This window comes from Corvus hawaiiensis, chromosome 8, assembly GCF_020740725.1.
Source record: "Corvus hawaiiensis isolate bCorHaw1 chromosome 8, bCorHaw1.pri.cur, whole genome shotgun sequence".
Lineage (NCBI taxonomy): Eukaryota > Metazoa > Chordata > Aves > Passeriformes > Corvidae > Corvus > Corvus hawaiiensis.
In genome coordinates, this window is record NC_063220.1 from 26,574,145 (window position 1) to 26,718,323 (window position 144,179).

General features: G+C 38.4%; 1 protein-coding gene across 1 annotated transcript; it reads left to right on the top strand.

Annotated features, from left to right (window-relative positions):
* The first annotated feature begins 498 nt into the window (after nt 1-498).
* SH2D4B (SH2 domain containing 4B) lies at nt 499-68,407 on the top strand. Its single transcript, XM_048312065.1, has 8 exons — nt 499-4,193; nt 16,919-17,078; nt 18,161-18,308; nt 26,050-26,194; nt 33,984-34,194; nt 35,207-35,334; nt 59,033-59,253; nt 62,541-68,407. Exons 1-8 carry the CDS (start codon nt 4,010-4,012, stop codon nt 62,631-62,633), a joined length of 1,290 nt encoding a protein of 429 aa, XP_048168022.1. The 5' UTR covers nt 499-4,009; the 3' UTR covers nt 62,634-68,407.
* The last annotated feature ends 75,772 nt before the right edge of the window (nt 68,408-144,179 follow it).

The window sequence follows — 144,179 nt, forward strand, 5'->3', positions numbered from 1 at the left end:
CTAGGTTAAAAATAGAGTTTTGAATTGGCATAGGATAGTGCTGGGAATATTTCATATACAAGACAACAGGTTCACTGGGATAACAAAGAGAGAAGCAGCTCTTTTATCTCTTGAATAGGACTACGTCTTCAAAGAAGAGAATAATCGTTTTCTTCCTTTCCCTCTGATAGGAGAGGTTCAGAGTTAGATGATGTGTTCTTAGTTATGCAAGGAAATCTGTGACCTCTCACTTTTTGACTTTAAGTATGTTGTTTTCTTTGAATTTTTGATTGGTAGACATCTCATATAAAAATCTGTTAATTTTTACCTGACATCATTCTAGAGATGGTTCTCCACAGAGGAATTGAGTGTCTGGCTTGCTCTTAGTGAAGAGGGTGAGCAGGAAGCAAAGCTGTGCTGATGCCTGTGGCACCCCTGTGTGTTACAGGAGTGGGCTTGAAAATAATTTTCTGTTAAAAACACTAAAGGAAGGGTGTGAAGTAACACCTAAACAGATGCCTCCACAGGAAGGAACACAAGCAGTGTAGAAATAGAATGTTTATACACAAGTATTATTTCATTCCAGATAAAAGATCACAGCTAGTCAGGAAGGTTCTTACATTTGAACTGCTAGTGAGGAAACTGGCTCCTTAAGAAGTTTTGTCACAGTGGGCAGGAGAGCAAGTGGAGAGGCTTGAAAATAATCTGGACTGGAAAAAGAATGAGGGGGGGAATTACTCCATAGTCTATCTACTCCATGATGGTTATTACAAGGGGGTAGATGAGTACCTTTTGTACAGTCAGGTTTCTTTTATTCCTTGCAGTGCATGTTTGGGGTCATTCTGACTGTATTAAAGGGGCCCAATAATAATTTTTCTAATAGTTCTTCAAGAGTATTCCTTCAGAGAGGAGAAATGTGACTCTGAAAGGATTTGTGTCAGATGCAGAAGAAATTTGAGGTACTGGAGTAGTGCTTAGTGACTACACTTAATTGTCTGAGTTATTTATTGCTTCTTAGTGCTTCTGCTCTGGTGAGGGTATATGGAAGGTGGACCTGCTGTCAAATTTTCTCATGCCCTGCAAGGTGCTCAGCATAGATGGGTTGGGTGTTGTCAGCTCTTAGTGACAGAGCTTCAGCTCCTGATGAAGACAATAGGCTTGGCCTAGTTTGGGCCAAATACCTCACTGACCCAAAATATCCACACCATGTATTTCTGGGGATACAATCCACCATCAGTCTTTTCTGATCAGTGGATCATCAGATTTTCAAGCATGCCTAGTGTTTACCCGCACGACTGAGGTTCTCTCTGCCTTTGGGATCTGCAGGTGGGTAACCAGCTATCTCCTCCCATTCTCTCCATTTCCAGATTGTTATCAAATCAAATGTTAACTGGAAAGGGAAAAGAAGGGACTGGTGGAAAAACTTGATTCTTTTCACTGATCCCCTGGGCTTTCCATCCCATAAAAGAATGTAACTCTTAAAACAAACCTGGCTAGCAGTGAAAGCAAAGAGAGAGACATGATGAAAAACTACCACCCATGTGAGAGTTTGATGACCAAGAGTTATGAGGCAGAGTCTTTTTACCTTGGACAAGAAATTAATGGCAAAATTTATGATGTTTGTTTCTACTTCTGTTGGATATTGGCTTACGTCAGATGGGATGTTTCTTTATGTTCCTTACTTCTCCTTTGTATTTCCAGTTTTTTATTTTGGGATTGATGCTACCCAAAGAAAATCTACCACAAGACAGTTGATCAGATTTGCTGCTCTGATTAGATGATAACACTTCCAAATGTGACTTTTTATTTAAAAAAAAAAAAAAAAATTCCCACACAGATTAATTCCACTTGATCATTTGGTTACCATCCTCAAATATTTTTGGTGAATAATCTTCAGGCAATGGGTTGTTCATGAAGTGTCATTTCATCTCTTTGCTCTTGCTGTTTTTCTTGTGTGATTGCCCATTGTACATTACAAATAGTTGCCCGAATATTTGTTTGTACTCTGTCTTGTATCTCCATCCTGAGCTACTTCTGCAGCTGAATGCTGTTCAGAAATGGTGCTACTTATCATGCTTAAATGCACATAGTCCATGATGAAGAGTTTGTTCTTTGCACTGTGATAGCTTCTGATCAGGATTTAATTTCTGGTCTGTGAAGTCAAGCAAAATAAAATAAGAATGATGACAGATGAGTAAAACAGTGAAACTGCTTACCCCGAAGCCTTTGCAAAGGCGAGTCTTTTTCAATTAGTGCCAAAATGTGGAGGCACAGCTCTAATATAATTGAATAGAAGCAGAGAAACGAAAGCCAACCCCCTCAGGGTCTCCCCTTTCTGTACCTAAGTAAAATAAAGAAGCATAACAAAATCTTTCTTACTCTAGGTTTTTTTCTTGCCAAGCTGTATTTCTTAAAAATAATAGTAAATAATAAAGGCATTTGTTTTAGGAGACAAAATCTGTACATAAGACAGATCCTGAATTGCAGAGTAGCATGTGGACTACACTCGTTACAGCCCATACATGATGGGTTCTGAAATCCTGTTTCAGCTGAAGGCATCATTGAAGCATCTTTGGCTTTGTGCTTCCAGGTGATAGAGTGTCTTTCCTGGAATTTTGGTTTATATCAGTTTTATTTTCTACCTAAATTAGGACAATAGTATTTTACATACCTCAAAAGAAGGGCATATGAATAGATGCATTAGCAGGATGGTTTTGAATATGAGGTCATGGAAGTCAGATATGTCTTTGACAGATCCTTATCTATAAAGCAGGTTTCTTGTGAGGAAATATAGTCCTGCTCTTTCTCTTCCTTGTATAAAAATCAAGCACTGGGATGTGGCTTAGCCTGCAAATGTGATCTGTGTTCTGTTATGCCCCTGAGTGACCACACTTTGGTTTGTCTCACAAAGTGGCCTCCTTCCCACAGAGTGCCATCCTCCCCAGAGGAGCTGAGCCACTGCCCTGTGAAAACAGGCTCCCACATCCACAGGGTTTTCTTTTTAGTGTGTTGGGCTTTGGTTTGGTTTGGTTTTTTTACATAATTAAGTGGCTGTTGGCCCTGGTGGTGAAATGTTATTTTTACCGATTTTTATAAGACTGTTGCATAGTAAAAAGCCATGATCTCCTGGAAGAGCAGCATTGTAACTTTCTCCAGTCACCAAGTGGAAAATGAATTAACATCGGGACTTGCATAATCTGTGTGAATTGCTGAGAACTTAGTCTTGTTTAATTGATATTAATTTATTTATAAAGTGATAACAAGATTCTTGTGGCTTCTGTTACAGCTGCTTTTAATTCTAGAGCATTTTAGTCAATTTGCTGCGTGACAGTATTTGTCAACACCAGGTAACTATGACCTCTAACATGCCTTACTCTGTTGAGACTGGTTAACAGGCTAGACTGAGAAAAAATATGCACACTCCTCTCTTATCAGGGGAGATCAGTTCCCAAAGTGACATAGATATTGTTGGTGTAGGTGATACCTTTAACCATGACATCACTTTAAACCCCTGGGCAACACTCACACCCTTGGGAGTGTATTGCTGCTGAAGGGAACTGCTTGACCTGAAAGTCTGAGACTCTCTATGTTGAATTTCCTTCTGCTCAAGAGAGCAAAGCTGCTGGGTTCAATCAAGAATCCCTTATTTTTACTGGCTTGCAGTCAGGAGCACTGAAGTGACTTTTTCTTTTTCCTCCCAGCCTTTTCATTTTATGTTTTTTCCCTATGTTTTTCTGTTCCTTTTTCTTACATTCACTTGACACTTGTCCCAACCTTCAGAGAATGAGATAAGCAAAGAGCTCTGTCCCTGTAACGACAAGGAGCAGAATATGCCTGCACATAAAGGGCCAGAGCAAGAATCAAACCTCTCCTGGGCAGGCAGGTGTGGGAGAGCTCCTTTGCTGCAGTTTGCTTTCTGGAGTGCCATCAGTGGGGTTTTGTCACTGTAGTGAGCATAACTGGAAGGAGGTTTCTCTCTCTCTCTTGTTTTGCTTGTCTTTTTACAAATTCTTTTTTTTTTGGAGTCACCATGCTGCAGCAAATTTTGCGTGATATGTATATTGACCCTGAGCTCCTGGCAGAGCTGAACGAAGAGCAAAAGCAGATCTTGTTCTACAAGATGAGAGAAGAGCAGCTGAGGCGCTGGAGGGAAAGGGAAGAAAAAGCCCGAATGGAGGAAGCGGTGCTGAGAAAGACAGCGAGGCGCAACCAAAGTAAGATTTGTGATCTCCTTCTATACTTCAGAGCTGGGGATGGTGGGCTTGCAACTGGCTGTGGTGCAGCAGGCATCTAGAAGAGATTGCAAGGATGAGTGCCAGCTGTCCCCATGTTAAAAATGACAGTCTGGGACAGTAAAAGCACCATGTCCTTGCTCCTTGTATCTCCAGGCCGGTCCTTTCTTGTGGGAGCATCTTAGTGATGGAGTGAGGGGAGTTGTTTTGAAGTGCCTGTCAGGAGTCACTGCTGCTGTTCTGTCAGTGATAACTGATGCACCATGACTGAGTTTCCCCTCTACTCCTAAGGCTTTTTTTTTCACCTGCCATCCTCACCCCTCACTCTAGGTCATGCAAAAGCCTGTGCTGTTGTAGTTCCTTGACTTGGCATTAAATATTTCCAGCTGGCTGGAGTAGGAGATAATTTTATGAATTTGAGCTTGTTGTGAAGGGGTCTATGTGAATAAGAAGTAGTATCAAAACTGCCATACCATAGGAGACTAAATTTCCAGCTATATAAGTAAATAGTCTCCAAGAGATTGTGTCTAGGGAATAGGATAATAGTGTGGTAAGCCAACAACCAAAACCAAAAATGAGAAACCAGGAATGTGTTTGCATGCAATATGTAGTTAAAACATGGAGCTCCTTCCAGAGGCTGCTATGAATGCTGAATGTGTGTGTTGACTTAAAAAGCAAATAGGAGACTGATGGAAGAAATATCCAAAAAGAACTTCAAATATCTTTTCCAACTGACTGGTCTTGGGTCCAAGTGGTTTCAAAGATACAGAAATACTTAATTACTTGCTCTTTTCTCTGGGTAAGTGGCTTTTCAGCTCTTTCCCCATTCATAGGATGAAGCTGTTAGGCTGGTGTAAGATAGAAAACATTTTCATCTTGGAAATGTAACTACAGTGATTCCTCACTCCACTGGGAAATGTCACAGAGATACATCAAACACTCATTTCCCTGCCAAAGATCTTATCCTATTTTTAAATCTATTAAAGCTTGAATATTCAACATTTCTAATAAGTTTTGGTAGCTTATTTTGAGAAAGCTCTTTAATGGTTATGGGACTGCAATCAGCATTTCAACTGTTGCTTACTTGAATGCACCCACGGTAGAAAACACCCCAACACAGAGACATTGTTGGACTCAATTGTCAGACTTGAAATATCTAGAGCTTCTGAACCTTACAAAGTGCCCCTTAGATAGTTATCAATTCAAAGACTATTTTTAGAAATATGCTTCAAAGCAAAACTGTTTTCCAAGACTCGCTTGAAGCACAGACCTGCATGAAATGACTGGACTAAGTTACAGTGGTAGCCTTAAGATGAGGGGGGAATGTTCAGAACACCCGAGTCAGCCATAACAGGAGTTTAAAATGTCTCCTCACAGATGGCAAGGTGGATGTTGGCAAACCTCATTCTGTTTAATTTCTATTTTCTTCATGTTAGTGCTCTCACTGTGAGTGGCCCTCTGAGAGGGATGGCATCAGAACAGCTTCTCTCATACAGCACAAAAGCCTTGTTCATTTTGATTGATTTGTAGCTGAGAAAAAATTAAAAATGCAGTTCAGCTCCACATACCAAAACATCATCATATCATTGAGATAATCTGTAACATGCTCATTCTTTGAGGGAGACAGATACAGAAAAATCTAACTGCAAAAATATTTATTTGATGAACTATCACAGTGTTGACACCTACATTTCCATATATAAATTATACATTAAACCTGTTTGGCTTCCTACTACTGGAGACCATTTTCTGGGTAATTAATTTTCTGATTTATAAGGAATAGGAGAAGAGAACAGCAGAGTAACCTATAGATTATATTTCCTCTGACAAAGGTAGTCACACATACATACTGAGTTAAATTTCACAATAGCCCATTTCCATGTTACCTTCTTAAATTGCCAATTAGAGGTATTGCTTACGTTTAACTTTCGCCCACTGTTAGGAAATTTCTACTTTCTTCAGAACAGTACTGAAGAACTATTGGAATCAGATTTGCAAGTCAGGCATCTGCTTCTACTGGAAATACTTTTTTACTTTCATGAACTGATGTGCACCAGAATTAGAAAATAGAACTTCTTTCAGGTGTGCTATTCATTAACTGTACAGACACTTGCAACTGATTTCTACTGCACATTCTGTTCCACAATGTGATGTTAAATGGTCTCTCAGTGAAGATGGTTCCTTGTTTAAAACAGGAAAGATGAAAAAAGCCAACAACAAATTATGGATATAAAATAGTGATTACTGTGGAATAGTCTTGCCTATATGACTCAAGGGGTCAAAGTAGATACCAATAATATTTTCTTATCTTAAAATATTTTTTTCCTAGAAGACAATTGACATAATCATTTTTTGGATCTTGAAGCTGCTTAATTTTCAGTTGCCCTTGATGTGTAAGTGAATTTCCAAACATTCTTCCCCTGCTACACAGAGCTTAAGAGTGGTTTTACTCCTGTTTTAAATTAATGGCTACCAAGAAATGCAGAGGTACCACAATTACATGTTCTTTATTGCCTTGAAACTGAGGGGTTTGAGCTCTTTCATCTGTGGGTTTTGTTTTTGACTCTACTGCATGACACATGTTTTATGTTCGTGCTATTTTTTTAAGGCCGAGAGTTACTCTGGCTTTATAGATATCTTTGTAGCCTGACAGAGTAGAATAGATGTGAGACTTCAGTATCTCTAATGTTGTGCTGAGTTTCTGAACACTTATAGTTGACAGGAAAACGTGGATGTTGTTTGTGAATGCACCATAGCATTTGTATGAAATAATTTTATACTAATTTAACTGGAATTATCTTTATAGCACTGACTTTCAAATCCTTTTGTTTTCCTCAAAGTTTGAATAGCCACATATGAAAACTTTTCTCCCCACCTCTTTGGGATGGGATATGGTGAGATTGAACAAAAGCAGTTAGCGACAAGGGACACTTCTCTAAATAAAAGTGCTCTGAAAGGTGCCTTCTGCTTGATCTGGAGTTCTATACCCCAGCTGCTACAATTCTCCATCGATTCAAGAGCTTAGCCACAGTGTGATGTGTGCACCCAGCAGCACAGAAAAAGGCTCGGATTTTTCAAAACAAAGCAGTGACTGTGAGTTCAATTTTGATTTCCTACGGTGACTTGAGGATGAAGTGTTCTTGTGTTTTAAGTGCATTGTCCTATGGAAACCACAAGTGCAGAGTTGGGGGCAAAAAGATTGACATATGAAGATCAGAAAGGCCTTGTGCTAGAGTTAAAATCACCAACAGGCTCATTAACATCATCATTTTTTAATTGTTTGGAAATTAACTACCAAAGGCCCCAAATCTGCATTGATTTTTACAGCAGTGCCACTGAGTGCAGTTGTTCTATTCAGTACTATAAATTTTGCTGGTTAGAAAACAAACAAGTCCAAACTATCAAATAAGATGTCAGTTGTTGAGAGTGTTTAGCAAGCCAAATACTGTACCCATCTGTGTAGTTTTATTCTTAATTTCTAAAGAAAATAATATCAATCACCTGCAGTTAGTGCTAAATTGTGCCTGCTTCTGTATTTGGATTGTTTGGTTCCATGTGTCTTGAGAAAAGGTTAAAATTGAAATTAGTATCAGAATGAGTCAATGTTGAAGGAATTATTTCACTTTGGGGGTGAATGAAATGTGTTCAGATTATTCGACAGTTTTAATTTCTTTGCCATTTAAAAAACACAGATTGATGTCTAAAGGGAAGCAATGTATAAACATCACTTCATAATGAAATATTTCCTTTAGAAGACATTGAATAAATTGGTCCCATTTTTTTTGCTATTTTCACCTTGCCTAAAATTATTAGTAGAATTTGGGCATCATATGGGTCCTCCCAAAATGACAGCATTTAGTGAGCTTATTCAAGGTAAAGAAATCTTTTGTAATTTTAATTAAATAATGACTGCTGGCTGGTGCTGGAATAGCATCACAGGTGTGTTGAATTCTTGGAGGTCCATCTTCACTTACAAATTGCTCCTGGGCAGATCTTTCAGGAACATATCTTCATTGTAATAGAACAGTTTGCTTGTTCCTACTGTGCTGAAATCACTGAGAGAAGTCTCCTCAAAATTTCAAGATCCCTTTGGGATTTTCTGAGAGTTGACTGACAGAGAGCTTTGCAATTTGCAAAGGAACGTATTTGTGTGATTAAGCAGGAGCTCTTTAGCCACTATAGCTGAGCTAGGGGTAAGCAAAGGACCCTGCCAATTTGGATTTTGACACTGATGCAGCATCCAGAACTGTCAGCATTCCCAAAATGAGATCTCAAAAACTATTGAGCTGAAGGACAGTCATGTGGGAGGGGAGACAATGCTGGTCTCCTGCTGTTAATTCTGACATTTATTCATTGTGAACTGCAGCTCATGGTGCTCAGATGGGAGCTATTTGTAAATGCTCTTATTTACCTGTCCTTAACAAGAGTAGCTGGGAGAAAATAGGGTTGTCTTATCACAGCATGGCTAGAAAATAATTTATTTTTCTAAATGATATTTGTGTTAGAAAGTCATTAGAGAACAGATGATGCTATTTGAAAGCAAGTATTTCAAGTATCCCAAGTGGATGGTTGGAGAATACGTCAGTGTCAGAGGAAGGCCAGTGAGTGGGCATGTGTTTCAGTGGGTGTGCATGCAGTGACATTTTTTTCTGACTTTGAACTTGGAAATGTATTCCTCATTTATGCTCAGACCTCTACAGACCCTGGTAATGCTTAGCTAAGATTTTATCTCCTATGGAGACGAGCTCCTGTCAGTGTTCAGTGTCTCTTTCCCTGTATCACTGGATATGGGTCTAACCAGAGACATCAGACTTCAGTATTTCTGAAATTTCTGGCCTTATGTGGTCTTGAATTCTGTAGAGTCCTGTCCTTTGTTTTCAATTCAGATATGGACAGAAAAGTAACAAGAGAACATGAGCAAGAACATTAAAACAATTTTTTTTAGGGGACTGAGCCACTTAATTTGAAGTCATTGGATAACTTTTAATGTAACACTCAGCTTGAGATATTCTGCAGCTTTGTTAGTACTGTGTACCTTGGGCCAGAGCTGAGCTGCTCAGGGCCCGTGCCTGGTGTGGCTGAGTGCTGAGGTAGGGTTAGACAGCAGCTTCTAAACTCTATTCTCTGAACCCAGTGCTAACAAGAGACCTCCAATTGCTGTATGACCGAGATATGTACCAGGTGGAACAAATCCAGAAGGACTTCTCTCCCTTCCTATGAGCAGCCATAAGTCTGCTTTTTGGATTCGTATCTTGGCCTGAAGCTGATTTCTGTGTTTTGCAGAAAAGTGACAGCAGAATATTGCTCCCTACCTGGGGCCTTCTCTTGCACACGTGCAGCCCTCAGTGCTGCTGTTGCCTGGGACATCTCTGAGAGAGGCTGTGTTAGTGGAGCCCCTGGCATGGAGGGCATTCCTGCGTTTCTCTGCAGCGTTGTGCTCCTCTGCCAGCCTGGACACGGCAGGCTCAGGCTTCCCCCCCGCCCCCGCTCCTCGGTAATGATACGAGGTTGTGACTGCCTGCACACTCATGAATACTTGATGTGGAAAGAGGGCAGAACTGCAGCCAAGGGGAGAATGGGACTTGCCCAAGCTAATTCAATATTTTCTTGCTGATTTTGCCATTTTTTAACATAAATAACTAAAACATTCAAGGGCAAAGGAACCAGGTTTTGAGAGCAGGATTTGGAAGGTACAGGAAAACTCAATGTGTTCAAGTCAGCAGTGGGTTTAGCCAGACACTGATGTCAGTTCAATAACCCTTGAGTCCACTTGTTTGCTGTGGTGCTAAAAAACCTCACTGTAGGGTATAGTTCTTCCTGCTTCTGTGGTCCTGTGTGCCTGACAAAAGGAGCCAGTGCAAACCTGCCACACTGCATTAAGTAGGAGCCTGTTGCAGAAAATGACCCATCGTTCTCTGTTCATTCTGTGACACAGAACACTTGTCCTCCTGCTCTGACTTTCCAGCAGACCCTGAAGCAGCCATGAGGACTTGGTTTTATTTTATTCTCGGAGGGAAAACCTGGAAGCTTTGTGATAGGTCTGTGTGAGAAACCAAGCCCCGTATATAGCTTTTACACTTTGCAAGACTCAGTTTGGATGAAGAATCAGAAAATATGGTGCTATGTTCCTAAGTTTTTTTAATGAAGAAAAAGAATCTCAAATGAGCGATACTGATGGGAATGATTTTAAGACCTTCAGTTTTCCTCTGATGTTTACCTATATTTTTATGCTGTTTACAGGGAAAGAGTCAGCCATTAAAATGGACAGACAAGAGGCTGACTCTAGATTGTACAAGGCATTAGAACTGTGTCTTTAAGAAAGAGTTTTCAATGTTATCTCCTGGTTGAAATTGGGCCAATTACAAAATTGTTCCATGTAACATTCTGCCTTGGCCAGGGAGCCACAAAATTATTTTGAACAGACGGGATAGACACCACATAAATGATATTTTATTTCTGTGTTCCTTTTTCCTTCTTCTTTTTGGTTTACAACATGCAAACCTATATGTGTACATTGCATATTTACTTACCATGTCCTGCCACGAACCCACTTACCTCTGAGTGTTGTGTACTGTTATCCCTGCTACATTTGTTAATTACCAGGGTCTTATTTGAGTAACCGTTTCCTCCCTTAATATTTGCTCTCTTCAGTCACTCTTCCTTTATTTGATCCTGCAGGGTTTTATTGCAGCATAATTATTTCCATGGTAACAGGCTGTAATTCCATAAACAGAAGATTGAGTTTGTTATATGATCAGGAAGCAGCTGGAGAGCCATAAAGGGCTGATTTTTCAGCAAAGCTGAAATCCTGCAACCCTTATTGATATATTAATGTAATCAGCTGAATTTCTTTCTCCCTTTGCAAATCCTCCCCTAAATAAAAAGGCACATAACACAGTGTTGAAATTCAAAGGTGTGTAAATTGAAATATTAGGGGCAGAATTTTCCCCCATTCTTCTTAAGAATTGAAATGAAGGGGGTTTTTGAATGTATTTTGGGGAGAGAGGGATTCTATGCTCCCATGACTATTAGTGGGGGTAGAGCACAAATTAATTGTAGGTCTTCAGTTTATTGTGGGATGATGTTATTTTCATTACTTTCCTCATTACCATCTAGTTATTCTGTGTGTATTTTAATGGATTTACAGCAGTTAATGTTTTGAGAAGTGCATTCTGTCCTTTGAATAGTCTCTCAAAAACATTCACGGTAATTTCCTAGGTTTTCTCCTTAGAAAGAAGTGAAATTATGTGTGCCTATTTGTGTGTTTGTATAAAAAAAGGATAATTCAATACTTATATTGGCTAAGCTCAAGGAATTGAGAACAGCCTAAAGCTCACATCCTCATTTTCATCCTAATCAATGTGCTTCCAACACATGTCCTCTAGCTAATGAAACTCTGAATGGAACCTCATCTACCCTGCAGACTAACAAAATTCAAGCCTCTACTTTAAAGAAGCTGTAAAAATAATTTGCTTGGAAAGCCAAGAAATCTCAAGTAAAGGACATTGTTCTTAGACCAGAGTATACCAGATATCTGAATTGCAGAAGAAAAAAAACCCCACAACCCTACAAACCCAGCAAACTCAACAAGCAATGGTTTAGCTCTCCATGGTAAATCAGACTGATCAGCTTTTAATGCACATGCAGCCTATTTCAGATGCATAATAAATTTCAGGAGTTTTTTTCTAGCCCAGACAGAGAAGAATAGACATGTTTTCTATAGAGAGTCAAAAGATCCTTGTATGACTACAAAGCTTTTCAGTGGGTGAGGAAGGATGCTCAATTGCTACTGCAGAGATCTGTAGCTTCCAAGCAGAAGAATTATGGTGGGAAGCCCAACCTCAGAGAAACAAGGCTGTTCATGGAAATAGCAGATTCTTTAGTAAAACTTTCAGCAGACTGTGAATGCTGTCCCCTGTTTCTGAGATTATAAACCAGTGATCCCATAATTTTCTGAATTTACAGCCTGTGGTATCCCTTACCACAGTAAGGCAGTAGGGGTGCTTGGTGCTCTCTGTCATTTTGCTGGACTAAGCAGGCAGACTGTGGCTGGCTGATGGCACAGCTGGGAATCCTGACACCAAATCAGGTTTCTAGTGCCCCTTGGAGTAGTTCTCTTGTAAACACTGGGCATGGATCACAAATGGGGATTGCTGGGGATTCTGTAACTGTTAAAGCAATGGTGAACAAGTTTGGAGAAAGGAAGCTGACTCCAGAAGTATTCTGTTTGTTTAATTACCATTATTTCTAAAGCACTTTTATTTGGAGATGTAAAAATGGAGCCCAAGAACCCATAAAACTCCTGCACCCAGTGGGTGGCTCAGCTGCTCTGTTCTGGTTAGCAGAGGCAGCGTGAGGCCCAGGTCTCCTTGGTGTATCTCTGTTTGTTCCAAGCCTTAGGCACAACGTGGAGCTCTGAGCTGATAGGGTTGGAACCCACTGTGGCCTGAGCTCTGCACACAGCTGGGATTCCCCCTCCCATCCCCACTGGCCGTGGTGCTTCTCTCTGTCCCCAGGTATGCAGGCAGTGTCAGTGTTCCCTGGCAGTGTCCAGCCATGGCAGTGACGATGTGACAATGCCCTGCTGACCCTGGGGCAGCACAAAGGCAGCCTGTGGTGCCCCATGGCTCAGCTCGTGGTAGCCCTCCAGCACTCTGTGTATGAGATCAGGAGCGCTGCTGGCAGAGCCTCGTAATTCTTGTAGGTGAGAGCTTGAGTTTCCTACTGCTCTCTAGGGCGTTGCTTCACACTTTCATTGCTGTTATAGAATTGACTGTGCAAATAACAGACAAATAGAAAACATGATTTGGTCTTATATTTGATTGTGTGTTCGTATGTACAAGCTTGAGTTGCTGTTGGTTCTGGCTTTAGGTCTCCAAGAAAGGTTTTGCTGTGATCCCTTTGTGCTGCAAATTTGAGAGACCTGATTTTGCATTTTCCGACCTGGCATTTGTCTGGAGTAAGGAGCAATATCCAGAAGCCAGTTTACTGGTCTCAGAGCAGTATAGGTGTAGGTTTAGAGGAACTCCATGTGAGATACTAATTCATGGATGGGCTTCAGGTAAAAAGAACTTCAAGAGTTTATGTTGTCTTCTTCCAGTGCTACAGAGTTGTTTTAAGTTAAAAATGGTGAAATATTAAAGCTGATAAATCATTGATCTGAAAAGTAGGGATGGAGAAGACCTGGTAAATTATTCAGTAAGTTTTCCTGATAAAGCAGTGCCTGTTTCTAAAATACTTCCATTTCTACTCTCCAATCCAGCCTAATTTTGATGTCGACTGCTTCCTAAGGGTTATTATTTGCAGCCTGCCACAGTCTCTCCAGGAAGAGAAAAGTACTTTTGTGGTCAAGGCACAAGACTGGGGCTTAAGAGATTTAATTTTTGTTTCCTGACTCTGCATTAGACTTTGTGCTCAGAAGCCTGCTGCTGAACAGGAAACATGGGGTTCTCTTGCCTCCTTTTCACCTACATTTCAAATTTGTTTAGTCAGGACTTGTAGCTTCTTTTTTTTTTTTTTTTTTTTTAATTTCTGTTTCATTTGGAAATAAAGTGTATTAACAAAACATCTTAATTTGCAGAAAGAAATTAATACTCTAGAGGTACTTTAAAGCAGGAATTATTTTGTTATAATCAGCCCTCAATAGTGGTAATTCTCTGCTTGCAAAGCAGACAACACTAGTTTCCTACAAGTGTTAGGGAAAATAATTTTCAGTACTTTCATCTTTGATCTTGCCATAGGTTCTGCAGTTTAAAAGTGCAAGACCAATATCATTAGCCTAGAAGAGCTAACCCTCTCACTGTGAATGTGATTCTTCAGGCTGCAAAGGCTTTTTGTGTGGCAGAAATTCTGTTTTCACAGTGCCAGATTTTCTCCCTGAGGTGCTTGTTTTTTTTCTGCACACTCATTTTTGATGTTATTTTGTGCTAAGAAGCTACTGAGTTTTATGATCAGATTGTACAGTAAAGCCCAGCTTTATGGGAGCATAGGTTTAAGGGAAGGTTTGCATGGGAGTCATTTCTTGAAGTAAAATCGGTGGTTGGATGTGCAAAGGTTGTCTTTTTCTAGAGAAAAACCTGAATTAACGCATATATGCTCAAGTTGAATTGTTTTAAAATAATATATGTGGAGGTCTATCTGTTTAATGCTGAAGGTTAAAATTGCCAGATTATTTAATACTGCTGTGATTTTTTAACTTGAGCTATAGTTGAACTGTACTTTACGCATATACAGTAGAGTTCTGTACTGTGTGTAGTGCTGAACCAAAAATATGTTATACTGGTGGTTTCAAAGGAGTTTATACATCTACTGGCTAGAACTTTATTAAAAAGATCCATTGTTTTAAAAGAAGAAAGAGAACAATTTCTCAAGAAATGTGTACAAACCAGCTACTTGTTTTATGGGGCTGGGTTGCAATGGGTAAGTTGTGCCTCTGAGAAACACATTAATAAACCTTTGGCACAGAAAACCTTGAGAGAGGCAAAGATAAAATTTGTCTGCTTACCTGAAAAGTTTTTGGTGTTTTTTTTTTTTTTTTCCCCTGGCTCCATCTGATAAGCTCATAAATTAACAGAAGTAGTGAAGTTGTCTCAGACCAGGAGTAGTATTTTTTATCTACCAGTTATGGTACAGATCAATTAATACAAGCTGTGTTGTTTGCAATGTTTTCTTTACAGTACTAAATAAAGGAGAGCAACTAGGATATTCAGATTCCAGAGGACGTGGAATGCTTTTAAAACAGAAGCTGCCATTGGTTATATGGGATCAGTACTCCTGGGAAGTTATTCCATACTTTTCAAGATACTTTACCATAAAAAGCAGTAGGTGAAAACCTTGCAGGCAAATAGTGATATGGCCAGTCAGGTCTCAGCAGATGGTATTCTAATTCTGTATCCAAAAAATACAACATAAATGCTGTGTTGACAGGAACACAGAAACGTACAGAATAAGAACCACAATGAAATACATTCACATTTATAACCTGAGACATAATCTGATAGACTGTGAAAGAGCAAATGCTTTTGAGAGTTATTGAAGGAAAACACTATTAGCTTAAATTTCCACCCCTCTTTGAAGTTAGTACCGTTAGGCCAACACTGGGGATTAGTATAAATTACATTTTCAAATTTGATATAGAATATTAGCTTTCATGGCGAGATTCGATCCGTTCATTGCCTTCAGTCTGGATTGTCAACACTGGTGAGTGTGGGCTGGCGCTGACACTGCCTGCTGTCAACAACCCCACTCCACTGCCTCCTGCAGCTTTCTCCCTTCAGCCTGGGATGTCAGAAACACTTTATTGATTGTGCATTGGGAAACTTAATCTGGTTAAATGGATATGTCCTCGTGCAGAACAAGTGGTAGCTGAAGGTGAGAGTAGCTAAGCTGATGTAAGAGTAGAGAGAGATGGAGGAAAAGTGGGAGCAAAGCCTGCCTGTTCAAATAGGACATGGGGATTTTTTTAACTCTCATGGGAACACTGGAGAAAAACTACTTAAGAAAATGGTGCCCTGTCTTTGTGTTTATGTTTTCAAAGGAGACAAGGTTCCCTTTAGAAGCTATGCTGTGATGCACAATTTTCTCATATCAATATTTGGGTGAGGGGGTGAAATCTAGGGGATGTAATGTACAGGGAATGATACAAACTGCTACCCTTTATGGCCTTGCAGTCTGGATTCTTTAAAATAAATGCATTGTCCATCTTGGCAATGGTCTTTGTGGCAGAGTCTCATTTTGTGAAGAACAGTTTCAACAAATTTGCAAGAAATAAAACATAGAAATGGACACATAAGAGGTGTTTCTACAAATTCCTTATTACAAATCTCTAAAATGCTTATAATATTTGAGTGTTCTATGTATAAAAGCAGAAGGAAAAGACCAAACCACACTAAGCCAGGTAGTGTAAATAACTACTAAAATGTATTCAGGTAGGATCTAATCTAGTGCCCTTTGTAGTCCTGTAGTTGGTTCTTGTACTTGGTGGTTCACCAAATGAAGTCTGTTTTGTAAAGAGCTCTCAGGCTTTTTTTGATATCCTTAAAATCACTCTGTCAACACAGTAACTGTAGATTTTTGTGTAGTTTGTGTCATGAAAACCGAAGCAGAAATTTAATCGCTTTCAATTGCCTACATGAGCAGAACAGGCTCGGCAGCACTGAGTGGTGTGCTCCGAGTATGCAGGCTCCCTGAATCTCCTGCTTCACGCAGTAGGAGCAGAAAATTCTTGGATTCTTTGAAGGTGTTCCCATGAAGTCTCTCTATGCTCAACACTCAACATTCTCTGTGCACAAAGCATTGCTAGTCGCGTAATGCCACTGGTTATTGGTTTTGCCCCATCTCTTTCTCCATGCTCTTCTTTCATCTCTTGCTGTGGGAAGCAAGAATATAAAGCAATTAAAAAGGGATTATAATACTGGAATTCTGGGAAATGCATGCCTGAAGTAATAATTTTTTTTTTTGTGGGACAGTGAGTCTTTAAAGATTGTGTGATCCACAGCATACAAACCCCTTTATTTTTTTGCCCCAGCATTTGACCAGATTTGGTCAAATCTGAAGATTCCATTGAACCTCGGAGCAATGTTTTCTTCCGAATTGTAAACTGCAAGCTTAATGTTTTCTAAATAGCAGATTTCCCATCTTTTAATCTCTGTTTACATAGGATTTGAGGCAGTGTTTATATCTTGGCTTGTTCTTGGTGGCTGTTGCAGGTAATGGCAAACACGTGCAGTGGCTGCGGGGGAAGGACGGTGAGGTCTGGGTCTGGGTGATGGGAGAAGCCCCAGGTGACAAACCCTACGAGCAGATCTCAGAGGAGCTCATAGCAGAGCGGGCCAGGCAGCAGGCACAGAAGGAGGCAGAAGAACTATGGTGAGGATTTAAGAATCTGAATTCAGGGTCCACTTGGCATAATGGGAGAAATGACCTTGTAGACAGGTGGCAGGTAATGGTGGGTAAAACTGGTAAGTATGTTTTGTGAACATTTGATTTCACTCGTTTTGTTAGTTTTTCAGCATGCTGAAAATGGAATTTTGTGGTTTTTGAGTATTGAAAACCAAAACCCTTTGTTCACAAAAAAAGTGGAGCCAACTTTTTTCTCTTTTGGGAATCTAGCTAAACTGTTGACTAGCCTGTAAATAAAGAAAAATGAAGCAGTCTGGTTTTGAGATTATTAAATTAAATATGTTTGCTATATCACAGTTCTGAGCCCACAATGGGGATTTGGTACAAAAAATCCTTTTTGAAATTGGTTTTATTTGCATTTTGCTTATATTAATTCTTATTCCAGCAGTTCAAAAACTGATTATACAAAGCGCCATGCTGTTGTTTCTAGCAGGGCCTTTTCCAGGTTTGGGGGAGATTCAAAAGTGTTTTAATGCTTGATATTGTTAGGAATTAGGCCACCTGCCTCACACACTTGCCTTTGTAGTGCAGCACTGAAGAGTGACTATTTAAGTATCAGGTTATTCTATATTATCCTTTTTCATATGAGATTCTTCTTGATCGAGTGATTGCATATTTAAGCAGGGATTAAAACATTCAACTTGTGCTCTGAATTCTTTTTAAATTGTCAGTACTAATAAACAATCTAGCATAAGAATTTGGGAGAAATTTATACTGATACTTGATAGACAATAAATTCCCAATCATGCTTTGCTAGACTGATAGAAAAATATAAGGTATGACTTAAAGACATCCAAGAAGTACTTGTCTAACTTAGAAGGTGCTATTTTAATTAGTAATTTATCAAAAATTGTAAGTTGTCTGCTTTCTGGATAGTTTCTTCAAAACTGATTTCTGGTAGGTCTCTCATTAAGTGCATTTTAATTCTTTGCTTGCATCCTTCCATGAAGTCTTATGCTAGTTATTTGTTGTAACCAGCGAGTAAGTATTGATCGTCAATTTAAGAAAATTAGTGCATTAAATTTTTATTTTCACATCCTTTTCTGAAGGAGACAAAAGGAAGCTGAAATAACAAAGAAATTCCGTGATGCTATGGCTCAAGAAAAAGCCAGAATAGTGGCAGAAAAATGGAAAATAGAAATGGAGGATCGGAAAGCAGCCAAACTGGAGGAAGAAAAAATTCAGGAGGAACTGAAGGTTTGCATAGAGCAATTTAGGTTTTCTTAACAGTGTTTTCATGTAGATTCACAGTTCTTGTCACCTTCAGTGCATGTTTATTAATAAGCTTTAAAATCCAGAGTTGTAATTTTTCATTCTGGAATATACAGCTACATGGTGTTCACCAGAACAGCTGGGTGAGTGATGAGAAAAAATTACAGGTCTCATTCAGAAGTGCCAGAACAATCAAACTGGTTATTCAGCTCACACATTAACAGAATTGTTCAGTCAGCTGTGCTGGGTGAATCATACTGGGGGAGAAAATGCACAATTGGGAAAGATCTCATTTTAAGTTAGTTTGCTTGAATGTATTCTGTGTATTTTGGATGATTTTGTTCACATAATGAACTTCAAAATTGTGTCACTACTTCCTTCAAAATAATAAGGGGTGGATCCTTCCCCTGCTCAACATATGGGAAAAGTCCAGTTGGCTTTGCTGGGAGGAGTTCATTTGCCTGATTTTTATTGACTTCATAATGAACTTTCTATGAGCTCAGTTACAGTATTTTCATGTTTGTTTGAAATAATATTTTTTTTTCACTTTCTAGTTGAAAATAGCAATTTAAAAACTAAATAGGAAAAGCCTCTGTCCACCCTTTTCATATTACTTGATAAAGATAAAAACATGTTTAAAATTGAGAAAGTAAAGTATAATGGCTTCAGTGTGCAGAGAAGTCATGACAGTCCTCTGAGCCTGGGATTAGTGAGGCTGAGTTTCCACGGAGGAGGCTTGTAGAAAATGACTCTGAGGATCCAGTAACTTCCATCTACATGCCTCTCCCCTGCTGACAGCTTGCTGTGTCTCTTTTTCCTGTCCTGGTGCAGTGACTTAAGGTGTGGAAAGTGGGGACAGACTTTTCCCCTTGTCCCTTTGTGACGGGAGGAATGCTGAAAACTGGGTGTTAAGTTCATGTGGTTTGATTGCAAAGAGCAAATTGCCACTCTGCAGACTGTGGGCCTGGGGTTTGAGGTGCTTGTGGAGCACAAAGCCAGGGCAGCTCCTGCAGAGGAGGCTGCACAGAGTTGCTGATTTACCTTTGCACAATTCATTTGGATTCACAGGAGAGAATGGGGCCTTTGAAATTCGATGTCAATGAGTAATGAAAGTATACCTTTCAAGTGCTTTATTAATGTATGAATAATGAGCAGAGCAACTTATTAAACACTCTTTCCTCTGCTCTCTGGCAAGCAAAGCCCTCTTGAACAAAGGCTGATACAGTGTTCACTTTTATCTCTGTGGCTGATTTACAGGGCACTTGGTGGGGTAAATGTCCACAAGCTCACTGTTACTGTTTTGTTTCAAAGAGACTTTTTCAAAGAGCAGGGTGAGCAACTTCTGAGACTTTCAGTGGCCAGTATTCATAGTTTTCTACTAAGGAAAACTAGTTGTTCAGTTGTTGATACAATTAAAAGGAATGGCACCAAATTCTGCTTATTTTCATATTGATGGAAAGGTAATGTCACAGTGATCTGTGTTTCCACTGTTTCCCAGGACATGAGCAGGCGTCTGCTCTCCAGCTGTGTGCCTGGTAGGAGCAAGGGACACTGCTGTAAGTGGGATGAGACTATGGTTCAGTTTCTACTTTGAATATCAATTACTTGACTTTGGCCAGGATTTATCTCTGTTCAAAAAGTTGCCAACATATTTATTCTGTCAAGGAAACAGAAACCCTTTCTTTCCCAATGGTTTATCATAAGTCAAGCATTTGAAGACAGAATTTGCAAAAATTTAAATAAACCGACCAAAATTTTTAAAACAAAACCCAGCAGAAAGGAGCTCTTTGGCTTAAATAATTGGTTTGGAAACAAGATATGATGCAGTGATTTTTTTTTTTTAAATGCCCTTTATTGAGTGTTCTCCCAGTATTTCCTGTATTAATCCAACAACAGAGTCTAATTCCACTTTCAGCATTGGCTCTTCAGTTAGGTCTATAATTTGAGATCTGTCAGGAGAGACTTGAACTGACATAGGGTTCCACCAGCAGACATCCAAATGCAGGATTGATTCCTGGTGCTTTGACACCACTCCTTTGCTACTCAGAAAAGCAGCTTGTCTGTTACTTGCTCTGGAAAGATCAGATTTTGTACATTGTGCTGTAGGACTCCTTCAAAACAGTGAAGGCATTTCAAAGGCAGGTGAATCTCACAGGCTAATATGGGGGAATTGGTAGCTTTGCTGCCCACTGACTTATTTAAGCTCACTCAGCTTTCCTTCTCCTTCCCATTTTGCTCTTTTATAATGACTCTGTACAGTGGAAGAAGTACATGAAATATTTACAAGCTGAATGAGTGGATAGGTACCTAGACAGGAAAAGAAAGTTGTGTTTCTGGCATCCACATCCAACCACAAAGAATGAATAGAACTATGGTATTGGGAAAAGATGAATTAATGAATCTACTGATGTATGACTGAAGTAATTGAAAGAATGAAGAAAAGTGTGTGGAATTTGATGCAGATCAATAGGCAAGCCCACTTTAACAGGTTGAAAATATTTAATGCACTGGTAATCATCCTTCTGTGATGATGACCAGACAATGTTTAAAAAGGTCTCCAGACTGAGGTATGGAAAGTTCAGTCTCTGCTAATGCTTCATCCTCTTGAAGCAGTTTGACTTGGGAAATTGAAACTCTCTTCTTTCTGCTGACACGTTTAATTTCTAACCATGTTGTGTCACAAACACTCCTTTTTAAGATGCTTTTATTCTTCTTGACCTAACACGGGATGTTAGGGCTGTCTGCAGTAGATAAATGATGTCTCACATATCAAAGTGAATGATGATCCCTATTTCCTTTTCCAACACTATTAGAAAAGTATTGCTTTCCTTGGTGTTTCTTAAGCAGAAATGCCTTTAATTTATGATGCTAGAATATAAACGTTGACTATTCTATTTTTGCAGTTTAAGGACAGCTATTCTTTTATGCACCTATTGCAAAGGACAAATAAGAGAGCCAATTACTGTCATTAACCTTTTTGCTAATTCACAAAAGCTCTGAGATCATAGGCATAATTTTCTGCGATTATCAGTAACTGTCATTAAGAGTCTGAACAATGTGCAGAGCTAAGGCAAATTAAAGATGTGAGTGTCATCCAGCCAGGGGTGGGTATCCTTCAGCTATGTTTAGAAATAAAAGAGATCTTCTCTCAGTTCACTCTTCATGTGGTCTACACAAAGCAAGAGAGTATTAATAGTAAAGTGCTGTCCTTATGACAACATCAGATATCTGCCAAATTTAATAATAAAAGCACAGTTGACAGCAGAGCTAAATTGCTTCTTAAAAATTCCCTGGGAGATGAAATGTGTCTCATCAAAGAAGACAGGTTGAGAATCAACCTTCAGAGAACAGAACAATTAGTGCTTCAGTTCAGGAAATATCTAATTGACCTTATGCTCAGTAGAAAGAATACACTTTCTATTGAGCTTGGATGAGCTTTCAACACGTCTGAATGCTTTACTGTGCCCCCAAGTGCTGTGGACCTGATTCCTCAGAAAATTGCTGCCAGATGTAGAGTTTAGGAATACAGTGAAATGTCACCATTGCCATTTGGAGTACTGTGGGCTTCTTATGATATAGCAGTGAGCATTCTGTCTTGATCTGAAAAAAACTCTTGTCTCCAAGTAAACGTCAAGCACTTGAGTGGGACTTATCTCTAAGTGCAAATAAGCTGTAACTTCAGCTCTGTGCTTTGCTGTGCCAAGAAAACATTGAACTCTTTCCCAAAGACAGCATATTTAGAATCTAGGAATATGACAACAGCTTCTTGCTGGGGTTTGGCACCCAATTCATTCTGAAAATGCCTTAGTTGGGTTATTTCAGTGGCAATTACAATAATTAAGTAATACCTCATTTTGTTTTGTGTGGCCACAGTTCAGCAATTTTTTTTCCTATGCAGTTGTCTCTTGAACAATGTTGGAAATGAGGCAGCTGTTAGTTTTGGTTGGAAACTGGGTCTTCAGATTTTCTCTATCCTACTTTTCAGTAACTGTGATATTAATTTTAAAGAAACATCTCTTCCTCAGTGACATCAGTAATGATTGTGGTGGAGCCACTGTCTTTATTCTGGATTGCTGGTAAAACCTAGCAAAGCTCAGATGTTTTCTATGGGTAAATGGGAAAATCTGAGCCACTGATGAGGGTAGCTTACATTTTTGGAATTCAAGCTATGAAGTCTCTACGATCCAGAGACAAACTTTAAGTAGATGGTCACTGAATCTATGACAAATTACTCGAGCAGAGTCTGTTCCAGCATGTGCAGTAAATGTCAGATCTCTCCCAGTCCTTAGCTTTGTTTTCCAGCTCATGGAAAACAGGATCTTTGTGAATTGGAGTGTGCTACTACCTCCTTGTATGTGTGAATAGCATGTCCTGGGACACATCCATGGCTGAAACAGCAGCTTCTGCATAAAGCATGGCTGAAATCTTGTAGCTCCTGCATAAGGCATGAGTGCATTTAGTACATTTGTCTCTGTGCAAATACATGCACAGTGAATTGATGCAAACCTTGTGTTCCTTTTGAGACACTGGTAGTAGAGAAGAAAATAATGCCTCTGCAAATGCTTTCTTTTCTGATGCAAGTGAGAGAATTTTCTCAGAAAAAGGCTGGGAAGGAGATGGACATATTTCTGCCATTACTCAGAGCTCTGTTGGCACCTGTCAGGTGGGTTTGCAGAGAAGTCTGATCTCTGAACTCGGCTGACTGTGTCAGCCTTGCTGAGAGCAGCCTGTCCTGCAGCCGGAGTCCCTGGGGTTTCCAGATTTCCTTCTTCAGAGCAGGGAGTCCCTAAGGGCTCTCAGCTGTGTGTTAGGTGGCCTGAATGGCTTCCCTGGAGTGGGTGGTTGTTGAGTGGGCTCAGGAGGTTCACTGCAGCTGTAGTGCAGCTGGCTGGCTGCAGCTTTCAGGGCCGCCAAAGACACTTCCTGCCAGCCTGAAGCACTGAGAGAATCTCAGGCATTATTTGCTTCAGAGAGGGCTATTGTAGCAAGTACATCTTGTGGGTTTTGCCCTGAGCAGGATGGTGGTCATTCAGCTGCCCTGCATCCTGTAAGACTCCCCAGAAAGGCCCCAAGAGCTGTGGCAGCCAGAAGCCCAGTTTTCCTCTGTAAGAAAATCCACTGCTCTATATTTTGCCTTTTCCTCAGTGTATTTTTAAAATCTTTGTGCAGCAAAACCGAAATGCTAACCTAATCTCCTTTTGTCTGCTTTGGACTGAAACATTAGAACTTAACCATGGCTAATATTAAATATTATTTAGAGCTGCCCTTAGTAAAGATGTCAAACATGGTGAGACACCCATAGACAGAAACAAGTTTGTGGTAAATTCTCAACTGCCAGAGGACAGATAAGATCATTTAGCATGTTCAGATTCTCCAGTGGAGTTAAGGCTGGAGAGGATTACTGCTGCCTGTTGAATTGCCAGTGCAATGTTTTTTGGCAGCTTGGTATTTCTCAACAGTTTGCAACTCTGTACTGAATTGTCACCTTCCTAATTATTCTGGAAGAGCTGAAAGGGACAGGCACAGAGTACAATCTCTCTCAACTGTCAGGCAGAAGGTGGTGTTTATAGGTATTACAGCTCTTCACTCCCAGCTCTGATGTGCAGTTTTGGGTTCATGGGGAGAAGCAGACAAACTGCTTGCTGTATTCTCCCAGTGGAGTAAATTTGAAAGTTCAATTGTTGTTCATTTTAAATACAAACACGTACTGTTTAGTCATACTTGACAAAAGGATGAGTGTTCTTTCCTGTGTCATCCTAGCAAGGATTGTTTCTTCTCACATGCACCTTTAAGGAGTTGAGCAATATACCTGTACACAGATCCATGCACTAATTTAATACATGGAAGTTAAAACTTTTCTTTCTGTAAAAAGGAAAATTGTGTGAAAAAGTTTTGGTGAGTTCAGAATCAAGTGCCAGTGTTAAGTTTTTGTTGTTGTCTCTTCTTTGACTTACATCTCCTTCTCAGTTAAAAAGGTAGGATTTTCTTAGTTGGCACTGTTGCCTTCCATTAAGAACTCAAACTCTGCTTTAATTCTGGTTTTTGGTGCGTGTGTGTGTGGGCTTTTTGTTTGTTTTTCACTAGAAATGCTTCAAAAACAGCTACATTAAAAACCAAGCCCAAATGTACCAACTCTTACGGGATTCAGGGAAACTGCTGTGAGATTGATTTTTCCCTCTTTTCTATTTTATGTTTACCTTGTGGTTTAAGATCTTGGATAGAAAACATTCTGATAACCCAGGATTACTTCTGTGTCTGTCCATCTTCCTGAAAGATAGCCTAGAGCTATTGAATTCTTTTAGGTAGTGAAGCTAAGTGAATAAATATTCTCCTCATAAGAATAAAGAACAGCTGCTCTCATATTTTTTTTGAAGAATAGAGCCATTTACTAGCAGCTAAAATGTGCAATCCCTAATTCTATAGAGATATTAAAAAAGATAATTTTTTTTCCTGAGGAAGCTGCTGCTCTTTGAAATTAGTATTGTCTAAAAGCATTGACTTTTCAAAAATAATGAACTGTCCACTCAGCCCATGTTTTTGGGAGCCAGGAAATAACAATGGGAGGATGATTTTAGAAATAATCCAAGATACTAGCATTAGAATTGACTGAAGAACAATACTAGGCTTTTCTTTCTCAGAAGTAATAAGATCAGCCTAATGTATTGTTCAGAGAGTTGTAGAATATTAAGGGTTGGACTCTTAACCTTCACCCTGGAACTTTCACAGGATTAACATCTTGCAACAATCTACTTTGGGTTTCCCTTACTTATAGTTTAGGTCAGGTAACTAGTACAGTAATTCAGGGTGATTTTATTCAGTGATTTATAAAAAAATTCTTATCTATAATTTTGTTACCCGTAAGGGTATAGCGTTGGTTCCATTATAAAATTAAATACAAACTGTTCTTATTTGTAATTCAAGTTATTTCAGTAATATAATAGCACTTAATAAAGTTCAATTTGGGGATTTTTGTGGGCTTCAATTAAACTATATGATTCAAATCTGCTTTTTTCAAAGGGATTTGGGAAAATTCATTGGAAAACAGATACAGATTCCTACTTCTGCATTAATTGAGCTCCTGTGTTATTGATAATATGAGTGAGGCCAGCTGCAGAAGCAATCTTTATCAGATTTTCATCTCTTTTAAGGCTTTCTTGGAAGAGAACTTTTTTGGTGTGTTACTCTTAGCTACATTTTGCAAAGTGACTGTTGGGTGCTGAAGGATCTGCCTTTTCCTCCAGAATGTAGTGATCTTGATTTTTGGAAAATATTATTCCCTGTGTTGGTTATGATGGCACATTGGGACAGCTGCTAAACCAAGAACAGCAGTAAATCAGTTCTAAGGCTCTGTGGAAGATGTGTGTAGTGCTTGCAGGCAGCAGTATCTTCAGTGGGGGTACACGTGGACTTAAACCTGGAGGATAGCACAGGCTTTGGTGCCACGTGATAAAATGTTTCCTGTATAGTTTTCAGATCTTAGATGCTTTTTATGTTTCTCATTCCTGTGCTACCTGTGGTCTCAAAATGTACCCTCTTCAGAAATTCCTAAGAGGTGGGAAAATTCAATGATGCCTGTGGTGATAGGTGAGAAGCCCAAAGTTAGAAGAGACAGTGATTTGTCCAAAGTAATGTAGCTACTCTGTGACAGGAAGCCACTGAAGCAGTGTCTCAACTTTTGGCACATTCTTCCTTCTTAGTCACTTCTGGCTTACTTCATTTTGTCTAGAAAAGAGAAGAAGAGGAAAGACAGAAGGGTGAGGAGCTAATCAGGCAGCAGGAAGAAATCCGGGCAAAGGAGCTGTATTTGAGCCTCAAGCAAGCTCAGCAGCACAGTCAGCACAGCGACGATGACCAGGAGTGGGAAGAACAGTGTGAGTAAAATTCCCTTCCCAGCATTAATGTATTTCTGAAAGCAGGCAAAAGGACACCTGCAGAATGGAGAAGATGTGGCCAAAAAATCTCTTCTACCTAGAGAAATACAAAGTGCTGGATTATTTTGGTGGAAACTGGCATCTTAAAATTACAAGCAGAAGTTTCTTATTTCTTTCTGAATCTGTGTCAATGCCTTATAGAAAATTTTTCATGTACGATGACTGGGATCATTAAATTTTGTCTAATGTACTTAATTAACAGTTTTGGCTTAGTAATAATAATTCAGGACACAGTTATTTTGACAGCTTGTCCTCAGCTATCTCTGAAGAGATAAAATCTGTCTTCATCAGTATTTTAATTGCTTCCATATGGTAGTGGGGTGAAGCTATGATATCAGTGCTGAAACTCACTTCATTCCAAAAGATTACAGTAAATCATACTTAGATTGTTGCTCTAAAAAAAACCACCTGATGATGATGATCTTACTCTATGGAAGTGCTGTTCCTTTTTAGATAGCCTGAAATTCTTTATTAACATCATAATTGTGATTAATTTCAATTTTTTTGGTGATTTTTAAAAGCTATAAGGAGCAGAACAACTATTTTATTATATAGATGTATACGTTTATACTGTAGATAAGTAAAGGTCCACATTATGAATAAATTTCAAAATATACTTTGAGTTTATTTTATGGTTTTAGTCATCACTTCATTAATTCCTGAGGACTAATTACTGAAGTGCTATTACCTGGAATGGATTTGATAATGAATCATTCTGTAGAAGATGAATTAAGTCTATATGATACACTGTGCCATTTTCCAAGCTCATACCAGGGTATGTTAATTTTGATCAATAAAACCTCTGTACATTACACTGTCAATAAAGATAAGGTAATTATTTCCTGGAGAATTATCTAAATCGAGGTATACATGCTCATATTGAAAGAAAAATTTAATTTCTGTATTTTGGGTATGTAACAGCAGAATGAGGAAAAAGTAGCCCTTTAGTTTTGCAGAAAATAAGCATCAGCTGGTAACCCAGCATAGAGGATGGTATTATGTACTTTAGGATTTCTTTGATGATATATAAGGAGAGAAAATGTTGTTAAATGAAAAATATGAATCCAGCTTACCTTTACACTGAAATCGGCAATAAAACAAAATACTGCAAACGCTCCTAAAACCAGGTATCATTTTCTTACTGTTGCATTAATGAGGTAACTGATGTTTTAAATTGTTCTTCTGTTTTCTTGAGGAATGCTGTTTGTGCAGGGATAGACATCAAAAATGCTATAGGATGATTATGGGAGAAGGGAGAGAGAAAAAGTAATAAGCTATGAAATGTTTTGACCATGGGTTCTGTAATGGCATTTTTAGTCAGTCAAAACAGTTGTGACTGCATCACACGCTGGTGGGGATAGTCTGCCACCAGCACTTTTTTCCTGTGAAGCCTTGGGGTATTCTGTAGGCTCTGAAGGAATTCTATCACCTCCAGTCTGTATGCCTCATTAGTTGCAGTCCTGTCCCCTTGCCCAAAGGGTGACCAAGAGCAGCCCAGGTGATCCCGAGCTGCTGAGCCTGGTCGCCAGCAGCAGCGCTGCTGAGGCACAGCAAAAGCTCAGCACCTTCTCTCGCTGCTGCGTTTGCAGCCCGCTGTAAATTCTGTGCTGCCAGAGTTATGCTGTTAGCAGTAATTGATTTAGCATTAAACTAACTGCAGACTAATGACTAGAGTGTATCATATCCTTGTTTATCCTCTTATGCTTATCTCAGTGTCTCAATTTATGCCCGTTGGTTTGAGGGCTCAGAACTGTGCTCCATTAGCAAATGGGTGTGACTACTGAAGATAGGAAGATGCAGTGTTTAGTGCCTTATCTGAGACCAGTTGCTGGCTGGTTTGGACTATGCTATCAACTTTGCACTGAGTTTCCTCAGGCATATTAACATCTTCCATTTCCTTAACTTTACTGCAGAAGCCAAAATGTGCAGCAGATAGTAACAAATATTTGGAAGTGGGAACATCTGAAGTTGCCATGGAATTAATTGGTACCTCAGGTTCACCAGATTTTTCATTTTTTATTTCAGTTCCAGATATTTTCTTTTTTCTTTTTATGGTAATACTTCCATTTTGTCTGCAAGTATTCCTGTGGGGCACTGAGAGGAAATTTAGTAAAGTTAGGCAAACCTATCCACTAGTCAGCTTTTCTAAGTAATAAATAAATGCATAAATGCATAAGAGAATTACAAGAAGATTAAATATTTACATTTTTTTGCCACTACACACCTCCAGTGCAGATAATATTGCCCATTAGGAACAAGTCCAGGCTCCTTTGGGTGTTACCTCCTTGAAGTGAGCCCTGTTCCGTGGAGCCGGGGGTCAGTGCTGCAGGGGAACTGTAGTGCTAGAGCAGGTATTGGGGAGAGAAATGTAGCAATGATATTGATGACACTACTAATTCCTTTATTAGATGGAATTCAGAATGTGATGAGGATTCATCTCTCCTCCTCACATTATCCCTCAATTGCCAAGGCAATAAGCAAAGTGGTGCTAATATTAGGTTCTGTTGTTTGGTTCAGTTTGCCTCTGCTGTTTGCCAAAGAACAATAATGGCCCATAGAACTGCTGTGTTAATTGAAATACATGATTTTAGGGCTTTTCAGTATACTAAATAACAAATGTAGGATAACTTGGGAAATCAGTGCTAAAAGGGAAAAATGACATTGTAAGAGCAATTTTGCACTTTGATTTCATATAAAAGATATATATTGGGGTATTTTAGAGGCCAGGTGTAAATTGGTAAGTGCAGCAGGGATATTGGTTGGCAAGTGAAAAGATGAATAGTGGAAAAGACTGACTGAGAGGGTCTACTGTTCAAAACTCTTATTTTTTGAAACTGAGAAATGAGAACTAAAACTAAGCTTGTATAGCAGAGGGTACATATTCTGGTTAGTTTGGGACCTTTCTGTGTGCTGTCCCATTTTTCAGGTTTCTAGTGTATTTAAGTGTGGCCTCTCTCTGTGAAAGCAAAAAAAGAATTTGTGAAACATGATAGGAAAAGCTGTAGAATGAATATTCATCTGATTGAATATTGCAAAAGGCATTCTGTTAATACACTTGCAAACCCCTGCAAACCGCATCAGGCAGGGAAGTGCTCAGATACCATCTCACCAGCTTCATTTATCTCCTGAAAAAAATTATTCCAGTAAAAATGTAGACAGAGATGAGTGAGTTGATCTATTCTTATGTCTTTCCCTGAGCACTGACTTTTGGTCTCTCTTGGAAGAAGGATACCAGGCTGATTCCTTATAACTTCTTTTATATTGTTATATTTTTATGTTCTTCTACAAATGTGTCTACGAATTTATTTTTGCCTGACTTTTAAAGGAATTCATTTGATATTTATCTTCCCCAAAAATTCAAGTGAGTTTACTGGCAGGAGCATTGATAAAATGCTGAATTTCAAAGTGAGTGGTCCCCAGTTAGCTATGCATTAACTAAGCAAGTGCTCAACCTTAAGTAGGTGCCCCCTGAACTCCAATAGGTCTCACAGTGCACTGTTGAATAGGAGTGGGATTATTCACGTGCTTTCAGACAAGATTGCTGAGCAGAAGCCACATTGCAGAGTATTTGTGGGAAGTTTTATTTTCCAAATAGGAAAGGGAGAAAAACACTGCGTGATTTGTATATGCACTCAGAAAATCTGAAGATTGAATTTTATCTATCAGGTAGTCATTGTAAATAGCTCATAAACAAGCTTCCAAGAATTTTTAAGAACGGGAAAGCTAAAACAAAATAACTTAAAAATTACAATGCATATTCATGGCATATGTTTGGGTTTTCTCCTGCTTTCACATATCTGACTGTAAATTAAAGCTCTTCAAAAGCACAAAATAGATTATAGAAAATGGAGAGTTCCTAGTCTTTCACAAATGATTTGATCAAGTTCAGCTGCAGCACAGTATGAATTAATCCACATCTATATCAAAAGATTTGGTATTAGAACTTTGCTAACAGGGATTTCCCAATTCTAAGAAAATATAGAAAGTAGTCTTGCAAAAGGCAGCTTAGGTGAGAATAGAGAAAGAATAGATTCTCATAAACTGTTCAGGGAAAATAAGGGGAACTCAAGCTGACCCCTCTAGGATCCAAAGAGCCCCTGCACACCCAGTTCTGTGGGTTGCTCTTTGGTTTGTTCACACTGCAGGGCACAGTGACATGTCTGAGCTGGCTTCAACTATTCATTTCCAGCAGTGACAACTGGATAATGATGGTAGCATGCACCTGTCTTGGATGTATTTACCAGTTTTCCAGGAAGGTTTGGTTGCCCAGTTTTGGCCTGCTGTGCTGAGGCTCCAGTCACAGTGGTACACGCCTCTCTGAGCAGCTCAGGCATTTCTACACAAGCTCCAGTTTCCATGAGGACAGAATTTTTCTTCATTTTATAAGCACTGGAGGATGTACCTGTTGTTGGTATCACCAACACCAGAAGAGAAAACTGGTCTTGGAGCTGATCTTACAGGACCTGGCTGAACTGTAGATCTTTCATGAGCTTGACAAATTCCTCATTTCCCTATCTTGTCAGTCCTTACATTATTCCATAAAATAAAAGAAAGGTGTAAGAGTATGTAAATTATTATTTGTAGTAATTCTTTATGCTAGATATATGGATCTGTTATGGTGATTCAGAGCTTTTAGGGCTTTTTTTCCCAGATATCTAATCTCCCTACTGAGGATATTGACTGACTACACTACTCATGTTTTTCACAGGGGTCGTGCCAAAAGTAAATTTACTGTTAAAGGACAGCCAGCTAAGAAAAATAATCTGTTTCTTCTTAAGACAGTACTAAATTCCTGACTACTTTTGCTTTCTTATTACCAGAAAGGCTACAATGTGTCTCAAAATACAAGTAATGTAGAATTTTGGCTTCTTCTATCTTAAAATATTTGTGCTAGACTTGATCCAGACATAAAGTTCTTCTTCCTAGTGAGATGGGTTCAAAGCCACAGAGGGAAATATGAATAGTCATGAAATTCTATTGTAAGAAAAACCTGCTACTGAAATACATCCAGATTTACCTCCAGACTCTGAGTGACTTTCTCAAGATAGATCAATTTGTGGGAAGTGTGAGTGTGGGAGGATGGTTCATGTGGTATATATCATTTTGTCTGGGGTGTAGTGGAAAACCTTTCTGTAGATTCCTGACTGAGACTGCTTTATCCCCAATACTATTTCCAGTCACCAAACATGGTTATTGATGCCGGTGACTTTGATTATTTGCCCACAAAGCCCCTTGACCAGTCAGAGATTAAAAGAAATTTAGGGTAACATAGGAACGCAGGTCCACAGTTGAAGCTGTGCTAGACAACTTTACAGGTAGAGGAAAGAGAGGGATGTATTTGGGAGTAACTATACGGAATGGGATAGGGAGAAAATCAGGACTCCAGTAATGAGAAAAAAATGGATTAAGAGATCCTATGCATCTCTATGGTCAATGATACAATTCTTCAGATACCTCAGCTGGGAAATTTCAATAAAAATTCTTCATAACGTGAAAGAGATGATTCTGTATATAAAATCTCGATACCTATATGCAGCCTTCCCTATCCTTATGTGTGTACAGACACACATACACATGTATGGGTATGCAGATAAATGTAAACACACACACACATACCTGTGTATGTATTCATAGGGAAGCCTGCATGTCACACACACTTTCAAAAGGTTTTCTGAATGTTGATATTTAACAGTTGCAAACTATGCTGCCTCACCCCATACTTTGCTGATAAGAAGTCCTAAAGTTTGATAGTTTGGGAAAATGTAGTCTGGGTCACTGACTTCTGATGGTACAGATTTGTTGGCTAGCAAAAATACAATAGGAATGTCTATTGAAAGGAGTGATGGAAGTGGGGCGTGAAGATACCCTGCCTTTTTCATTGCCAGGCAGCGTGTACATCAGTAGAAAAGAGTCCCAGCAAGCTCCAGGCAGTCTGCCCTCAATCTGAATATTGTGATTGTGACAAACAGTTGTGGATTTCTAGATGTCTTGCAAAGCTGCATTGCACTCATCTTCCTTGCAGTCTCTCCTTGTGCTGCAAAAACAAAGTTCACGTTTAAAGTGACCATTACTGAGTGGCTTTATAAGGGATAAATCACAGAAATACTCGAGCCATTGAAGCAGTATATGTAAATGACATTATCTACCCTTAAAAATAATGATCTGGGAGATCAATAGTGAAGTCTGTTACTTGTGTTTCCTGTACTGTACATTTGTTTGTTACTATGTTTAGCCAAAACTGCAGGGTATGTAGTTAAGTGAAACTGAAATCCTGCCAGTTGTATGCATATGAAGCATCTATGACTCGTTTATTATGCTATCTTGATGAGCTTTTAGTCCTTCATATCTTTCGACTTATGATAATATTATATAATTTTAAGCTTAAAGGTCTTTTCTCTTTCCCTCATTTGCCCACAAGGTTTTATTTTGTTTCATTTGGCTTTGAGTGCTTTTATTTCTTAATTCCATTAATCCTGCTCAGAATTTGGAGGTTAAATCCAGTTATACTTCTGCTTGCTTTAAATTGGGAGTGTAAACCAGAGGGATGCAAGCAGCCTAATGAAATGCAGCTGTCTGGTATTGTATAATGCATTCCTAGTCACAGGTACAGTCACAGGGGAGTAGGAAATGGGGTGTGCACCTTATGAACTGGGTATGATCTAGCCAAGATAGTCATGGCAGGATTGATAATTGCAACTGGAGGCCATAGCTAGCTCCTTTAATATTTGCTTCACTGTATGTTAAAGGTTTGTTTTGCACTGGAATAATTTGCCTGGCTGCAGTTATTTGTGACTCAAAACCATCATCCAAATGGGGCTTGAGGCACCAGAAAAGAGCTGATAGATGATGACTATTTGCAGTAGAATTCTTGGTGTATTTAAGTTATACCACGTCAAGGAAAGGATCGTTGCAACGTTAATTTTCAAAAGAAGAAGCTTTAGGGAAAGATGCCTGAGCCCCAGTGGCCAGAGCAGCAGTCTCATTTCAGGTTACAGAAATGGGTAACTCCCTGGTCAGTGCCATTGTTAGGTGTGTATTAAAATCTTCCAGCATAAATTCTGGTTCTCCATACACAATTTCAGAGACTCAAGTGTGAGACAACCCCATCCATAGCATCAGCATGCTCTTTCCAATGGCTATTTATTTATCCATTGTTACTGAAACAATTTTTAGACTGTGAATTTCAAGTTGGAGATGTCTGTGATTATAAGTACCATGACAAAAATAGCATATGCCTTTCAGAAAGAAAACAGCACTGACAAAGTGCAACCTACATGTCAGTTTTTATAATGACAAATTTTGGGAGTTGACCCTTCAATTCTAGTTGTCTTCATAGTGGCAAAGAACTCTGTTAGACACAGACTTAATTTTAAGCAGTAATTAACATCTTTTCTTGAAACATAGCACTTGATGCACTTCCAGGGGGAAAGATGCCCTCAAGCAGAATTTCTCTTATTACAGCCAAAAGAAGTGTCAGATTTAATCACAATATGTAGAGTCTCAGTTGCTGCCACTAGTGGTCAGATCATTGATAATTTGAGGCTTCTTCTCGTGGTGGGCCTGTGTTTGAAGCATCGGGGAAGTCATCCAGTTATCCACCTTTGGTAATGTGTGGCAATTTATACATTTTTCAAATCAGCTCATAGAGGAATAAAGGCACTAAGCAGCTCTGTAAGCAGCAAGTGGCTGCTTGTGTTCCTCAATCTCTCCTCCCTTTCCTCCCGCCCAGTGCGCCGCTCCAAGGCTGCCGACGAGGAGAGGAGCCACAAAGCGCGCAGGGCGCGGGACGAGTACCGGCGGCAATCCCTGCGCGCCATCCAGAAGGGAAGAGTGGCTGGCCTGAGTCATTTGTTCCAGGGGACAAACCTGAACAGTGAGCAGGAGATCAAACTGAACAACAACAGTGCGAGTCCTTTGCTGGCTCTGTCTGCAGCGTCCAGGTTGGTTTGTGCTGCAGTGATTTTGTTTTCTGTTGAATTGCTCCTTCTTCAATCCCCACCATTTCAACAGGCTATTCAATTTGTGGGAGTCCTCAGTCTTGCTATTTCCTGGTGATCAGAAAAAGAATGTTTAAAGGAAAAGAAAAACAGATTTAATGCAAGCTAAATGCCATTTATTTTTCAGGCAGATTTCTTAGAATTCACACAGAGATGAGGCCTTGAAAAGACAGCTTGAGATCAGTATATGAAGCTGTGATATTGAAAAGTCAAATGGACAAATTCTTAGGCAAGTCTTAAGCCTCGAGCTGCTGCTGTCCTCTGCTGCTGCTCTCTGTTGCTGTCTGCTGCTTAACAGCTTTTTTTTTTTTTTTTAAGAGAGCAGTCCTACGTTTCAGAGGCTTTTAGTTTTTTTGTAGATTTTTTCAGGCAAAACCAAGTGTCTTTGGTACTTATTAATCTTTCATTTGACTATTTAGGGAGCACAATGAATTGCAGGAGAGGAAAAGAATGCAAAATGGAGAATGATTCCTACTAGCTAAAACACATAGAAAGTAGTAGAAAGAGTAAGGCAGGCAAGTAGAGAATGCAAAGGAAACATAAAAATTTAAACAAAACATTCCCTCTGTTGTACTTAGTGTTTTGTGTTTGGAGACAGAGTGCATTATAGCTGATACTGATTTAGAGTTTTTTGCCAGTAAAAAGGAATATACTGAAAAAAAAAATTGCTTGGCAATATTTACACTGGAATAAAAATGAGGTGGAAAAGGAAAGCTGACTGAAACGTCTATTGTGGTAAATTGTTTTTCATTTTAAATTCTGTAAGAAAATGTTTAAGGTGCCATTGCAAATACAAAAATCACACCACTGTGGTTTCCATAAAAACACAAAGTAATTTAAACAAATTTTAAAAAGTGAAGTTGCAGCTGTGTGTTTTGTAAATATGTAAAAAAGGATTAATATTTATATTGCCCCTTGTTTTCATACACTGCTGGTGCTGTGTCTTTCCATGCAGTAACATCTGGGAGCGCCCATCTCGGCCCTTCTCCCGAGACGTCATCGTTCGCTGGTTCCGGGAGGAGCAGATCCCTCGGCGGGCTGGCTTTGAGAGGAATACCAACAGGATTGCTCAGTGGTTCCATGGTAATACCTGGTCCCTCATTTGCTGGGAGCATCTGCTCAGGAAATGAATTTTGCCAGCTTTCATCCTAAAAAGCAAAGTCTACTGACATGGTGAAACCGAGTGCCTGTTAAAACCAGATTTGTGCATCTTTCCTGCTACTAGCATAGGATTTCCTTGTTTCCTTTTTAGTAATTAAGTAGACCTATTTGGGACTCATATCACCAAAGTTTTTTTCAGGAATATTTTGGCCAAAATATTCTTGCAGCAAAATAGCAAGCCAAGCAAGGGTACTGAGACCAACATAGGGTGAGAAGTACTCCAAAATTAACTGGCAAATACTACAGTGATATGGTATGTGGATGACTGACATTCAAGTTTTTGATTTACCTGATTTGCAAGAATGACTTGAACTCATATCTTTAGTCCTTGTTATACTTTATAAGCTGGGCTAGCATTTTTTATTTCTTGCTTTCTTTTGCAAACAAAAATTACTGGGGTTTTTTTCCTCAAAAATAATTGAGAGTGTATAATTTTAGGCGGTTTTCCTGAAATGGGAAATGCCCAGATCCAAAATTTGCTGTCTTATCTGCTGGAGTTGCTAGCATCTCTGAGACTTTTGCTTTGTATAGTATTTGCTATGCAGCTGAATCTTTGATATCAAATTCACAGGTAAGACATCTTACTTTCATAGGTATTAGCAATGATCTTTATAGTCAGTAATCTTAGGCATCAAAAAAAAAAAAAAAAGAGTTCTGGCTTAATAGCTGACATAATTGAGGGACTAGCAAGACTTTAAAGTTAAATCTCAATTTTTTTTCCATTGCTGCTTTTGATGAGTTTATTGCTTTGTTCAAAGCACTAAGCTGACCCTCATCTGATTCGTGATTCTCCAACCCTAAGATGAAGTTGTGTGGGTCTTCTGAAGTGAACCAGGCAAGGAAATTTCTGAATAAGTTTAGTGTTTCACATACTTCAGATTTCTTTCTATGATACACAAATCCCTGTGTTAAAAGACATCAACAAGCTGGTATTTTCATTGGCTTAATTAGTCAAAGACACTGAAGTCAGTCATGTATAGCTTGTAAATGCTACATACTTTCATTTCTTATGAACAATGAAGCAGACACTATTGTTTTTTTTCTTAGAGAAGACATTTGGTGTGGCTGCTTTCTGAGAGGCAAACTGATTAAAATTTCATTTGTGGAGATTTGCCAAAAGTGCTTCCAACCAGGATCTTTCTGTATGATCCAGTGATAAATGTTTTCCCTGCGTGTGGGAAGTTCACATCCATATTGCCGTGAGTAGTTATGAACATAATTTATGCTTACAGTTAAGGAGGTGTCTGGAGTTAAGCCAATGCCTGTGCAGTCTTTCTACTAATTTCAGTGGCTTTTGAATTAGTCTGTTAATCACTGCAAGAACTGAGACATTCATGATCATTCTTTGGTTTCTCAGGTCAGGCTGCTCATATCTTGAGAAACTGAATGCAATGACTTATAAAAGTAAGCAAATTACCTCTTTTTTCCTTCTCTCACTCCACGAGCCTGACAAAAGATAATTAAGATACACTCCCACCCTAAAGCTCAGTGGTTTTCTTTGCAGGGACCCATGTCACTGATGTTTTGGTACCTATTTCCTGCATGAGTTGTTTTGGCTTCTGCAGCTCTGGTCAGATTAATTGTTACAACTGTAAATTGTGAACAGCTCCACTGTCTTGTAACTCTTCTGCAGTAGTGGAATCTGAAGAGGTTATTACAGATGCAGTAGTCAATGTTTGGTAATGTTATGTGATGTCTATGTTACAGTTTGTAATGGACACAAACTCTGAGGAAAACCAAACAAAATCACAGAATATGCTGAGTTGGAAGGGACCCACAAGGATTATCGAGTCCAACTCCTGGCCCTCCTGTTATTTTGTATTGTATTCAGGAAACCAGGACATTAAATATGATTTTTTTGTGATTTTTGTTTGTGAACAAAAATACAGCAGAATATATTTGACTTGTATAAGAAATTGGCAGTACAAATGGAAGCCATTCCAGAAAACCCAGAATTACAGCTGACAACTCGAGCCACTGGGGCTGCCTCGAGCATCTCTCACAACAGGTATAATCAGGTCCTTCACATCCTTGAGCAACTTCTGTATTTTCTTATATCTCAGTTTTGGACCATTAAATGGGAGTTTAGTATTCTGCCTCATGTAAAGGGCTTTTTGAATGCAATGCACTAAGAGAGCTATTGCAGCGGTACTGAAAAAGTAGATATCAGTTTATTACAGAATTACACGTTTTTGCCAGGGTCAATAGAGCTTGGCTTGCCTGCTTTGACTGTCAGGTGTCAGCTTTTTAGCTGAAGTTAAGCATTAGATGATTCACTATCTTCAAATTGTACAGTGGACATACAACATATTCTGGTTATATAGAGATGAAGCCTTGAGACAGATGTGTTTAGCTAAAGTAGCAAAGTAAAAATAATGATGCAAATGTCTTTATCTCATATATTGGGCTTATTTTCCACTTTAAGTTGTCAAACTGATCTGGATTCTGTTTAAAAATGTGCATTGTCTGGGGCATTTTCATGGTACATGAAACATATGGCATGCTTAATGTACCTGAAGTTTTCCTTTTGTCTTCATTTGAAGAACCACTACAAAATGTTTCATTTGAAGCAGAATAGTAAAATCTGGGGTAACAAAAAGTCTTTCAAATCAGAACATTTCTTTCTTTATTCACAAAAAGTTACTCCTTAAATGAATATCAGCTTCAATTTAATCCATCTCTCTTTGTCTCTTGAAATTATCATCAGTTACCTGAATTTCAGCAGATGTTTTTAGCTCATTTTAAACAGGCTTTACTGTTTTATTCATTAAAAAAATCGACATGTTAAAGATACAAACTTTAATGTAAAGCTGAATTCCGGATGTAAATTCAATCTTTTTTTGCTCTGTTTGAGTAACAGGTCCCTGCCAAAACCCAGTTCATTTGCCCTTGCAATCTAGAATGATTTTTTTTAAGTTTGCAAAGAAAAAATAATTAAATATCTATTTTCAAATTTTTTTTATAAATTAAAACCAATTTTAATCCTGACATAAATCATAAAATTATATGATATGATCTTCTTTTTGGTTGTGAAGCAATGAACCTTTTTTTAAAGGAGCTTATGCCCACTTTGTGGCCCCAAGGCAATTACACTCAATTCTCAAACTGTTAGAACAAGCAAGAATCAGAGCAAGGGATGAAGGTGTCACCAGCACTATCTTGGGATTTAACGTAATCAGTGTCTATTTCTTTTGTATTGTCTAATAGTTGCCTAAGGTTTGAATGATAAGAAATATTATTCAATTTTTTGACTATAAAAATTAAGAAATTGGTCTGAATTTAATTAAAGGTAAATTCTGTACAGTGTGATAACCAGAAAGTTAATAATTGTGTTCTGATTTCCTACCTGCTAATTGATGGGTATAAGCATATGAATCAAACTTATAAGGGCATTCTAATGTTGTATCAAGTTATATGAAAGGTTTTTGTGCTAGTCTGAATTAAGAGCATTCTTTGCCAAGATCCCAGTTGCTGGGAAAGCAGGGCAGTAAATTGGTATTTAGGATAGAAGAGTTGTGTCTCAAACAGGCTGGAAAGAGGAACACATTCCTTGTTTTGGCCAAGTTTAGCTTTGAGCTGGATTTTTCTTTTCAAACTGCTGTGAGACCCATGCCAAGTAAAGGGAAAGTTATCAGCCTTCCCTATGGGTTGAAGAGCTTTGCCAAACTGTCACAGACATTAGCAAATTGTAGTTTTCAGTTTATTGCAGGCATAAGACACTGGGGATAGAATTCCATATGGCAACAAAACTAAAGACTCCTCATCCCATAAGTATTTAACAAAAGGTTGCAGGTGGCTGAAACAGGTATTATTTCCATGTTGGCTCTTTCATTTGTCCTTTAACCTTTCTCTTGTGTTTGAAATCTGTTTCAGCATTTTTTTTCATTCCAATTAGTTTGTCAGCTGTTACTTTTTATACTTTTGATATTTTTAACTTCAGATGTTAGACTTTTCACCCTCACATACTGTGTTCTGCATTTGGTTATTTTCCATTCAGAATATAGGAGTGCTGGTCTTTGCAGAGGATGTTGATCTCAAAGTATTTCCCCAGCTTTAGTGGAGAGCAATGTTTTAGGATTGTTGCTGCTCATACACAGTATAACAGGGATCTCTCAGGTGTGTAGTGAGTGTAGCACAGAATTTATTCATTGCCTGTCTGTAGGTGGCTGTGTGCATGCTTGCCAAGCATCTGCTGTAGCACTATCGGGTCTCCACTTGCCTTCAGGTTGAAAGGAAAGTTCAGAGGCTGATATCACAGATCTGGAAACATGAGGTAGTTACCCTAAAAGCTGTACCTTTAAAACATAATTGCAGCAGCATGGGTGCTGTTGTGGAGAAGAACTATTTTACCAGGGGAATTCAGAGTGGTGGTGTAGTTCAGGCATCTGTGGAGGAGCTGATCAGAGCAGGTCGAAGGATGGATTGAAAGAATGCTGAGAGATGCAGAAGCTGAATAATCTCTGACATCAGGGGAGCCAGGGAAGAGAAAATTTTCAGTTTAACAGGAACGTGTTGCAGATGTTTACAGATCGAGGTTTAACTTCAGATGGCTAATGTTTTCAGGAAGAAACTTGTTTTCAAGAGGAAAATCTAGCACACTGAAATAGTGATAATGGTTCTGCAAATCAGGCATTCTCAGTAAAGGAGCTGAATATTTCTGAAGGTCTATTCATTATGGATCCTTGAGCAGCAGCAAAGGGCAGTGGGCATATTCACATAGCTGAACTGTGGGAAATATATCTTATAAAATATAGCTTGTATTGTAGCATTTTTTGAAGGACACAGAAGTGGCAGTGGTTTGTTTGAAAAACCTCCGACAGTGACTAAAGTTTGCTGCTTTGAGCACAAAAGCATGCTCTTTCTTTTGCTCTTGAAGAGGAATCTTCCAGTTTTTTAATAAATGCTTTCTAGGAAGATGTAAAGCAAGTAAATCCAGCAGAAGTACAGCCTTCTCGATATTAATGATCTATTTTCTAATTCACTGCTTTATCATTGTCTAGGTTTTACTTCTGTTTGAGAAAGTGTACATATCTGCTTAAGTAAACTGAGCCCTAGGGGTCTGGGATTTATGTCACTTCTAGAATTGTAGTTGATGTAGTATTTTATCAGAAAAAAAGATAAAAAATTTGTTTAAAATCTCCTGAATTCACTGAGAGCTTTTCACTGTCTTCCATGGGAACTGAAGGATGCAAAGAATAGTTATATGCAAGGCTTGGTATCTAAAACATTCTGGAACTGTGACTGGGAAACATCTGGAATGGAATCAGAGAATTCCTGACTCAAATAAAAATTGTGTATGACAATGTACCTGTTATGTTGCACACATTTGCAGGACACCTCCAGGTCTCTAATTTATGCAAGTAAATGGAGAAGGGAAAGTGTGAGATTAAAAGAAGGATTACAGAATATCAAAATTTATTTTGAACCATTGTCTGGGAAAGATTAGAAAAGAAAAGGATACTTTCAAGATGATAGATTTAGAAGGGATTATGTTTTACTCCCTTTATCAAAAAGGTAGAGTTCTCTGTTGTCTGCCAGTCAGTTCTCAGAGAGGACTGACACAGTTGTGACCAGCAGATCAAGTATCTGTAGACTTTGTGGGTTATGGCTGCTGCAGGGATACACCTGGGTTAACACAAGCTGCCAGTTATTGCCACCTGCTTGATTTTATGTAAAAGAAGTAATGCCACAGTCAATTAGTGTCAATCACCATCCCCAATCTGTGTGGTTTCCTCAGAAAACTTTGGTAGGAATGGGTGTTTCCTTTGTTGGGAATCTTGGCAGGAAGAACAGATGTGGAATAAGTTTGGACACCAAATGACACTCTCATCACAGAACCTTACATTAGAAAACGGGTTGAGAAGTACAGTTTGGCCTGAGTGGGAAGGCATGCTCAGCTGTCACCTCTGTTGTCCCCATCCTGTGGTTACATGGAGCACAAGAGTTTCCAAGGCTGCTTAGACCTGTGCTTTCCATCACTGCTGAGTTCAGGCACAGGATGATGATACTCCTGTCACAGTGGTGCTGCAGGATGAATGAGAGCCCCCTGGTGTATTATACAGAGGGGTTGCTAAACTCTCTGTGTGGCTGGAAAATCTGTCTTGCAGTTGAAGGACTGAGGATAGGCTCATGTTGGGTTTGTACCATTGCATTTAAATAGTAACAATATTGTAATTTTACTTTATTATAAAGCAGTAATTTTTATAACCTACACATAGAGGTTTTCTTGGGGCACCAAATATGAACCAGTCCTTGCAGTTTTATAGATATTCTCTATGTGGGTGGATATAAGCATGAGAAATGTTATTAGAGTCATGATAATCTGTTTACTTGCTGTGGAACATTATTTTTCTGTATTTCCTGAACATATTCCTATCAAAAATTTGCCGTAAATGCTCTGATAGTATTTTTCAAAGATCTCACAGTATTTGGAGTTAAGTTTTGAGGTTCTGTGGTGGATTCTGGTACTTTATTGTTGTCTCAACTCAAGCCAGACCCATAACATAACAGAACCCAAATGATTCCTCAGCTTCAATTCAGCTCTCAGCTTCTTTTATAAGTAAAGGGAGGTGTTTTGCTCTTTTCTGAGAAATAAGATGATCCTTCACACACTAATTCATTCTACTTAGGTCATAGTGATTGTTTCAGTCTGTCAGTTCCTTTGAAGGCTTTGGAATTGTTTTTCTTATGCCATTAGAGCTCCAAAGTGTCTACACAGGCAGGTTATTAGCAAACAAAATAAATGTTTTAGACTCATGGCTCCCGTTGGAAGGGAGCAAAGTATCAAAGTGAGGTAATGTGAGCTGTAACATGCTGCAAGGAGAAAGGAAGCACGAAAGAACATCAGGGAAATCGTAGAATGAGGCAATTGAATAATTAATGTAAATAGGCTAATTGGTAATGTGAAATGAGCTTTCTTATTCTTTTACAATACATTGTCCTTCTTGACTGCTTTTTAACTGGAAGCTGTATTCTAAAGATTTGGCATGTTCTGAAGATAGAAGGCAGCAGTTTTTCTTAGCAGGTATGGTAGATGTTAAAAATGAGAGATAATCAAGAACATGTGATCCCAAAGGGGAAACAGGTGTGGTGTGTTAACAGTTTCATGGACACAAACATGTCAGGAACAGAGCCTATACAGTGCAGGGCTAGTTAAAACTAATAATTTTTTTAAAAGTCTTTTCAAGTTTGTGTCAGGCGGTTCTTTGCATTTGTGAAGAATATTCAGCAACTTTTTCAGAGAGTTTACTCCCAGGTGGATTTACTGAAAAAATATTGAAAATCAAATTGCTTTGCATTCTGAAGACTTCTTGCCCCCTTTATTTAAAACACTTTTAAGATTTTCTTCTCTATCTGCTACTATTAGAGCAGCCATTGTGAGCAGTTATGATTTTGTTTAGTAAGCCATCATGGTAGCTTACTGTATTTACCTGTAATTTTTCATTACCATTCTTTCTCCATTTTGAACTGGTCTGCGTGTGAGTACATTTCTCTATTACTGCAGCTCCTTCAGGCTTTATCACATTACAAAAAAACAAAAAGGAGAGGTGTGTGGACAGAAAGCTCTGCTATTACTGCTTGGAAATGAAGAATCATTTATGAAAACCATGTGATATAAGAGGAAGAGTTATTTGGAAGAACTCATATGTAGAGATATAAAAGTGACACTTTTACACAAAATAAGGAGTGTTGCATACAAGTAAAAAGCCCAGACATCTACAAAGGTTGTTTATGGTAAGACTGAAAGAAATCGTAGTGATTGTTGATGGTGACCAAAGCAAATGCAGAAAGCCTTGTTCCTCTGTCCAGCAGCCTGAATCTGAGCAGTGGTGCCCTTTTACATGCACTGAAGTCTGGTCCTTACCTGCTGGACCATGCTTTCTCTTTCCAGTGGCATTGTGTATGTGCGAGTTGGAGTTTATCCGTGCACAAGGCGTGCTTAGCTGTCAGTCACTACCAGCACAAGACATTCAGCTCATACTGTGCATCTTTAAATGCTGTATCTGTTTGTTTCCTGATCGCCCCCTCTAGCATATGACAGGCATCCTGTCTAGAACCTTGCTAGTCCTGGATGAATTGCTCATATCCTGCTTATTGTTAGTCTATATCTAAGTGCTTATCAGCCATGCCTCCAGCTCTTGTTCCTTTGCCTGCACACTTGCAAGAATGTGCTTTCCATTTCACAGGCTTCAGCTTACGATAGACTAAATTATATTTATTATTTTATCTATTTGAAGCCCAGAAAGCACTTGCAGAGCCAAGGTCAGTAAATTTCCCTGGTTTCCCAGCAGCTGGACACCTTATTGGTCTTTCTTCTTGCTCTGCTAAGTATTGAACCTGCAGTCCTATTGATCCAGCCTCAAGGGAAAAGATTACAAGTTAGTAGTTTGACAGCTCCTTTGAAGCAATACTATTTTCCTGCTAAGCAAAGACAGCTCTCTCAAGGAGGGTGCCAGCAGGTATTGTGTGTAGTCATGCAGGGGGGAAAGTGTGGGGCTGTGTGAAGTGCTGTTGCTGGTTTAGCTTAATTCCAGTTCACCCAGTTAGGAGCAGATCCTGACACTTAAACTGCTTTCCCCACAGGAGGTAAACAGTAGGAGATGGTAGAAAAACAAAGGGAAGAGATTTCTGTGACTGCAGGCAACTAACCTGTGTGTGTCACTGCACCATGTGCTGCTGGCATGGAGGCAGAATGGAGTGGGGTGTGGGAAACAGAAATTTGTCTTTACCCTTGCAAACATTAAGGGGATGACAGCTGCCTCCCCTTTTCAATTTCAGAAAGGTCAGTTCTTCCTTCTTCTCCTGGCCTTTCAGTGAATGGGACTGTCAAATCACAAATTCACGACTCTTTTGAAGAGGTAAAACTCCAAAAGAGCTGTGCAGCTTGGCATTGGCTCTGCTTCAAACCCTAGCTCTCTATCCAAGATTAACATCCATAATAAAATACACAGGAGTTCTTAGTCTACGATGGAGAGGACTGAGGTCTAAATTATATGTAATTCCGTGGAACTTTCTGCCACTGCTGTTACCACTGCTTCTCACAATTAAACACAGCATGGATCTTTCATGAGTGCATATGGCTATTATAAATTCATTCCAATATGCTTGATGAAAGGAATCTTTTTGACTTGAAGTGTGCTATAAACACTTATAGATATTCAATCCAAACTACAAGAAAGTAGTCGTTCATTAGTCATGGGACAGAACTCCCTCTCCTATTTTCTCTCGTAACCACGCTACTGTTTACAGGGTGGGGACAGACGCTTTGAGAACTGAGGAGGTGGTAGGAACAAATTATTCTGCACAGTTGCTGTATGAGATCAGTTCCTTTTATCATGTTTCATTTGTGAAATTTAGCATAAATGAAAGACTCTTAATTCCAGACTTTGTATTCAAAAATTAAGTAAAAATTTGTGTCTACTTCTGTTTATAACTTTTTCAGAAGTTGAGATGGAGTTGGTTCCTTCATTAAAGTAATTTCTGTTTCCAAGTAGTGGCTTCAAACACCCCTTTCAGATTATCCTGCTGTGAGCTGCTAGCTCACTTACCTTAGTTCAACTGCTGGTAGGAAATGAGGCAATTTAGTGCCTGATTTTTAGTGGCTTAACTGAGAACTGTGTCAGACCCCAGAGGATGTCCAGAACTGGATCACTGTCAGAGCTGCACATGGTTATTACACTGCCACTCGTTAGGTGTGAAGTTTTTACTATCCCAATGTTGTTCTCATTTGACTTTCAACAGTGCTCCAGTGTCTGGTTCACTTTATTGAGTGATTAAAGGTAATTTTTTCCCCTGAGGAGCAGTACACAAAATCAATGTGCAAGAATGCTGCAAGCAGCTAGAAAGCACTGTAATTAACAAAGTTAGCCTAAAGTTCCCAAATGTAGCCAAGTGTGTGAGAAGAAAAATTAGTTATCAATAATATCCCTAGATTTACTTTTCTTTGAACTAGATAAAGAAGTACAGTTTCTTAAGTAGTTACAGAAAATGCTTTGTAGAAATCTATCTGGAACTGCTGCTTTAATTTGAATATGGGAAAATACTCCAGGTATACCACGATTTAAATTCATATCCCTTAAGCTCTAATAATTACTTGATTTAAAAAAACATGTAGAAAGATTTCTTATGAGCTCAGTAATGTCATCTGGAAGCTTCTCACAGATGAAAATAGATTTCAAATTTCCGACTGCTAATGTACCTAAAAAATATATGTGTTCTTAAACTTTACACAAAGGGAATATATTTAAGGAAGTAAACATTCTCCTTCACCTGAGAGAAAAGTGTGAAAAGCAAAGAACACAGTACATTTTCTGCCTAGTTATCTGTTGAAACATTCAGCTGTAAAATTTGAATTTGCCAGGGCTCCATGTCAACTGTGACTTTTGCTTTTCTCCTTCTTTAGAGTGAACTCTGCTGACACTGTGATTTACAGTAGCACAGTTGTCATTTAGGTTTCTGGAAAATGTGTCTTGACAGCTTCTTCAACACCCATGAGATCATAGTGTTCTAGGTGAGCTGTAAGATATATGTGCTTCATGCATCATGAGCATGCGTATGTGTTTATATATGTCAGAATTTTGTACCTTTGGATCTATTAATTTAATTATAGAACAGAGAAGGGTTCATCAGTCATTTTTGATTGTGGCCTGTATTTTTATTAAAAACTGAGGGCTTCCTTATTAGTTAAGAGCAAACTGAGAATGCTTTCCACTGCTTTTCAATTCTGTCTAATTCAAGGTCAAGAACACTATCATTAAAGCCTCCTGGAAAGTTTCCTTGCCTCGTTCTCACAAATTGCTGTGGTGATTGCAGAGCCAGTTGCACCATGTGACTGCCTTTATCAGCTGGGTATCAGGGTATTCACGAGGGCGTGTCAGAGTGGCTGTAAACTGTGGGCCAAATCTGTGGCCATAGTCTGGGTTCTTCCTGAAATGAAGAGTTTCACCTGGGAGCATGCAGCAGCCCTTGGCTGTGTCCTAAGGCACTCAGAAACATAACACATGGAGGAAGGGCCCCAGGATCTAAAAGCCAACTCCTGCTGCTGGAGGTTAGAGGTCTGAAGAATCTTGTTGGATGCAATGAAGAATCAAAAAAACCTAACTTCCATGTAGTCAGATGAAACCATAGTTACATCAATACAAATCAGTATCAATATGGAAAGGCCAGTGGAAAACATTAGCAGCTCTAGCAAATTAGCAGCTTGTCAGAGGCTGTAGTGTAGTATTTTGTTTACTACCATGTAACTCAATTATCTTCTAGACATTTCAGCCTCTGTTCATTGGGCAACTGCTTTTACAGTTAGACCACTAAATTGATGATGTTTTATTCATAATGCATTCCCAGTGTACTGAATGGTAAATCAATATTAGTATAAATAAAGCCATTTAAACTAGCAATGTAGCAGGAAGGCTCCCAAAGAAGGCTCTGAACATTCATAATGCCCAAAACGTCAGCCTCAGTGTTGGTAACCTGTAGAATAACAAAACCTTTCCTACCCAGCCATGTACTCTGTGTTACACGATTCAAGACAGTTGTTCACAGAAATCTAACATTTGAATAAACCTTACTAAGCGTGGATGTTTGTGGAGAGCTTTGAGTTTCAGTTTACACACAAGCAGATTTTGAATACCTAAGAGTCATCACTCATGTCAACATTTTACTTCACTCTTTCATTGAAGTAATTGTGAAGCTTGTTTGTTTCAGGTAGAACTGCAGATTAATTGCCTTTATGGAAAGTAATTTAAATATTCATTCAGAGATGCATCATACAGAAAATTATTTGAATCCATCTGCTCGTCTAAAGCCAGTGCAGTTGTCTTCCTTTTTATAAACACCAACACGATAATTGTTCTTCAGATGTTCTAAAATGTGCCTTCATTCAGTACATCCCATTTATTTTTTTAAAGATTTTTTCTAAATAGGACTAGGATATATTTCCTGTTTGCCTGAAGCTATAGTCTATATTTTGGTTGTGTTGTTACACCCAAGTAAAACATGTGAAACCTCTAATAAAGACAGTGAGTTCAGTTTCTAAGTCCAAATTTGAAGTGTTGGGATTTATCTTAATTCAACAAAATCATGAAAAACTGAAATATGTATTGAAAGTATTCTTAAACATACTTTGTTTTTATAATGAAAACATTATATTGCTTTTATACCAGACATATTGAAAAGCTTTATAACAATGTGAAGAAGGAAAGAATGCGTGGGAATTACCTTTTTCTAAAATTACTTTCCTATTTTTCTAGAGATGAGCTCGACAAAGTGGCACTGTTGTTTTTCTCTGAGTTCTAACCACTGGGAATTGCAGGCTTTTTATAATTTGGCTCATAACTAATGCATTGTTTTTCCCTCCAGTTTTTGGTGGTTGGTTTTTTTCGTGGTTGGTTTTTGTTTGTTTTGTTGCTGTTGGATTTTTTTATGCTTCGAGGAGATGCTGTGATAAAGGCAGGAATACCCATAAAATGTGGTGTTAGAGATACATCTGCTTTGCTTTTGTTTGCCTTCTTATAGTTTGTGTCATGTGGCCGCCATGATTTCAGAATATTCTTGTCCATTTTGCTGCTTTTCACTTGGCTTGATTAAATTTGCTGGTAGCTTCCTATTACCTAAGCAATTCATTCCTTTTCTGCATTTAGTAAATCCAGTTACCCTTCTTCCCAGCCATTTACAGCTATGGCAATAGTGGCTCAGGGAGCTGCACTAGGTCTTAATGTTGCTGTCTTACTCATTCATTTTGATAGGAAATCAGAGCATGTTACAATTCTAAGTAATTGTTTGCTATTATTATTAGAAAGCTTTTGGCAGCTGATTGTCTCAGTCCAGTCTGTGTGAACACGGGCCTGATTTTTTAATTTCTCTGTATTTTCTGTACGTAATTACATGATGGAAAAATGGGTATAGTGGGTCAAAAACTGCCCCAGAATGAATGGCTGCACAATATACGAGGCAAAATCTAATCAGGCCCTAACTGTTTTGCCAGAGTTTATGCTGATTTATTATATGATTTATTCAGTATACTGTCAGTCACAGTGTAGATATTAAGAAACTCATGGGCACAGAATTAAATCCCATTTTCCTCTACAAGTGGTATATTCATGAGCACACAAATGGTGGGGTAATGCCCTGCTTTTGGCTGGGAAAAACTTCATTTTTCCTTGGCCCACAGCAGCCATTTTTAATGAATGTTCATTATTTACTGTCTCCTATACATCCATAAATATGGCCATATTTTTAGAACAGGTTACACAAAGGATCCAGTCTGCATTGCAAACTTAAATGTTCATGTGCCTAAGCAGCCAAGTATTCACAATTCAGAAGCATCAAAACTAATTTGCGTATCAATACTGAAAGACTGTGAATGAAAAAATATATATTTGGGTTTAGTATATAGTATTTTTCTTATGTCAAAATTATTTGAAGACAAAAAGAAACATCTTACTTGTTAAGAAACATCAGGATAATAAAATGTGTGGTGCAGAAACAGAACCTGGTGCTAAAAGAAGTAAATATATGCATATATATTAGCATTTAATTTTTAAAATAGTGATTATGGATTTGCATGTCCTGTGAAGTATTCCACACTTCAGTCAGTAATGCTTATTTCAGAGATAGTAAAACATGTAGCTGTTTTAAGAGGCTGCAGAGTTGAAGTTTTGTGCTTGACTTGTCTTTCTGGTTGAGATTAAACACCTGGAGATTTGCAAGTACAAGTATTTCTTCTGACACTGTTTTTAAAAGAAAATCCTGGTGGTTAAATGTGCATATAGGCTTGAGAGAAGGAAGTGGCTGCAAGTTAATAAAAATTTGAGGAGATGTGTTTTTTTCAAAAACAGTCCCTGAGACTGACAGTAGTTTTAACGCTTGCAATTTTTCACCCTTGTCTTCCACTTGCAGGAAGTGGGAAAGGGTAACATTTCCATGCACTGAGTGAGCAGTGGGTAGAGATCCAAAAGCAGCTTGCACAGCAAGTCAGAGAACTGGCACTCACTTCTGATTGTAAAGCCTTCAGAGGGTGAAGTGTTCAGTGACTGCTGATTTTGAATTGCAAATAATTTCTGCTTTTATAGATTTCCTTAAATTATTTTTTAAAGGAGTCTTTGATTCCAGAAAGAATTACCCCCAGCTTCACAAACTTTCCTCAGTCTCTGTGTGTTCAAAACTGTACCTCCCACGTCCCCTCCAGCAACTGCCCATCAGCCAGTAATGGGCTCTTTGGGATCTCTGCAGGAAGGTCATCCCAGCCAGGGCTATTTAGCAGCAGTGCTGTTCCATGCACTGTCTTTGGTCCTTGGTCTGTCTTTGGTCTTTGGTCCATGTATACCCCCTGGAGTTCCACCTGGCAGTGTTGCCTTGGAATGAGTTGTACAAAGCCAGGAAGGTTCTACTAAGAGACTACTTCTTCTACTCTGCCTATTTGCAGATGTCCAAAGTAAACAAGAATCTCACTGTGGGCTTTGTTTTGTTTTGTGCAGTTGGTTTGGTAAAAGCTCATCTTCCATGTTTGCTCATGTCTGTTTCCCTCAGAAGTATTTAGGAGAAACAAGAGCCTAATGATGGCTGGAGTTGTGAAAACATAAATAGATCCCAGGAGAGCTTTTCCTCTCCCCTCCTCTCCTTTCACGTATTAACTTTCTCATCTTTTTCCTTGCTTTAGATCTAATTTGCGTACTAGAAGGGTTTTCTCTCTCAAATTCAGTAAAATTTCCGAATTTAGATGAGAAGTAACAAGGTGAGTAATGTAAACAAGTGAAGTGCTTGCAAAAGACACCCACAAAGTAGAATTTCCCATTTATTGCTTGCAAGACCAAGACTGAATGAATGTAAACATTTTGTCTGACTGGAGAAAGGATGATGAATACTGCCCACTAACCTTCTAAAAAAAACTGTCACACTTTTCCATTTACACACAAAACACAGTATCAGTGACTATTGTACCAGAACAGATGTGTTTTAATTTGCTGAGCCAGGATCAGAGCATAAATCAGTTTCTTTGCTCTGTGTTTATTACACCACTGTACAATTTCTAGCCCTGTCAGGCTTTAGTGAGATATTGCTGTGTGCTTTACTGATTAAACAAATTTTCATGTTTCAGTAGATAAAACAAGGCCTTAATATCTGCTCTGCATGTGTCACATCAGAGAAGTTTATTGATGGCCTGTATAGTTTTCTTTTTTGTACATAATAGAAATAAAAATTTGATCTCATCTGTATTGTAAGGAGGCGAATGCATCCTACAGGAGTGATATTTGCAACAAAGTTCCCTACTTGGATTAGTATACTGATATTTTCTCAAGTTTGGAGACATCCTCATGCATATATTTATTTTCCATGCTCCTTGCAGGAAATGTCAGGTATCTATAAGAGAGTCTAGAACGTTTATATAGGCCTAAAGTATTTACTGATTTAAAAACCCAACAAACCAAAAGCAAAACCAAACACGCAACCTTCCAGTTGTTGATCTCCCATTGAGTTCACTAGAACATTGAGGCTTCTGACTTTGAAACACAGCTGTGTTCCAACAGTGAAAACAGTACAAAATGAAATTTTCTTGACTCATAATTTCTGACAATTTACTGATCATACACAGTAAGCTACACACAGGAACTTAGTTTGAGAAACCACTGAAAATGGAACAGATAACTGTTCTATCTTTTAATGTAAGGTTTTTTTCAGAAGCTATTTAGACAAGAAGAGAAAACTCACAAAAATTAAAGAGTAATAGCAGAGATTTAATGCAGGGATTTCAGGTCAGAAGAGCCTCCATCTAAAGAAAAAATAAATACATATATATGACATAAAAGGTTAAAGGTATTCTGTGCTATATTTTCTCTTCTGATACGTGGCAATAACGTACAAAGAGAAGAGAGAGGTTAAATTGTTTTCCCCCCAGCTAATGCATTCTACAGGCTGTTCTGAAAAGAAGGAAGGAAACCAGCCACACAGGCTTTGAGGAGATATTAACAGAAAAATTTACAGCTCTATTATACAGTGGTATATTCAGACAAGTAATGCCAACACCTATCTTTCCTGTGCTGCACTGCTTGCTAGTGAATAAGGTGTAAATGTTTTGACAGTGGGCATAAAGGGTTTTTACGGTATTTTATAGTTGGATGTAGAATGAACTCTGAAGGAGACAATTAAGAGGTATATTTTCATGAAGTGCATAGGGAATTAACTATGAGCCACCCTGGCAACAAGGAATGTAACACACCTGATTTTCTGTAAACCTGAAGAAAAATACCCATTATTACTGCGTTATTCATTTAGATGGGATTTTTTAAGATTCTCAGGGGAGTAAGGCACCCATTTCTTTCAGAATTTCCGTAGGTTTTTAATTGCTTTAGAAAATCTTATTCTTAGGGAATTACGAAATCTCCTGAGGACTTAGTTTGCTTTATTCAGAGAGCTGAATCCACATTAGAAAAAATAAAACCCAAACCAACCAAGTAAAAAGACCCCACCCAAACAAAATGAGGCCTATATATTTTTACCTGTGATACTTTTCCTTGAATTTCTCCTGTGTATAGAGACTCAAGACAATCCTATGCACCAAGTAATTCTTCAAGGAGAGCTCGTTTAGGGCGTGATGGATTATCAGTGTGCCTCATCTTTGCCTAAAGGGATCTCTTGCCATCAGAAATACATTATTCCTCTGGGCCTTGGTTTCCTATACATGCCTGTGCATAGCCCAGGGCACGCTTCCTATACTGAGCCAGGCACACTGGGGAGATGGCTGAGTCTCACTGATGTGTTGCTTCCCAATCCTGCCTATGCCTTAACTGTGCCAGGATGGTTACAAAGGAAAAGAGTGGTGAGGAATGGCTAATGGGCTTCTGCTCACCTTTCCCCAGCACAGATTTATCTCCATCTGAGGTATGGTACTGCATGCTCAACTCCTGAAATTGTGCAGAAGAGGTGGTGAATGTGGAGCAAAGAAAATTTGCTCCAGAGTTTCACTAAGCAGCCTTGCTTAGCTTTGCTTCTGTAGCTCAGAGGAAGCTGGCCCCATGCTGGCCCCTGAGCACTGACATAACTCGTATGTGAGTATATTTCAAAAGTGCATTTTACCTGTTGATTTCTAGATACATCCCAGCTTTGTCTCTCAGTGCAGTTCTGTGGAGGCAGGAAGGTTTTATGTACACATATTTTAGGTTTTGCTTTTTGTGATCTATTGCACGTATTTTCTCTATTATCAGTGTCTTTAAATATTGCTGGTTACTAGGACTTAGACTGCCAACCTGCAGCACAGCATGAAATATCTACATTCTTACTAGCTGTAAATAGGAATTCAGCACCCCTTGGCTCTTGGGCTCTTGCCACCACACTTCTGGCCAGATTTTGGAAAACAAAAAACCAAAAAAAACCCCAAAACAGCAAAAAAAACACAATTCCCCCTTAATCGCAACAAACGTACCTGTCATTGTGCTGGGTTTTTGTTTGAGTTTTTATTGAATTTTTGTTGTTTTGTTGTTTGTTTTGTTTTTTCTAAACCTGGCCATTTATTTCAATGTCTAAATGGGAACAGAACTCTTTTGAAGATCTAGTCCCATGTGAGTTTGTTCTGCCTTAACAGCAGATGGTGAATAGCTTCAACAGCTTTGTTTCCATTACCAGATGTCTTTGATTTACTCCCTTGCTTTGCTTTTTAGCCTTTATTGCTTCTATTCTGAAATAGCAGAGGCAGAGCTATTGTTATGTCTCAGCTATAGCTTTTCTCACACAATACTATTGATCTCTTCTTTCACTATTTGTTTTGTGGCATTATTCAAAAAAGTACTGTGACTAAAAGGAAGGAGGGTGAAACCTCTTTAATAGTAGCGCACTGTAAGATCTTATTGCTGCAAATATTTGTGCACTTATTTAATTGTGCATGCTACTCCTGCTGGAAGCACCAGAGAAGTGACGATGTATGACTTAACTATGTTTGTTATTTTTTGACTATTTCAGTCGCAGAGCAGTCCAGAAACCACCATTCTGATAGCAGCGTGCTTTAAATTCTGTGTGACATTGGCAGTCTCAAGGATGACATAAAGTATTCAGTCTAGACATCACCCTGCTGTAGATTAATTGTGTCCTTCCCAATGAACAACCAGAACTGTGGTCACTCAGTTTGAGTCCACATATAGACTTGCACGTGTGGGAGAGAACTGGAAAAGTCAACCTGAGGAAACTTGCTTTGAGTGATGCTTTTCCTGGAGAGTATAAACCATAGCTGTTCTAGTTCTTGCACTGCAGGGAAGTCATTACATCATCTTCCCTGCTTTTATGCTTTTGATCTTTCTGAGTGGTTGAAGGAGCTGGGTTTTTCACCTTCTCCCAGACCAGAGAGGGTTGCTGGTGTCATACATTCGAGTGTTTGTTTTAAGCCTTTACTATCCCAGCTTATTATGGGATCTCAAAAAGGTCAGGTCTATTTTAAACTTTAGTTCCCCAGCTTCAGTTTTCATCTTACACATGAGGAGCCAACACAAGCTATCTTCATCTTCCGTGAGCTATGGAAGCTCTGCCCCCCTCCACGAGGTTCATAGAGTGTTCTCAGAAGCTGCTCCTGCTCCTCCTGGCAGTGGCTTATGTTAGTGCTGCTGTGTGACACAGCCTCTCAGCTCCTCCAAAACCAGACTGGCTGCACTTGGATCAATCCTTTCTGAACTTCTGATTACTTTTCTGATTATTTATTTCAAAACTGATTGCCTTTGTTCAGATTTTGGCCCCAAGTAGGTTTGATATTTACTTCCAACTGCATGATTTTTTAAATTAAAATGAAGTGGGGGAAAAAAACCTATGATGTATTTTCTTCTCATCAAACCAGAACGTTTCTGTTTTGATTCAAATGACCAAGACCCTAAAATTGGTTTAATAAAAAGTTATTTTCAAGCTTCTATAGTGGTTTTTTTACCTGAAATTTATTTAAGCCTTTTTTTTTTTCTTTTTTCTTTTTTTTTCTTTTTTTTTCTTTTTTTTTGGTTTGGTTTGTTTCATTGTGAGGTGTAATCCAACTTTTGACTTTCAAATTTAAGTCTTGAAGAGAAAAGTTGATTTGGAAATTTTTGGTAAATTTTCTCTTTTGCCATTGGGGAATTTCTTATTCTAAATGCTATATTTAGAGTAGTATGTCTGCCTAGCTCAGTTTTTCAGTTCAAAAAAATGGGAGGGGTTGGCTGATGCTTAGCAAACTGATCCTTCCCTCTTATGGCCATTTTATCACTATCTTTCCAAGTACTGATTAGATCTGCCTGTATAATTGAACAAATATAGTCCTTTACATTATTCAGGAGTTATCTGCTAATTCCTCATAATTCCTTGTGTTTACTCATTTATTTATTGTTTACACTTGCTCTCGGTGTAATGTGTTTTTATGACCTTTAGCGTGTGAATCATTCGTGTAATGATTGCCAGGCATATTTGTATTCATTTGGGCTTTGATCTAATCCTATTGAAAACAAAGGAGATACTGGTATTGGCTTCTCTCTGTTTTGGATCCTGATTAGTGACCTACATCACCCTGGTTAGATGTCTTAAGTTGTATGAACAGGATGAATCTCTTTCTTCTGCATTGATTATGTGTGAATATTCATAATTGTTCATCAAATCAATTTTGCACGAAATAGAAGGCTTTTCATAATGGTCGTGAAAGCACTTTGGCATGAATGCTTTCATTACATTGTTCACATTTATTCATGCCAGTGTTTGTAACACTTTTTCGGAGTAAGACCTCATGCACTGGAGTGTTTGAGATCAAGCTAATGGAAAAATATGAAAAGAGAAAGCATTGGCTGAGCAAATAGCTTCTGTTGCAGAAGGGTAAATGAAAGCTTCTGGGCTGTGTTTGCACCTGCTGTCCCTCTAATCTTAGCTGGCCTCTTGGCATATACAAATATATTATAATATGAATATATTATAAAATGTATATAATATTTGTATTATATATATATTTATAGATTAAAAATATATTTGCCATTAAAGGCTGAATTATCTTTTTATATAGACATGACTATCACATGTGGTACTTCAGACCCTTCCTTTTACAAGCAAGGATATGACGTAACTTTATCTGTATAATAAAGAAAAAATAATTCTAGAGTTCTAGTCATAGTGTGCCTTGTTGGCAGAGTCCATCAGCCTTTCTAGTTTGGATTCACGCTTGGTATGGAATTCTTGTAACAAATATACATGTATTTCATCTCCTGAGTTTCATTCAAGGATGTATGTAGGATAATCCTGAGAGCAGAGTGGGAAGCTGAGGGGTCATTGCAGAATATTGCAGAATAGCACTTTCTGCTGTTGAGGCTCTTGTAAACTTGGAAGGCAGCATTAGGATTTCTTAGCTGGGCTCACTAAATTAATAATGAACACATCACTTCTTGCATGAGCTTAATATACCCTAAATGTTAGGATGTTCTTTTTCCTTTTTGAAAGATCAGTGGCAGTAAAAAGAACATAATTACAAAAAAATTTTAAGACTTGCCTATCATCTACAAATTGTCATTACAGGCCCTGTATTTTAAAAAATGAAGCTGTTAGTTAGGAATATGTCAGTTGATGATGAATATTCTATGATTTGAAATAACTGTCTTTGAAAATGTTATTCTCTTGCTAAGAATCCAAGATGTTAATATCTGTAAGCATTGCAAAACTGGACTCTTTTTTCCCTTTCTTAAATCTTTTTAGGAGATTAGCAAGAGTGAGAGTGAGGGGAAAATTAGTTTTCAAAGCATCAGTGGTTTCTATTCAAGATAATATTTACAATTAATACCCTAACTAGCACAAACAAGAGCGTCTGTGATTCTATACCTCTTACTGGAGCCTTGGGAAACCAAAGTTTCTTGACTTTAGTTAAAACAATTTTAAATGTAGGGGTTTCACAGATGTCTATCTCTCTACAGCCATCTCAGGAGAGAGTAGTGCCACTGTTTTTCCAGTTGTCTTGAGAATATAATGTTTTTAAATAACATTTGTTTTTAAACAAATATTTGTTTAAAATTTATTTTTACAGTAATTTGTATATTATTTTAAAAACATTATTTGGATAATGTTTTTAAAGGGTAGAGGGAGACTTTCATTGCTGTTATAACCACACACTGAAGAATTGAACCAGAGAAAAATAAAATAACTGGCAGGAAAAGAAAGGGAGGAGCTGGTGGGCAGAGATGGTTTCTTGTGAGCTTTTAACTGAATCAGGAGAGTGAAAGGGAAGAAAATGGCTGGCTGATAATTTATTACACCATCTTTAGCAGAAGAGAGAATTGAAACAAAAAAGGAACTTGGCTGTGAGCGATGTAGCATTTCTCACTTACTCAATGATATGGAGTGCCCAGAACAAAAATAAGGTCTGGCAAAGAAGATGGCATTGTGTGGAAGCTTCCAGTGTTTCAGCTCCACAGAGCAGGGGAAGAGATTGCCATTAAACTAATCAATGCTAAATGAATTTCATGTTATATGCCTGATAGCGATTCAAACCCTAGAAATATCCTAATAGTGTTCACTGTATAATACAACCCCTCTTTTTTTACAACTGTCTCTGTTTTACAAATCCTCTGTTGAGGCTGAATTGTCTAGGCCACCTCATCCCCTGTCAGGGCTGCATAACAGTTCTGGCACTGTAGTGCCAGAAGAGGTTGTGACAGCACCTAGTTCCTATCTCAAAAGTTTTCTGCATGCCTTCAATCTAGAATTACAGTATAAATACTTATCTTTTGTAATTAATGTAGCATTTGCTGGTTATGGCACTGTTTATCCTTTCCTGTCATTAAATGCTCTGAACTTGGTAGTGTGGCTCATCTACGTTTATTTCCAGCAGAGATTTGTCAAGGCAGTAGCCATCATAATCACTAATAAAATTTTCATGTATATTTAAATTAGGGCAGCTTGAGAGAAGACTGGTTTAACAGATAATGTGATTTCAGAATCATTTTTTGTGTAATTCTTGGGTACCTGGTATTGGGATGTGCTGGAACAGCTTCCCATAATACACTATATCATATGGATTCATATTGGTGCTATCTTTTTATCTGAACAGAGTTCAAAAATTTTTAATAATTCATCTTGGAATACCTCCAATAAAACTATTTCTAATTTTGAAAAGTGCATCAATGGACACTATTGCCAAGCAGTTACTTGCTGTTTTTAAACAAATGCTTATGTTTGCATGTTTACTGCCTGTTTTTCATATCTGGTGCAAAGATGATGCAATATCCTTCATAAAAGAGAAATGTATGTCATTCAGCAGACTATATATGTGTGTTTCTTCCTAGTTACTGAGGGTATTCGCGTAGGGACCTGTGAGCCCCATAGACATTGAGCCCTTCATCACTGTACCAAGTAAAACTGCAAAAGAAATTCATATTCTCAAAGTAGACAAAAAAATGAAGGAAGGATATGCTTTTCTACCTTTCTTAATATCACACAGTGCTTGCTTTTGTACCCAGATCTCCTCAGTCCCTTCCTATGTCTCCCTGAGGCATAATTTTCCTCAAGGACTTAATTAGAGCATTCCAAACTTTCAGGTAAGCCCTTCTTTGTACAAACCGATAATCCCTGAACTACGTTTATTATTACACTAAAACAGTGTGGCTTTTCAGTACTTGGACTCCATGGAACTCTCACTAGGACATGTAGGATTCTACGATGACAAGCAGTTCCATTAAATATTACATGTATTGTTTGGAGAAAGTTATCCCCACAGAGAGTAACTTTGGAACATTCACATACATTATTTACTGACGTATGTGTCGTGTTCACGTTCCGAATGGCCTAATTCAACATCTGTTCCTGATGAGAGTGAGCATCTGGTGTTTCACAGATAATTGAGACATGAGCTGACTGTCCTCTAGGCTGGCCAGATAGACTGGAACCAGGTTCTCTGGGTGGATGGTAAGACCTGGTTCAGTGCCAGGTGCAATTCTGATCACACCTTTCTTGTGGGTTGGGCTCAGAATAGGGTTTGTGCATTATAACCTCTATGCAAGCAGAAGCACCAGCAACTTCAGTGTTGTGCCCTAGAATCAGAAAGAAAAAGAGAAATTAAGATTTTTCCAATACAAAATAATAAAATGGGAAAGTTCTTGAAACTCTACTCCTGTTAAACTTTTTCTTCCAGTTTACCTATATGCATCTATGGATATGTATGTATGTGGCTGTACAAAAGCAGAGAAATACTTCTTCTCCTGGCACTTGCTTTACATTCCTTCTTTAGGACCTATAAAACAATTATAATGCAACAGAGTCTACACAACTGCAATACAGTTGCAAATATCAGCAATGTATTGCAAATTCAAACTGCAATACTAGTCTGCTTAAATGATCACATGTCCAAAATTCTCTGGTTTGATAGGCCAGTTGCATTTATGCACTTCCTTTGAAAAAGCAGTAAGGGTGGGAAAAAGCAGGTCTTAATCATCAAATTAAAAAGCATATCCCAGCAGACTCCATCAAAACTCTTACAGCTATTGTTCAGAAGCAAACAGCATAAATATTGTCTCCATTGCTCCAACTCCTCCTAGAAACATTCCAGTCTTCAGCAGCTACACCATTATGATTTCACTTCTGTTCAGTATTTGTGGCATTTGATTGCCTCTGGCAGACCTGTTACCTGCATAACCATGGGGTTTTTCCTTGCCAGGGATTATCAGCCGTCAGGAAGCAGAGGAGTTGTTGATGAATAAATCTGAAGGCGCATTCCTGGTGCGAGTCAGTGAGAAAATCTGGGGCTACGCATTGTCCTACCGCCAGCAAAACGGGTTCAAGCACTTCCTGGTTGATGCTTCGGGGGATTTCTACAGCTTCCTGGGGGTCGATCCAAACCGACACCCAACACTCACAGATCTGATTGATTTTCACAAGGTAACACGTGCTAGGTGGAGATCAATAGCTGAGTGGAATGGATTAATAATTTAATGAGGAGCCATGTAATTTGAAACCACACTGGAAAATAGTAATGACCATAGTGGGGGAAAGAATATTGTACACTAAGCCTAGCTGTAACAGTCATACTTCTGTTGCAGTGAATCAGAAGGCTTTTCCCCTTCTTTCAAATGCTCCAGTGTGTACTTGTGTCCCCTTATACACTGTGTGCTCTCCTTGGCTACAAATGGACTAATAAGGGCTGACAGATGTAACGCTTTCTGAGCCTTTTTGCTGTGGAAAATTGGATTGGAAATACCATAGAAAGGTCTTTCAATGAAATTTCAGCCTTTTTCTACCTTTGATGTGAGGGCTGTAATGTGCAAAAGCAAGAGAGCGTGACCCTGTAGTAAAGAAGGGAACATAGAGGGGTTCTCTTTCAGGGGTGTGTTAAAGGTCGCTCCTTATTACCCAAAACAATCTTACAAGAGTCATTTACTATTTGCCTTTAGATGGGTTTGAATTACTTTAATTCTGTTTCTTGTTGCCAGACTGTAACTAAACAGTAGCACTGTTTCTGAAAGCATAGGTTGTTTTCATCATCTGGCATCTCTCCCTATCTTCATCAGTTTTAATTCTGCTTTTTTCTTAGCCACCCTTGTAATTCCTCTTTGTCCTCTCTTTCCTAGTTCCCCTTCCTATTTTATCCTTTTCTTACTCTTGTCTCAGAGTAACTGTATAAATTTTTTGCTCCTCCTTTTCTTCACAGATCTTCCTATTTTAAGTATTCAGTCTCAGCTTATTTTTCTTCTGAATTGCCTCTCTTTTAAATCTTGCTTTTATTTCACCTGTTTCACAACATCTTTTCGGTGTTGCCTTAGCGTCCCCTCGGAGATGACTATGACATTAAACATGCACAAATTGTATTTCCACATGGGGGGATGGTAGGTATCACATTTGACTAAAATATATGTCCTCCCTTAATTTAATGAAATTAAATTAAATTTGAGCTGCCTTGGAAGCCCAAATCCCTGACACTCTTCTTGTACAGAATATCCTCTTGGCCAGTTTGGATTAAACAACTGGGCTGTGTCCCCTCCTAGTTCTCCCTTATTCCCAGCCTACTCTGCCAGCAGGGCCTGAGTGGGAAAAAGAGAAAGCCTTCGTGCTGTGCAAGCACTGATCAGGAACAGCCAAAGCTGTAGTGTGTTATTAACACTGTTTCAGCCAAAACACAAGGTCACAATGGAGCACAGGCAGCTGTGAAGAAAGTTAGCTCCATCCCAGCCAGCCCCAGTGCACCTGGAGAGACTCTAACCAGGGTCTTGTCAGGGAAAAAAAGCAGACATGCAACCCCTCAAATTCAGATTATCAGGTGTTGGATGTAGGATGTACCTCTGGCTAATGTAGTATCCCCTCTGCTCCTGGTGATGGTGACAACCAATTCCAGCCCTCTCTGTTCCACCTTTGTTCCTATATTTTCATCACAGCTCATGGTTAGGCAATCACTGTATTAGGAACACATCTGTTTACAGTCAGCAGTAGAGCGCTTGTCAGAAGCAGAATGGCTTTTAGTTCCTGCCATTTTAGAAAAGAAAAAAGCTTGCTTAGGCATCCCATGATAAGAGTTAATAGCTGCCCCTGTAGTAAGCCTATCAGGGAAACGGGTCCACCTTTTAATGCCAACACACAGTTCTCTTTTCCCTGTCTAGCTAATACCTGTATTCAAACTGGTCTCTTTGGCAATCACTTCAGGAGGCATTTATCCTGTCGCGTGGTTTTCTTAGAGGCTTTTCTGCCTGCCTTCTCTGGTGAAGTACATTGTCAAGTGTCCCCAGGCCTCCTGGTAGCCCCAAGCAGTCTGTATGTGACTGGCTGGGCTGTGGGCACACTTTCCCTTGCAGATATTGCTATATTTTTTGGATAAGGTGCTGCTTTCCTCAGGACTATTTTTGGCAAGAGGGTACTTCCCCACCCCGAAGGTTGCATGGACTTTTCTTTGAGTGCCTTTTCACTTTGAATCAAAATTAGCAGGGCTGGCATAACTAATTTTTTACTTGCTTATACCTATTGTCTTCATTTTGTTTCATTTTGATTAAAAAAACCTAAGAGGCCACTCAAACAACTGAGCTGACAGACACAAGGGGGTGGTAACTGTTAGCTGGAAGAATAAAGCTTACAGAATATGGTGTGAATGGGCATCTTCTTTTTTCATTATTTGCATTTAAATACGGTGTGGAAAGTGGATGATTGCTAAATATTTGTATTTACTTCCTCGCAACCTTCTTGTCTAGTTGGCATGGTGGTGACTGACCAAAGGTTGAACTCAATGATCTTAGAGGTCTCTTCCAACCTAAATGATTCTGCAATTCTTTGATTCTGAAAATAATTTAATTTGTGTAGGAACTCTCTGAACTGATTCTCAGTCTTATGTAGTGATTGGGAGGGAACAACAGCTGGGAGCCTGCATGTGTTCTGAGGAAATCAAGCACCAAATTTGCATTGAATTTCAATAGAAACTAGATAGGTTTTTAAAATGTTGGGTCCATATATATAGATCCATAACTTGGATCTAAACTTTCAGATGAAGGATTGCTATTTTAGTCAATGTAATTCTGGATTCCAGCTCATTTTGTTGCATCTATCAATCTTAAACTTCTGCAAAAACAAAAATGAACTATCACTACTGTAGGAATAAATGCAAAGACCAAGTTCTCCACTTTTCCAGTAAGTGCCTTGGTAATCAGTCACTGGAATGATGCACTTGGCATACGAATATTTAATTAATGAGAATAAGAGCTATGAGTACAGACTGCCTTTACCCTAGCAAGGGTAATGTCTTTCACCTTGCTGTCATCTGTCAGAAAGCTGTTACTGTTCTGTGTGAGCACTCAACATTGAGCTCTTGCTCAGTCTGCCTGGGGAGGTAGTGTGGTAAGACTGGCATCTGTCTGTTAAATCAACCCATGAGAACACCCTTTATAGGCACCTGTAGCTGGTTTCCTAAGTAGTGCAGCAACTTACAAGTAGTACAAATCAGAGCCTCTTGTGTGCACTGACTTCACTGTTTGATAGTAGCACAAGCTACTACCAGCATAAGTACGAGATAAACAAAGCATGAAGAAAATGATTAATCGATGAGATCCTTTTGCTGGTCTGTAATTATTTTATCAAATGTTTATTCATAATTCCTTATCACTTACTGTGGGGTGATGGCCTTCATTGCTATTCTTAGAAGATAGGTGTGGCTTAGATCTTTGATATTTTAATTGGTTTTATCTTTCCAGGAAGAAATCATCACATCCTCAGGTGGGGAGCTACTCCTGGAGCCATGTGGACAGCAGAAAAATCCACCAGACTACAGCCCTTTATTTGAATAACTGATCCAGGACTAACAGGAATGCATTCTGGATAGCTGTAGTAATAGATAGTTACAAAAGTAAACAATGAAAGTAGTTAACCAACTTTCAAAGCCACTGGTCTTGTGGCCAAAAAGTATCCTCATTAGGAGGCCTAAAATATTTCTGGTTTGCATCTGAATTATCATCATTATTCATATTGCTAGCACTTGAAAGGTGAGAAATTACCAGCAAATTGCAAAAGAGGACTACTTCCAAAAAATTTTCAAGGGGTTGTGGCCAATTGCACTGAATGTTAAGTTCCTGTCTTAATTTTCTCATGTTTTATACAGCAAGAAGCATGGGCAGGAACTATTCATAGAGTACTGTATGAAGTATCAGTGTTGATGAACAGATTCTGTGTTCCAAAGCAAGGTCTGACAGTTTCTGTTGACAATTTCTTTACTCAGTGGTGCACTTTTAACAAGAGAAGCAGTCTTAAAACATCCCTGTGAAGTTTCTGATTGCTTACTTAATTAGGTGTCGCTTGAAATTTGCCATTATGCTTTTCAATTCAGGCCTACAAAGTTCCCCACAGCAGAAACAGAATAAGGTCATACACATATTATTTACATTTTCATGCAGCCCAACAGCCTTGGGAGGAACTTTACTCCTGTACAGTAAGTGGTCAGTTTATTCTAAAGAAAATAGTTTGTTTTGCTGCAATTCTCTCACTGGCCTTGTCATGTTTTCCACTTTTAGATGTGCAAGAGACACAGTGGATATTGTTAGCTTCACTTTGCTGTAGGACTGGGTATTTTCCTTATCTGAGTTATGAGAGAAGGTTGGGCTGGTATATTTATACGTAGAAAAGGTACAACTAATTACATTATCATCATGCTATTTTATGTCTAAAAACAAGATGTTCACAATGTGTTCCTATCCATTTGCTATAAATATTAGCCCCATGAAAGTAGACCAGAAGCCTAGATCTGTGGAGCAGTTGCTTAGTGTTTGGACTAGAAAAATAGTAAAATCTCATCACAGTACACATAGGAAAGGCACACTGAGCATATTTCTGTAAGCTACTGCTTTGGGCAGTCTCTGAACCCTGTGGGGTTCTCTTCAAAATCCTGTTGTAGACCCCTCCTGAAACCCTGTAAATCCCTTTCTCCTCAATCATTTGACTCTTGATTCACTGTTACCTTCTATACTGTGACTGATCTAGATGGTAAAATCACCCAGGAAAAGAAACTTGTCTTGTCCAAGCCAATAATGCACACTAAACATTTAAGGTGCTACAACAATAAATACTTGTGGTAGTAATAGCAATATTTGTTTTATAATTAATTCTATGTGTAGCTCATATTAAATTACAGATTTTTGCACACAAGCTTCATTCTTGGTCAGGAACCTTTTCCTTTGTTAACATTGGGTTTTGTGTGATTTAATCCATCAGTGTTTCATGAAAAGAAAATTCTATTGAACTTCTCACAGAGACAGCCAGGCAGTTTCTGTACTGATCACTTGGCACACTGGCTCTGGAGGTTTTAAATAGTTACTGTTAGCACCTCAGGACAAAGCAAGTCAGGATACTGCAAATAATCAAAGAGCAAGAAAGATCTGCTTTCTCTGAGAAGCCGGCTCTGTACTTGCTCCCTCTGTCAGAAGCATCTCGAGAACCACCTCAGCCTCAAGATATTCACAGCTGCACAGTTTTGTCATGGAACTACTGGACCTCTACTTAAAGGAGAATGGAAAGGGACCTTTAAAATTAAAAAAAAATGTTAAGTATCCATAGGCTTATCTCTGAGGTCAGAAAGCAGTAGCTAACTGGATAGGATTAGACACCTAGGCATTTGACAGACCAGTCTTTTGTCTTTATGCACTGAAAAAAACCCCCAAATAAACCAAGAACAACAAAAAAAACCCATGAAATGCTACCTTTTCTGTGGAAAAGGTGCTAGGCATGCTAGAAGACATGCAATCCAAAGTTTTTGGAAGATTACTCAACTCATGGCACACAATTCTGTGAATGTTTATAGAAAGAATATTGAAGAACTTATTCCACATGGAATTCACATTCAGAAGCTGATAATAATACAGCTAGTGACACATTTCCCAGCAACTGCTTGTGTTTTGTTTAGCCATTACGAAGGCTTGGAAATAATAGCTCTTTAGCTTATGTGGCGTCTTGTGATGTAATTAACATCATTGTCATTTCAGAGCACATTTCCTAATTCTAATTTTCTAAATTTTTTTGTCTGAATTTCATCCATTTCTCACTCTAAGGTTTACCTAGCTTTCAAATAAAGCCCTTGTAAGTTCCCCTGTAAATTGTATTACTTGGAAAACTGCAATTTCTGCTGAGAGTTTTACTATCCTAATAAATGGCAGAATTCTAAAGCAAAGGAATTGCTTTTTTTTTTCCCCCATAGCCCCACAGAAATAATGAAAAATAGCCAGCCAATTCATAGAGTTACAAAGAAAGAAATTCAAACAATATGTAAACCAGAAGCAGCAGCAATGAAATATGGTGCACTTAACTGAAGACAAGTTTTGAGGGAAACAAAAGGAGATCATAGCTAGCAGAAAGTAAGAGGAACAGAAGATGTGCAGCTGTTGTCAATACACTTGAGTGAAGTACAAGCATGGAGATGTCTTCTAAGTGAACAGGTGTTTCTTGTTGCCTAAGGGGACAACAAGACAATAAAGGGACTATGGAAAGGTAGCCCAGTTAGTAGGGAGAATAGAAGGCAAAGCAGTGAAGGAGTAAGTTTGGAAAATTAAGGAAAAAAGAAAGGGGAAAATGTGCTTATCCTGTTGTTTTGCAAGCATTTTGGATTTTTGCTGCTCTGGGAGGAAGACTGGGCACTGCTACCTCCTTTTCTCTCTGACAGTCTGCAAGATTTCAGCTTTGAGCTAAATCTACCTTGGAGAGAGATTTGACACTCTTGAATCTCTAAGAGCTGGGCTGGTCTGTGCTACAGCCTTGAATGCTGCATCTGCTTCCCTCTGTCTGCCTCTCCTCTTAGTGCTGGCTGCAGCTGTTCATCACTGAGTGAAAAATGGTCGTGGTGCTGCCATTTCCTTGGCTGCCAGGGGTAGCTTTAGCTCATCCCCCTGGGACCTTCCAGCCTTGCTTCCTAACCTGTATTTCTAATGGTAGGTATTGGTGAGTTGTAAGGGGGGTATGTTATGAAGTTTCCTTGTAACATTCCCTGTCAGTATTTCTTGTTGATGAGACCACCAGGAATTCACTGAGACACCTACTATGGTAATTGTGTTTCATAAGGAAAAATGCTACAGCAGTTAGGTAAACTTTTAAACTTTAAAATGAATCAAACTTTTCTCCTATTGGTTTCACAGCAATAAAATATGGCACACAAGGTCCCAAGCTTGTTTGCAGGTATCTTTGAAAAAAGCATCTCTTGAGGATTTATTCTTGCTTCTTCCTGGATCCACAGATCCATCTGTTCTTTTGAATTTTGTTTTAATCTGTTATTGTACACAGGCATCTCCGATTTAGTACTGCCCTCTTCTCTTAAAAACCCAAAAACCAAGCCAAGAAATTGACAGCAATCATGGATGAGATTTCCAAGGTACTCAAAGAACGTAGATGCCAGTCTATTAACTCTCATAATTAATGGAATAATGATGTGGTATGAGTATTTGCATATTAGTTTTATAATAGATGTCCTGGATTATTTTTTAAGTACTAAATCCCTATTGTTCTGAATGAATGCTAAGCTAAACACCTGCCTCAAGAAAGAGATACATAAAAATGGTTTTTATAACAGAGATTTATTTTCAGGCTTACTGTGTAGAAACTCTTTCCAAAAACCAGATTCAGAGTGGAAATTTCCACTAGATTTCAGTTACCTTGAATCAAATTAAACAAATCTATTTCTTGGTTGATGCAAGGCAGTACTAATACACTGGCTACAGTAAAAGACTTTAGTTTTGTATGAACTAGGAATCCACTTCTGCTCGGTCTTCCCTCGAGTCACCACAAACCTGAATATAAAGCATTAATGGAGTTCCACCACATTTCACTACAGTCTAAATTCTTCCATTTACATAAAGCCACAACACAGGCGTGGTCTTAGGTAGACTCTGGTAGTTCACAGTGGGAGCTCTTTCTATGAATAAATTTGTTTTCATAATTTACAGGTCACAGCTTATTTTTCAATGATTTCCAAGGACTGGCTTTCTTTTCTGTCTTATTATGGCTTTGCTTTAAGATTCCTTTTTCCCTTCCCAAGAGGATGGGGTAAGTGACCTCTGTGAAGTGTGTCCCTGGCCAAGCTATCAGTTGCAGAATGAGGTGTTTGCACTTGACCAGATGCTTGGTTGGTGTTTCCTGAGATGAATCTCCTGGTTACATACTGTCAGATGATAATGATGCATAATTGATTTTTATAGCTAATTTCTTGCCATGCAAGTGCTGTGTGAAAGCTTGTCTTCAAATATTTGTTTACTGCTAGTGATTAATCCTGTAGCTTGTATAGTTACATGATGGCCCATAGCTAATGCAAATTTTCTACCAGGCTGGAGCCTTCAATGGGCTTGGTTTCTTCTCTCTTGGAATTTCTTCCAGTAGTTTTAAATGAAGGTAACATTTTGTGGTATCTTTATTATACATCAATGAGTGACTTTTCTTATGGAAGAGGAATAACTTCGAAAGAGACTGGACACTTAGTTTGGTCCTATTTGTGTCCTCCTGATGTATGTACAAAGAAAACACTTCGCATGTTAATGTCTCCTTTAACGTTTAGCTGCCTTTTCTCCCCTGTTCTCAGGTTTAATGAGAACTGTGGGTGGGAGAAGGTCATAAGCTCTTGAGCCATGGAGAGAAAAGAGAGGAGGCAGAGCTGGTTTATTCCGTATAAATTTCCATATAACATCAGGAAAAGCTTGGATTAAGTACTTCCTGAGATGCACTGGTTTTCCTGCCTAGCATTCAGAGGATGTAGACTGAGACCTGTGGTCATTAATTTTCCCTCACACAAAAGCAACAGGAAGGAATTCCTACTGGGTGAGAAAAAGGCCCAAAAGTTTTTCAGTAAGTAACATCACAGCGCCACAGGAATGATACAGAAGTAGTGTGGATCAAGAACACAGTAAAGACCTATTTTTTGTATGGGTGTGTAGACTGGGAGTGATTGCAAATTCTTGTTTGGTGGGAGTTAATTCTTTTAATTGAACAATTGTTGTCATTAATGGTCAATGCATGTGAAGACGTGGCCAATCGTAATGCACCTTCTATTCCACAAACTGGTAGAGCATAGATGGCCTGAAAGGAAAATCAGACATAGTTGTCTTAGACAAAAGTTACTAAGTATTCTTGTAGGTTATTTGGGGCAGAAAATTTTAAAATGTATAATGCATATCAGGATATGCAAATGTGGAAACTAAGCACTGTATGCCACATAAGGCATGATGAATTTGTCGGTGTAATTTTTACAGCACTTAAAAACTTGGTGAAGAATAGAGGTTATTCTGCTCTCCTGTAGGAAATGTCAGTATTGTGAACATGAAAATATCTTCTCATCCAGGAATTTAATCTTAGTAATGGACTACAGCAAGTCATTTCTGAGAGCTGTAGGGTGAACAATTAGTAAGATTGCCGGCCTGTTGCACTTATGTCTGTTCTTGATTTTCAAAGTCTTTTTGCTTGTGATAGCCTGATGCTAATGTGAGATATGTTTTTAGGAAGTCATTCAAATCCAATGTAATGAAAAAGTGTTAAGGTATATGTTTTGTTATCATTTTTACTGTTGACATTTTCTCTCAAGGAATCCCAGAAAAAAATAAAATTCTAACAGCAATGTGTAAATTCTGGTCTGACTTCTAGAAGATATTTTGTTACCTATTGTGTGCTGTACTCACAGGATGCTAGTTCATTAATTTTGAATTTCAGTGTTCTATATGCTATATTGGAATCTGTCTCTTTTTTTTTTTAAATAAGAAAAGAGTAGAGACAGGATGTATGTGAGCAAACTGTTCCATGGGACAAAAATGTTCACTGAACTCCAATGCTGAGCTCCCACAACATTCACTGGAGTTCATGTGACAATCCTTAGCTGATAAATATGAAATTTTTTTATTAGGGCTGCCTGTTAAAATCACTTTTCACTTTCCCCAGAGCTACTCTAAAATCCATTGACACTATTTAATGGAGAAATGTTCTGTTTTCAAAATGCCAAGCTTCATAAAATTGTTTCAGTTCCTTAGAGTAAAAAATAAAAAAGAATAAATGTATCTAAAGGTGTTTTTAATTGCAGAAAATATGAAAGATATGCTCAAATCCAACACAGAAAATTTTATATTTTTATTAATATCTAAAAGAAAGAGTGCTACATTATGCTCCAAATTCAATGCAGATATTCCATGTTTTTGACATTTCATTAGGTATCTATTCTCTCCCTTAATGCTAGTTTCCTTTTAGGGGAGAATGAAAATACCCAGGGAACAGTTCTTCAAAATGTCAAGCCCATTAAATATCTGATTTGATGACTGAAATAAATTCGTGAAGGTTTAAATGAGACCCCAGATAATTTTCTCCAGAAAAAAATCAAGCTAGGAAAGTAAGTTCAGAAAAAAAGAATGGATGCCTCTTGTCCACAATTTTGAATGTATTGTGTTACATGCTTGGATCCTTAGAGTATGATTTACATTTATACACTACTAAAAAGTCTGAGCATCAAAAAAAACCCAAAATTAATTTAAATGGAATAGTAAATAACATAATGGAAATTAGACCTACTATTCCAGTTTCTCTGAAAAAGGCTAATTCTATCAATGGTTATGTAAAAGACCAAACCTATTCATGACCTTTTGTAGAGGAAAAAGAATCTAATTTTCCAAGTTGTCATTGTGATCAATCACAATAGAAATCTCCTCCTGGATGAAGGTTTGTGATTAACAAAGTTCAGACTATGCATGCAAATACCAAATGGAAACATTTGCGATGAACCAGCTCCTTGCAAAGGTGAAACATCCCACAGAGCAGCTGTTGTGGTGTGGCAAAAATGAATAGCTTGGACTCCAGTTGTTCTTCTCAGGCTGGACTAGAAACAGGCACTTCATCCAGCATTCTAGGTCAGTGTTGTAGCAGCTCCTCTGCCAAAGACCACTGATTATTTGAGGAGACAGGATCAGGAGAGAGTGGGAACCTTGAAATATTGCTATGAAAGGAAAAAAAAAACCACTTCCCCTTCCCCACCCTAAATAAGAATCAGTTTGTAATGAGGGGAAAAGGAGGCATTGTGAAACTGGCAGACATTGTTTTCCTGTTGGTGAGGTGGCATGTACACAATTTGTTGAAGTCAATGAGATGGAAGTGGGGAATAAAGATTTCACAGCCGGGTCATTTTTTATTCATTCTGTTCTACAGCAGTGCACATACAGTCGTGAAGTGCTTGGAGTGCTAACCCATCTGTTCTCAGGAGCAGCTCAGATCCAGTGGGCTAAAAATACTCTGTCTGACAAGGAGACAGTCAAGGTGCTTTGAAAAGGCTGGGATGCTTTTACTTTGGGCCACAGATAAAGGCGATAAATTAAGAGGCATCAGGGCTCTTTTTTTAAATCTCTCTTCCTCCCCCAGACCTATTAATAATGAAGCAAATTCAAAACAATGAAGGAGAAACCTGCCTGTTAGCTATTACTCTGTTTGTAATCCTGGGTCTGCACCTGCCCATAGTGCTAAAGTTCAATTCAAGTTACACTTCAGTAATTGATGATCACTTGCCATATCCCTTTATAAAGCTTTTTCATCAATGTCTTTTGTGGTTCATTTTCTATCAGCAGCAAATCAATGAAAGTTTAATGGAATAGAGAGCCTACTTGAGACTGAATTATGTTTCTTTACCTGCTTCAATATCAAGTGAAGTTCTCAAAGGCTAGACAGATAATAATTTTTCAGATTTTTTTCTTTGATAACTTTGTTTCTGCAGAATGGTGGCATCTTTGTAATCGGCTGTAATAAAGATTGAAGGCATTAATGAACTTGGTTTTTACTGTGCTGTTAGAGACAATGGAAAAACGTGGCGTTTGAAGCTGATAGCTGTATCCTTATAAATGCTGCAGCGGTGTAGCAGGGAATGCCTTAACTTCTGGATCTGGGGATTCTGGGAGAATCTGAAATGGCTTAAAAATCTCCAGGGTAATGCAGTAATTAACCAGGCACAGGGAAGTACAAGGTCACGAATGGAGTTCCCTTCTTGAAAACTGCAATGGGATCTGTAGTTTTGTCAGAATAGTCCCACGCAGCGCTGTAAGGGCGCAGCTGCCCCGGGCCGGGTGTGTGAGCAGTGATGGGCAGCCCTGGGGGGCCGGGCAGCAGCGCCTGCCCAGCCCCGCGGCCGCCCCGCGGAGATATTCGAGACAAGTACCAGGCAAACAGCACTTCTCGCTTTCACGGGGGTAAAATTCACTTAATTGATTTGAACCCGCCCGGACCGGTCGGGATTCGTTGCCTGGCTTTGCTTTCTGTCGCCTGTTCAGGCGGGCTCCGCCCCTGTCCCCGCTCCTGCCGCTGCCCGGGGCTCTGTGGGCACCCGGGGCGGGGAGCCCTGGCGCGGCTCCGGGCGCCATGAGAGGCTGCGGGGCCTCTCTCAGCGGAGACATCCCGGAGCCGTCTGGGAGCGCTCCTGTGCCTGCTGGAGCACGGAGGTGGCACCAGGGGACCGTGGTCCCTTCCAACCCCGTGAGGGCTCGGGCCGGCATCCTGTGGCTCTGCCGCCGTGGCCGGAGGGCAGGAGAGTCTCAGCTCGCACAGCAGCGCTGCGCAGTGAGGGCTCGGGGCTTGAGGGCCTAATCCCGCAGCTTTGCTCGAGGAAGCTTTCCGAGCAGTTTTCCTCAGCCAAAAGTCTCCTGTTTCCCGAGCCCTACCCAAACCAACTCCCGAAATGCAGGCGTGGTACAGTCGTGCCCCATGGGTTGATTCCCCTCAGGTTGAACAGAACAGAGCAGATAATTTACAGATTGAGAGGATGAAACTGGCAGTAGGAAATGCCAAACTGTCCTGGTTTAAGGACTCTTCACCTGCTGAAGAGGACTTACTCTTCAGCTGGCTACTTGTGGCTGGACAACAGAAGTGGGAAGGCTCCAGGGAAGCAAGCTGCTCTGTTGTCCCCAAAGACGAGGAAGGAACCCTCTTCTCCGGTAATATTTACATGATGGAGACAGACCCGTACGTAAGATGCATTTTTTTGTTGTGTTTTGGTTTAGCTTCCCCGAATTGCCAGGGTAACAGTGGTGGAATGCAGGAAAGGTACCAGCTGATTATTGAAACTGGAAAATCATCCACAGTGGTTGCTAAGGGGGTCAGTGTTCAGTGCCCTGATTTGTTAACCAAGTCCAAAGTTTGAGTCTGATTTAGAACAAATCTAAAGGAAAAATTTTCCATGTTTGTATGTCTATGAATCGCTAAACACAAATCATATATTAGTTAAGTATCAAGGATGTTTACAAAAATGTGAATGTTTTCCAATTGTTCCAATGGGTCTTGAGTCAAGCCTTGAAGGCAAAAGAAAGTAAATCTGCCTTCTCACCTTCACAGTCACAGCTGGGGCACACATTGTCAGGGAGTTTGTGTTTCCCTTAATGGAACTGTTTCTATTTGATGAAGTAAAGTGTATCAGTCTCTGAAAGTGTAAATTTAAATATTATCACTACTGCCTTGCTCCGGACAGCACTAAACACAATTTCAGGTACAGGAGAGGGAAAACTGAAGACTTAGAAATGTCAAAATAAGAAATGTCCAAAATAGGACTGTTGTGCTAGAGAGCAGAGTGGCAAACAGCTATGTTCTGGATGATTTGATATACTTTGATACAGTCTATAAACTTTCAAAGACTGGGACTATTTAACACATACTGAAATAATGCTCAGAAATGTAATGCAATAAAGCTTTTGCGTAAAAAGGAGTGTAAATGGCTATCAAGAATGCAGTGTTGCTTGGTTTTCACAATGAAATTATTCTGTTTTGATTTCTTTTTCTAAAGTAATCTCTATGCATCCTTTTATTACAGAGAAAGCTAGAGAACATCTAAACAAAGTTAATGCTTTATCAAGTAGTTCAGCTGAAATGTTTACGCTTATTTAATATTTTGTGGGTATTTTTCATGGTAGTTGAATTTTTAACAAACCAAGGAGTCCAAAAGAGAAAATAAAAATGTGATTGTAGTTGACGAGAAGCAGCAAATAAAAGGTGAAGACTCTCCTGCCCTCGTTCTGCACAGCACAAAACTCAGGTAAGGAACGGCTTTGTGATATGAAAGAAAGGACTCAGAATGGATGAATTGTAGAATCTTGGAATAATTGGAGGTTGTAATGGTCCTTTGGAAGTCATGTTTTTACTAAAATTTTGAGATGGCATCTACTGGATTTGTTGGGAATTTGCTTAATTTTCTTTAATCTTTCAGCGGCTGGAATTTCATTTTTTTCCTTGTCACTACACCCTCTGGAGGACCATAGCTGACTAATTTATTGGTCCACCTAACAGATCTGCCCTTTTATTTTTTATGAGTGTCTTTCAGGCTGTCATTTCTGGAGCTCATTTTTCAGTAGAGCTTTTGCTGTACACTTTTTTTTGTTTTTTAACTTTTAGTTTTACATTGCAGTGGAGATGCTGGACTTTGTTATGTGTGAATATGGGCAAAAGTTCTACTGAAAAGGCTGAAAAATATTTTCAAAATATTTTAAAAATTCTTGGACAAGCTTTATTTTTGCATTAAAAGTATTAAAGTATTAAAATTAAGTATTAAAATTCTTAAAGTATAGTCATAGAGCAATAGAGGAGTTGTTGGTTTTGTTGTTTTGTTGAGGTTGTTATCATTGGGTTTGGTTTTGTTTTATTTTAAAAAAACACTCTGTGATGGAATACGAGAGGGTTTGTTGAAGGCTTCATGAAGTTTCTTCTTTAAGCTTGTTATTTTACAGTGATTGTTGTTGTTGCATGTCTAATAAAATGCTATTGCTCTGAGTTCTGTAACAGCTACAGATGTGACTGATAAAGTGTCTGAGGTGTTGGGAGGTATAGCAGAATAAGAAAAAGCGGCCCATTTCTAACCAAAGAATGCAAGGAAACAATTTGTCACTACTGACAGCAGGAAAATGAATAAATATTGCAGTAGATACATGTATAGGCAATGAATTTGTACCAGCATCTGAGTGATGTCCTGTCTCAGGAAGGCTGTCAGACCAGGGTTATTAACTTCCTTCATGGAGAGCTTTCCTTTCAGGCAGGGAATTTTTGGTGTGAATCAACAGCTTGGTTATTGGTTTTCCTGAATTCTTTCTCTTTCTAAAGTAGTGTGCACATTATTACACTATACTACGTTAAACCATCCCAAAACCAAAGGTCTTAATTGCATGTCCAGAGCCAGGCTCCAAGATTCACATTTTGGCACCTCAATAGAAATGGACAAACTGAGAAGTCTCAATTATTCTATGAAACTTTATATGTACAATGTATGTTTAACATATTGGAAAAGTTGTGATTTTATATAGACATTAAAAAAAAATTTTTGAACCTATGTTGAGGCACAGAAAGTTCTGGCAGCTCCTGTCAATGTATTTAGACACATATTATGAGAGTTCCTCATCACTAGTGATCTCAAGGCTATAAAAGGAATGGATCATGTTTTCTAGGACAATAAACAGCTAATAATTGTAGCACAACTCAGTCTATGAACTGCTTCAATATTTCTTCATTATTTTTACTTCATTTTTCTTGTTGCTCAGTTTTACAGGTCCAGGTCCAGGACCTTCTGTTATTTTGCTTCTTTCAGAGGCAGACATCTTCCCCTTCTTAATTCCCACCTCTTGCCTTTTCTCTCTTTTTTTTTTTTTTTTTTCTTTTTTTTTTTTTTTTTTTGTGTTACAATCTGATGTTTGCCAGTAAGTGCACCATTAAACTGTGCTTGACACATTCCTTTGGCAAAGGTGCCAGAACAGTTATTGTAGAAAAGTTATTGTAGAAATAGAAGAAAACCTTGGATAAACAACTTAGTTAAAGAAAGCAAAACAATTTCAGACAAATTGAATTCATTCTGGTTTTATAGGTAACCATAACAGAACTCTCTTGAAGTTTAAGAATAGTTCAGTGCCTCCACTTCCAGTCTCCCTTTAGGGTCTCATAAAGCTCCTGGTTCTTACTAGTTTTGATCTGAGTGCTAAAAGGATGCTCTGTGAGTGCCTGCCTCATCCAAAAGTCCTGGATCTCCACACAAGTTTGCCTTTATCTTCCTTTTACAACTTGTTAAACATCTGTTACAAGAAGTTATATAAAGAATGGGAAGTCTCAAAAGACCACCCTGATGCATCCCAGAGACGTCAATTCCATGAAACACTTTCAAATGAGTGTCTGAGCTCCTGTGCTTCATATGAAAGCATCTGAACTTTTTGAGAAGAGCTAATCTCTAATGAAAATGTCCTTATGTATTTTTTAATCTATCCTGCTATTTTGGATGGTAAGTCCTTTAAAAACTCTTCAGAATACATCAAAATGTCACATTGTGCCGAACGCCCATTTTTTTCCCTCTGGATCCTAGCTTAAAAATGAATGCTGTAGAATAGGAGATCATTTTGGATTACAGAACAACTTCTCAAAATGTCAGTGGTAAATAGTCAGCAAATCCCTCATTATCAATAAAATGGCACTGATATGCAGTTAAAAAGTAATTTGTAATACTTCAAATCCATATCTTCACAAGTCTTTTATCCTGTAGCAGTCCCACCAGCACCAAGCAAAATACAGTTTAATGCAAGAGGGATCTTTGAGGGTTTTGCATGCCTAATGAACTAGAGTAAAGTTCATGTTAGAAAACTCCTGCTGGACAAAGAACTTTGATTTTAATAGTGTTTTAAATGAAACCACTTGAAGTTGTTTTTAAGTCATCATCTTTCGTCACTGTAATAGATATAAAATCCTTTAGTATGTGTTCAGGTACCATTCATTTTCTGGATAAAGGTCATTACTGTTTATGAAACTGCACTGCTCACAATACAAGCTTGGATGTTACATAATTAATCTTGTTGGGGGTTTTGATCTCTGACTTGTATTTAGTTACCTTATCCATTCACTCATATTCCTTAAAAGCTCTCTATCATGTGTGAAGTGAAAAAAGCACCTCTCTAATGTTACTTGTGTGGAAATTGTAACACAATAGGCCTAAAGCCAGTATTTCCTCGATGTAGGTCAACTGTAAAAATCCCATAGAGTTAATTGGCAGAGAAGTTAGACCTATATAAGAAGCAGAGAAAAAAAAAGTCAGTGGAAAAATAGTATGAAAATTTTATACCATCAGAGAAAATGTGGTGATGTTCAAGGCAAAAAGTGTGAGCACAGTGATACACATTGGTGTTGGACTGCAGAGTGCAAGCTCATTTAACCACAGTGCTGGGCTTCCAGCACCATGTTACTGTAAATTCATCTTGGCTTTGTAGATTTTATAGCTGGAATTTTACTCTGTACTTTTGACTTACCTGCTGAGGTTTTCTGACTGCTAATTAGGTAGCTGTTTACCCATTAATGTAACACAGCTCATCTTACATTAACATCTGTAAGTGAGCACCCTGAACTGGGTTGTCCTTGAATAAATGACTCACAAGGGCAAGTCCAGGTATCTGGTTGCAAGCTGCTGGCCAGTGAAACATATGTGAAGTATTAGGAACCTTGTAAAGTATAACTTATTCAGAAAAAAAAAAAGTTTTCCAGGAGATAAGTGGATCTCTAAAATTTTTGCTAAAAGAATAACAAGGAAAATAACCTTGTAAAATCCATCTGTTAAACATATTTGCTTACCAGTAAACATGCTTTCAGTAATGTGCAGTACAAGGTCTCCAAATAGAGATGTTTTTGAAATGAAAAAATTATCAAGTTTTTGAATAAAAACTGACTATATTTGACTTCCATAAATAATCCAGTCTGAGTAAAATAGTGCCACAAATGTGTGTCAAAGTTTTTCTCAAAATACCAAACCAATTTAAAATCAAATTCACGAATAGTAGCTAAGTTTCAAACACATACCTTGCTTGTTAAAACATGTTACTCACAGGCTCATTAGAACAGTTTGCAGACCTCTGGTTGATTTCACTAAAGCCTGAACTGCCCGTGTAGCTTTTCTTGTGGTTCCTGAAAGTATTTTATGATTCTTTCTCCAGCTTCTTTTTCCTTCTCAGCTCTCAATCACAGTTCATAATTGAGCAGTCAGAATGCTGAAATTGGATTGTGTAGCTGAATCTCAAAATGCTTTCTGCTAGGAGTCCAGATTAGATTATTGCAGTGGGGTCCCTCCTCTAACACTTGAACAGGAAACAACTGGGGCTGAACTTACTTGATTATCTCCACCCAAAAGGATGGAACATGCAAGCTCCAGAGGATAATCTAGGCACACTTCAAGATGTAGAAAGTAGAGTTTTTAGATGTAAAAATGGGCCTCTAGGGTTTGGTGGTCATCACAACAGGTCCTCTGAGGTAAAAGTAAGTAAATGCAAGCCCTTTCCATAGCGTAGTCTATACCTTGGGTGTTTTGCTTCTAAAGAATATAATCCTCAGCTTCAATTCATTCCCCACATGGGGTTTTAGATGATTGTTTTCCCTTCACATTGCCTGCTCCTCTTATCCTCCCAGAGAAAAATTCAGCCCCATTCAGAACACCAGCACACAGCCAGTGCACGTCTTAGGTACTGTTTTGAAGCTTCCAGTCAGCTGTGCAGGGTGACTTGGCATCCTGGAAAACCTGTAAGGGTGCCTTGCCATGAACACAGTGTTTCCACAACCTGTAGGACAAGGCAATAGGATGTGGGATGGAGACATAATTGGAAAGAGTGTTTGCTACGTGATGGGCTGAGTTCCAGTGAAAGACCACCATAGCAGTAAGGTAATGATGGAAGAACTTCAAGTCAAACACTAAATACTTTAATGCAGAATGTTAGGTACCAAATGTTTGCTTGCTTGGAGGGTATATTTAATGCTACACAAACAGTGTGTTGAGTTTGTGAAAAGGTATGTGCTGCCTAAGGAAGAAAAGTGCAGTTAAAACCTCATTAAAATTGATGTAAAGGGAAGGGCTTTGAAAAAATTACTCTCTTAGAGGTTCAGCATATCTAATTTCTTTCCTTTTGAACCTAGAGTACAGAATCTGAAAATGAGAATATAGTCTAAATACTGTTATTCACACAGATGTGAGTGAAATCTTTTGCTTTGCATATTCCTGCTGCAAGCAGACATGGAAGTGTTCCTCTTATGCTCAGAGATCTGAAATCAGTGAGCACAGAGCTGAGGCAAGCTGTTAAACCCCAAAGAGAGTGAGTGTATATTAACTCAGCTGTGACACTGGGCTGGTTGTTAAGCCCAGCTCATAAGTTTGGGTGCTCAACTGGACGATCATCTATAAATCATAATGCTGGAGTCAGGAAACACCTGACAGGCCAAAGTTGAAGGAGGAAAGCCAGAACAATTTCTTTCCCATTTGTTCTAGGTATAATAGGACATCTTTGAGTAACTGGTAGCATCCCCTTGTAGTTGGCTTTAAATATATATATATTATATATATATTTACACTAGAATAGAGCCTTTCTTCATATAAGATGGGGAACCTCCTGCTGCAATATTCTGCCAGGATTTGACAAGGGTTCATAACTTATCATAAATGTATAATGAGGGTAGTTTTCACAGGCGTGGAGTCAAGTAGGTTGCATTCTGGTTTTGCCTGGGCATTCACAATTAAACCTTTCTCAGGGTTTGGCAGACACGGCCAATTTAAAACATTTCAGATCACAGTAAAATTGGAACAGACGTAAAATCCTCCTTAACTAGTGAGTCCCTGTTACTGCCAAAGGCCTGAGTTCTGAAATGTCAGTGAATTCAATTTCTTATCACCCTTCTACTTAGGAGACAAGCAGACAGCACCTTCTGTAAAAATAAATATTTTAATAGTGTTTGGTTCTTTGCCTTGCATGTGGAGTTATGCCTTTAAAATTAAAGCCAGAGAGCAAGACAAAAATTTACTTGTTTTGTAAAGTACCATTTATGGACCAGGGTGATTGCATGCTCTTCCAAGAAATATAGCAGACAGGGTTGATCATTTTGGCAGCACTCTGCAGTTCATATACTTGCATTTCAGTTTCAAGCACAGTCTTGACTGGGAACATACTACAGCCCAGCTTTTCAAACATGATGAATAATTTTGCATTGCCTTGTTTTGTTAGAGACGTTTTATGGGTTTTATATTTGTTAGTGCTGTGCAGAACAAATCGTTCCAAAGGAACTTGGGCAAAAAATTGAGGCACCCAAAATCAGTCATTTTTGAACAATCTTTCTTTCAATGTTATTTGATAAAATCCTTCTCAACAGTTCATGATTAGAGCTTCTAAGAAAATTAAGGGTCTGGAATATGGTGATCAACAAGAATGCTCAATTGCTGAATGCTTTTTATGTGTGCTAAATAGAGTACCCAGATGCAACACTGTAACCCAGCTTAATTAAGAGTGTTTAGGTCCTATCTGTCCCACCACCATCTTTTTGAGAAGACATGGGGACGTGTTGCCAAAACACAAAATGCTGCTCCGGATCCAGTGATGTGTAGAGTTTGTTTTTGCAGGAACAGAAATGTGTTTGCCTACAAAGGAGAGGAATACTAAGAAATACTTCAGCCCTTTTGGCTGATTCACCCTCAGGTGGATGTGGAGCAGCTGGAGGACAGCAGCTGCCCCTGAAACTCAGGTGAGAGTGATGAGGAGTGCTCTTCCGCCCCACCAGTTCATTGGGATCTCCACTGGTTCATGTAAACTTAGGACATCTCCTTATTCTCTTTTCCCTTTGATGGGAATGCATGGGAAACTTCAGTGCAAGATAAAAAAGCCTCGCAGACTGAAATGAAGTGGAAAGAAAATAAAGCCCTGCTAGCAAGTGCCTAGACAGTAGTTCATCTAGGAGTCAGGCTGTCCCTTTCTCATTTGTTGCTGGTTCTTCTTCTTTTCTGCATTATCACTGCAAATAGTTGTTCTTCTGACTGTGTGAGCTCTCAAGGTCTCCTGGTAAGTGCTGTTAAGAAACATGTTTTGTTTTTTCTATTAATAACATGATGAACTAAAACTATGATTTTTCTTTTGATATCTCAAATTAAATTTGGTATTTTAACATTAGTATGAAAGAAAATTACCTAGAGTTTCACCACTACGGATGACTACTGAAAATAGTTAGATCCATGGACATGACTGAGAACTGGCTTCAAAAAAGGATTTGAATGTCAGTCTCTTACATCAGGTTGTTGCTTAAATAATTTGCAGGCTTTTGACTGTCTTGTCTCTGTTCCTCCCTTCCCTTTCTTTACTTCTCTATTAAGAGAAACTGAATTTGTGTAATCAACTTACCTTCTTAATGTACCTTGTAGCCTTGTGGCTGTGCCACCAACACTGGGTGAAGACACCAGAAATAAATTTGTTGTTTGAGGGGGAAGAGTGTGTGGGGGAGTTTCTCAGGTTTTGGTGTGTTCTCCTGAGTTTCTTTCTCCCACAACTTGAGCAAGAGGTTCCTAACTGAGAAAAAGTTGAGCTCATGAAGTCAATCAAAGGAGTAAGTGGAGGGTTATTGGCAATGGAGGGTGATGGAAGTGACTCAGCAAGCAGGCAGGAGAAGGCAGGTATATAGGTCTGCCTGCTTGTTTGCATACCTTAAGCAAACACTTTCAGACATGGCAAGATTGTTAAGGAGTCCTAAATTTTGGGAATATGCTTGTAATGCACTACAGTACTGCCAAGGCTAAATTACAGACATAATGGCTTGAAGAGCATAGCATCATTAGTCACATTTGCTAATTTAAAAAATTGCACTGTACGCCCCAAATATCATTAGAGAGAAATTATACAGTATTGACATTTCCATGAGAAATCAGCATTAAAAACAGGGTTATTGTCCTCATAATACAAGTAATTAAATAAGGGGAAAACCAGCACAGATTCCATGGGCCTCAGACATGATAGCAGTGGACATTGTGAACTGGGATTTAAAACAGAACATGTTTACTGTGAATACTTCATATCTCTTTTACACAATTTGTCTACAAAACACTAGGCAGATTTAAAGTATGAGTATTGAATAGCAGAAAATAGCTGTTACTCTAACTCTTTCAATGACTTGAAAATAAGCTTAAAAAACAAACAAGCTACTAATGGTAAAATTTTCTGTTCAGGGGTGGCATACACATAAGCCTGGGAAAAGTTACTATTAACTATCATTCTCCCTGTAAAGCTGCATGAATGTGTACAGTGCTCACAGCTTGAATGTGCAAAAGAATGTACTATGCAGAACAGGTGATGATCAATGCAATTTAAGCACTTCAGGGACCATCTGGGCTTTCAGTTATTTTAAGATGGAGAAAAAACAGCTTGACATGTTGACTGTGAAACTGCAAATACCAGTATTGTACAATATTTTTAAGTATTTTGTTTTGTGTCTTTTAGCAAAAGAATGCATAGGAATCTTAGAAGTGTAGCACCAGAAAGGGACCTTTTTATCTTGTTCATCTCCTTTCAGTGAGATAGCATCAATGACAGTTGTTTTGTCCTTCACTGTCTAAGCAGTGACACAACTTCCCTGGACAGAGAAACACTGTGAATTAGAATTTTTTTTCCAGAATCTATCTGAAATCTCTTCAGCAGCCAAAGTTTGTTTCTCTTTTTCCTCATCCCAGTGAGACTGGAGAACGATTTATCGCTATAGCACTTTTACCAGCTTTCATATTATAGAACTGTTGTCATGTCACCTGTAAGATTGCTCTTCTCTAGACTAACCCTGCTGAATTTGTGAAGCTTTTCCTTTTCATTCACAGTTTTAAAACTTTGACCCTTAATGTTCTCTGCAGAATTTGGTAATTTGCTTTTGTCTGCCTTAAGTAGACAGGCCAAACTACAGTCAGGGTTCTAGCTGGGCTCTCACCACGATGATGAAAGGCAGAGCAATTTGCTCCATTTCAGATTTACAATATTCCTGTTAATACAATTCAGAATAAGTTGACTCCTATTCAGGTTAAATCTTAACAACCAGAATTTTCCCTGGTATAATCTGATGGTTTGTTTCCTTTCTTTATATTTATGCTCTTTATTTCACCTTATAATGGGCAATGCTTTGCTCTGGTCCTAATTTATCTTTAGACTATTTTTCTGGCTTAGAAGGGTTATTCCAAATTTTGATATTTTCCTTCAATATGCTTTTAAATTATCCCAGCACAATGTGATGTGTGAATTTTCTGTGTTTATTTAATTACTCAAATAACTTACAGGCATTATGGCTTGTATAGTTAAAAAAAGTAATCACAGGGCAGACCTCCGGAAGATCTCATTTAAAGTCTCCTAGTCTGGTAAGTCATAAGCTATTAGTTTTTGAGATTATTATTTTGCTGGCCATTCTGCAAATATTTCCAGTTAATTGTCATGTCATTGTCAAATGCCTCACTAAACCTGAGGGGTGGCACATCTCTTGCTTAACCTTGTTCAGTTAAGCCAGCTAGAAGGAAATCCACATGCTCTAGTAAGATGTGTTGTTTACATCATGGAGGAAATTATTTTATTTACTTATTGCTATTCTCAGAATGCTGCAAGTCTTCCAGGATTTTCCAAATATCTCATATGGCTGGGTGATCTGTGATTCTCAGGTGCTTCTTACACTTTTAAAAATAGGTTTTCTTTTCTCATTCTGTTTTTGCAATCTCAGTCATACTTCTCCCTCTGTATCAGGATCAGTTTCTGATCTCAAAGCACAAGAATAGGCACTGTGTTTCTGGGGGAGCTCCTTCCAGCTGTGATTTTATTCACCTCACAGGCTCACTGCATTTCTCTGCTGTCACTCTGCATGCATGCATGTATTCAGGCACTCCCAAAAGTCTTTGTATGAAAGAACTGAGTTCAGAAAAAGCAGGCTAGAGCCCACAGAGCAACAGAGATTTTTCAAAACCTATCTCACAATATCACTATTACGATAAAAAATATACATAAAGGAATGTTTTCAAAGGTGGAAATTAACTTGTACTCTGTAAAATAGGTGTGGTACTTGTCAAGGTTCCACATTATACATAGATGTAAGTGAACATGAAAAGTACTGAACATGGAATGATTATTTTCTTCATTTCCACATCCTAAACTTATGATGGAAATTAACAGAAGCATCTCAGAAAATGTGAGCTACAGCTGTGATTACCAGATAGGCAGTGCTCCTTCTACGAATAAGGGCATGCAAACAATGCTGAAAGCTGTTAGTACAGGAAAACCGTTGTCCCAGCCTGAATTATAGAAGGGTTTTTTTACCATTAAGCAAAACTAAGCCATTTGTATAAACGAATTTGGATTAGCAAACATACCCCGCAATTCTCCCAACAATCAAAAAATTTGCCTGTTCCATAATGGAGGCGTAGGGAGAAGGCAAGGGCACAGACATACCTGTATTTTTATTAGCTATCGTACATGGTATATACATATACTTTGATTATAAGTTAAAATGCAGTGGGTAAATTAAGGTGTTTGTAGTGAAATATATGTTACAAGAAATCCCCAACTAAATGAGATGGTGGAAAACGGTAGTAAAATAATAAAGTAGGAGTTATGTAAGTCTCAAAAGATATCTTTGCTCCATGATTTTCAATTTAGATAAGGATCAACACTGTTGCATGGGTGGTTAATTGCTAGTATTTATTTAAGAATTGAAACAATAATGCCTGCACTGTTAGAGCCTGGACATTGTCACTGAACCTGTGCAAGCAAATAAAGTGAGAGCAAAGGCATAAAAAGCCCACTCAGTGTATTTTAGCCTGCTGCAATTGTTTGGTAAAATTGATTAAAGCATATCTAAGTCCTCAGGGTTTGTCAGGGCAAAGCTGTTAAATGTATGCCACTGGTACATAGAGCACATCTCTGAATTCCATGCAAGGACACTTCACAATAGAGGTCCTGTACAGGAACTCATGGAAGCACTACAATGGATGGAGATGGTAACCCTGGCTGAATGGTGTCAAAGTGCTGTTCCTGAGGTTTTTCTGTGCTGAAAAAGTTTAACTTGGTGACTAGTTGAATTTAGGAGCTTTTTTTTTAATGTGCCTAAATTACAAAGAGCACTATTATGTCAGAATGGTGAGAATGCGTGCCCTTGTTGAGCTCTGGTGATAACCCTGTGGCTTGATTATTGCAGGTGAAACATGTTGGTTTATAAGGGAATGGAGCAGACCTTTGTCCATGTATTTTTTTTCTGAGATATTTCTGGGAACTGCCTCACTTTCCATGGGAATCTTTGTGGGAGGCTGAGACTGCTACAAGGTTAGGGAAAATACTCTTAAAGCAGGACTTATTTTGAGGTAATCTAAATGACTAATTAGTCACTGATTAACAGCTTAGAGGAAGGCAGCTACAAGTAGTCAATACTCTCTTCCGAACTAGGCTCTGTATGTCACAACAGAACAGAGTTTTGCAAATTCTCATAATCAAATATCAAACCTTCAGTGCCGGTCGCCCAGCTTCCGTAGGATCAGTTGAATTGTAGCCATGTACGCCAACTGAGATTTTCTCCCATGAAGCTGTAACAACAGAGGCATCGACACTAAGATAAAATTTGCGTGTCAGATTTCCTTTTTGGGAGCTACAGTTTATCTGGGAATTAAGTTTTAACAGTATAGGGGAGAAAAAGCCTTTTAAACATGAAAATAATTAATGAACATTAAGCAGCAACTAAAGCAAACTTAAAAGTGGATAATCATGCCTTTCACTAGGCATTCAGATACACTGTGTCATTATTTTTCTTTCAGAAAAAGGTCAAAGGGATTGAGTTAGGGAAAGTAAGATAATTATTTTAATTGTAAATACTGATTTCTACATCAAAGACTCCATTTCTAATTTTAATAGTGTGTAGGGAATGTTTTGAGGATTTAATATCTTTTTCCTAAGCCTGTGTTTTTTCAACTCCAGCATTCCAAAACTGATTCTACGCTCCCAATATATGGTCTTTCATCACACTGTTAACTTTGAGAAAAGTCTTTCCAACATTTCAGAAATTCTTTAATAGAATAAATGCCTACAGTTGCAATAACTGTTTCTTCTAACCCATGGGGGTTCGCGCGTCTGATAGCTGAGGAGCAAACATCTTTTTATGTGTTGAAAGGGAAGAATGACATATTCAAGCTGTGATCCATTTTATTGCCTGAGACTTCATCATGTGCATTAGGCCTTGAAATTAAAGTTTCTTGTAAAACTGAATGTGCTTCTACTAAGATTTGCCTCGATAAAAGCAGGAGTTGTAGTGAAGACCAAACGCCTTTGTTTGTTTGTTTTGTTTTCGTAACATTGAGACTTACAAGTTGTATATGTGCATTTTTTCAGTTAGGTCAAAAGCTGCTGTTTAATAAAACATTACCATAGCTTTAGGGATAGTAGGTCAACATGATAATTAATTTCCCCATGTTCTCTAAAGGACCTCCTTCACGTTGGAGATGGGACAGAAAGCCTTGTTATATGCATCCTTTATGGCTTCTAGTAGGAACTTTGTGACTCCAACTTTTCAGCATGACTTATTTCTTCCTCATAAGAATATGAAGAGTGAGAGCTGAAAAGTTCTGGTGCTGGTCTTTCACAGTATCTATGTCTGAATCAGCCAAATTCTCAAGAGTCCTTTCATTAATTTCAATGATATGCTATGAGTGTGTTTTAGGGGCTGGTTTGATGGCCTGGGACTATAAAAGAACTTCCAAAATCTTAATGATGTCATTGTAAGTGCTGTTACTTTTGTGAACATTTGAGTTATTCTTTCATTTTTCATGACTATGAATCTAACTATCCTTAAATGAATATTGAGGGCATGTGTCCTCAAACAAAAGCCTTGTGGGGTGGTGGGTTTTTTAAAATAAAAAATTGCTTTAAATTTTTCTAAGTAGCTGAGATTAAGGTTAAAAAAAAGGAGAAGTACAAAAAAAGTGATACAAGATTTTCCATCTTGTAGCAAATTATCTACAAATTTTCCATTAAAGCAAAGTAACTTTTTGCTCTTGTAGTTTTGAATTGCTTTAAACCACAAGTGGTAGCTTAAAAAGGAATAACATTATGACAGAGAGGATCATATTGAGTACATTTACCTAAATAAATAAACTCTCTATCCCTAGTTATTTCTAGACTTATGCACACACATACTTGCACAACATGTATGTAAATATATATAATCGACAGTGATAATTGTGGCATTACTAATTCTGTTTGTTCTCACTCTGAACTCTCTATTATTCTATAAGAGGAAGGTACATTATGTAAGCCTTAAAGTGAAACTGGTATCTCTTAATCAAAAAAGCAACTAGGGGAGAATGTTCAAAAAGAGAACAGTGTTAGTAGCTAATACAGAAAGGAGATGGTGTATGTGCAACAGTCCCCATAGTAATGTAAAAATAGTAGTTCCCTGCTTTAAATTAGTCTAACTAGATTAGATATTTTTCTTAGTTACACCTTGCTAAACATTTATTCAGAATGAGCCCAACAAGTAATCCTTCAGAATGATACCTATAGACTAATAACATTCAAGAACTCTTTGGTAATTTTTTGGTTGACAAATTGGGAAGTTGTAGAGATGTACCATGAAACTACTGAAAATCAATAAATAAATAATGCTGGCTCAGTTGGCATTAAAACCTGGAGTGAAACTGTACGTGACTTAGAAGGATATCTTAAGGAGTTCACCCTATTTTTGCTATATACTAAAGACATTATCAGTTGTAACTTCCTGGGAAGTTCCTAGTGCCATGCAGCTGTTGATACTTAAAATAGTTGCAGTGGAACCTGGGTACTTCCATTCTCCTGGTTTTGAAGCACATGCTTACAAGTAACTATTATAAAGTTCATAGTACAGTGTCAGAGTTGCCATGCAGAGAGAGAGCTTCATGCTGCTTCTGCTGTGACTAGAACTTGAGTGAAGTAATCAAGCTGGTTTTCTCTATTTCATCTGGCTCTGATACCCCATGGTTAAGGGTCAAGACCCTTAATCAATTCTCTGGGAGTCCTGTGTATCTGATTTCATGCTACCCTGAGCCCTTCCACAGAGAATACTTGCAATCTCTCACCTACTACTATTACCATCAAGAATTTCTGTTGGCACCCAGCAAAATGGGGTCAGGAGAACTGAAAGCAAATCAGGTAAATTTTTGAGCATTTTAGGTAATCACTGTTATACTTCAGTAGGTATCTCATAGGCACACAGAAAAATCCAGTCTGAAGAGCAGTTAGTCAATGCTGTTTATTTTAGCAACTCAATGAGAACAAAAGGACAATCTTTAAAAAAGATATGACAAACAATTAAAATATGCCTATTACCCATACACAGGAGGAAAACCTAAACCTTCCTGATAGTTTGACTTCAGATTTAGAAAAAAAAATCTTTCCAAAGAAGTTTGGAAGACTGATGGTCGATGATGAGACTGAGTATGGGAAAATTAAAATTAAAAAAAAAAAGTCACAAGTGCAGCATCAACAGTAGCTTGCAAGATGAGACCTTGTACTGTATCAGAGGTCCCTGACAAACTGAGCTTTTTCTCACATCTGGTTATATGAAGGACAATCCACTTTGTAATGGTGACCTTTGGTCATTGTGTCCCTGCCTGCATAGGTGGCACAGTTTGTAGTTGTGATTTCATGCTTTTTCCAGTTCCTTTCTTGTCTTTGCAAGAGATCCATAATTTTCTGCTTTGGTACAAGGTAGCATAACAATGGTAGGGTCAATGTCTCCTTTCCATGATGCCAAAGCAGTTGGATGACAAAGTTGTTGAGCAGTGACTCCTGTTGGGCAAGTTACAGGTTTGGGCAAATTGCAGGTCTGTCAAAAGAATAGATTACACCACTGGAATTCATGGAAGCAGTGTTGATGGGGAATCAGATCATAGCAGAAGTACTTGACTTGGAGGTGCAGTGGGGAATGCTGTGTGTTGAATGCATGGGAAATTCCTAGTGGGTGCATATTCTTGGTCTGGTTCTTTTTTTAAGACCTTGATCTAGAAAGACATGAACTTTATTACTGTTCTGTCCCCTTGGTGTAAATGCATAAATAAAAGCACCGAGTCATCCTGACTACAGATCATGGTGCTCTTATCCTGGCTCATTCAATCTCCACAGCTTTGCTACTATTCATGACAATTTCCTACACACAATGTGTAGGCTCACGTCCTTCTTAATGTGCTCTTCTGAGAGCATTCTGTCTTTTCCTGATCAAATGTTAATTTCATTTATCCAACATGGTTTTAAAAGCTATTTGCTAGTGTAATATTATTCAGGAAATTTTCCTTTGACAGAATCTTGCAATGTTTATTGTGATGGAACAAACACAGTGGTAAGGCTAGTGCCTGACATCTCAGACATCTCAGACATTTGTTAAGATTCATATAGAATTTTACAGCAAGAATAAATGTTTCAAATAAAATCTCAAGGACAAGGCAAAAAGCATTTTAATAGAAAAACAGGTTTCTATCTAAGTTCTACAGGGAAACCTTACATTTGAAAGCTCTTCTTACCAAACAAAATGGATATTCTTATTATCTAGTCTTATATTCTACAGGTCTGTTTGCTTTTCTTTGCACAGGTAGTGTGTGAGAACTGAGGTGATGAAATCTATCTGGAACATAATTTAGTAAGGTCAGCCTTATCAAAGGTTTGGTACCTGTGTCAGGTTACCTGGGTTCTGTGGCTTGGCTCTGTTTGTAGGGTGGGAATAATGCTACCAGGTGGCAGCACGTGCTGTGAAAGGCTGAGGAAGCTGATACTTGAGTGTGCTCTGGGTGCCCACCCCTGTACAGTCCTCCTGGCTGTTGCTGTGCCTGGGAATGCTGTTCTGCATTAGAACATTACCTTCTTCTCACTGTAATGTTGTTCTGTGAATAGCTTTGGCATCCCTCGACACTTCATCAGGCGGCTCACATGCCTCACCAAGACAGATCACTGAAATTCCACAGAGAGCTTTTCATTCCTTCTGCCAGCACTATCCAGAGGCAGAAAAAAATTATCTTGAAAAATGAGTGAGGCTTTTCTTTACAAAATTTTGCATAAATTCCCCTCAGCAGAAACATCTTCCAAAACCAAGAGATTTAAAACATTCACTCCGATATTGTTTTGGCAGTTAATGAGGTCTGAATTTGCAATGAATATGAACTCAAACAAATTGATATTGTCCCCTTTAGAAGTATAAGGAAAAAAAAGGTCACGAATAAAAGAGATTATGAAGGAATTATTTTATATGATTATCTATTTAAGGTTATTCTGTCTATCCTCATTGTTTTGGATATTATTCCCTTTTCCCTCTTCTTCATTTCTGGCTGAATAATACTGTGCAAGTCTGAAGGTCTTATAAAGTGAATAAAAAAACAGGTTTAGCTAAACTGATGATGCCACAATTCCACTGTCTCAGGTATACAAGTACCTTACAGAAGAAGCCTAGACAGCCTGAAGAAAAATAACACTGCCTTGAAGTGTAGGCTAGAATTTTAATTTAATTTTTTTTAGGTAGGATTTATGTCAGGTAACTTTAGTACATTCCAGCCTGCTTATATGTAGTAAATACCAGAGAAATGGCTTCTACCTTTACCTCTCCACCACACAATTCTGCAGGATAGAACTCCCTAGTTTGTTCTAGCTGCCTCTATGTGAAAATGAATGGATATATTGGTTTATTATTTAAGATAACATCTTATAGAAATTGCTCCACTGACATTAGCAGTTACCTGCCTAGCTGGTCATGTCAATGCATGTATTCCATATGTACTTGTACATTCACTTTTACACAAGCAAAATTGAAGTCAACTGTCACTGTCATCCTGCTTATAACTATAAGAAAATTTCCTCATCATTTGAAACTAAAGGGAAAATTGTATTTTGGCAGAATAGTCATCAGGGTAGTATAAGTGCAGATTGAAACATGTCTAGGAAAATTAAGTAAATCCACCTGACAAATGCATTCATTTTTCTCCTAAATAGCATTGCATTTGGTAGCATATGGTGAAAGAAATCAAGAAACCCATGGTAAAACTGGACCTTTTTCTCCTTTGGAAGAATTTGCTTGTAGAACAGAATGTCTTGTACAGCCTACTAGAGATAATAAAAATCAAAATACTTATGAAAATAGTTATAAATGCTTTCACATACCATTTGTTCCTATGTGTACCCTGAATGTTCATGTCATAGTTACACAAAGGAAAAAAATGGCAGGAAGACTGGGATTATACTGTGATGCTCAATGGTAGTCTGCCTGTGATTTGATATAAATTGCAAACACACTGTTGACATTTGCTATTCAGACTGGAATTCATTCTTCATCACAGCAAAAAAAGAGAACTCCCTCTCTTCCCCCTCCCCGGAAATTTTTAATAAGTGACGAGATGGCCAAGTCTAGAGTACCCTCCTATAGCTAAGTCATGTAGGAACTTGGGATCACCTGTGTCATCAGTGGACATCGCTGCTACTTCAGATCGGAGCATTTATGTGAAAGAACTTATGGGGAATTATAAGAGAGAATTGGGTTGTGAGCTATAAAACCTGCCTGCAGAGGCACATGGTGGCACACAGAGGCTTGTCTCCACCGGACCCTGGGGGGAGGAGGTGTCACACGGCAGAGCCCTATGGAGAGGAGCCTGCCGGGAGCTGACAGACCAGTGAACAGCCAGTGATCATCCCACAGAAGGACATTGAGAAAGTGTGCTGCTGATGTGGCAACATGGGATAGGTCACACCACATAAGGAAATACTGTGCCTTAGAAAGTGTATAAAACCAACTCACTCCTTTGAATAAACGATTCAGATTCCCTGCCAGTCTGGGTCCGCGATTCAATCGCCGACAGAACAACTTGTATTCTGAATGGTGGAGTAAACTGTGTCCATTTAATAGTGCCATGGTGGACAAGGGGACCAAGCAGTTTTGGTGATGTGATTTCTTGGAACACACCACTTGAAAGAAAAAACCACCACAACTACACAGAAACATCTTTCTCAGAAAGCTTGGTGCAGTGTTCAGTTTTCATTTATTCATAGATCAGGAGGATTAGAACATAAAATTCAGATAAAAACAGATCTAGTGGATCAAAACACCTGTGGGCACTTAATTTTATAGGTTTATGATTATTTAAAATTATGGCAGATTTCTTGCATGGGGTCCAATTAATACATCCTTTGCAATAAAATATGAGTGACAAGTAAGCCTCAATCATCAGAATTTTCTCTCTCTCTTCCTGCCCTTCATTTCTTTTTTTCCTCAAGTACCTACAAAAACTTCAAGGAGAATCCTTAGATCTGATTTACTGGCTTCAGTGCAGTGGAAACTGGGTGCTTTCTACTGGTGTGTATTACATGATAGATCTTGGCAGTTTACTGAGTTTACCAGTTTTGCTTTAAAATCCGTGGGCCAAGATATCCTTCCTTGCTGTACCTCTGGAGGCTGTGCACTACGAACTCTGAGAGCTGCACTTGATTTTTCTCTTCAGAACACTCCCTGAATTAGACTTGCTAACAGGTTATTCATGTAGGCTTCATTTCCACACTAGGAAACACAGTTTACAAACCATGAAACAGATCACTCTGTCTGTAGCCTTTTCCTTCTTGATGCTTCCATTACTTTGGAAGATGATTTGTGGTTTCTCCCTGCCACTAGATGTTGCAGGGAAGAAAAAGCAAACTCATGTGCTTCAGTTTCCTGAATTTTCCCTCTGTTTCAGGACTTGTATGGGAATGGGAATGCTGAATATATGCATAGAGAATAGCAGGCTATGTCTTACAAACAACAGTCCAAGTCTCCTGGAGGTGCAAGGTTTCTGTTGTTTGGGCTCCTTTCAGGTGCTTGAAAACATCCACCCCCTGTTTCTGAGTGGCTGTGACACTACGGTGAAATAAATCCAGTCCCAAAGAGGATTTAGATCTTCATCTCAGTGTTTGCTCTTTGTCTGTACTTGACCCTGTTCGTAAGAATTTTTTTTTGAGATTTAATAGGAAGGTTGTGTTACCTGGTGTAGAAGCTGAGCAGTGGTGACACAGATTGAGATTTTTTTGATGTGAAAATACAAGCATTCACTTACAGAAGATCTGTAGTTCAGTTTTATGAGCTTGACAGTAGAAAATATGTTTTTTCTGCTTCCTTTCCTTCTTTCATACACACTGTGGTTTTCTCTCTCTCTGAAGTAGCTTGTCTCTTAGCTGTAACAAAGGAAAAGAGGTCCTTTTGCATAAGCTACTAGCATTTATTGATATAGGATGACAAAAGTCTTATTAAGCTAAGGAAAGAGACGATATGAAGTATAAATATGGAAAGATTTGAAGATGGAGCCTTTAAACCTGCTGTTGTAATCTGAGGAAGAGACAGGTTGGTAATATACACCTTCTAAATCCACAGCTGATTTGCACCTAGGCTGAGTCTGATTTCTAGACAACTGCCAGACAGATGCTGTCCCTGACTGTGTTTGTCCACCTCTCAAGGAGAATGGAACGTGGCCAGGGGAAGGGAGCCTTCCTGCGGTGTGTGGGACAGGGCAGGACTGTGAAAGGTCCCACCATGAGCGGTGTAAATGAGCTGTTCTGCGTGAACGAGCCACCGGCCCGGACCTGGAACTCGTTCTCAGCAGGTGGCACTCTTGAGCTGATCAACTTGGCACAGCTGCTTCCGCACCAGATTTCTCTCTCCCCCTCGTTTTTTAATGAATTATTTTCTTTTAACATCATGGTGATGTCTTCTGCATGTGTCTCAAACTGCAAGTCATGACAAGGTGGTGTTGTACCACTTTAAATGCAGAGGGCAGCAAAAACCGTGTACAGGAACAAGGATTTGCACGTTGTTCCTGCTGAAAGTCCATTTCTTTCTGCAAGCAGGATAAAACCTGTTCTGATTCTGAGTAGAGCCTACTTGTAGCATGTTTTTAAAGACTAGTTTTGCTCCTTGGTTGCAAGAAACTACCTGCATGTTGACAAAATACATAACGGCACAGCAAACAGCTGTGGACAGAATTTAAGATGGTTCAGTCCTCCCAGCATCTTGGCCTGTACACTGGAGAAGAAACATTCATCCTGTGGGGGATCTTTATGAATGCTGGCCCCAGCCTTGTAGGGAATTGCTTCCCAAGCATCCTATTACCAGTACTGCTGGTGTCGTCCTGTGGAAGTACTAATGTGTGAAATACTTTTAAGAATAGGAATATTGTGGTTACTGCAGTTGCATTTTTTAACTTCCCTGCACCTGTCAAACCAGCTTCCAATGGTTGCCCACATTTCACTCCTGCTGCTCCCCAAGCTATGAGATCTCAGGATTGCCATTGATGTAAAACTGAACACAATGAAGGTCTAATTTGCTACAGTGGAATTGTATTACAGCAAAGTTTGGGTTTAAAGGAGATAACAATTCCTGATTCGTTTTTGTATGGCTGCTGTCTGAACTGCATTCTTCCATTTAAATGTATGCTAATTCAGAGCTGTGTATTTTTTTTTTACTTCAAAAGAGCAACACCAATGACAGAAGATGAATAAGAAGAATCAGGAATAACAACTAAGAATAAATACTTCTGCAAACAGTTCGTCCATGTAGCTTGTAGGAGATATTCTACCTTGACTCAAGAGGAAAAAGAAAGAAGAAAGACTTTGACTTAAAAATGCTTACAATTGAAATGTTAGTATTCTTAGCAGGTGAATAATAACATTCTTCATACTTCATTTATGTGTTAACAGTTGACAGGTAAAAAATAGATTCAACAACACAATTAAATGTGTCTGTATAACACACCAAGGGGTTATTCCCACTCTTTTTTCATGTTGATCACATCCACTCTGGGATATACTGTCCCACAACACAACACAGATGTGTCCAAGTTATTCCTGTGGATAATGTGTTCTTTGCCTCAGTCTTTAATAGCATATTTCTTCTTTGGGTACCCAGCCCCCTGAGCTGGAAGACAGGGATGGAGAGCAGAATGAAGGGGGCTTCATGATGCAGGGGAAATGGTCAGCATCCTGCTGAACCACTTGGACACACATAGAAGTCTATGGGGCTAGATGAGATCTATCCAAGGGTACTGAGGGAGCTGGTGGAAGTTCTCACTGAGCCATTTTCTGCCATTTACCAGCAGTCCTGGCTAGCCAGGGGAGCCCCAGTTGGCTGGAAGTCAGGAAATGTGATGCCCATCTACAAAAAGGGTTGAAAGGAGAATCCAGGGAGCTACAGACCTGTCAGGCTGACCTCAGTGCCAAGGAATGTTGTGGAGTAGATCCTCTTGAGTGTCATCATGTGGCATGTGCAGGACAACCAGGGGATCACACCCAGCTGGTTTGATTTTAAGAAAGGCAAGTCCTGCTTGACCAACCTGACCTATGACAAGGTGACCTGTTTAGAGGATGAGGAAATGGCTGTGGATGGTGTCTGCCTGGGCTTTACTAAAGCTTTTGACACTGTTTCCCACAGCATTTTCCTGGACAAACTGGCTACTTGTGGCTTGGATGTGTTCTAATACCCAATCTAAACCTTCCCTTGTGCAACTTGAGGTCATTTTCTCTCATTCTGTAACTTGATACTTGGGAGATGAGACTGAGTCCCACCTTACCACAAATCCCTTTCAAGAAGTTGTAGAGAGCAGTAAGGTGCCCCCCTGAACCACCTTACCTCCAGGCTAAACACACCCAGTTCCCTCAGCTGCCCCTCACCACACTTGTTCTCCAGACCCTTAACCAACTTCATCGTTCTCTGCACCTGCTCCAGCACCTTAATGTCTTCCTTGTAATCAGGGACCCAAACCTGAACACTGTACTCAAGGTGTGGCCTCATCAGTTCCAGGAACAGGGGGATGATGTCTTGCCTGGTCCTGCTGGCCCACACTATTGCTGATCCCGACCAGGTGCCATTGGCCTTTGTTGTAACAAGGTGAGGGTCAGTCAAGGGACAGGGTGAGAGGAAATGGCCTCAAGATGCACAAGGGAAGGTTTAGATTGGATAATAGAAAAATTTCTTCACCAAAAGGGTGACCAAGTTCTAGAACAGGCTGCCCGGAGAAGTGGTTGTGTCACCAACCCTTGAGGTAAAGACATGTAGATGTGGTAGTTAAGGACATGGACAGTGGTGGATGTGGCAGTGCTGGGTTAATGGTTGAACTCAAGGACCTTCAAGGTCTTTTTCAATGTAAACAATTCCATGGTTCTCCATGTTGGGATGTCTTACTCATTATTTTTAATATCTTTTTAAAAAAAAGTCAGCTATATTCCTATACATAATTATATGGAGCAAGAACACGTATACTATGTGTTCAGTTTTCTTGACTTTATACAGGCAAGTAAGAAGTAAAAAGTGACTAAGAGGCATGGTCCATGCAATTCTGACTATGGTCTGTCCTTAGCTGCTTGAAAACTTGGGTGTGGCCATGATACGTTGAAAATGTATTATGGACAGCTAGAATAACTGGCTGCTTTTGGCAAGGCTCTTGATATTTTCTTCAGAAACCATCCAGAAATCAGTTACTGTCTATGTTTTTCACTTCATGAAAGAGAGTGTTTCTTTACTCATCACTTCTGAGACACTAGCAGCTTTCCAGGCAGGTATTCCATCTAACCGGATATTCAAAAGGCATTTTAGTGCAGATATTTCTGCAACATCTGATATGACTCATCATGGGTGAAATGCTAGTGCAATATCAGAATTTATTCTCTCTTAAGACCAATAAGAAATAATCAAACTGCAGAGACAGTGCCCAGAGGTATGAAACATGGCATGTTTCAGGAATGTGTCTTCAAACCTTTGTTGCTCAAAGGACATATGATGCCTCTGGACAAAATTGTTTCCCAACACAGCATAGAATAACATGAGCACTCTCATAATGCACAGCTGTGTATCTTGTACCCTGTGGAGCTTAGTCCCTGCTCTGGAGAATTTCTTACATGACATTGCCATCTGGATGCATGCAAATTATTTTGTTCTTAAGTTTTATAAAAACATTAGCCTTGCTGCTGAGGGGAGGTCATTCAGGGTGTCTTTATCTACGTGTACATAAACACATCTTCCCTGCCCAGACAAGATTACTGTGTGTAGTTGCAAGGATATAAGAATTTTGTGATGCTATAAGGAGGCAAAAAATGTAGTGGTTTACCTACTTTTTTTCACTAGTGGAGGCTGTCACCGCAGCAAGCCTCTTCTAGTCGTCTTTCATTTGTTGCAAACTACACCTGAACTGTGGCAAGCCCAGCTTGCTGGATGTGGGGTGAAAATGTCTCAAACTGTATGTTTTGATCATCCTGTGCTCCTCTTTGTCTCCTGCTGACCTTGCAATTGCAAGACATCCTCCTTGTATGCATAGTGCTTGATTTATCCTAACTCCCCTCCAGTCAGGCTTCCAGCAGAGTAGCTGCCCTGCTTATGCTTCTTCAGGGCTCAAGGCTGTATTTGCTCTCTGGTTTTGAGGAGTCCTGAGCAGATAACACATTTTTTGTCATCTATTTTGGCTGCGTGTAAATTAGGAAATGGACTGTAAAAAATATAAATAAAGTGTAATTCGAAACAAATGGTATTGTCCATTTGTTTTGTCAGTTGGTTTATTTTTGGGGGAAGAGTGACTTATTTTATCTTCTTTTAAGAAATGTCTTTAATGAAATAATGGGCTAGGACATGTTTGTATGTGCGATGCATGCTTCAGGAATTTGGCAGGTTGTGTGTGCATGCTGAGATGTTTGCCAGCCCCAGAAAAGAAATTGTGTTTTTGTAGAGTTGTTCTGAGAATAAGTGCTCTTAGAAAAAGAGAGGATGAGGAAGAATATTTCTGAGGTTGCTGTCATGCTTCAGTCATTTTAACCTCTATGCTTCATGCACTGTGTATGAAATCTATTTCCTTGTGGGTTCCCCTGGTTCATAGTACTTAACTAGTGAGGTCTGCTTAAACATTAAGTGATTTCACCCTGGACTCAAATTAAGGTTTAAATTCTTGAAACTATGACACCAACATTTGACAGGTTATGAAATGGAGATGAGCTATGCTTATATCTTTATAAGCTATCTTATATCTTATATAAGCTATCTTACATCTTTATTTAGAAGACATTAAGTAAGAGAGCTGCTGGATTTTGGGGACCCATGTGACCTTTTCGAGGCCAGGACAGTAAAACTTTCTTGCTATTTTAGTTTTTAGAATACAGAACAAAAGAAATATGTACAGAAAGTGGATATTGCTTTTCATCTCATAATGTTCTGGATTATTTCAACAGACTAAGAAATGATGGTGTTAATATATGGTAATAATTTTTCTCTTTGTTCTACAGGAAATAAATAAGCCATCCAAGTGGTTGTCTTCACCCATGTGAGTTCTCTTTAGTAGTACAGCATTTATGCTCAATACAGCCCAGTTCTCACTTATTTTTGTAGAAACATACTAAATTCTGTTTGGGCCAGAAACTGAAAATCACATAAGCAGAGGTTGAAGTAGGAAAGATTTCTTTGGCAGCCTCGTGACAAAGCATTTCCTTCATTTCTCCCTTCATCCCCTCCCTGACATGTTAATATGTTGACTTTTGTAAAACATGACTGTCAAGAGTATTTTATGTTGCTAAGGAGAAATTATTGGAGATTATTAAGAGCTCTCAGCTTCTGCCCTTTTTGTCAGTAATCACCTAAACTACTGTCCCTGATCAGAAAAATTATTTGATCCATTTATTAGGTATGCAGGGTGAATATTAAAATTCCATATGAGTTTTTCTATTTTCTCTAAAGTGGTGTGTTGTACAAGAAACACAGGTATTAGGGTGGATAAACAAAAGTAAGCTTTCAAGCAAAAGCTATGGAAAGAGGTTTAAGGAAGTCCTTGGCTGTTTACAGTGGAGATTGGTGAGAAGGGAAGGACTTTCATCTCTCTTTGTCATAGATAAGAGTGATACTGAAATTCTGTGTGAAGTTGCAGTACTCACGTTCTTTGAAAGAAGGTTGAAAATCTGACAGTGCAAAAAAGAAACAAAATCACTGTGTGGATGAATTGGAGTCTATTATTTATAGAGACACAAAAGAGGTCAGCCTGATTAGGCTGATTAACCACCAGGCAGGATGTTTCCATCGGCTTAGTCTTTTTTTTTTTTTTTTATAATTGAGAAAATTATATATTTCCATCTGACCCTAATGAGCAGTGACTTTATGTAGCCTACACTCATTTCAGCCTACACTGTAATTCAGTAAAGTTAAAATGTTAGTGGGATGAGATTTGGAGGGAATTATTACTGACTTCCTGGTTTGTTTGTCCATGGAAACTGAAGCAAGGATTCTGGGTCTCAACCAGAGGACAATGACAGACACTGTTTATCAGTCTGAAGACAACACAGGGTCATCAGACTCTGCCATGCCAGCAGATACGAAAATCTGAAGAACAAGAATGCACTTATTTAGCATTTTAACATGATAAAATATTTCCGTTTACATGACTGTTTTCTCCAGTGACTACCAACACTGCATAATAAATCACCTAATTTATATCTAGGGAGTCTCACTATTCTGTAACTGCTGCAATAAGGTGTTTTGTATGCTCTGATTGCTTTCCTCTATGCTCCTTTCACTTGGAAGACATTGAATCTCTTACACAAACAAACTTCCATCCTGAACTGTGTTTCATAGGCAGCACAGTAGGTAATATCTTTAAAAGAGTGGGGTCAGAAGAGGGAAATTGAGTGAAAAAGTCAATACTGAGAAGCATCTAAACATTTTGTCTCACCAAGAGTAAAGCTGTTACAATCTGAACAACAGCTGGGGCTTCTTATGATGATTTCTTTCCTTTCTTTCTTTGAATTCTAGACCAGCATGCAAGGTAAAAGCTTAACTACAGTTCTTTACATCAGAGATGCTCATAGGCAGTGGAGCATGCCAGACTTTATTGGAATTTGCAACTGCAGTCAATGGCATTTTCTGCTGTTCTGGTGCTCATCCTATTCAAACAGTAAATTTACTATCTAATCACAAGTTGCATTGTCAGTCTAAACAGAGTAATGCGGGGCTTCGAGGCATAAGGTAATCCAACAAGAACTACAGCCAGTAAAATTACTCTTGTGTTTGCTTTTTCATTATGGAGGGAGCCTTTGAACTTTCAAAATTAGTGGCCTTATATTCTTTGGGGCTTCCCAGGTGCGTGAGTCCAAGGCATACATGGCAATCAGACAGCTGGTCAATTACTACTTTCTAAGGCTAAATAGTGCAATTGGCCATTGATGGAAAGCAAAATGAAATATTGTGAGCACCCTGTAATTGGTTTATCAGAGGCAGTAGGGCTTTCACTTTGGGCACTTGCACACAAAGACTCTGTAATTTACCCAGGAAAAGAGTTCATGGTCCATGACCCAGTGAGTATTCCCTAGTCACTGATGCCAATTGTAACATTTTGTATCCTCTTGGCAAAAATTAAGGCAGACATAGAAACTTAACAGCCCTGGAGAACCGCGCTGTTGGTGATGCTGGGAAGTCATTATTGACCTTTTAATTTTGTGCATTATGCACCCTCAGGGACACCCTCAGGTTAATGGCATTTTAGAATAACATCAATATTTTGACATGACAGCCTTGCAAGGACTGTAATACAAACCTAAATCAGGTTTTACAAACAATTCGTGTACAGCCAGATGCAGAAGGAGTTTGCTTAGTCCTGGAGGCCATGTACCATTCTGCATATTATTCCTTTTGCATGGTTGGCCTCAAATTTAATGTTACTGAAGTAACTTATAAAGTGCACTTCTAATGATTCATGCAAATATTTAGAGGGAACAGTAAACACAACAGGTAAGACTTAATTTTGCTGAAAAATGTAACTTTGAACTTATTCATTCTTCCTTCATACGTGTGATCTGATTCCTCAGGGTAAGATGTGTTTATCTAGATGTTAAATAAGGTGACCTAACATACTAGACAACTGAAAATACATAATCTAGAAGTTTATTCACTTAACTGGGATCAGGAACTTGACATTGTTTTCCCATTTCTGACACAGCCTTGCCTGGTAACGTCACTTAAATCACTTTATCTTATATGGTAATTTTGTATTAGAGATATGAGTTTCAGCAGGAAGAAATGGACTAGAAATGATTTTTTTTACATGTCTTGTGCATTTGTCATGATGAGGGTTTTTATGTATATCCCAAAAATGCACATTTGTAGAGGATCAGTGGTCTCCCTTCTCAAGGGCACAGGTTTCCCTAGCAAAAGGCCATGCAGAAGTAGCTATCTGAACCACTGAGAAAACTACCAAGTCAGAGTATCCAACACTGCACAAGATATTGGTCCAAGAACAATTACAGTTACAGGACCAAGCTTCTAAGTGGCTCCATTTCAAGCCCAACACATTTAGGGAGATTATGCTTCCACTGTTTCTGTTACACCTACCCTGAGGTGTCTGAAGAATTCGTGTTCTAGATTTGTTCATCTGGCAGTTCTCACTCAGAAACAGACTCCTGGAAATGAAATGGCAGTGGTCCCACCATCAGGTTTGCCTGCCTCCAGCCCTTGAGAAGTGGGCCTTGCTTCTGTTCCTGTTAAGCTGAGCTAAGTGAGGTTTTAGATGGATTACACCTGCTGGATGCTACTACTGGTTGCAGTCACCAGCAAGCTTGGTTGTTGGGAGATTTTTCTACTGCCACCCAGAGCTCAGTGAAACCCAACCTTTTTTCTCCACTTCTTAGTCCTTCATCCATGGGGTAGCTACATTCAATGTCACCTTCAAGTTTCCTTCCAACCATTTTTTTAGTTTAATCTGAGCTCTTTTAAACAACACTGAAAACCCCATGAATTAATGGAGAACATAATTATATATATTTAAGATGTTATTGCAATACAAACCCAGGGTTATTTGGGCCCTTACTGGCCTGAATTTTAGAAAATTGCATAGCAAACTAAAGAGATTTTTTTAAGAGTCCATTAACTTTTAATGCAATGACAGGTTTCTTTCTCTTATGTGAAATAAATCAAGGCTTTAACAGAAGCTGATACATCCTACAAGACTAATGTTTGCATGACAAGAATCAGGAACAATGATAAAATAAACATCACTGGAAAACTGATTTATGAGACTTGTTTTTTAATCTACCCAGATTGTATTAGTCTAGACCTTTTATTCAAAAGTTATTACCTCAGTCTGTAGCCCTAAAGGAAACTGGAGAGAAGGACAAATATTTTAGTACCAGCCTATAGCCATTTATATTGCTGTGCTTAAGTACATCAACAGGGTTTTGGTTTATTTGATAGAAAAAAACCCTCATTATCTAGAAAGAGGGGTCTAGTGGTTAAGACCAAAGATATGATTTTATACTCTTCATAATTGGTTAGGTGGTACTTCAAAGAAATAACCCATCCAATAGAGAAATTACATGAAATATTTAAATTTAAACAAAAAAAGCCAAGTAAGCATATCATTTAGAAGAATAACATCTAACAGTATAAATCACTTAATACTTTTATTTTTCTCTGAATTCCTCTTAGTTTTAAAAATTAAATGCAATTTGAAATCATTGTCCTTTGTGTGATTAATGCTCAAACACCCAAAATTTCAAGGAGAATAGGACTAATATTTGTCTAGTTTACTGTTATAATGCTTTGAACAACTTTTCTTCACGATTCTTGGAGAGTTTGTGTTGACAAATCCAACTTTGTTGTCCATCCCTTGGGAGCAAAGTTCATCTAGACAAATTTTTTCAAGTGACTTTTGTTGATGACTAAAGCTACAAATGTAAGCTATTATGGCTTTTAACATCTTTTTCTTCCACTGAAAAGGTAAAGAATAGTATTTTTTACATAGTTTTTACAAGGTGCATGCAGTATTGTTGCATTGTAAGAATTGTGTTTGGGAAAACAGACACTTTCCTAATGCCCGCTGTTCTCCATGACGTATGTCTCTGGTAATCAACCACAGCTTTAGACCAAAGAGAAGGATATTTTGCAAGAGTCATGGATTTGTCTCAAATTTGTGATTTCTTGACTTACTTATTCATGTGACAAAATAGTAGCTTTATTGAAGCATAAATTAAGGTGCAGAGTTTTACATGATTACACAAAGATAACAGAGCTAATAATCTACCACTACAGGTGGGAAATGCAGAATGTGTTTTCATAACAGATAATGCTGAGTGACAGCTGAAGTAACTTATAAGAAACACAAAAGTATTAAGCTCCTTCATTAGATTAGTGTGAATGGATCCAGACTTTTTTTTTAATTTGTGTTTTGTTGTTGTTTAGTGGTTTTTATTAATCTAATAATAATGTCAATTACATGGGTAAAAAAATTCCTCAAGAGTTCCTGTTTGATTTGGTGTCATTGATTCAGTTTTATGGGGTATCTGATGTAGGAGAAGCAAAGAAACCATGCAGTTTTTCATAGCCTAGAACGAGTGATGTTAAAGGCTGGCTTCTACCTGTTAGGCACTGTTTAGGTTTCCTGTCACTGTGTCAGATTCATACAGATTGATACAGCACAATTCTCTTCCCATACTCCAGTGGTTTAAGGGTCAAAATAGCTCCTTTAACTGGTCACAGAATATTAAAGTGTCTCACTGTAATATCCTGCACTATCCCATTTAAGCAACCAAACTTCTAATGCGTGACAAACTGACCACCTGTGAGCTTCTCTTTGTGTTGTAGTGAAGTACATAATGTGCAATATTGTCAGGTTTTCATGGCTCTCTCCCAGCGTTTTTGCCCTTTTTACTGCAGCAAGAAGGGACATGCTCTGAAGGCTCATCCTTCTCTGAGCATATTCTGTAGGAATGGAAGTTCAGCAATGCCAGCCTCTAAATAGGGTGACGACTCATGTTAATTATTTATAGATTAATTGTGTGGAAAAGAAGATGATATCACTGGTAAAAAACTGTATTTTACAACCTCCCATCCTACTCAGACTAAGTGGCAGTGATATTTGCAAAGTAGAGCCATTGGACTAAATGGTATAAAAGGTCTCTCTTCATAATGAATACTTTTTACTTTTAGCAAGGATACAGAAAACTAAAGGAGTGACAGCTAGACTGAAAGAAAAAAGAGCTCAGGGAATGTAAGGATATGATGGCGGTAAAATTTCAAGGTTTAATTATGTGTTTTCATCTGTCCAGAGGCTGTCTGCTTCTCCTTCTCTTTACTGGTGTAAATCAGCTTGAGAATCTTAAATAGAAGACCAGACCAACTGTTTTCTATGGAATCACTGTAGTAATTTCAACGCTATCAAACTCTTCAGATATTCAAGTAAATACAATACAGAGTTCCATTGCAACTATGTGATAACCTGCCATAAATCATAAATATCCACCTATATATCCTTAAATAGTCTTATAAAGGAATTTTCCTGTCTTCAAGTCTCACCAAGTGTACTAGTTTGAAAACAAACCAGTGGGAAGCACCAAGTCAGAATAACAATTTTAATGGAAATTAAAGAAAAGGGGAAAAAAAAAAAAACCTAAAAGAAAACGCTGTTTCAAACTGACAGAGTCAAGATACAACCTGAGTCCTTGTTAGGCAGGATGGTGGTAGCAGTCTGGTAGAATGGTGGCTGCAGTCCTCTGAAGCAGCGATCCTGTAGAAAAGGTCTGCTCTTCCTCAGAAAGTCCAGTGGTGGCTGTGTAGCTCCTGTCCTCTGGAAATCCAGTGGAAAAAAGGGGCTCTCTGGTGTTCAGTCTCAGCTTATCCACAATGGGATGCTTGGTTCCTCCCTCTGGGTGGAGCATCTCACAATGGGGTAATGAGTCATGAGGCCAAGTGTTGATTAGGCTCATTAACAGAAGATAGTCCAGAGGGAGTTATCTCTGAGTCAGGTGGCAGGACAATGATGGGCAATTAACAGAAAGATAGTCTGGGGGGAGGAGGCAAGGAAACACTGCCCCTCCTGATTTCAACGGCTCATGAGGATGGTAATAGAATACACTGCAACCCAGGACACCAAGTTACTTGCAGGACAGTACCTCTAGAAGCCTATTAACACTCATGTGGTATAATTAGAAGAAAATATTCATTTGTACTGCAGATAGCTGTGAAATAATTTGATTGTTTGCTGCTAATGCATGAACAATTATTGTTACCTTGTAGTATTAGTGGAAGCAAGCATCTCACAACAAGAAAAGAAAAACAACCCTGAAAGGACTTCACCCAGCTTTGTATTTCTCACTTTAAAGAACAAAAAGTACTATATGAACTTCCTTGAAGCTGGAGTGTGTAGCCTATATTATATGTCTTTTTTAAGGGATTGAGGAGCAATAACTCACCTCCTTATTTCTGTGTGACAGCTAGCAATATTTATGGTACATCTGCAGAGCTGCTGCTATTCCTCTAGATAAATCATAGTAGGCCCAAACATTTGAAATATTTTTTAAGAAAAAAAATAAATCCAAATTTCTTTTTATTTTGTTCATATTTTAAAAGCCTTTAGTATTTTAGAGAGTTCTCCATCACTCTGCAGCCTAACTTTATTTTTTTTTAATTGATATTATCACATTCTTCGAAGATCAAGTACTTTCAAGGCAAACAAACCATTGTAGGACTTGGATAAGCGTCTGACACAAAGTCGCACAAGCATGCAGGAGTGACTGGACAAAACCAGGCACTCCTCTCTGACATCAAGCAAAGCAGGCACTAGGGAAAGTCATGTTGCATTAAGTCTGTACAGTATCACCCTTCAAGGACAAGGAGGCAGGCCATGGCTGTCACTGTTTATTTCTCAGTTTCTTCTCAAAATGCTGAGTCCACATAGAGGATGTACAGGAAACGAAGCAGCAGCTCAGTCTGTTCCATCATAACTTCAGAGAGCTATGAAAATAATCTCACTTGAAAAGAAACCATTTTGTTGAGGAAGGAGAGAAAGAGGTGGCACACTTGTGTGTGTGAGAAAGTGAGAAAAAATATTTTTTGGGGAATCTCTTAAATTCCTCATTGAAATTTGAAAAATTTCCAATGCTCTGTGGCATTGCTGTGCATGTTTGTCAGACAAGAGATGTCAGAAATTTACAGAACTGGCACAGATTTGATTATTTGCCTTTTTAATGTATGGGTGTTTATGTGAGCACTTCTTTTTTTGGGAAAGAACAGTGGAAACTGAATGTTTTCTTTAACCTGTCAGTACTTGTTTTGAGAAAGGTGTTCTTAGCAACTATTTTTTTCTCCCCAGGACTGACATAAAGCAGGTTTCTAGGGCCCAGATCCTGCCATTTTTTTATGTCTCTGTTTCTTTGGAGATATGCTAATTTCTCTAGGCCAGGATGTATCCATGAGAAGCCTTAGATTCAGATTTTTCAAATTATTCAGGACTTAATTTTCTTTATATTATAGATTTAAAAAAAATATTATTGACCTGTTCTTTTTTTTTCAGCCTTTTTTTCCCAGAGAATTCAGATTTTAAGCTCACTTTCTATCCCACCTCAGCCTCTTGAGAATAACTGTTTCTGTATTAATTCAGCTGAAAAATAACCCAAACCAAGTCATTTTTGCTGCTGTGGACTGGCTTCCAGCAAGCTATGAGGGATTAATTTCCGGTTACTTGCCAAGATATCCTTACTTGGGAGTTGATTTAATCTCCTGATATTTGTATCCTCTGTGTACTGTGTCTCAACAGTTGGTTCTATGAGTAGTTTATTTCTACTGTTACTTCCCACTGCATATGAAGCATCTCACTCATTATCAGGCTTTGTCCTGGGGGTTTATGGGCCGCTCTTCTCCAGAGCACATTGTGGAGCTGCTGCCTGTGGGTGCACTGGGGCAGTGGCACTCGTCATTACAGGGTTTGCCTTGGAGAGGGGGGTGTGAAGTGGGTAAGAGTTGAGAGGTGGGCGTGAGTGCCTGGGATCATGGAGTGCCGCAATGAGAGCTTTGCATGTAGGGGTGGGGAGAATGAAATGAGAGCCTTTGAATTGCTTTGAACTGCTTGCCTAATAACCCGCTCAATTTATGAGGCTGAGAAGTGGGTTCCTACCTTCCGTCAGACTCTTGTGAGTGAATAGAAACCGTTTCAGTCTCGTGAGGGAGAGAGGTTTATGCTGTCCTCAATACATTTGGAGATCTAGTGCTGCTAATTTATGTTTTCAGTGTAAATTTACACACACGCATTCACGAACGTGTATAATTGTATCTATAGAACTTCAGTGTTTGCCCATAATTAATTAAATCCTTTTCTAAGAATACTCTGAAATATGAAGCCTCACTAAAGAACTTCCTGCTTCTGAAAATGAAGTCAAAGATATTTTTGCTTGGAAAGGAGAAATCAATGATTTTATCACATGCTGGGTGGGTAGTCTGCATTTTTCTGTGCAACAGTGTAGTGGTTTGGTCCAAAATACTCATTACTGTTTATCTGCTGTGAGATAAGAATTAGGAGAAATGCAAAGCAGGTACCAAACTTGAAAGAATATAAAGAAGTTTATTAACAGACCTAAAAGAGGGAAGAAAAAAAATTATACCACCTTCAGAACTCTCCTCCTCCCCCCACCTTCCTCCCTTCTCCCACTGACAATGTAAAAAGACAACCCTTAAGATGTTCAGTCTGTTTACCACTTCCATAATAACCTTGTTCAGTCCATTTAGAAAGAGAAGTCTCTTCTTGCTCATGCTATGAAAACATTATCACAACGAGACAGCCACCCACTTCCAAATATTGTTCAGTCCATTCAGGAAGAGGAGTCTCTCTGCCTGCGTGTGAGTCCTTTCCCCCCGACTTGCAGCTTTTCCCGCAACTGCTTTCGAGGGTCCACTCTTGAAGTTTTTTGGGGTACAGTTTTAAGGTTGAGCCGTTCAGAAACAAAACCAGAGGCCCTTCTCCTTCCCTGGGAGCAAAGGGTCTTCCTCATCTTCATCTTTAGGACTATCTCTGGGAGCATCTCTAGGGACTGAGGTTTCTCCTTTCCCATTTGGAGCAAAAGTCCTCATCTGGTTCATCTCTCCCTGTCCAACCTTCTCATGAAATTACAGCTGCGTCAGCATCTGCCTATCTCAGCGCAGGTGCTTTTGCTCACGAGCTGAACACTCCACCCCCCAGATCTTTATGAAATTACAACAGGATACTCTGATATATCATAGCTTCAAAACAGAATTTCAGCTTTAAGCATCTCCTCTCTCTCTTCCCTCAGGTTTTCAGCTCTTCACAGCAGTAAAAGGGTTAATCTCACCTCGGCCTTGCAGCTTTGCAGCTGGAATGTTGAATTTTTCGGGGAGAGCCGAGCCGCTCCGGCTGCCCACGGCAAGGCAGTGGGGGGGGTTCCACGGCTGGAACAGGTCCATCGGCTCCAGGATGGCCGTGGCCCGGCTCGGCCTGGCCCAAGCAGGGCCTGGCCGGGCCCGCTGGCCCCCACACGGGGCCCGTAGCCACCTGTCCCAGCGCCGGAAACAAGAGAGAGCTTGGAGGGGGAGTTTGTCTGTTCTTAAATGTGGATAACAGAGGTGATCACAACTTTAAGTGGCTTAGAGAATTGTCCATATTCAAACTGGCCAGCTGATAGGTTCTATCAGTTCCCAGAGGAAACTGTAAGCACCCTTTAGCAAGGACGTCCCTTCTGGGACTATGCTTTCTAACCTATGACACAGTTAACTTGGAAATACCTTTCCTAGCTTGAAACCATTATTGTCACCATTAGAGAAATCACATAATACCTTGTGTTGTGTTATCTCAGTTATCCCTCACTAGTGGGAAAACGCAGAGTAATACAAAAGCATTAGTATTCATTTTTGTATTAAGTTTTAAAGGTTAAACATGAAGGCCTGGGAGGAGGGAGAAGTGCTTCAAATCCTTAGCTAGAATCAACTTTCTTAACTTACTTACCGCTTATCAAGAAGGCCAAGATTTAATTTGTAGTGATGATGTATTTACACTACTTTAGATAAAATCTTTCTGCGTTCAGGGAAATGCTTGATTGTTTGCCGGCTGGATCTGTCTCATGAGAGCTGGTTGAGAGAGGTATTAGTGGATTAGCTAAGAATTTATTGGCCTTCAACTCAATACTAGCCTTACTACCGTGAGTTTAGTAGATTTATGAAGTCCTGACTCAATACTTAGGAGTCAAACAGGGTGCAATGAATTTTAGAAATTTTCAGAAAACTCAGTGAAGGAAACAGTGCACTTAATTATGCCTGCTTCTACAGCTACGGGCCATTCATATTATCAACACTATATTCATCCATAGCTCAGGGTAGATGAAATGATCTCTCCATAGACAACTGGGGAGGGGATGACAACTGATAGACAACTGAGAGAGGTCCATGAAGTCTCAGATGGCTTCCTGCTATCAGACAGTATCAGCAGCAAGAGGACTGTCATAGGCAAAATGACTGTAAATAGGATGTGACTGTAGGAAAGGATTATCATCTTTCAGGAGTAGCACAGAATTAGCATTATTAATGTTTCATGGTAATAGCATTGCATTGTCACCCCTTTTTTGTCATTGTTCTTATCACAGGACAAACTAGGTTTGCATGTGTCACTTCTCATCCACTTTCAGGTACTTGGACACAAAGGAATGCCATCCAAAATTTGTCACCTGTTTGGGTTATGAAAGATATCACAAAATTTGAAATTTTGTTGCATTCTATAATTTCATTGCTTGTTCTTTTCTTCCTGTATAAAATTCTAGTATAACTTGTGAAGAATTTGTAGAATAGGCATTCAGTAAAATGATGTATTTGTTTTAAAAGTCCTGTTTCTGACCTAATTCTTTGATAGAGAAATTTGATTTCAGAGAATGAAAAACAGTTGTAATAAGGGCAGCTAATAACACATTCTTTATATATCCATGGAAAAAGCTACTCTTTTTTTTACCCATTTTTACGTTAGATTCCATAGTTTGCTCCCACCACTTCTTCAGGTCAGGAGCTTTTTATCCTTTCTTATGACTCAGTTTTGAGGTTTTGGAAACATCAGAGAACGCAAAGCATTAGAAGATCCAAAATGCTGTCTGAAATGAGCTTCAGAAATACTTCATTGTGTTTGCATGTCTTCATACTTCACTCTTTTTTGCATCACTCTGAACTTCTGTTTGTATCCAAGCATTTTTCCCACTTTGAGTATCCTAGCCTGTGCTGTAATCTCTTTCACTCTTTGACAGATGCCACACACTTTCATTTCATGTGATATGAATCACTTTTCCTAGGATCCACAAAAAACATATTGAACTCCTTTTATGTGGTGACATCACTAAATTTAACTCAAGGCTCAAGAGGGCAAAAGGTTTCCTAATTATTTACTGTGCCTCTTGCTGAAACATTGACTAGAAAATGTCTGCTTATCAATCTGCTAAATGCTAGGAAATTGCATTTATATGTGCAGTTAGTATGTAACCTTTTCACTGCTTCCCTGTGCCTTACATTCCTGATGTCTTTTTCAGAAGCCATTCTGAAAATATCATAGATCAAACCTTTCAGTAAAGATGGAATGTAGAACAAAGCTGACTTGTTATGACCTTTACACCTGATTTAGTTGCTGCATTATTTAAGTTTACAGAATATGGCTTCCTAATCTGCATAAGGCAGTAATTTTTGTTTTGTTTTTGTTTTTTATTTTGCTTCCCTGTGTTTGAACTTAGTGTAAAAATGCTTCTACCCAGTAGAAAGAACACTTCTTACATAGCAATCAACATTCTTCTTAAATAAGGAAGGAGTGGCAAGTATGGACCCACCTTATACTTTCAGGGAAATATCTTCCTCTACTCCTTCCAGTTACATTTGCACTAGGAAAGCTTCACAGGAAGGAAAGAAGTTTGTACTGGTTGGTGTATTCACATTTTACCAATTGCTCTTGGAGGCCACTGAAAATGCTTCCTCTCAGAATCCTGTTTTCAAATCAGCCAAACTGAATTTCAAACAAGCTCTTTTACCAACTGCATAAATAACAGATTAAGGACAGCAGGTTTTAACGAATGGGATTATTCCTGTCAGTATGAACAGCGCCACTGTCGCTTGTTTTGGTTTGATATTCGAATACTGGAGTCTTGACTGTAGATTCTAAGAGGAAAGCTTGGATGCAGAGGGATGTTTGGATTGGGGCACTACAGTTAGTGTAGTTTAATTGGTTTCATTGATTTTTCCTCTTTTTTACCATTGTAGTACAATAATTGCAAAGCACATTGTCCTCAGTTGTCATAACTGTCACTTCCCCAGAGAAAAGTGCCATTGTAAACATAAACATCCACATTGCAAAAAGAAAAAAAAAAAAAAATCGTGTGTTATACTGTGCAGTATCTGTGGAAAGCAGTAATTGTTTCTACATTATTCATTTATTTAGAAAGTGCAGCTGGCCTGCTTCTACTTCTAAATCCTCTAGCATGCCTTAAGAATGTCAGACTCAGATTCCATTGTAAGAGCCCTTATTGCAAAATTAATTCTTTATGCTTATCTATGCAGACACTTGTAAAGACGGTGACACAAATGCCTCTTACCAAGCACAAATTACAAGCGAAGCCTTTGAGTCCTTTTCCAGAAGCAATCTATCACAAGGTTTTGCTGAAAAATTTAAAGTACATCATGGTGGTTGTCTTCCAGCTAGAACCCAGGCTGTACAACTTAACCTGCTTCCTGGTCATGGTTTCAGGAAAGGACTTGGTTTTGCTGCTGGAAGTTTCCGGCAGTTAAAATGCTCTCTGTGAAATTGTGGTAACCACTAATCCAGACTAATTCTTTCCTTAGAAGCCAGAAATTTCTTTGCAAATTGTTATATAAATGCAGAAGCAAAAGCAACCCATGGCTGCTCTCCACCTCCTCTAGCACACTACCAAGGCAGAAGAGTGTCGTGGCACAATCCTGGAAGTGAGTGCTGTGATCCTTGCCCCAGGAGAAAAAGAATTGCAATCCCTAAGGCTTCTCTCTGGCTGAAGCTGTGCCCTTACGGTTTTCCCTACCACCTGATCTTTTTGCAGTTTGAGAGGGATGTCCACTGCGGTCGCTGTGCATTCATGGATCACTTGTTACAGAGGCTGACTTTGGCTACTGGTCCAGAGTTGCCAAATTTATCAGATTCAACCTGTCATACATAATTCAAAATTCTGATTAAGCCACCAATAAACATGTCAGTTTAATTCTTTAGATTGTGGTCTGCTTTTTAAAAACCCTTTTTCTGGGAGGGGTTATGAGTTTTCTGTTTGAGACAGCTGAAGGTATGTAAAGCCTTTTTTCCCCCCCCAAGCAAATTCTCCTCTGCTAGTATTTGGGTGGAAGTAATTAATTTGGATTTAATCACAGTAAATTTTGCCTATACAGCTATAAGCAGTGTGGCAGTCAATTACAAAATCACTCAAGTAGTAGATACTGAAGGAACACAGTATGGGGGAAGAGTACTAACCTAGCAAACCGAAATTAAATTAGCCATCAGGAAGAAAAATAACCCAAAAACCCTCCTGAAAAACCTCTTTCACTTTTTCAAGAATTTATTCTTTGCACTCTTTCCCAAGTACTGTCAAAAAGTTTTCTAGACAACTTTTTTTCCAGAAATGTAATTGAAAAGGGCATCTCATTTGCAGATGAGTTATGTCTCTGAATACTTTAGTGAAAATATACAGCAGCCAAATCACCAAAGGAGCATGTATAATGAAGAGATTGTCATCAGGTTCTAGAGTGATATCTGTTTGTAAATTCATGTGTTGCAAGCTCTGAACAACGAACAAATCTCCATGTCAGTCAAACAAATAGTACCTGTTTGATTTCAGATGTATAAGTCCACTGAGACCATAAGAGAACTTCCCACATTTGGTAGTCATTTCCCAGCCAGGTCAAAAAGACAGAGTTCACCAGGGTGACAATGGGTTGAATGTGTTGCCATAAATTTTTGTTATACAAAATTCTTAAATCAAAGGACTTTGCTATTTTTCAATGAATATCAATACCAGCCTTCATTTTATTCTTATCAAGTCAGTGAAACTTGTAAGCAATAAAAGAGTTTAACTTTTCTACAATTCTAAAACACATCCACTTTTACATGAATACTGAAAATAGGAATGAATGTGTTTTTAAGATGACAGATTGAGCTGTGTGTAACTATCAAATTTAATGCATTTTTTGCCTGTACAAATCTAGCAGTTTTGTGATTTATTTTTAATTTAGAGATTCTACAACTTTGCCATTTACACAGAGTAAAAACAACTCTTGAAGATTTTCATAGCCAAACATATTTCTTCTTTTTAGCAGAAAACAGTAAAACTACGTAATGGAAATAGAATTTTATTTCTTATGGCTTTCCCATCAAAGTGATTTTTTTTTGACAATGCACATGAAATATACCACTTAATTTTTCCATGATCTGAAGACACAGTTTAATTTCACTGTTGATTAACAAAGAATGCTTAATTATAGTAAAAATGGGTATCCAACTTGCTGCCTTTCTTGCTTAATACAAGCCCTATTAAGAACACATCCGATGTCCTGTACTGCAGTGCCATAGCTTGTCCAGTTTATAAGCTGTGGTACGACACACATAGATTTTTTTTCATACTTCTATACACCCTTTTTGAAATTCTCAGGGCTGCGGTGAGAGAGCTGGGTGTTGGATTTTGCTGCTGTGTGGAGCCTTTCATTTAGCTATTTGTGATTTGGACTATCTTGACTTTGTAAGAACAGGCTGAGATGTTCTTAGTTTCTGTAATATTCTCTGGCGAGTAGAGGATGCATTTTGTAGAACGAAATAGGAAGGAGTTTAATCACCTGTTGGAGCATTAATTCAATTGAGCTCTAGGTGAAGAGTTAGATAAATAATTGCTCTTTGACTGGAGCCTACCTAGAAATGTTGGCCTAGAATTACATTTGTTCTTTTCCCTGTCTATAGATGTGCAATTTGGTCACATTACAAGTTAAAAGTCTCAAGCACAGGTTCCAGGAAGAAATGGAACTCTGGATGAGATAACACTTGGCATCAGAAAAGGGATTCCAAGAGAGCAGAATGAACATATGAAATGGCATATTCTCCAAGTTAGTTTGTAAGAGGGTTGGTTCTGCTGTGTAGCTGTTTCACTTTCAGGTGACCCTCAAGCCTCAGGGTGCTCTTGAAAATCAGGATATTCAGCACTATCAGCAGGAGGCAATTTCATAGAGCAAAAAGCAGAACATATTGTTTTTCCTTCCTCAACGGAAAATTTCCAACAAATCCTAAAATATGAGGGCAGACTTTATGGCATCTCTAAATTTTTTAGAATATTCATTGCACTTATTAATTGTATTAATTCATTTGGGAATCTGAATGCTTTGTCTGTGTGCTTAAATAAAGTTTTTTAGTGATAAATTATTTTTTAAAATCTGATCTTTCTTTCTCAGCTATAATTACAGTCCTTGGATAAACAGAAAGTCAGAAAAGGCATAAATAAAATGAATACACTGACTATTGCAACTTAAGGCTTGAGACCTAAAGATTCTCTGAAAAAAAAGGGACAGCCACTTTTAGTGTAAGCTGTACACTGCTGCAGGAAGGCAACCCAATAGTCTGGTGAAGAATATTGCCATGAGACTGAAAAATATCTCTACAGCCAGCAGGAAGCATCTTTACTAACATGAGACTTCATAACAATAACTAGACCATTGATTTTTTTTCTTTTTTCTTTTTATATCTTTGGAGAGAAAATGAAATAATAAAATGTAAGTTGAAATCTAATTAGAGCAGAAAACACAGCACAGTTGGCTGTTATTTCAGTTCCCATAGAGAGTGAGTGGAGAAAGTCAAGATCCCTCTCAGTGAGAAGTAACGTATTGCTCCCCCTAGATCCCACAAGATATTAGAAGCTTAATGAACACCAAGAGAACTCCCCTTATATCTTTTAATGAATTCATTTAAGCTATGAAATAATGCCCATTACTTGGATCACAGTGGGAAAAGAATTCTAGCAACTTCAAAAATAAGGCTACCACCTGGAAACTAAAGGAAGGTAAGGAAGGTTAAACAGGACAAAACCACAACAGACCAGTAAAATCAGCCTCCAGAGCCACAAAGAAAAGAGTAACCTCGTTGGTTACTATTTTCAGGGTAAATTTCATCTCACAGAAGACTGTGCCAAAAAATGCATTATCTAAGATTAGTGGGCCCCTGAAGTCTGAAGTACAGGACAAAAGAGAAATAATATTTGTGGCTCAAAATCCTGCCAGTAGAACTGAGGATTCCAGCATTGTTCCCTCAGCCTTTACCTTATCAACTTTCACATTTGTCAGAGTAGAGCTACCACTAATAGGGAAAGATGGGTGGTTTTCAATTTGGGCTCAGTCTCCCCATTCACATGGGATTACAGGCTGTAGAATTATGTATTTGAAGAGAATGTATATCCATCTGTCAGTGGTGTTTACATCTTTATTTCATGAAGATAAGATCTAGATAAGTGGCAAATAAGTGACATATTTCAAACACTTTCAAGGAGTCTGATTGTTGTTTTTTTATTTACATATAAAGGTCTTCTGGTATAACTTCGGGGGTATATTTCATGAATATTCTGTTAATTTGCAAATATTGCAAAATGTGTAGGCATTTAAAGAGATTGTTACTATAGCTCTACAGAAAGGTGAAAAAGGAACAAATTGATTCAAAACTGCTTTTAATTAGGTGTTACTCAGATTTATTTTCCCTTCTAGTGACAAGTAAGTTTCATATATTCACCTTTTCATTTCAAAACGTCCATCTTTCTCGTTTTGATATTCCTTCCTGACATGTATAATTTTTCTGAGATACTACAAAGCAGTGAAGAAACATATTTGTGGTAACACTGCTGCAGTTAATTGCTTGAGAATTAAATATTTCACAAACGTAATAACTATTTTGTTCACAGTTTTTGTCCTTCATAAAACAATTGAAACATCTTTCAATAAAACCAAACAAAACAAGGGATAATCTTGGTTCAGATGCAAAGCTAATTGAAATGAAGATCCTCTCTGTTTTTTCCTGTTGATGGCCATGTTCAGTAGAAGCAGCTCAAGCCATGATTGAATTTGAGTAGTTCATTAAAGTAATTGCATTAATTGCACTGCTTTATTGAAATAGCTGTATGAAATATTTTTAACTGTTCAGCATACTTAAATAATTCCTTAGAAAGATATGTGTACTTTCTTCTATGAACACTTCGACTCAAATCTCTGTCTACCTGTTTTATAATGTGTTATGTCTGTCTTGGGTTATATTTTGAGCAGATGGAAGTATTTCATGTAAGAACATATTAAAATAAATTGTCAGAATCATATGTTATCAAAATGCACTGTTTCCTCTGGGTTTACATGTTAAAATATGTTACGAACATAATTTCTTTTCAGGAGAAAAGAGGAGTCAATTGTCTCATCAGTGAGTCAATGACTCAAAAGAGTTAATGCTCTTTTAAGAAGACTGGGAAGAGGCAGGAGAGATTGTTTCTGTATCAACTTCTGAGCCTGCTCAGGGAGAAGAGGCTCCAGACCTACAAGTGGGAATGTGGAATTACAGCAGGGAATGGAAAGCCTGCAACTCCAGCAGACAGCGTGAACTTGAAGGAGAGGCGAGACAACCAGGCCCAAATGGCAACAGAAGGTGGAAGAGTCTTGGTAAGAGGAGATGGTAATTTCACTATTTGTTTCAGTAGGACTGGCATTTTGTATCATGTTTTATTCCCTCAGAGTATCGCAAAGTGTGGATGTATGAATATACAAAACTGAACTGTTCCTTCTAACTCTGATCCTTCAGATGCTTTTTTTATCCAAAAGGAAAAGAAAAATTCCATACTCTGAACTGAATGAAAAAACAGGACATAGACATTAGTGAAAGGGTGTAATTCTGTTGTTTTCCTTTTAAATAATCAGTTTTCATTGCTGTGAAGGAGGAGAATAAACATTGCTGGGATAATAAAGTGTTAAGTAAGAGAACGTGGCAAATGGCATAAATGAAAATGGTATTTTTCTTTGTGTTCGTATTAATGTGCAAAAGAAAACACTGACTCTAATTCATCACACCATTTAAGAAGGAGCATTCATTAGCTCAAAGTTTGTAATTTTTGGCTAATAAGACACTTAGAAATTTATCCTAGCGTGGCAACATGTGCTACTTGTGGGGAAATAACCTCTGCTACCTTCTCAAAGTTCAGGTGCTGAGACAAGACTCACTGCCACAGCTGCCCTGCCAACCTCCTTAGCGTTTGCAGCAGCAGCAGCCAGGGCCAAGCACAGATGGAGCTACTGGGTACTTTCCTCTAGCACGTTTCTATCCAATTTAGGGATGAATAAAGAGCTTTGATCATTGGATTGGGACTCCTGAAATGACAGCAGTCAGGTCTCAGTGTGTATGAAACATCCTAAATGGTATTTTGTGTAGAGAATTCAAGGTTGGATAAGAATTTAGCTCTATCAGTGTATGTGCAGTCTAATAAGGAACTAATGGCTTCCTTGGATCAACTTAGGCCTTGCTTACCACATCTACAATGCAATGTATCATTTTCAGGGGTGAAAGTGTTGGTATGAAAATCCTTTTGTTTCAAATTAACTATGAATGATACGTAGATAAAACCAAAATGTCACACTTCTTAATACTGCGCTAAGATTAAAGATGTTTATTGTTTATTTTCCCAGACTAAACCAGATTATTTCTCCAACCAGATTTTATATACGAGACACAATTTGTGAGAAGGAAATGTTTATGTAGAGGATGAAAGCCATTAAAATAATTTCTGGCAGAATTTTTGTAGCTGCAATGAGACTGATGTACAGTGGAAGTTCTCAGGGAGGTGTGATTTTCATTTACAGACTATAATGAACTTCAGGCAGGATTTTAAAAGGTTTGTGGTGCTTGGAAATCCTTTTGGTGGTAATCCTTTTGAAAAAATGTGGAAGCGAATACAGGGGTTTTACAAATGGAATTTGTGTTCGCAGAATCAATGTATTACCTATGTGTGAAAAAATCTTATTCCTTCCTTTCCTTTTACCTTGATGTGTATTGATAGAGCCCCAAGGCAGCAGAAGTATATTTCAAATTTGGGTAGCTGTGGCAGACAATGCAGTGAGCTGGTGCAGAGTGTCAGGATGATGAAGCAGCAATTCACAGCGCTTCATTTGCAGAGTAGGAAGAATGGAGGAATGCTGGAATGAGCTATAAGTGGAGGCAAAGGATCTCTGTAGTCATAAATCATCTGCCAAATGCAATGTCATGCGATGAATACCACCCTGAGACCTCAGCAGTATCACTTATGTGCTTATGTCTGTCCTTTGTGACCTGCGGAAACATTCGACTACCTTCAGTAGCCTTTCAAAAATCCCATTTAAATAGAAATTGCAGAAGGGATCACTAGGACACTAAGTTAATATATGTCTAAAAACCCATATGTTGTAGTAACTATGATGCCACTATCAGGTGGCAATCCTTATTAGGATGCTCCTTGAGATCATAATGCCTTCCATTGCCATAATTATTACATATAAAACCAGAAGGAAGAAAGGTGTAATTTTTATTTTCTTTCTCTGTCAGTAAGGACAAGTACAGGTTTTAACAGATTAGGTTTAAGTCTGTTATTGTCCTTTTTCTAGTGAAGACACTGCCTGAGTCAGTAGTTGATAATTTGGAGTGATCAAGTAGCAACTATTGTTTCTTGTCTGGACATACTTTGCTGAAGAGCTGAATACTGAATTGCAAATAGACTTGCCTCTGTCTGTGTTGTTTATATACTTTTTCAAAATCTGTTTTTATGGAGCAGCTTTGATATCATCTTTAGGAAGGAAATGTGATGAGATGTTCATTTCCTTCCTTCCAATTTTCCACTGCAGATTACTTTGCTTGGCAAAGCTAATCATAATCAGTCCAATGCAAGAGTTCTTCTCATTCAAACTTATTTTTACATTACTTTATGATATTTTAATGTAGTACATTTTTCACCTGAGTCATAATTTTATTCACCAAAGATAGTAGGTTTTGAAAAAAAGTTGAGTTTTCAGATGCATAATTTGCATTGCTTTTACTTTTCAGTTTGAATGGTAAAGCTGTAGCTGATGCTTCTGGGAAATGTCATAAACTGCAAGACATAGAATGGATTAGAACTAAGACTAGTGGTGTTTCAAATTTGCTATGCCTACTTTTAGTTATCCTATATTCTGGATCTAAAATTATATTCTGCCTGAATACCAAATACAGCAGTGCGAGCTACAAAATGTGGCTAAAACCCTCTAAAAAGTTTCTGTTGCTTCCTCTGTCAAAAAAAAAAAACAACCAACCAAACTAAAAACCCCAAAAAACAAACCACGACAAACAACAAACCAACAAACAATGAAGAAACCCCCAAAACCCCAAACACCCCCTCACCCCTCCCAATTAGAACTCCCCATTTTGTTTTCAGAAAGTGAGTACTGTAAAATTCAGTTCTTAACAATATTGTGCTTGCTCTCTCTGCTGCAGTCTTGGTCAAACTCAGTTTTAACTCACCAAATTTAGACTGAAAATTGTGTTGAAGATCACACTAGGATGTACTAGAGTCAGAAAAGAAGTAAATTCTAGCCTTTGTTTCCAAAACTTGCTTGGGTGAGTTTGCCTATGAATACTGCATGGTGGTTAAGCCTGTTGATAAACTGTTAATGTAGCTCCCAGACTGAGATAATCACAAGGTTTCTTTCTGAAAAGCACTGCATTGCAGAGATGTGAGAATAAATACTTGTGGATGGTGATTTGCAGGTGCTATTAAAAAGATCTATTCTACACTACAGTTGCCATGCACTTCTAAACTACCTTAGATTCACAATACCTGTTCTATTAGTTTTATATTCACGTTGGAAACTGTCTTCTGAAAGCTCTCCTGTTAGAATGGGATCAGCATAAACAGGATTGTACTAATAGCTGAGACAATGAGCAGTTGCACACAGGTATTTAGGTTTCCAGGCCCCTCCCTCTGCTTTGTTTAAGGAAGGGAGATGTGGAGGACATCCATGTGATCTGTCTCGGCCTTCATCCCTGACAACTGTGTGAAAATTTTGTCAGTGTGAGAGATAATTCACGAAGAACACACTGGATTTACCAAAACTGTTATAATTAAGCCTGTCCTTCTTCAACAATAATCAAATGTGATATTATGTTGTGTTGTACAAATGTGTTGTAATTGTAGGATTAAGAAGTAAGTTTCTGAATGTGTGGGAAAACTCTAATAGTAAATCCCATTTTGATTTCATGAGAATGATATAAAAAGATGTAGTGTGAGAAGCACTTGTAACTGACAACTTGCCATAGATGAAATAATTTTCAGCTTTGAAAATGCATTATTTTAGTCGTAGTATGTATTAGTAGTATATAACTGCAATTAAAATAATTATCTGAGTTGGGAAATATTAGATATGGAGTATAGAAAAACAAAGGGCCAACATATGACAAATCTGGGAATGGCGAATAAATTATCTGGAGGAAACTAGAAATAAATTATATTAATTTGAAATTAATTAATTAAAAACAAGTAGCTCTATAAATATTTGAAATTTTCATGCACTTAAATGGTTATTGCAAGTGCAAGTCACATGATAGAAGATTGATGTCGCAGCTCCTACCCCCCTGCTCACCCTCTGTGTCAGAAGCAGAATTCACTGAGCTGTTTGGGTATTTGCACAATGAGCAAAAGTTGAAATATCATGGTTTCAGAGCCCAGGGTATTGAGGTAAACCAAGACTGCCCTCTGGGTTTCTGTAATACAGCAGGCTGTAATTTGTGGTTATTCAGCAGCTGCCACACAAATAGTTGCACTTTCCCTATAGTCAGCTGGAGCAGGACTGTGGGATTGCCACCTCATGCAAAGCTGTCCTTAGTCATGAATCAGCCCTGGATATTTTCAAAAGCTAGGATTTAGTCAATTATTCCCATTACTCTTCTCTCTTAACTAGTTTTAATGAATTCTGTGAATTCATTAATCTACTCAGTCATTAAATGAGGGAACCAGGGAACTCATGGGCTGTTCTGGATTCTTCTGAAGAAGACAGCTAAAGGGTACTAACTTCGGAGCTGAAGGTAAGCAAGTGTTACTGCATCCTCCTCAGTAGTGGGGAAGCTGAAATCATGGCAGTTAAATTAGTTCACAGAAGTCCCTAAAATTGAACTGAGACAGATTTTTCCCAGAAAGATTACGTAACATGCCTCCAGAACTAGTTCCCATTCAAGAACCTGAAATATTCTTCACTTAAATGCTCTGAATTGTCCACTGCAAATAGAGTTACTAACTGTTGAGAAATACATTTGGTGCAGGCAGCTCAGGGTGCAGCTGCAGTGGAAGCTGCAGGTTGAGCTCTGGGTAGTGGGAGCCCGAGACAGCTGCTGATCCTTTGCATGGCAAAGGGCTCGGGGACCTGCTGAGGGACCCTCAGGGACGCAGCAGGAGCTGAGGACCCCAGACTATCACACACTTAGACTGTGAGGGGATAAAAGCTCAGGGGTCCCTTTTTTTGGGGTCCCTCCTTGGAGGCACCAGCTCAAGCTGTTCTGTTATTTAGTTATTGCAACAAGATTAAATCATTTGAAGGATCTGGATGTCTGAGACTTTGCTGTGGGAAACCTGGGGTAAGGAAACCTGATCTGACTGTGTGAGTGTGGGGGTGCAGCTGCAAAGGGGCTTCGGTCCCAGGTCAGGTTGTGGGAGTGGGACTGTGGCTCCTGAACGGTCAGACAGAGAGCTTTCCCTAACACTGCTGATATTTAACTTTTCCTGGAAGTGTTTCGAGCAATAGCTAAATAATTTTTATGGAATTGTAAAAAAGTGTAAAGTTAGTTATATGATTGTCTGTAACAGATGGAATTTAGGGATTGCTGGTTCTCAGGTTTCAAAGTAATCTTGTGAAGTGTGTGGTATCATGTACACAGAAAGTGCCACTACCACCAGCTGAAAACTTTTGAACTGAATTTTTTTCCTTTTTTTTTTCTTTTTACTGTTAGGAGTTCGTATTTATAAACTTTGTCCAGCTGATATGTCAGGGAGAAAAGAAGTAGAATATTGAGATATGTGAAACTATACTTCACAGAGCTTAGATCACATATTCTAAACCAAATCAGGATCAAATCACTTTATTGAATACTTAACAACATGTAATTAACAATCAGTGGACTATGTACTAAGAATCAATACCAAGTAATCCACAAAACTAGACACAAAATGTTAACAAATGCCCACAAGTTTCGAAACACCCTTCGTAACTCATCCTACCCCCAGTAGGATGGGCTCAGACCCCCTTCCCCCATGAGCTCCCCACCCTCCCTGAGTGATGTGTGCCCTCTCCAGGTTTGGGTGCCTAATTGCTGCACCCCAAGGTCTCATTCTCCTGGTTGGAGTGTGACTGCTCATGGTGTCTGATAATGAAGATGCTCTGTCAGGCCTTGGCAGAGGCTGTGCTGCTTGTGTGACAACTTGCAGCAGCACCAAGACACGTTTTGACCACCTCTGTGTCACCTCCCAGGTCTCCCCTCTCTTACAAATGTTTGTGCTTCAATAATACTTTTCAGTCTGTCTTTGTTTCAGAAGTCTCTGTAATTTCTCAGTTATTTAATTCAGCTGATGATTCACTTTAACACTAATAATTTGGGGCAAATATCCTCCCAGATAATTTTGTGCAATATGATTTACTCACACTGTTTACTCTTGCATTTCTGTCACTGCAAGTGTTATTCAAGACATTTGTCAAAGCTGGACCATGGGAGCACTCACATACTATGCAGTTGAAAAGAAATATTTACAGTAAGTGTCTTGAAAGCTTTTGGTTAGTTTTCAGCTGTGGGTGGATGGAAACATGGGTGTTGAAAATATCAATTCAGATGTTAAAAGACAAATGTGAATACTTTGGAAATTTTCAGCCTGTCATAGATTTGTCATGCACGTACCCATGCTTGCCTGTCTGTTGGCACAGTTCACCTCTCTGCCCTTAACATAACAGAGCCATATTAAAAAACCAAGGATAGATCCAAGAGGTTTTGTGTGTCCTTGATAATAAATGCATATATATGGCTCACCTCATAATTATTATGCTAACTCTTATGTAACATACTTCCCAGTTTGGTCTTTATATTCATTTATATCACTTTATATTTTACAATGTGTTAGGGCACTTCAAGTTTTGCATTATGCTCACATAATAAGCTGTTGGTAAGATGAATTATGCTGCATTCTTTTGCTTATATGAATTAATGAACATTGCATTTTCTGCTGGAAAGGACATTTGCTCTCTGTTCTATTATATCTGTATTGTGTCTGCTTTGTAGTGATATTTTGAAAAAGCTTCAATATTGAATCTTACCTCTGTGTTCAGACATATGTGTTATGGTGATATCAAAGTCTTTTTTCACCTCTTAGCAGGATTCCTCTTAAATCACCTTTAGCTTAACAAAAGCAGAGAAGGGTATTTAACTGCTTGGTCAAGTTAACTTTGCACTTTCATTTTACAAGTTTGCTTATATGTAAAAGTTAAATGGTAAATAGAAAAGAGCAAGTAAAAATCATGAGAACATTACTTTCTTACTAGCTTACCTGCAGTGATAATTTTAAAGGATATATACAGATGAACAGAGATTCCACTTCTGTGTTTACTGCATTACCTAGAGGAGAATTTAGGTGTTATTTGCAGTGTCAGTAGTCCATAGGAGTGAACAAACTTCTCAGGTTTAGCACAAGGCTGAGTACATTCAACACTCATGACAATGTTATAGCTAAAAGTATTACAGGACCTGATGAAAGCAATATGCCGTGTTTCAGTTGAAGACTGAAAAATTGTGCCTGCAAAGACATAGGCTTCAAATTCATGTGGAGAGCAAAACATAGTCATGGTCTGTACAATCCAGGACAGCGATCCTTTCTTTTCTCTATAGCCAAAGAAGCAGAAAATAAGAGGAATGTATTTGTGCTGCAAAAGTAATTGAAGTACCTTGGTATTAAAGAAAACTGCTCTCTCCAGCCCTGTCAGAAGAGGGAATAATGAGCCTTGCTACAACAAGGTAAGTACTTTTTCCTTTTCCTTCATGGCTGGCATTTTGCGGCAGTGTGTATATCATTGACAGAGACTTGATTACGGTACCAAAGGAGATTCACACATTCTAGCAGGAATTATAACTTTCTGGCTTCTGGAGGCCAGTTGCTATTATTGCTGTGTATTTCTTGTTTTACTTTAGGTAAAGCCACTGATATCTTTCTACCTCTTTCTTACTCTATGAAATGAATTTTACAGTATGCCCTTTTGTCTTTTTCTGTTATAAACTCATATACATGTATAGGTGGGCTGGTGGGTTTGGCTTCTGATCTTTATTTTAGTATAAATTACATTAAAAATGCAGGGGGAAAGGAAATATCTTTCTTACTTTGATTCAGATTTTTTTAAATACAGCAAACCTGTAGGGACCAAAGGTCATTTTCATCAGCTTCTAGAAAATTTAGTGTATTGGGTCTCTATGGTTTACTGCCCAACACTGGGGTCATTATAATGTCTCTTCTATACAAAGTAGCTTATCTTTAACAAGTAAATCCACTAGAACTCACAGAGTATATACACAATTGCAGCAGGAGTTACAGTAGATATTAAAAGCCAAGGTTGATAATTCATCTAAAAATGGTAATGAAAGAGACGCTTGAAATGCCATTGCAAGCCTCATACTGCAGTTGCAGTCAATATAGGAAGCGCTTACCCTTTGTCACAGCAACAAACACTGACAAAGACAGGTTTGCCAACTTTTCTTCTTTTAAAAAAATGTGATCAGTGACAGCTAACTATCACAGCTGCAAAAGTTTCCATGGGCTACAACAATATCTCCTGAGAAATGATGGAGAAGAGTAAATACAGTAAATAGTAATCTGAGCAGGACACAGATAACTGAGAAAAGCATTTTTTAAGTGTTGTGTGGGCCAAGGTGATGTTACTTAGTTTTCACTATTGTATGTACACCTGCAATCCAGTACTGCATTCTGTATGTCTCAAACTCTTGTTCAGAATCCCCACAATCATAGATTCACAGAATAGTTTGGGTTGGAAAGGACTTTTTGAGATGATCTGTCTTCTACCACACATACAGCAATCGATTGACTTACAGGTGTTCCTTTTGCTAAAAGCTGTGAGAATAGCATGTGACAAAGTAATTTCACTTAGTTTTAGATTAACACTTCCAGCCCTGCAACAAAACTGTTTGCTGAGTCTTGGTCAGGGCAGTATTCCATCACCAATACAAAAAAAAATCCCAAAGCTGATTTTATTAAACTTCTTTTTAGGATGAATACTTGAAAGCTCAAACAACATTAAAATTCTCTATTTTAATGTTTTGAAATGTATTTTTATGTTCTTTATTATTAGATATTAACAATCCCATGGAAACACAGGGGGTTTTATTGCTTCAAGAATTTTGAAGACTTCAGTCTTCACTTACAGTTTGAATGAATATGTGTTTTTAAATCTCACTTTTTTAGCGAAACTGCCATTTTGCCCTTTGTACATTTCTAGTTATACTCCTCTCGAGGCTGTAAAGTGCAGAGTGGTTCTTGATTATACTGTTTGAAACAGTGCTTAATTTGTATACAGAGATCTGTAGCAGTTTCAGCCCCAGTAACTACTGAAATTAAACAACTCCTTTCTTGTCTGTATACCTCCTTTGCTTTGATCAAGATCATTACTTTTTCTATGACCATGTGTTAGCTTTCTCTTATCCATTTTTTTGCTCCACACTTTTTCTGCACTTCCTGATTGTACTATAACCATGGCAATTTGCTCCAGTGTAAACAGAACGTGTACAGGCAATTTATATTTTGTAGCCACTGAAATCCAAGGCCAGTGCAAAGACAATGTCAGATATGAGCAATATATTCAAGACAAAACCGTGAATCATTGCAGCTGGAGGGATGGCCCATTTTCAGAGCTCACCACTCTTTTCTCCCCTGCTATTATTGCTCTGGAGATGTGGGACATATTTGGGATGATGGTGTTTATTCAAAAGCGTCATCTCCCTGTTCAGGATGGAGTCTGAATTTCAATTCTGATACACTGCTGACACTAGAAACAGATGGCTGTGAAGCCACTGGAGTAAAATAGCTGCTGAGAGAGGTTAGCTGAGTTTGTGTCATATGTTTTGACAACAGAAATGTCAAGAGCCAAGGAGATTTATATCTGTTTCCCAAACTAAAATGATCTGGTATCTTGCGTTGCTTATTTTGATCACAGTCAACATTTTAAAGTCATTTAGACAATTTCTTCTGGTGGTATTTCTGTAAGTAACAGTCTGGAAGAGGTGAAAAACTGATGCCTTGTGTGTTATGGCAACCAATACATCCTCAGACTTTTCAGAATGGTTTGAAGCTAAAAGCTCTGACTTAAATCTAATTTGTATCAGAAAAAGGATTATGATGTCATTTTGATATAGATAGTGATAAACATTGGGAATTCAGCAATATAAATACAGCAAATAAGCTGGAGGTCAAGGACTCAAAAACCTTAATTTATACCATAAATCTTTGTAAACTGTTGCTGCAAAATTTTTCAATCCTCAATATTTATTAATTAATTTATTTAATCATTTGTTGTTAAAAAGATACATTTGAAACACAGTGCAAAACTCATTTCCTGGGACTAAATGATACTGGGAATTTATACCAGGGCAATAATTATTTTTCAGATCTCTCTATAGACCTCACTTACTATCAAGATTTCAGAACCTAGGAAAAAAGTATAATAAGAAGGAGCCTCTCCCTCCAAAAATGCATGTCCTACAGAAACATAGAGAACCCAGTTAGGATACTGCTACCTCAGCCTTAGTCTCCCATGGAAGCAAAGCAGTTAACATCCCATAGGAGACTTTGCTAGCTAAGAAACTTGCAGCTAATGGCCTTGCCAGTCAGCACAATTTAATTAACAACAGAGTGGATTATGTAAAGGGAGTAGATTCTTTGTAAATGGATGTGCTGTCTGGAGGTTCTCAATTGCTCATGTTATCATACTGGGCTCATCTGGTCGAATTTTTGTGAAGGAGTTGAATAATCTAGAGATATATAAATTCTGCAACTGCCTCATTTTGGCAGAGTTCTGCCACTCTGTTGCCCAGTGTTCTCTCCTATAGCTATAGTGATAAGCTGCTTGTTTTCTGACCTGATTTTAGTTGTAATTCTGGTTATTTTTTCATGACACCACTATGAATAAAAAAGTTAGATTGTGCCTTAGTGGAAATTTATTGGGGTTCTGCCTGTTTTATTTGTCTCTGTTTAAATGATTATGCAAACCAGATTTAAATGAAGTTCTATTTGTGGATGTGCTTCCAAGTACCTGCAAACTCCATTGTTCACTGCTGTCCATTGGCCACAAAGTCCCAGTGAGCCCTTATAGCCAGAGTACAAATAAGACACCTACCCTGGTTATTTCCTTCTTGCTGGCATGTGCTTACTGAACTTACTTGCCATATATTAAATAAAGCCCTCCAAAACACTGAAATGGAAATAAAAAGGGTTGAAACCAAAATGAACAATGGTTTAAGTATAAAAGAATTGAGCAGCCACTGCATTAATTCCCAAGGAACATACTGTTTTTCTACAAGTCGTAATTACAGTCAAACAGTGGTAAATGCACAAACTTGTTTCATACAGTCATGCGTTTAACAAGGTTATTCCTCTCCTTTATCTTTATTTAACAGAGCCTATTGTGTTCTTATGTATGGTTTGATGCAAAACCAATGTACTCTTTAATAGCTTTTGAAGGAAATCTCTTTAACAGGTCTCCACAGAAACACTTGTGGAATCAATATATTTGCATTTCAATACAACTCAGTTTAACTGGTTTGAGACGAGGTCGACTGTCCCAGAACTTGTATCTCTGTAGAAAGGCTATCTTTAATTGCTTCTTCGGCAATTCTTTCTACTTTGCAGTGCATGAATGCTCGTACAGTCTGAACCATGGCTGTGTATTCATTATATTATTAATTTTATGAGGCAAGTGGACATTAGTGAAAAGCTGAGGATGATGAAAACTTTAATGTACGGCTCTGAAAATATTTTGTTCTTTTTAAAGAGATTTTTGATTCAGAAAAGCTTAAAATATGTGATTTTCCTAAAGGTATTAGAATGCTTTATTATTTTTCACACATATGTGTACACGTGCACACCACACACACATTGCACAGAGTAATATCAGTAGCAGCAGTAGCCTCACATCACCAGTACCTGTGTTAGTGTTGGCAGAAGAAGAAAATGTGGAGCTTGTGGGAGCAAGGAGTGATGATACCAGAATGTCTTGTCAGCCTTAGGCAACTGCTTATTTCTCTTAGAATTAGACACAGCAAAAACCAGCCAGTGCTGCGATGCTGCTTAATGGATATTTACCTTCTCTCACCATTTTTTAGATGGTGGCATAACTTCCTCTATGTTTGGTCTATTAGATATGCAGGCAGTCTTCCCACCAGTATTGGGAGGTTTGAGTTTTTTTGGTGAAGTTTTTTGGGGGAGTGTTTTTGGTAGGTTGATTTCTTGGTTTTTGTTGTTGTTAGTGTTTTTTTTCTTTTTTTAATATATGTCTGTTCTTGAGTTTAGAAATTCAGAAAATACTTCCTGTCCTTTCCAGAAATTTACTTTTAGTTGTGAAAGCACTACAATTCTGATATAAGAAGCCATTGAAACATTGCTTTATTTTAATCACAGATGGGAACAGCAGTGGGGATTTAAAATCCTAATGGTAGAAACAATGAAATAATTCTTGCAGAAGTACATATTACTCAAGACAGCTTTGTACTACATTTAGAAGGACTCCAACCTCTTAGGCCTTGTAGTCATGGAACATTTGATTCAAAGTTACTGAACTTCAACTTTTGTTTTATGGAAAGCTTATAGTGTAGGCATGGCTTAAATGATGAAAGGTAGATGAAGAGACACCTTTGTTCATGTGCTTACATAAAAAGTACACCTAAAAAGGAATGTGAGCTGACAAATCAAAGCTAAAGAAAAAAATTAGCATCAGATTGGCATTGCATGGGAAGAAAAACACAGTTTATAAACGTAATGGTGTAGAGATATGTATGTGTTTGAACCTCAGAGAACTGGTTGTAGCAGATTAAAGAAAAAGTTCAAAAGGAATTAAGAGGAAAAGTAGGCAACTTGAACAGAATGCCGAGTGCTTCATCTATTTATAGTTTGTAGTGCTGGGAGATCATTGCAATTGCCCAGTCCAACTACTTGTGTAACTTCTAGTTTGAAACCTCGTAAGTAGCAGGAATCATTCCAGACCTGACTGACTAAATTGCCCCTTCCTGGGACTAACAGTGCTCTCACTCTCTTGCTGTTCCACTGAACATGTCAGGGTGTACTGGGACCTCTGCCTTCGAGTACATCAGCATCACCCATCTGCTTATTCCCTGTTGTGACAGTCACCTGAGCTCATGTTTGTGTATTTCATGAACATTATTTAATCAAAAAAACTTCTACCTGATTTAAAAAGAGCTGTCCAGAGACACCAGAAACTTTTGTGAGTTCCTTTTTGTTTATAACAGAAAGTTGTCTTCGATTGATAAGCACATATAAGTATATGCATACACATGGACACAAATGAGAAACATTAACTCAGCTAGTCAGAGCACGGTGCTAATAATACCAGTAATACTCTAAGCAGCTTTGCTTTTTATCTCAGCCTGAAATTGTATGGATGCGTGGTCCAGCCCATTTCAAGTTTTATGGAATTTTAAAGGAAAAAACTTCTCCTGGGTTATTTAAAAATAGTTTTCTCCTTTAAAATCTTTCCTTACTATTGAATTTGCATAGCATCTAGGCATCTCAATGTATAAAGTTTCCCCTTTTCTTTCCTAGTGCTTCACACTTCTGATGTTCTAGTCCAAATTTTCTAAGTTCCTGCCCTGGGAAATCACAGGTTATTGTGTACCCTCTTTGTTGATTGTTTCTCTGTCTTGTTCTGTGTGTACCTTTTTCCTCATTCTTATCACTAAAGGAGCAGGACAAAGCAGAGCTTCTCCCAGAGCTCCTAGCACATAAGGGATCAAATGTCAGCCTCACAGGAGAGGAGCACAGTATCTGTTTTCTGCAGCAAAGGGTTTACAGGCCAAAGTCCATGTGCTGTCTTTTTGTAATTTCAGAGTGTTTAGAAAGAGCATCCAGCAGTTTGTGCCTGCAGGCCCTGCTCTTGTATTTGGCCCTGCTATAGATGGCAAAAAAGGGAAAGAAGTGTCTGTGGTCATCCTCTCTGAACCTTGTTGTGCTTTACAGTTCATGGCAGTACTGGGCAGCCTGTTTGGCTGATTCTGGAGTACGTATCATAACCTGGCACTCTGCAAGTGAGCATGATCTGTGCCCCACTGTGAAGGCGAGGAGTTTTCTTTTCCTGCCTCATTTATATACTGCATCACCGAGCCTATGAAGCTGATACTTGGAAAATGAAGCAAAATTAGTGAGCAGAAGAACCTTTATCTATTTATTTTGGATTCTCAGAACAAGGAAATACACATGGAAGTATGTTCACCTTCATATAGTTTTTGGGTATTTTAATGAAGAGAAACAAGACATAAAAGTTACAGGCTGTAGCCTGTGATGAAGATGAGTGAATTTTTCAAATCCAAATATGATCAATGTGAACTTCAGGACTTGTCTAATGAAGTGTTACTTGTATCACTGGGTAAGTATTCTATTGTATTTTTAGCTGAGCTGAAAGGTTGGCACTGCTGCCATCCCTGGGAATTCTGCTGATGGCCTGACTGGGAACAAGACTCTCCTTTCTCTCCTTGCATCCTGTGATGTGCTGCAGAGAGATCACATCCTATGTGCAGACAGCAGCACATTTTCTCTGTTTGCAGAGATTGCCTCTATTCTGCTCCAGGGCAACAGCAATTTTCAGATTAAAATGCCCAAAAGTTGCACTTGTATTTTATCAGTGATAGGAAGATTAGCATACCCAACTTAAAGCCAGTGAAATTTTTGTGCTGTTTTGTGAATTTCTGCAATATGTGGCAAAACACAGACCAGAAGGTTTGTGCTGCTCTACAGCCTCTAATCGTGCCCCTGCTTTTAATGGTCACTTTCCATAAATCAATTCAGTTGAAGAAATCAGAAGGTATGACTCAAGGTTTCCCTTCTAGAAAGAGCTCCCTAACCCCTGCCTTAACTTCATTAACCCTCCCGGCCTCCTTAATACAGACTTCATCTTCTGTCTGTGTTTCATAAAAGTGGAGGGAGAAATTTACTTTCAGAAGAGGATTCTACACTCTGATTCTGTGTTGGAAGGAGCACCTTCTTTCAGCCCTCAATTAGGCTTTATCTATGGGTTCACTGGAGAATTTTCAGCAAAATAAGTAGGAAAAAGGTCAAACTGTGTTTATAATCATTATGTGTATAGATCTTTACCTTTCTGGGGCAGAGACCCATTCAGTTGTTGCTTTTTAAAACTAGTGGCTGTGCTATGCTTTCCATGGAAGTTCACTGTGGCTCAGTGATAATGCAGGAAGAAATCCCTCCTGAAATCTCATAATTCTCCCTCATAACAAAGTGCAAGTCTGCTGTTTAGTGTTACCTGAGTAAACTAGTAGAAAAATTCACATAGAGCAGGCAAGAGAAGGCATGACAAAACTATTTAACTGTAAAAGTTTCCCTTTTAAATTAAGGTCTATTTTCCTAGAAAATGAAAAAAAACCAAAACATCTCACCATGGATTTGTTTTTAGAAATCTTCTATCTCCAGTTATTGTAATCTATATTTTCCTTCAATAGTGTGTGTATAAGGGAAAACACAAGTGATCATCTTTCAGATACCCATTAGAAGCAGCAAACACTTTTTTAACCTTTGACAGCTAAAGCTGTGGGATTTCATCTCAGATGTAGGCTTTAGAACAATAAAGGTTAATAAAACCTTGTTGTCAGAGCTGTATTATTTTCTGTGGTGAAATCATTGAAACTTGAAAATTGAGTTCTACAGCAGAAGGAAGGTAAGGGAGGGAGAAAAACATTACATCCAGATGAAACATAATTCAAAGGCAAGAGAAATTTGTAAAGTCATACCCAGTTGAACTGTCCTAGTCTATTTATTGATTTATTAAGCAGAAGAGTTAACTGGGAAATGCTTATGGAAGATGTAATTTTTACAGATATTCTCAGTCATGAAGAAACATTTGTTATGCTCAGCTCCCAAAAGCCAAATCTGTAACGCAGTGTAAACAAAGATTTTGAAGAAGAGTAAGGTCTTAATATTTAATATTTAATATATTTAATACAAAATCTCAGAGCTTTTGTATTTTATGTGTGTATATGTAAATATACAAACCAATATTAACACTCTGTAATTTAGGCGTTGTTTAATACAAAACTTGTTTGGTCACAAAGTCACTAATTTCAGGGAAAGCTGAAACCCCCAAGTGATATATGAGATTATATGAATGAGACATTTGTAATAACAGAGATATACTCAACCAATTGACATGGGAAGATTGCTCTAGCCTTAAATTTGCAGTGAGATAACAGTTTTTGCAATTTCTGAATAGGGTTACATTGTGACTGTATTAATGTCAGAGTTGTGCTGTGACACCGATTCCTCTAAAACTGTACAGAGGCTAAGCAAACATGAAAGTCTGAACCACCAGATTAGACACCTATATTAATGTTTCCATGGAGAAATGAAATATATTTACACAAACTAGAGCTCTTGGGATGGTTTGTTACAAAATCATAATTCATTGCATGTTTTTATGGTGTGTTCCGCGTATCCATATATGTCTTTTTGATGATAGCCTGAGACTGGAATGCCAGGGTTTTGACTAATGAGATAACCTTTGCTGTCAGTAGAAGCAATGATATATTTTTACATAAATGCAGGGTGGTATTTTGATAAATATATTTGCAAACACAGAAGAAATGTATGCAGTTGTGGTCAAGACCTTTGTGCAGGGAGTACTGCAATTTCACCCACCCTGTTTCTTAACCATTCCTTGGAAGATTTTCTGTTTCCTTTTTTTACCTCCCTCCATTCATTCAAAGGCTGTTTCAATTTATTTTCCCTTATTAAATGCCTGCTAATCATGAAGGATATGTAAAACAGACACATTAATATTCAGACACACTCTATGAGCTAAATTAACCTATTTTGTTTCAAAGACGAAATTGATTATCTTTTAGCAATGGTTAAAATCAAGGTAATTAAGAGTTTCCTGTAGGCTCCGGAAATGATTTTAGTAAAACCCTCATGAAAAAAGTCCCCTGAGTGAAGAAAGCTGGAGTTGAAAACACAGACAACCTGAAGATGATTACTGCATTACTAATACCGCAGCTTGTTTTTCAAGTTTTAATTAAAATATTTACTGTGACGGTTCAACTACACACCACAGTCAGTGATGCACTACAGCTGACATTTATTTCCTCATTTTAAGTCCATTTTGAAAGATAGAGAGGAATATAGCTCACTTAAAACAATCGACAATTGTAGTAAAGCTGGTCTTTTGGATACTGTATAGCAAAAAGGAATAAAATGAGGTTCCTCCTGAGAGTTTATCGTCGGAAACTGTTTCCTACAAGAAAAGAATATTTTTTTTTCTATTTTTTCTTCCATAAGAAAATTACCCTTAATAAAAAAAACAACAACAAACCAGCCCTTTCTGTTTTTCTCCCCTTCCCCCCATCCCCCCCTTTTATAATTTTTTTTCTTCATTTTTTTTTTTCTGAAAGGGATCCCCAGATCCTTAACAGGTAAATTAAAAGAACTGCTAAAACTGTGCTGAACTTTCCATATCAGAGGAGATGGAGCCCATACAGCTCTTGCGTTTAAGTATATATAGGAGCAATCACCATCATAACATGATCTACCTTCAGTATAGGGTCTATATGTTTCTTATGGTGATAATCAGAATTTTACTAAATATTTTGGTTCACATTTCTGATATCAAGCATCTTTGAAAGCACGAGAAAAGCCTCAATTCTCAGAAGCCTTCAGAAGATCATAGTGCAACTAGTTGTGCACTTGAAAAATGGAAATTTCTTCCTAATAACAAAAGACAACCCCCCAGTTTTCCCAGAGTAGGATACTTGATTTCAGTTGTGTTAAAATGTAAGGTAAAAGAAGCATTCCAAGGCAATTTTTTGTATACACGATAGAGATTATACAGCATTTCTCTCTTAAAAGAAATATGATGTCTTCTTGAGATGGCAACAATGGGGGCAGCTGCTATGGGTAATACAGGTGAAAATAATGTTAAGTTCTATATGTCCCAAGAGTTCTCAAGTGCCATGGGATCATTTAATATCACTTCCTATGAGTTAATTAGACTTCCAGTTAGAGAAATATTCTGCAGTTCAGTGTTCATTAGCCTGACAGTTGCAAATGAAGTGCTTACACTTTAAGCACCGTTTAATCCCAGAGCTATGGAAATGTAGGAGAATGTGAAGGAAGGCCCTTGTGCCTTTATGTGCTTAGAACTGTGATAGAGAAACAGTGTTGAAGGACTATTTATAACAAAAGTTGCCAAATCTTGTTTTTCTGCAATGAATGAGGTTACTTGCTTTGTGGACATTTAATGGAACTTTTCATTTATTTTGAACAAAACAAATATATTCCAGGAAGATTGTGAATGCTCTCACTTCCACGTTATTTTCCTGATAAATGAGGCAGATTTCTTCCTTTCAGGAGTGAGCCTACAGTTTGGATCCTAACAGAGAAAAAGTGTAAGTTTTGAAAAATTGGTCGTTCGTCTGGGGAAGCATATTGGGGTTTGAAGTGTCCAAATGTCCCTTCTGAATTCAATCACCCCTGATTACATGTTGTGGTCTTGGAGAAAGACGTTTCAGTCTCTTTCAGTTGCAAAGGCAGGAATATTTTAGTGTCAGTACTTAGATGAGTCAAGCCATTCTTGTTTCAGCTGAATTTCTCACTGACTAAAGAAGGACTGCATTAGTTCCTAGCTCATGTGCAGGGTGGTCAGTTCAGGAATGGTTATTGGATTGTACTAAGTGATGCTGCCTAAGAAAAACTAAAGTTAATTTGTACAGGAGTAGTGAAAAAAAGGTATTGTTCAAGGGCATTGACACCATGAAGGTCAGCACATTGCAAGACATGCCAAATGTAATATTTTGACAGAGCAGTTGACACTGACAGCATCTCTGAATGGGTTTTTGCTGGGGAGTTCATAAAAGATAATGGTGGTGAGCAGATGTCAGAAGCATATAGGCTTTTTTGAGAGAGCAAGAAGAAACACTAGGAGAAATGAGGAATACATGAGAACAGGTGATCACAAAATTAGAATGGCTGCAGGCTGACAGTCACAGGAACAGATGGAAACCTTGTTCAGACTGAAGTTGAAAGGAAATACAGAAAAAGCATAGATAGTCTTATAGTGCACATATGATCTGCTGTACTCTACGTATGTAGGTATGAATGCAAAAATAAAAGGTAAACCTATGCTCCATACACATGAACATGAACCTGTGGATTTGAATGCTGCAGCACTCTACAGTGCTAAGGTAAATTGGACCAATTCTTACCTGTTTCTCACTTTTCAAAGTGGAGCTAAAGCATTACTATACTGATTTGGTCCAGAAAAAGAAATTACTTCTGAAAGGGCAAACAATGGAGCAATAAAAAATTCAACGAAATGTCAACTTGAGTGAGATTTGCATAATTAGAATTTTGTACAGTATCTAGTTCTGGGGGGAAGTTCTCCCAAGTTGGAAAGTTACATTTCAGGGATGTTAAATGATGTGACTAAGAAGAACGAGGAAGGGAGAGGTTTGCCATCATCCTTGTAGGAATGGTCCTGTGGATATGAAACATTGACCGAGTTGCTGCGTTAGTGGGACTCAGCTGTGGGGAGAGAGCTGAAGGATGCCAGCTCTCAGAAAGACTTCACTGCCACAACACTCTGATTCTCCATGAGAAAGTCTCCCAGCCCAGCTAAATTTGTGACATCAGTATCAAAGTCAGGGGTCCAGCTGCCTCTGGATCTACAGGATAGCAGGATGAGAACAACAGGCTCTTCTGGAATAGCAAAGGCATGGGGAGGTTACCTTCATTGCTGCAAGGTGTGGGGATAATCTGGTAATGGGAGACACATGAGTGCTTTTCTTGCACAGATTGTTACCACCTGGAAATTAAGAGAGAAATTCACGATCCTGTGATTTGTCAGGGCCTATTTAAGTGAGTTTGCCAGTCCCTGTTACAACACAAGTGTATGCTATTAAAAAAATCTTGTAATAATTAGTGAATGGCCTCCCTGAAGATTCAGCAGAAAGGTAAGGGTTCTTGTTTCTCACTTAAAAAATCTACTTTTTTTTTCTCTGTTAGAAGTGTGCTAATATAGAATTCTGTGAGCAAATTTAGTTTCATTAATCCAGTATGAAAATGTTTCTGTGTCAGTTGATTTTATGTGTGTCTCCAAAACTGTCCCCTCCCTATCGCCCCCTTCTCCCCCTGAATCTTTGAGCCTCTGTTAGCTCAATATGAGTGATCCTATGTAGGTCAGTGGTGTTTCAGTCAATTGTTCTCAGCACAAGCACATGGATATTTTATATTGTTACAGAAAATGGGTTTTGCTATCCCCTTCAATACAGGCACAGGAAAATGGGGAGGACACATCTATGGATATGTCTGCAATAATCAGGTTAATAACCTATTAATAAAACCCATTCAGGCTGGTGTGCTGCCTCTGAGACAGTAGAGTGTGATATTCAATAGCAGTTACTCTTGCTGGCAGATATGATCAAATTGCAGGATGTTCCTTTGTTAGTGGCTGTCTCTCTCACACAGCCCCTTTCCTGATCTACTGCATCTGCTTACTGAAAGTAGCTATTTATAACTTTGTATTTCAAGGTTAAAACAATTCATAAGGGTCCATGTATTTTCTATATAGGGCAGGACTGGGGACAGGTACATCCTGAATACCCTTTTTTCTTGTATTTAATATGACAGTGCAGTGTGATAAGTGCACTATTGTTGCATGAAAGTTATGTGGATACAGCTCACTACAAACACAGAGAATGACAAAGGTTTCAAGGACAGTTATTGGAAGGTGGCTATCTTTTGTGATTTGTATTTGTGAAGCAGTGTTTCATTATATTATTGTTACAAGGATCACCTGAAAGTGCAGGGAAACTTCTACGGTAACAAATATATCATGCTTATTTGAAACTACAGTTAAATTTGTCCATTATTATTTTGTTGTGAGATTAAAATGGAGGGCTTTTTTTACAATTATTAAGCATTTTCTTACCTAAAGAGGGGCAGTACAAGTTGCTTCTGTGAATGAATTCAAGGTACACACAGACATATATCAGTTATAGCAAATACTTACAAAGGAAGGGAGGTAATGACTTTTTTTCTCTCTAGTAAAAAAAACTGCATTGAATACTGCATGGGAATTCATCAAATTCCTGCAGTTCTGTGCTTTGGTGTGACTGTGGTAAGTGGTAGAAGTTGCAGAGCCAGGCTGTTCCACATTGTAGTTAAAGACTGTATTAAATACAGAGGGTTATAATATATATCTATTGTCTTCCAGGATAAACTTGGCAAATGTAATTCTCACACCTAGGAAATGGTGTGTTTGAAAAGAAACTTTGAAGGTATCTAGCAGATTATATATATTTTTGCTACTTGACAGTAGCATTGTTTTGCTGTATGAGTTCTCTTATATCATGGGTTCCTTGCAGTATTTTTCATTATTTCAGAATTTTATCAGATGAGGAAAGAGACACCTTATTTTAGTATGTGTCTTTTGGGGAAAAGGGTAGTGACAGAACTAGCTTCCTGTACAGGCCTTTCTCAGAATTTAGTTCATTTTCTAAAAGTGGCTTTAAAGCAGCTAAAGAACAAAAATAAGATTTTCAGGGGCACTTTGAAGGGCAGATGTGTTTATATTCTGTATTGTGCTGTTCATTGTTACTGGTCTGGTTTCTTGTATCTGGTACTCTGAATTGTCTGCTTCCTAAACTCCTTTTTAACAAAAACAAAGCCTACACTCATACCCACCTATATAAAATGCTGCTTGTTAATGGCCCAAACCACTAAAAACTCTACTCCTCCTGGCTGCTGATAATCCAGATAGGGAGTCTCTGCTTTTAGTTTTTCACAAGATATGGTGTCAGTCTACTGCCCCTGCCCCCTACCTTCTCCCTTAGTTTTTTCCCTTTATTTTTCTGATTGCTCCCCACCCCAGTTCTGTAGAATTGGTGGGTTAAGAAAGCTCTTAGATGCTAACTTTTTGCTCTTACTTGTTAAATGTAATCTGTATTAGGCTATGGAATTGTGTTAGGGAGAAATCAGGTGAGCTGAGGTGTTTGGGCAGCAGCCTTCAGGAGATGCAAAGGCTCCCACGATGAAGACATCAGTAATCAGATTAGCCACACATGAAATGAATTTCTTGACTGTGTCAATATCAGTTTATAAAGACTTAGCTACCCTCTGCTGTTTGTTATGATTCCAGCCCACCTCTGGCTGCTCTTGTGGCACCTGTAGCTCTGCTGTCTGGATAGAGACCCAAGTACCAGATGATGATTTGGATGGAAAGGTAAAAAAAGTGAGGAAGTGAATGAGAGGAGAGAGAGAGTTTGGGGGAAGGGAAGGAGTCACAGTGGTTCAGGCAAAGGTGCAGCTGAGGGATGGTGAAAGAAGAGGAAACAGCAGGGAGAAAATCTTCCCACAATGAATCAGCCAGTCCACACCATGGCGATCCCAGGAATGCCACTGCATGGCTGTGCAAGCCAAATGCTCCTGTCAGGGATACTCTTGGCTGGGTGGGGCAGCCATGATCCACAGTGATCTAAGAGTCAGGAGGTTTCATGCAACTACTCCTGTGCCAGCTTACTTTAGGCTAAATGTCTCTGAAGGTGTTGGGGAAAACCACTGAAAGAAATTAAAATCAGATTTTTTAAAATACTGGAACAGGAATACCTTATAAAACTAACTGAATGGTATCTGAGGAATAAAAGTCTCGCTGCCTAGTGTGCTGTCATCCAGGCAGTTTAGCTAGGCCTGTTTAATATTGTTTGGGATTCCCGGTTGGATGATAAGTACTGCATGAAAAATCACTGTTCTTTACATCTTGTTTAGGTATCCAAAATTCAATTACCACTGGAGTTCTTTAGAAAAAATAATGCAAATTAAGCAGAAAGAAAAAGTGTAATCTATGAAAGGATGTTTAAGAAATAACCATTAGATGCTTTTTGGAATATTCACTTGCTTATTTAGATTATCCAGCTTCTTGAAAGTGTTTGCCAATGTATCTTTCATAAAACAAGAGGGTTATGAGCACATTAAATGAATCTCTGTATATTAGTGAAGAGATGTGTAGTATATCCTATGTAATGCACATGACTGTCATACATAAAATATCCTAGATAATGTATATAGTTATATATAATAATATCCATACGTAAATACCAATCAACTTAAAATATTGACCAGCTGTTTGTGAGTCTCAATGATGCAGGAAGGAAGTTTAGAGGGTTGTTCCAAGAAGGAAACGTGGCTCTTTTATGTTTCAAGATGGTTTAAAGTATGTTGTTCATTACTAAAGGATGGTTGTCTACAGTGCTGTAATAGTCCTGAAAGTGCACAGGTGTCTCCATACCAAAATTAATTTTAAGTTTATAACAAAAAAATAGGGTAGTGTTAAAGCTGCCAAATAATATTTAATTTATCTGATAAAACATGAATATAGATTTTCAGGGATTGAAAAGTACCACTTGTTATAGAGTTGTGTGTGTGGCTTGGGTTTCTTTGTTTTGGTTCTGTTTTTTCCTCCTAATTGCTGCTTGTAGAAGATCTCTACAGTATTAAGAGACAGGGCATGGATGATACGCTGAATTACCCTTGGTGAAGATCATGCAAAATATATCTAATTTTTAATCAGCTTTATTCAGGGAAGGAGATGTGCTAGACTACAGCACATAGGCATATAACTTTATCTAGATATTGATATTCTGTTTTCCAGTATCTCTGCACTCATTAAGAAACAAAATGCAACAAAACTCCATATATGAAAACCTTCACTAAATTCATAAATAAAACCTTCAAGAAAACCTTTCCAGTGCTGACAGTCTCACCCCGCAGGTTTTCCTGGAAAGAAAAACACCTTAATTTTGATGTGGTCTCATTCCTTCTGAGATATTTGTGGGAACGTGGTCCAGAAGATGACTGGGTAAATGGCAGCAGATGTGTTTTTTTCCTGATAATCACTTTTCTACTGTTTTTTTCCTCGGTGGAAAATTGGGAAAAGGATGATGTCTGTAACAAATTCTACAAAATAATCAGTAATTTCTCTTTTTTTGGCCTGATTTTTAGAAAAGGACGTTTTTGATAACTGGAAATAACAGAAGACTAGTGCAAAACTTCCATGGGAATTTGAATACATCATAAGATCAAGTTCTTATCCCACGTTTTCCTATAGATTTTCAAAGAAATGAAACTAATCTGTACTCTGACAGCTACTTTAGAGATAAGCTAATTCTCTGAGCTAAGGAGCATTTGGGTTGTCTTTTCTTGTATCTGCTGGGACTGCCATGCAACTCACCTGCAGTTTTAATCCACATTTGAATACATATTTTGTTTGTCACTTGTGAAATGCATTCTGTTGTGTCATGAGAACTGAGTTAATACTGTTTCTATAAACATATAGAAACAGCATTAACTGCTCAGTACTAACCACTTTTCAAGAATAAAATATCTTGAACAACTATAAACAAGGGTTATAGCCTGTTGGGGTGTTCTCAGTCATATTGTGAGTGAAATGCTGGAATGAAATTCCTGTCTGTTCTAGGGAGTGCTTTCACAAGTTGGTCTTGGGTTGTGTGGAAATATGTGCTTTGTGTAGTTAAACAATGGGACATGATATTAAAAAGTGTGCTTATGGGTTTTAGATTAGGATCTCTCTCTGGCCTAAAATTTAAGGACACATTTCTGCAGCTGTTTAGTCTCAGAGGATGCAAATCCATCTCTTGTTGCATTCTCTAAAGCTTATTTGCATCTAACTGTGTTTGACTTCTGACTGAGCACTGAGGATGTTTTTATTCTGCTTACCAGCTCTGTAAACTGTCAGGCATGCATAGTTTAAATTACACAGCCCAAATATTTTTCAGGGACAGATATTAATTGAAATTTAGAGGAAAATAATGAACAAAAAAATGAGCGCCTGTACTGGAAAATATATGCAATATGAATTTCAGGGGTGTGAAACATACGCAGATTTGTTTGGTATCAGTGGTAGCTGAGGTTCCTCAACATCTCTGAAAACGAAGCAAAAGAACAGTTACCATGGAAATGTTATTTTTGTAAGTGCTAACTTAGGTGGAAGACAGGTCAAGATAAAATCTTTTGGAAAGAAAAGCGAGGTAAGTTTTCCTTTATGGAATATTTTTTAAAGTCAGTTTTGGCTCTAAATTAAAGGTTTGTATAATTTGAGTTGAAAAAACCCCACTTGTGCATTAATCACAATCATTCTACACGTTCTTCAGGTAGTTTTCAGACTGATCTGGAGGCACACCTATTTCTAAAGCAAATGGTGCATGGTAGTTTCTTAATTAAAGAGAAGATATCCCAAAAGAAATTTAAAAAGAAAAATGGAAGTAATTTTAATTGAAAATATATCTACCATAGAGGGTGACCTTGAGCTGGGTTTCTAATTATTTCTGTTTTCATATATAAACAGATAGGATGTTAATATAAATCATGTAAATCATCCTATTTACATGAACTTTTTTGAATGCTTTTTATAGATGCGTAAATTGCTTAAAGTGTAAATGGAGGGAAAAAACTCAGTAATTAACAAAGAATAATTATGTGACTGTTATTTTGGATATGTTTACACATTTTATATTTAAGGGGGGGAAAAAAAAGAACTCAGATGAAAAATATAAAAAATTATTTGGTAGGTGCCTACCTCAGGGATTGTTTCTATTGGCCGATAAAGATCAGACTACAGAATTCAGGGAGAAGTGCACAGGAGGCCTCCAGAATCTCCTGTCCAGCCCGAAGTCAGTGAGGCTGGGAAGTCGCTGCTCCCCAGCCCTGCTGTGAGCTGTGCCTGCCAGAAGCACTCATTGCCTTTTGCTTTCTTTAACTGGCCTGAGTGGGGAGCATCACACGGGCATTTCAGATTAATTTATTGGCACCCAGTCTTAAATTACAGCCTGTCACAGACCTAGAGCTGCTTTGTCAGAGAGTGCCTGTAAATTCCAAAGCTGCTGTCACTAACAGTGGGAACACTTCTGGGATAGCCAGCTTAGTACAGAGTCCCATTTCTCTTAGTATATTTAGAAGTTGAGCTTGTTACCTTTTTTAGTTTTTTGGGGAAACTGGAGAGCTTTATTTTGAGTAAGTTTATTGTAGCATCACAAAAGATATGCTTAGAGTTTCTTCAGTAGCTGGACTTGAGTTTAGAGGGTGTATATCTCAAGCTGGCTGAGTTGATACTCTTGCTAGTGTGGCTTATGACAGAGTTTGTAAATGGGACACATGTTCACTGCTGATGAACTGGAGTGAGAGTCAAACTGGTAGGCAGCAGGAACCTTCGAGAAGTTTGTGGTTGAATAGAAAGCAATTCTTATGGTGAACATGAAATGATGAAGGTACCAATACTGCATCTGCCCTGCAGGAAGGAAGAACAAGCTGGAGTTTACTGTCGTTCCCCCCCCCCCCCCCCCCCCGCAGTTTTGTGAACAAATTTTCTTGCCAAGGTTACTTGCTAGCTTGTGACAGCTTGCAAGGGAACTAGCACGTTATGGATGGCGGGAATCTGGAATGTGATAGGAACTACAAAACTGTCAATAGAGATTAATATGCAAAACAACAGGGATCCAGGAGAATCAAGCAGTACAAAAGATTCACTATTTTAATGAATTCAGTTCTTTGCTCTCTGAGCAACCTGCTTCTGCTACCAGCCAAGTTTCTAGAGCTTGTTGGCAGCTCAGTGTGCATCAGGCAGGCATTGACTTCTGCCAGTACTTAGTTATGCCAGGAGATTAATCCCACATCTTGCAAGGAGAAGGAAGACAAAAAAACACCTTGTTCTGTACACATTGTGGTATGTTCTTCATCCACAATGAAGAGCTAAAACTTGAGCCTCTATTTGCTTACACTATCAACTTGGCAGTGCATGCACAGGTGTAAACAGATGAAAAAAGAATATGATTACAACAGGAGAGCCTATCTGGGCAGATGCTCAGGAGACCACTGGAAACTTGTAGTCCCACTAATTTCTCAAACATTCCTTGTGCAAACTTACATTTTTAAAAGGAAGCCACACCTCCTTTCCAGCTGACCTACAAATCTACCACTTCTTTCTCTTCTCTTTTCATTAGGCTTTTTTTTGTCATTGTTTCAGTGTTGCTTTGTCACATATAGAAAAAGACATTTGCATAATAGTTTGCAGAGCATCTATCCATTAGCTCACTTTTTGCTCATAAAGGGAAGTAAACATGGCACAGAAGGGATTCTGGTTGCATTTTAAAGAGTTAAATCTTTGTGGGGTTCTGCTACTCAGATGCAGCCTACATAATGTGTTGGAGAGGTTGCAGAAATAAATGTTCTTTCTCATTAAACGTGTAACTTGTTGGGGAGGTTCTTCTCCTAAGCAAAAGCCTCATATCCAACAAATATGGAGAAAGATAGATACCTTTTCTTAAATCTTTTAACTTGACAACTAAGATGAATCGGCTGTCATTATATAGTGACAAAAGGGGCTCCCCTGTAATAAAGACCATTTGTATGACATGAAATATTTAAACATATCCAGATGAGGATATTGTTCCAGACCTGAGTATTTTACTTCTTTTGAAAGACAGAAGAAACAAACTTGTAGAAGGCCCTGGGGTAGCACCAGTTAGCAAGGCAGGGGTGTGTGCTCCTGGCTAATCCTGACACCCTGCTCTGGGCAGCAGGAGTTCCTGGGCAGGCAGGTGCACGCTTGCTCAGTGCTGCTGCTGTTCAGGATCTGCTGCTGTTCTTGCCACTCCACCCTTCCTGGATTCTACTGTATAGATTTGAAATAAGGGTTTGGTGGAGAGCATAGTTAGAACAAAGGACTGCCTGGAATACAGCAGGTAGCAGCATGTGAGCAGTCCATTTCAGGCAGGAAGAGGAGAGGATCTGATGAAGCTGTTTAAGAAAAACACGATTCTTATTTTAAGCTGTAAATGTCTAAAGGGGTAGATTTAGGAGGAAGGGGTTTGTTTAGAGGAATAAATAATAAGATTTGGACAGCCTGAAGCTGAGGCAAAAGGTGAATTTAGAGAAATCAATCTGTTACATGCAAACTCCCTGGAAAAATGTTTTTTCTTTATCACTTTGATAATTCCCTATTTCAACTACATCTGTAAAAACCATGCTATTTAAACTCCAAAAGTATGTGTATTCTCCCAAAATTCTAGTAGGAAGTTTGGAATGGAAGACTGTGACTGATTCCCAGAAATAATGCTTCCTTTTCCACTTCTAGTCATTGTGTCATGTCTAAAATTAGTTCTGGCAGAGTCCCAGTTTGTATTCGGTTTTGGGGAGGGGGAGCATGGAAAGCTCAGTTTCAGGTGCTGCTTAATAAATAAGAATATGTCAAATGATAAACAACATAAAGGAATAATTCTAATAATATTAATTTTACAGAGTATTCTGTTTAATTACAGCTGGAGAGGAAGACTGCTTTGCAACCATAAATTGTAGGGGTCCCTGTGTTGTCCTGGTACTCTAAGATATTAAAAATTGTTCTTTTGGCTGTGAAAATGTTGCCAGAGTATTTCTGTGGTATTTCATACTGTTAACAGGAGTATTTAAAATCAAAGCAAAACAAAAAAACCAAAACCAACCAAACAAAAAATTTATTTAAAAGGCTCAAATGGGGCTACAGTTAAAGTTTTGCCATTTTTCTGCCTAGTAAATTGCAATATATACAGACTTATGCAAATCACTGTGTAAACACTTTCTTTTGAAATGTTGAAATGTTTCACTTTTTCAGGAAACTTAGCAACTCTTGGCATGGGTCTGTAAGTTTCCACCATTCTTGCATGTCATAGCCCAGTAAAAGCAAAGATTGTCAGTTAATAGAGAATCCCTCTTTAAATTATTTATTTTTTGTACAATGCACTTATATGTCCATGTAAATAATTTTAAAGAGTTTTACCTATGTAATTCTTTAATGTGTTAAATTAACAACTCAGTGATCATCTAGTTAAAAACTACCACAACAAACCAAACTACAAACTCAACCTATGTGCAAAGAATGTAAGTAATCTCTGCAAAAGCCTGGCATCACCCTGTAGGGTGTAATTTTTAGAAATGCCCTAGTGATTTCAGGAGCGCAGGTTTCCATGGAAGACTTAAACATGTTGCAAGAGTAATATCTTCAAAATGTATTAAATATATCAGTCTTACTGAAATATAACAAAAATAAGGCTTTTGATGCAAGACCTGTTGCATTCATTAGACTTTACATTGTCTTTTGGAAACTTGACATTCACTGTTTCTGTGTGAATTTCGTGTAGGTCTGGAGTCAACAAGTCGTGAGGGGAAGATTAGATTCAGGGCACTATATCGTTCTTTCCTGTGCATCTCCTACAGTCCCTTGTGTAGGTGTAAAGTATGCATAAAGTACAAATAAATCAGAATGGGAATGAGAACTTTCTGCAGAGTCATTAACAATATTTCTGAGAGGGACACCAACAACTAATATATAAAATATTTAATATTGTCCCAAGCAATAGACTTTAAGGTAAAAATTTACTCCGATTTCAGACAATGGAATTCAAACTACCTGAAAAATCAAATTTTGCA

Coding starts and splice junctions, on each gene's coding strand:
- SH2D4B (XM_048312065.1), top strand. CDS start 4,010: ATGCTGCAGCAAATTTTGCGTGATATGTATATTGACCCTGAGCTCCTG. Junction 17,079..18,160: donor AAGGAGGCAGAAGAACTATG/GTGAGGATTTAA, acceptor CCTTTTCTGAAG/GAGACAAAAGGAAGCTGAAA. Junction 59,254..62,540: donor ATCTGATTGATTTTCACAAG/GTAACACGTGCT, acceptor TTATCTTTCCAG/GAAGAAATCATCACATCCTC.